Genomic DNA, 144179 nt, shown 5'->3' with positions numbered 1-144179 from the left:
TAGACAGATAGTATAATTATTATTATCACCTCTATTTTACAGATAAGGAAACAGACTTGAAAAGGCGAAATTACTTGTCTAAGGTCACACACCTGGTAAACGAACAGAGGCAGGATTCACATTCTACTTTATATCCTACATATGTAAGAGGTGGGGCAGAATGTCTCTGGAAGGAAGAGGATGCAGAAGTTGGAAAAATATGGGGATTAGCCAGAGGAGAGATGGGAAGAAAATGGTGACCATAGCTCATCTAATTCCTACATATTGCTGGCTCCTGGGTTTGCCTAGAAATAGTGCCCTTAAAGATGCCGATACCCCTGAAGAGACACATATGGGGGCATTTCAAACATGTGGAGTCATTTTGAAATAAACATCAGAGGGGTGAAGCCAAGATGGCAGCCAGAAAGCAGGGACTTGCTTAAGCTATCCCCCAAATCCCTCCAAACACCTATAAAAATGGCTCTGAACAAATTCTAGAGCTGGCGAACACATGAAATAGCAGAGGGAAGCAGGTCTCCAGCCCAGGACAGCCTGGATGCTACCTGGGAAGGGTCTATCACATGGTGCTGGGAGCAGAGTGCAGCCCAGGGTGGGCCACACCAGGATAGACCAGGCCCTGAGATGGGGCAGAGCAGGCCATAGCGCCATGAATCACTGAGTTGTAGCAGTTACCAGACTTCTTAACCCACAAACGCCAAAGACAACTTAGCAGGTCACTGGGAAAACTGCTGGATCAAGGGGAGAGAAGTACATGGTTGGCACCAGCCCCAGGGGCAGCAGAGGTGGTGCAGAGCAGTGACCACAGCAGCAGGAAACTCCTGAGGCCGCTTCCAGAGCTCCAGGTGTGGTTGCTTCTGGCCCCAGGCCCACCTGGTGGAAGAATCAAGTGATGGCTAAGAGCAGGAATGCAGGGAGCGCTTTGCTGGTGCAGAGACAGGGTTCTCTTGCTTTGCCCTGCTTGGATCTTGGTCAAGATCCTGGTTGGTGGTTCTTGGGGGAGGAGGAGTGCTGGTATAGCAGAGCTTTCAGTGCGAGTGGAGTAGAAGCAGCTCTGAAAACAGCAGTGCAGTCCCTAAAGCTTGGGGCAAAGTATTCTCTACTCCATAAGCAGTCATACCCTGACAAAAAGCTCAAAGGTCAAGTAGTTGGCTGGGAACATGGCCAGGCAGCAAAAAAGGACACAGACTATTGAATCCTTTCTTTGGTGACAAAGAAGATCAAAACATACAGCCAGAAGAAGTCAACAAAGTCAAAGAGTCTACATCAAAAGCCTTCAAGAAAAATATAAATGGCTCTCAGGCCATGGAAGAGCTCAGAAAGGATTTGGAAAAGCAAGTAAGAGAAGTAGAGTAAAAATTGGGAAGGGAAATGAGAGTGATGCAAGAAAACCATGAAAAACACCTCAGTGACTTGCTAAAGGAGACCCCCAAAATACTAAAGAAAATAACACCCTAAAAAATAGACTAACCCAAGTGGCAAAAGAGCTCCAAAAAGTCAATGAGGAGAAGAATGCCTTTAAAGGCAGAATTAGCCAAATGGAAAAGGAGGTCCAAAAGACCTCTGAAGAAAATACCAACCTAAAAATTAAATTGGAGCAAGTGGAAGCTAGTGACTTTATGAGAAATCAAGATATTATAAAACAGAACCAAAGGAATGAAAAAATGGAAGACAATGTCAAATATCTCACTGGAAAAACTTGGAGAATAGATCCAGGAGAGATACTTTAAAAATTCTTGGACTACTTGAAAGCCATGATCAAAAAAAGAGCCTAGACATCATCTTTCAAGAAATTATCAAGGAAAACTGCCATGATATTCAAGAACCAAAGAGTAAAATAGAAATTTAAAGAGTCCACCAATTGCCTCTTGAAAAAGATCACCAAAAGAAAATTCCAAATTCCAGAGTTCCCAGGTCAAGGAGAAAATATTGCAAGCAGCCAGAAAGAAACAATTTGAGTATTGTGAAAACACAATCAGGATAATACAAGATCTAGCAGCTTCTACATTAAAGGATCAAAGAGCTTGGAGTATGATATTCAGGAGGTCAATGGAGCTAGGATTAAAACCAAGAATCACCTACCCAGCAAAACTGAGTATAATGCTCCAAGGCAAAATATGGACTTTCAATAAAATAGAGGATTTTCAAGCTTTCTCAATGAAAAGACCAGAGCTGAATAGAAAATTTGACTTTCAAACACAGGAATCAAGAGAAGCATGAAAAGGTAGACAAGAAAGAGAAATCATAAGGGACTTATTAAAGTGGAACTGTTTTGTTTACATTCCTACATGGAAAGATGATGTGTGTAATTCATGAGACTTTTCTCAGTATTAGGGTAGTTGAAGGGAATATACGTATATATAGACAGATGGTACAGGGTGTGTTGAACATGAAGGGATGATATCTAAAAAAATAGAATAAAATTAAGGGGTGAAAGAGGAATATATTGAGAGAGGGAGAAAGGGAGAGATAGAATGGGGTAAATTATCTCACATAAAAGTGGGAAGAAAAAGCAGTTCTGTTAGAAGCGAAGAGGGAGCAGGTGAGGGGGAATGAATGAATCTTGCTTACATCAGATTTGACTTGAGGAGGGAATAACATACACACTCAGTTAGGTATCTTACTCCACAGGAAAGTAGGGGGAAGGGGATAAGAAAGGGAGGATTATAGAAGGGAGGGCAGATTGGGAGAAGAGGTAATCAAAAGCAAACACTTTTGAAAAGGGACAGGGTTGGAGGGCGGAGCCAAGATGGCAGCTGGAAAGCAGGGACTAGCGTGAGCTCCCCGCCGAGTCCCTCCAAAAACCTATTAAAAAATGGTTCTGAAACAATTCTAGAACTGCAGAACCCACAAAACAGCAGAGGGAAGCAGGGCTCCAGCCCAGGACAGCCTGGATGGTCTCTGGGTGAAGTCTATCCTGCATGGAGCTGGGAGCAGAGCACAGCGGAGCAGAGCCCAGCATGAGTGGCGCAGACCAACCAGTCCAGGAGCCGGGCAGAGCATGCCCTAGAGCTCTGAATCAGTGAGCTGCAGCAGTTACCAGACTTCTTAACCCACAAACACCAAAGACAATAGAGAAGGTTAGTGGGAAAACCTGCGGGGGTGGAAGGAGTTCACCCTGGGGGCAGCGGAGGTGGGGCAGCTACAGAACTACAGCTGCAGTTGCTTCCAGCCCCAGGCCCACCTGGTGGGAGGAATTAAGTGGTGGATCAGAGCAGGAGCGCACAGCCTGCTGAAGATCTAAGTCCAGTCCGGGTTGGGGGTTCTTGGGGAAGGAGGAGTGCTGGTGTGGCAGAGCTGGCACATTCCCCCCAAGCTTGGAACATAGTTCTCTAAACTCTACAAGCAGTCATACTCCACTGAAAAACTCAAGGGTCAAGTTAGTTGGCTGGGAATATGGCCAGGCAGCGTAAACGCACCCAGATTCAGTCTCAGACTTTGGATTCTTTCTTTGGTGACGAAGAAGACCAAAACATACAGACAGAAGAAGTTAACAAAGTCAAAGAGCCTACAACAAAAGCCTCCAAGAAAAACATGAACTGGTCCCAGGCCATAGAAGAACTCAAAAAGGATTTGGAAAAGCAAGTTAGAGAAGTAGAGGAAAAATTGGGAAGAGAAATGAGAAGGATGCGAGAAAACCATGAAAAACAAGTCAATGACTTGCTAAAGGAGACCCAAAAAAATACTGAAAAATACACTGAAGAAAACAACACCTTAAAAAACAGACTAACTCAAATGGCAAAAGAGCTCCAAAAAGCCAATGAGGAGAAGAATGCCTTGAAAGGCAGAATTAGCCAAATGGAAAAGGAGGTCCAAAAGACCACTGAAGAAAATACTACCTTAAAAATTAGATTGGAGCAAGTGGAAGCTAGTGACTTGATGAGAAATCAAGATATTATAAAACAGAACCAAAGGAATGAAAAAATGGAAGACAATGTGAAATATCTCATTGGAAAAACCACTGACCTGGAAAATAGATCTAGGAGAGATAATTCAAAAATTCTTGGACTACCTGAAAGCCATGATCAAAAAAAGAGCCTAGATATCATCTTTCAAGAAATTATCAAGGAGAACTGCCCTGATATTCTAGAGACACAGGGAAAAATAGAAATTGAAAGAATCCACAGATTGCCTCCTCAAATAGATCCCAGAAAGAAATCTGCCAGGAATATTGTCACCAAATTCCAGAGCTCCCAGATCAAGGAGAAAATACTGCAAGCAGCCAGAAAGAAACAATTTGAGTATTGTGGAAACATAATCAGAATAATCCAAGATCTGGCAGCTTCTACATTAAGAGATCAAAGGGCTTGGAATACGATATTCTGGAGGTCAATGGAGCTAGGATTAAAACCTAGAATCACCTACCCAGCAAAACTGAGTATCATGCTCCAAGGCAAAATGTGGATTTTCAATAAAATAGAGGACTTTCAAGCTCAGTGAAAAGACCAGAGCTGAATAGAAAATTTGACTTTCAAGCACAAGAATCAAGAGAAGCATGAAAAGGTAATCAAGAAAAAGAACAAGAAAAAGAAATTGCAAGGGACTTACTAAAGTTGAACTGTTTTGTTTACGTTCCTACATGGAAAGATGATGTGTATGATTCATGAGACCTCAGTATTAGGGTAGCTGAAGGAAATATGCATATATATGTTTATGTATATATATGTATAAGTGAATGTGTACGTATGTATATATGTATGTGTGTGTGTATATATATATATATATATATATATATATATATATAGAGAGAGAGAGAGAGAGAGAGAGAGAGAGAGAGAGCAGGCACAGGGTGAGTTGAAGATGAAGGAAAGATATCTAAAAGAAATAAAATCCAATTAAGGGATGAGAGAGGAATATATTGAGAGAGGGAGATAGGGAGAGATAGAATGGGGTAAATTATCTCACATAAAAGTGACAAGAAAAAGCAGTTCTGTAGGAAGAGAAGAGAAGGCAGGCGAGGGTGGAATGAGTGAATCTTGCTCTCATCAGATTTGACCTGAGGAGGGAATATCATACATACTCAATTGAGTATCTTACCCCACAGGAAAGAAGAAGGAAGAAGATAAAAAAAGGGGGGGATGATAGAGGGGAGGGCAGATGGGGGTGGAGGTAATCAAAAACAAACACTTTCAAAAGGGGACAGGGTCAAGGGAGAAAATTCAATAAAGGGGGATAGGTTAGGAAGGAGCAAAATATAGTTAGTCTTTCACAACATGAGTATTGTGGAAGGGTTATACATAATGATACACATGTGGCCTATGTTGAATTGCTTGATTTTTTAGGGAGGGTGGGTGGGAAGGGAAGAGGGGAGAGAATTTGGAACTCAAAGTTTTAAAAACAGATGTTCAAAAACAAAAAAAAGTTTTTGCATGCAACTAGAAACTAAGATACACAGGCAATGGGGCATAGAAATTTATCTTGCCCTACAAGAAAGGAAGGGAAAAGGAAGGGAAAAGGAAGGCGATGGGAGGGGAGTGGGGTGACAGAAGGGAGGGCTGACTGGGGAACAGGGCAACCAGAATATACGCCATCTTGGAGTGGGGGGGAGGGTAGAAATGGGGAGAAAATTTGTAATTCAAACTCTTGCGAAAATCAATGCTGAAAACTAAATATGTTAAATAAATAAATAAAAGGGACAGGGTCAAGGGAGAAAACTTAATAAGGGGGATAGCATAGGATGGAGGGAAATATAGTTAGTCTTTCACAACATGGTTATTGTGGAAGTGTTTTGCATAATGATACATGTGTGGCCTATGTCGAATTGCTTGCCTTCTTAGGGAGGGTGGCTGGGGAGGGAAGAGGGGAGAGAATTTGTAACTCAAAGTTCTAGAAGTGGATGCTCAAAAAAAAGTTGTTTTTTATATGCAACTGGGAAATAAGATATACGGGCAATGGGGTATAGAAATCTATCTTGCCCGACAAGAAAGTAAGGGGAAAAGGGATGGGGGGGAGTGGGGTGACAGAAGGGAGGGCTGACTGGGGAACAGGGCAATCAGAATAGATGCCGTCTTGGAGCGGGGGAGGAAGATAGAAATGGGGAGAAAATTTGTAACAAAATCTTGTGGAAATCAATGTTGAAAACTAAAAATATTAAATAATAAAATATGAAAAATTAAAAAAAAAAGAAAAAAAAGAAAGAAATGTCAAAGTGTTTAATATTTCATTTCTCTGTTTTTGTTTTCTTTATTGTTTCATTAATATATTTGTCTTGAATTCAGGGTCATTTGATTTGATCTACTAGAAGATGCATTGATGGTGGCTCATGAGATGTGCCATTGAATAGATGATTATACACATAGTATTATGAAAATGGGCGTACTAAGAAGGGAGTGGAGGCACATCAAAGGACTCTGAGTGCTACACATATTTATGTATATATTGTATTGTCTCACTTCACCATTAGACTGCAAGCTTCTCGAGGGCAGGGTTCAGCTAGGTTCTTAATAAATTTTTCATGAATTGAATTACCTGAAAGGGGGCCGAAGGTCAAAACTCTCCATTGCCCTCTAGTCCACACCTATGTCCTAGGGTCAGTCCTTCCCTGACTTCTCTTTGTGAATCATGTGTTTACTGTCTCTCTCATGCTCAGTGAAAGTTTAAATTAGTACTGAGGCAAACAAGTCATGTAGTACAGTTGAATAAAGATAGAGTCATGTTCAAAATGCTTCAACTATAACATGGAGAATCTTCTAAGTCTTCTTATAAGCTAGATCTTTTTTTAAAAAAAAAAAGCCAGCTTTGCCCTTTTGACTTAGAATAAGGAAGAGCACCACAAGGTGGCTCTCTAATCTCTTTCTTAAGGTTGATGTGCTCTTTTGGGTTGTCTTCATTGCTTGCCTGGTTGCTTTTGATGGTCCATCTCCTTACACTCAAACAACTTTGAAAGTATAAGAACTATGATCAATACAAGGACCATTCATAATTCCAGACGACTGATGATAAAATAGCTATCCATTTAAGAGGGGTGATGTATTTAGGGCACACAATGAGATGTGTATGTGTGTGTGTGTGTGTGTGTGTGTAAGCACACATGTATACAGTCAATGAGAGAACTTGTTTTGCTTGATTATGGATACTTGTTAAAAGAAATTTGTTTTCTTTTCTCACTTCCCCCCATGGGGTGAGGTAGTGGTGAAAGGGAGAGAAAATGGATTTCTGTTAGTGTTTCTTTTTAATAAATGGAGGCAGTGCTGCAGAAGAAATATTACATGCATTTTCAGATGAGGTAACTATATTAATAGTTTTACTTAACTTACTTTATTACAAAAGATGTTTCACAAAATGAGAGAATAACTGTAGATGTTTGTAATGTAAAAACAAAACATAGCAATAAAACTATTTTTCAAAAGGAAAGTCATTTTACTTTTCTGAACCTGTTTTCTTATTTGTAAAATAGGTAGTCCAATAATTCGTAAATTATCTCTCCTCAATCTATTTTCCAAGCCAGTTGTTTTTCCAATGAGATATTTCAAATTTTTGTTCTATTTTTTCATCCTTTTGATTTTGCTTTTTAAAATTTCTTGATGTCTCATGAAGTCATTAGCTTCTACTTGCCCAATTCTATTTTTAAATTGTTTTTCCCCAATTACACATAAAAACAATTTTTAATATTCATTGTTAAGTTTTGAGCTTCAAATTCTATCCTTCCCTTCCTTCCCTTCTCACCTTGAGACAGTAAGCGATCTAATATAGGTTACACATGTGTGATCAAGTAAAACATTTCCATATCAGTCATTTTGTGGGAAAAATTCAAACAAAACAAAGAAAAACTGATGGAAGAAAGGAAGGAAGGAAGGAAGGAAGCAAGGAAGGAACAAAAGAAGGAAGAAAGGAAGAGAAAAATAGTATGCTTTGATCTGTATTCAGGTGCCATTGGTTCTTTCTCAGACGACAGCACTTTTCATCATGAGTCCTTTGAGATTGTCTTGGATCTTTGTATTGTTGAGAATAGCTAAATCATTGATTGTTGTTCATCATACAATTTTGCTGTTACTGTGTACTAGTCCTAATTTTTAAGGAATTATTTTCTCCATTGAGCTTTTGTGCCTCTGTTTCCATTTGACCAAGTCTACCTTTTAAGTTGTCTTCTTCTTGCATCACTCTCATTTCTTTTTCAAAATTTTCCTCTACCTCTCTTACATGATTTTTAAAATCCTTTTCAAATTATTCCATGAGTTCTTTTTTGCACCTGAGACCAATTCACATTTTTCTTTGAGGCTTTGTATGTAGCTATTTTGACACTGTTATCCTTTTCAGAGTTTGTGTTTTGATCTTCCTTATCACCATAGTAATTTTCTGTGGTCAGGTTCTTTTTTTGTTGCTGGCTCATTTTCCCAGTCTATTTCTTGACTTTTAACTTTATGTTCAAATTGGGCTCTGCTCTTAGGGTGGAAGGGGCCCTGCCTGAAGCTTCAGGTTTTTTATTCTGTTGTTTTCGGAGCTAGTTCTGGGGGTCTGTAAGTTTTCAGTTCTTCTAAGGTGGTATGATCTAAGGAAAGGTGTGTTCACTGCTCTCCTGGCCTGTACTCTGGCCTGTGAGTGACTATAAATACTGTTTTCTGCCCTGAAACTGTGACCAGGGTCCTTGCTGCCCTGCAGCTAGGAGTTCTAATGTGCTAGTGCTCCTCTGTGTTCTATGACTAAGACCTGGAACCAAGTATGGGCAATGCAACAGAGTCCTGCACCCAGTGCCTTTTGATTTCCTAACCAGTTGTCCAACCCCCTTATTGTCTGTGGGATGATTATGGCTGGATTGTGCTAGAGCACAGGGCCTTGCTTCTGGCTTATATTGGGGCTTAGGGCCTCACTGCTGGTTTGCAAGGCACAGTATTTCCTAGACTATACTGCCCTCTTGCCCCAGTGAGACAAACATTTCCTGCCAACTTACTAAGTTGTCTTGAGCTGGAATATTGTTTCACTCCATCCTTTTGTTGATTTTGCTGGTCCAGAATTTGTTTTGAGACAGTTGTTTGGAGAGGAATGTGGAAATGTTTAGTTAAGTGCTTCTCTATTCTTCCATCTTGGCTCTACCTCATTATCTGCAAAATAATGCTTATATTACTTCATGCAGAATTATGTGGGAAGCGCTTTATAAATAATACTAGCTACTAAGAATAATAACTAGCATTTACATAGCACCTTAAGGTTTGCAAAGCTCTTTACATGTCGACTCATTTGGTCCTCACAATAACTCTGTGGAGTAGGTGTTATTATTAACTCCGTTTTATAGATGTTAAAACTGAGGCGGTGAGAATTTAAGTGACTCACTTAGGGTCAGCAAGTAAGTGTCCAAGACAGGATTTCCTCTGTCTTCCTAACTCCAAGTCTTGTATTATATCCACTTTGCCATTTAGCTTAATGCACTATAGAAATATGAACTATCAATATGATCTTTCCTTGGAGAGGTAGTATGTGTACAGGGGACAAAGTGCTAGATTTAGACTCAGAAAAAATCTGTATTTAAACCCTTCTTCAGAACTTTGCTGTGTGTCATCTAACCTCTCTCTGAGGTTCATCCATAAAATGGGGGTGATACTACCTGTAGTACCTACCTCAAAGGGTTGTTACAGGGCTAGAATGTGATAATGTATGTAAAGCGCATTACAATGCTTTAGAACCCCATGGGAACAACACTTGCTATTATTACTTTAATGTTTTTGTGAATCCACAGGCCCATTGATGTAGGCACTCCTTCCACTGGTACAGCTCACAGCCCTTCCATATGTCTCATCTTGTGTGATTTATCCGTGCACTGCTCTGGGACTTCTCTGACTGACTTCTCCCCAGTGTCCCAGGGAGTTCATTGGGATAACCTAATCATCCTGTAAGATCTCATTAGCCTTGGTACTCTGCCTACTTATTACATTCTACCTTTCTGATTGGAGGGTGGGGGACATGAACTCCAAACCTCCATTTAAGGAGAGAGTTCAGCTCGTATATTTCCTTATTCCCCCCTGGCTCCACTATGTTGGGACTTCTCTGTCTGACCTCTTTACCATGCCCCTGCATCTCTTGCCTTCTCCTCTCCCCACCCCCACTTCTCAGCTTTATTGTGTATTTTGTCTTCCCCCATTAAATTCTAAGTTCCTTGTGGGAAGGGATTCTCTTTTTTTTGTATGTATTTGTATACCCAGTGCTTACAGCAGTGCCTGGAACATAGTACACACTTAATAAATGTTTATTGCCCATTGATTTCTTCAATCTACATAGTTTTCATGATATACCAAACCCCACTTCAGCTACCTGCAGAAGTGGTCATAACCGTGAGCTATTGTTCTACATATGTTTCACTTCCAAGTTCATGAGCTCTGAAATTCTTTTATCTGATAATTTTTATAATTCCATCTTTCCCTATGCTTCCCAACTCTTAACTTTGTTCTTTATCTTTACCCTTCATCTTCTACTCTTCAGTTCTTTCTCAAGCCATCACTTATGCTCTGTCTAGACTTCCTTCTTTTCCCTATCTTGATTCCTTAGTGAATCGGTTGAACTCTACACTATTCAATACATTTGAATCCCTTGCTCCCCTTGTCCTATTTTCAACCACATACTGCCAAACTTCAACCTTGCATTACTCCCATCACCTGCACTTGGCTCCTATTCAAATTCAAGTTCAAGGAAGCCAGAGAAAATCACAAAATCCTGCTGACTAATCTACTACAAATTTATGTTACATGATCTCATCTGGGCCCTCATCTAGTAAGACAACCTTTTATACCTTCCTAATCAATTTGTTATCTCATTTACCCCAACAGCCTTTCCAAAATTTCTTATCTCAGAACTATATCAAATTACATTCCCAAGAGATTTTACCTCAAATAGCATGTTTCATTAATCACAGCTTAGAGTTAGGTACAGCTATTATTATTATTTTTCTCATGTTGTTGTGATAACAGTTAATAATAAGTACATATGAGGCCTTATCTTATTCATCTTTTCTAGTTTAAATCCATCCTGGAGCAGAAATTAATCATTAGGAATTAAGAAAATTATCTCCATCTATAGTTTCACACATATAGGGCACACATGATTGTCCACTCAGAACCCAGAAAAACACTGGTCACGTAAGCCTCTAGGCTGACAGACATCCACATCTGAATGTATTATATATTAACTCCTAAACCAAAAATAAAATGTTAAAATCTGGGATCTGTCAATACTAATTGGACTCAAAGATATAACTTCAATACATACTATTCCAGGTGTACTTTCATAATTTTCGTAAGCAATGGCCAGATCATCTATCAGATTATATTTCTCATAAAATAAATTTGTAAGACCCCTCACTTTACCTACAGGAAGGCCCAGTTTTTCATTGAATCATTTCATTATTTTAGAACTTCACAACATTCTTTCAGCAACTTCTCTCATAGAGTTAAGATTTTATGATCTCACCAAGGCTGAAGATCCAGAGGACTGAAAATCTGACAAGTCCCTAAAGAACTTCACAAATATTTGTAAAGTCTGTGATACTTTCCCAAACACTAAGTAATTATTATTATTCATATTAAGGCAAAATATACCTAATTAGATACTTGGCAGTTTGTTTTAATCATTATGACAACAATATCAAAAGAAGAGTTAATGTTCCAATGATACGATTACATCACTTCCTGGGTATCATTTTTCAAATTGACATCACTTCTTATACAACTATTTCCTAACAATCACAATATAAGAAAAATTAGGAGCTTAACAATAACATAAACCTTTTTATGGATTTTTAAAACATAATACAAAACATTGCCAGTCAAATAACATCAATTCAGTTGAATGCATTTCAAATCATCTTACATAGAAAATTACTCCATCCACCTATCAATTTGACATTTTATACTAATTGCATTCAAAAGCCAGTATAGAGCAATTTTGAAGTAGTTATACTTTTAATTCTTATTAGAAATTCTAAGGATATTGACTAAATGCCAAATATCAAGTATATTTTCCATTAAGATCTTATCTACCTATAGAAAGCATCCACATCATCATAATAGGGGAACATATTTCACTTTAATTAAGACTACATTATAATTTAGTTCTATAACAAACTCAAATAAAATCAACTCTGAATTCGTGATCACATGTGACCACAAATTATTCAAAAATCTCAATTTTCCTAAGGCCCATTATCTGTCAGCACCTCAAATTACAGAGCCCAGTGCTTTCAGTTAACTCAGTTCCAAAGATGTCTTACATTCTCATCTCCTTCTTAAAATATTTCAGCATTTACAAAAATCTTCAAACCATAATTTGAAAATTTACAGCAAAGATATTACATTTCAGTTACAGATTTAGTCTCTAATTTATAAAACAAATTTCTACACACCAGGAAAAAATGTCCTTTCTTGTCTGACTTTATCTCCATAACCCCAATCTAACCAGGGCTAAAATGATTTTTTTTTTGTTCATTTGTTTGTTTTGGTTCTTCCTATCCTAAAACCTTATCTCCTGAAAGTCTGTTTATTGGGAAGAAGAAATTAGTATCACATTATAGAAGGCTGGGAGGGCTCTTTTAAGCATGTATCTTCATAAATCTTCCCCACTATTTTAAGCTCCCTTTCTGTGATAGTTTTTTTTTGTTGGTTGGTTTTTATGGAAGTCTTTATTGCTTGGCTGGGCTTCCCCCTTACAAATCTCCAAGATAGCCATCTATGAACAACATTAGACACAACACAAGGCAAAGGTTTTCCTCAGAAGCTCATATGAAAACTAGAGCAAGAGGGGAAAAGGGGTTCCCAACTGTTGGGGTATGAGTGCTTGACCTGTGAATACATAATTCTAGTAAACAGTTTATTTGACTACTACACATTTGGGCTTCCCTTATTAACCTCTGGTTGTCCTAAGTGACAAATTGGACAACTGATTCATTAAGGTCACTCAATCAACTAAATGAATATCTGAACAAGGCAAGGCACAGCACAAATATCTGATCAAGGATTTCCTTCCAACAGGTCATGTGTTCCATTTGGTGGCCCTTACTTTTATTTCCTGGATCATAGTACTATACTCTCCAGGATATCACTACAATTATCACCAGCATATGGTCACAAACTATCCAGTTATCCAGTTTATTTCTAATAGTCATGGGAGGGTTAAGGGAACTAAGGAAGAGAAAGAAAAGATGAGAGAGATACAGAAATGGAGGGAGGAAGAGAGGTAAAGGGAGGGAGGAAGGAAAAGAGAGAGAGAGAGAGAGAGAGAGAGAGAGAGAGAGAGAGAGAGACTGGTCAGATTTAATCAATGGCATTGGCAGCACTGCTCCCAGAGCCTTTACTGATCAGTCCAGGAGGACTAATAATTTGCTGATTAGAGAGGCTAGGATAGTTCTATACCTACTTTGAGTAATTCCCCCAGTCAAAGTATTATACAACCCCATAGACTTGACTGTATTCCACCCAAACCTTACGGTTACTCACTAGGTCTCATGATGCAAATGAATCCCATATAGTTCAGTCCCTCCTCCTTCAGCTCTGAGATCACAGAGACTTAATCAGCTTCATGGTGCAGGTTAGCCTTTGGGCTTCTCTGGTTGACCATCAAGGATCTCACTTCTGACACAAAAATTGTAGCTCAAGAACAAACCCAGAACATTAAAAAAAAGTTTTAGAAAGAAGTTTATCAAGTTGTCTGGTGGGAGGAGCCAAAATAGGTGGCATGTTCCCCCAAACCTCTGTGAGTTACACATTATATAGGATCCAAACAAAGGAGTAAGGAAACAGTCATCTGATTGACCAGAACAGAGGCAATTTTCAGATAGGTATATATGTTGCTCAAGATGTATAATGAGAAGAAACTCCTTATATTCCCCACATCAGTTTTCAGATGTGCTGGAATATTTGTTTTGATTCAGTATGATCTGCAGTTCTGAGTTAAACCTTAAACAAATCTATTCTCTAAGCAAAAGTATGGTCTCTCAGTCATGCAGGGCTGGGTTCAAACAACGTAATAAAGTTTTCCCACACCTACTACCTACAAATATATCTCCCCCATCTTTAAAAACACATTGCTTCATCTGACCATCCTTGCTATCATCCTATTTCTCTTTCCCCTTTCTTAGCCAAACTTTTTGAGAAAACCATCTACATTTACTGTCTTCACTTCCTCTCCTCTCACTCTTCTAGTAAACCCTCTGCAATTTGGTTTCCAGCTTTATCATTCAACTGAAATTACTCTCTCAAAATTGACTAAATGACACCTTAATTACCAAATAAAATGGTGTTTTTTCAATCCTCATCTTTCTTGACTTCTCTGCAGTTTTTGATAGTGTTAATCGCCTTCTCTTGGATACTGTCTCCTCTCCAGATTTTCATACCACTGTTCTCTCCTGATTAGGTAAGAGGAGAATCCTGATGACTAGCTTATCCTGGCAGGGGGTGAGGAGGGAATGCCACCCTACTTCTCCCTTTCCCCATGGATAATGATGGTCGTAGAGTCAAAACCATGCAAAGCATCTGGTGGCAAATGATTCCAGTCCCAACAAACTCCAGTAGCTTTCTATTATCTCCAGGAGCAATGTAAAATACTTTGTTAGCTCATCGCCTCTAATCTTATCAACTGTACTATTAACTCAAGCCTTGACTTGACACCACTTCCCTTGGCCTGCTCTCCCTGAACGGAAGGCTAGAGGGTGCAGTACTAAACTTCTCCCAATGCTTTCCTTTATACAGCACAGAAACTGGACTTTTTGGCTCACTCCCCTGTGCATCTGCTGCTTTGCTTGGTTTCAATTCCACTGAATAATATGACCCCATGCCAAATACCGTGTGATGTCCCACTCTCCTACCCTGTTGTCCCCCTCCCCATTAGACTGTAAGCTCCTTGAGGGCAGGGACTGTCTTTCTTTTTATGACTTCCTTAGCACAGTCCCTGGCACATAGTAAGAGCTTAATAAACGTCTACTGGATTGGATTGGTAAGCATTTAAAGTTCTTCAGAGTCTGGTCCTTTCCTGTATTTTCAGTCTTATGTTTTCTTGCCTTCCACATGCCGTGATCTTGCTGCACTGGCCCTCTTGTTCTTCCTCACAAATGATATTCTATCCCCTTGCTCCATGTCTTTTCACTGGCTGTCTCCCATGCCTGGAAATGCTATGCTTTCTCATCTTCACCTCTTGGCTTCCCTGGACTCCTTTAAGACTCAGCCCAAGTCTCACTTTCTGCAAAAGGCCTTTCCTCTGAGATTACCTGCCATCAACATATTAAGTGACTTGCCCAATGTCACACAGCTAGTAAGTATCTGAGGCCAGATTGGAATTCAGAAAGATGAGTGTTCCTGATGCCAGGCCCGGCGCTCTATCCACTGTGCCACGTAGCTGCTCTCTGGTGAAATATAGAGTAGTGCAAAGAGACCTGAAGAAGGAGATTTTTATTCTGTACCTGGCTCTGCCACTTACTCATTATGTATGACCACTTCACCCCTCTGGGTCTTAGTTTCCTCATCTATAAACTAGGAATAATAATATACTACCTGCTTTTCCAGCTGATCTTTTGATTCCATTCCAGCTGTATAATGTAAGATCAATGAATAATGTTTCATGAAGGAAAGGACTTCCTTCTTTTTTCTTTTCTTTTCTTTTTTTTTTTTTTATTTTTGTTTCTCTGTCCACTTTCCCTTATGGCTGAGTAATGCTGAATACCTAACAGATACTCTACAAATATTTGTAAACAAAGATCCTTAGCTATATTCTTATATAATGCTCTCAGGCAACTATTAGACCAATTTGGCTGATGAAAATAAATTTTTTGAAAGGCTGGAAAAATATTTATTAAAATTAGAGAAATCGGACATTTTTGCTCAGCGCACCACGCGGTGCCCTTCACCTCAGCCGAAGGAGGCGACGGCGGTGGTGGCGGCCGTGGTGGTGGCGAGATGAGCGTGAGGCCCAATTCCATCCCGCTGCAGTTCCTGCCCGATGAGGCCCGGAGCTTACCACCGCCGAAGCTGACGGACCCGCGGATCCTCTACACGGGCTTCATGGGCTACTGCGCCGGGCTGTTGGATAACCCGCTCAATCGCCGGCCGGTGGCGGCCGCTGGTTTGCATCGCCAGCTCCTGTATGTCACTTCATTCTTTTTTGTGGGATATTACCTTATTAAACGCCAAGACTTTAAGTATGCTGAAAGGGACCGTGATATGTTTAAGTATATGAAATTACATCCAGAAGATTTCAAAGAAAAAGAAACGAAAACTTTTGCTGAAATTCTTGAAGATTTTTATCCAGTTCGCTGAAACTTCTCACCCTGCTTGCTTTTATTGTTTTCCCAAGAGCTTTTGTTGATGAACTCAATGGGATATATTTCTGATATATCTCAAATTCATGTGTAATGAAAAAAATTAAGGTCATATAATTAAATGAGTGACATGAATAAAAAAAAATTAGAAAAATCTTTTTCTTTTTTTATGACTCTCCTGAAAGAAGTCCTCCAATTTGTACTCCCACTATGGACAAAGACAAAAATATAGTGTATGAGATATAAGTTCCCATCTCAAATCTACTCTGAGTCCAGTAAATGATGGTTTATCTGCTTCCCACTAAACCAGTTTCATCAAGGAGTTCTGGCTACAGCAGATTCCAACCACCTCAGCCCTCCCACCCTTGGCTGTATCTGGAAGGTCCTATGATGCGTGCAGAAATCCCTATTTGAAATCCACGAAATAAGTGCTCATGATTAGGAGAAAGTTGTTAGGTAGTGAGAGGGGAGAGCAATTGGAGAGAGGACAATAAAAACCTGGTGCTCCAGGTCTACATTCGTCACCATAATGAAGTTAGTCACATTGGTCTCTGAAATGTTCTCTTCAGTGCCCTGAGCTATACTAACGCTCAAGAGATGGTGGTGCACCATGTCTTGTCTTGGGGTTACTGGTACCAGTTTTAGTTGATTGTCCTCCTGTAATATTCTCAAAGGTAGACGTGAGTCTGGGATGGTGGGAGGTATGAGAAGGCTGTGGGACTTAACCTCATAGTGTTATTAGTTAAAATCTTTCTTAATGATCGCATCTTCTTTTCAGGTAGGTTTTGCACAGTAATCTTGGACAAGTCATATTCCTTCTCTGTCTCACTTTCTTCCTCTGTAAAATGAGGGCGTCGGATTAAAATATATCTAAGGTACCTTGGTCTGGCTCTTTTCTTCCTTGGCTATGTCTGAGGAGGGACAATGCTGTAATCCCCTGGCTGGAGAGAAGCCTCAGACCCTCCCTGTCTAAGGCCACTTTGTGACCCTTGAGTACAGACTTCCATTCTAGCCTCTTTTCTTTCTACTTTTAGGTGGTGTATTGGAGATAGCATGACCTCACGAGCTTTGAAAGGTCACGATGCTGAACCACCAGAGATCTGGGAATCAGAATCCATGCCAGATTTTGTGGCCAGGCCCAACAGTGAAGACTGAATCCTGAGAGACTTGTTTGACTCAGTCTAGCAATAACAGAGATTCAGACTCATGTACTCAGTGGTATTTGGGGGCAAATGCTATGTAGGGACTCTGTTAAGTCTGAGTCTACCCTTTCCAAGAATCTTGGGGAGAATGTGCCCTCTGGTATTAGAAGGGGGATATAACTAAAAAAATCTGTGAAAATTATCCCTAAAGTATCTTCCAGTATTATGATCTGTCTATGATTTGTAAGCGATACAATTTTCACACATGTGCTTATAAGCATGCAATATTTTAATTTTGTGCTTTTTTCTCCCATACATAGGGTAGAAATGGCAGTGTCTTAAAGAAAAGTGATATTTGTTTTTCCTACTGTGATTTTTCTCTGGTCACCTCCATGCTTAAAGTAAGATTCAGTTATGTATGTAAGAAAATGAAAATAACACTCTGTTGCTTGACAGATCACATAGCAACAGTAATAGCCCAGAAATTATTGAACATAGACCACTAAAACTGGATGAGACCTTAGAGAATATCTATTCTTAGGATCAGGGAGCTAAACAGGTCCTTAGAGGTCACCTCAACCCCCTCATTTCATAGGGAAGTAAAGTGACAAGCCCAAGGTCACAGGAATAGTAAATGTCAGGTCTTTTAATTCCAAGTTCAGTGCTCATTCTTCTATATCACAATTTCTATTATCTTACAGTGGAGGAAACTGAGGCCTATAAAGGAGAAATGAATTATCCAGTGAGAGAAATGATTATTTCTCTCTTGTATTTAAACTAGAACCAAGGTTTTTCCTTCTTCTACTTCCTCATCCAGAAATCAACCAGTGTGGGAAATCTTGGGCAAAGACTTACCCAGGCTCAGATTTAATCAAAGGCAGTTAACAAAATTCTTTAGGTGAATGGGTGGATTCCTGCTCGTTGTGCTTACTCAGACAGGTCTAGGAAAATGTGGATTCTCCCTTTTGTCAGACAGGTGATACAGAAATTGATAAGTCTTTTTGACCAAGATTTGAGTGTTCAGTGTCACCTACCTCAAGATCCTCATTGCAATTTAGGCTACCTATCATTATAATATTCATTGTCTCATTGATTGTTAACCAATCAGAGTTGATTGCCACCCTCAGGAACACCCACTTTCCCAAGGGCAGATAAGTTGTGAGACTGCCATCATGAGAGTCTTTGGCATTTGAGAGTGTCACTGACCTTTTGTATTAAGAAAATACCAGCATTATTAATAAAATGACTAATCACCCAGAAAATATATCTCTCCAACTTTTTATATGTCACACTAGGATTACCCAGCAATTTAGTGACAGACGTAAGACATCTTTGTTCTGGGTTTGTTCTCACTTATCTTTAATCTCTCCCTGCCTAGTGACTGCTCCCCTGCTGCTTAGAACATGCCCATGTCACCCTTATTCTCAAAAGAGAAAACTATACTTGATCTTTCCCTCCCTGCTAGCTATCTCTTCCACCTTTTTGTGGACAAGTTTCTTGAGAAAGTTGCTATAATTGATGTCTCCACTTCATTTCCTCTCACTTTCATCTTAGCTCTCTGCAGTCTGACTTCCATCCTCATAATTCAACCAGAACTACTCTTTCCAAAGTCGCCAATGACCTCATATGCCAAATCTAATGACCTTTCCTAAATCTTCATCCTTTTTGACTCTTCTACAGCTTTTGAGACTCATGATCGTCCTCTTGGTACTTTCTTCTCACAAGGTTTTTGTGACATTACTCTTTTTTCTGGTTCTCCTCCTACTGTCTGACCTCCTCAGTATCTTTTGCTGGATCTTTACTGAGACCATGCCAGTAACTGCTGTTGTCTCCCAGAGCTCTATACTGACCTTTCTTCTCCTCTCCCTATACATTATCTCAGTTGGTAATCTCTATCACCTCTCACAGATTGACTTCATCATCTGTCTGCAGGTGATTCTCAGATCTATTTAGAACTATTTGTCCAGTCCTATCCTCTCTCCTGATGTCTAGTCTCCAATCTCCAACTTTCTGCTTGGACACCTAAAAGTGGATGTCCCATAGACATCTCAAACTTAACATGTTAACCACTGAACTATCATCTTGCCCCTCCCCCCCATCCCCACCAATTCCCCATTTGATAAGCAAGCCATCCTAAACAAATTTAGTAACACATGACTCTGACCATATTATTAACCATCTGAAGAACCTTCAATGGCTCCTAATTTTAGTATTCACACAATCTGGCTTTATTCAGCTACCTTTCCAAGCCTCATTCCATGCTTCCTTCACTTCACGTATCCTGTTTTTTTAACCAGATCTGATTGCTTACCATTTGTTGAATAAACCACACATTTCCATGACTTTGTTTATGGTGTTCGTCCTCATCATTTCTTTTTTTTCTATTGAAATCCTACCCACCCTTCAAGGTCCAACACCAATGCTACTTCTTTCCTTGATCTCCCCAGAAGGAAATGCTGTCTCCCTTCTTTGACCTATCATATAGCATCTTGCTTAGGCTTCTCTTCAGCACTCACTATTGTGTCACTTTGTCATTTAATGGCATGATGATAACTAACATTTCTGTGGCATGGTCAAGCTTATAGAGCACTTTAAAGCATTCATTAGAATGTGAACTCCTTGAAGGCAGAAACTTTTTGTGTTTTTGCCTTTTTCTATACCTTCATTGCTTAGCACAGTGCACAGCACACAGTAAGCACTTAATAAATGCTTATTGACTTTTCTCACAACGAGCTGGTGAGATAGGTAGAAGTACCTATCTTGACTTTACTGATGATATTGAAGCCCACAATCACACAGCTAGTAAGTATGAGAACTGAGATTCAAATCCAGCTCTTCTAACTCTGGGCCCAATACTCTTTCCATTATGCCATACTCACTCCTAGAATTGCGTTTGTCCTTCATTTTTGAAGACGACCATGACATCAGGGACATGATGACATGACTTGCAGTTGACTTGGATTTGAGTGAGGGAGGGCTGTGCAAGGTCACAAGCCTCACTTTCTCTTCCAGAGCCATCTGAGTCCGGTGGCCTAATATTCATCGGGATGACCGGAGATGGCCCGGGATAAAATGGGAGACCCTTGCCCTTTTGGGCTAAGGTCTCACCTTGAGTGAAGTAATGTCCATTCCATGAATAGGTCTCTTTAAGAAGACTCACTCCCAGAATATGCACTTTGTGGAGGCAGAGAATGTGTTTTATTCATCAGTTTGGTGCTTTGCACAGAGGAAGCCCTCATTAAATGTTTGCTGAATGAATGAATGAACACCCAAGCAGCTGTTTCACATGCTTCTACTGAGCCCTTATCCTTCTTGCATTTATCTTCCTCCCCCATCAGTCTGGCTTTAATTAGAGTAGCCAAGACAAGCTGGCAATCTATGTCTGCCAGTACGGAAGCTGTTGCCGCTGTATCCCTATCAGGGTTTCGGCATGCTTGAGTAGTTTGTAATTAGGGACAAAGGCTGCACATAATTTTACATGTAGGGGAGCTGGTTATAAACATGTCAGTGCTCAATTATTTTCAAGAAGTTGCTAAACCGGCTTCCTTAAACTAGGGCAGATTCTCCACCTCAGAGATGACAGTCTGATCAGTGAGGAGCTGAGCTGGACACAGATCACAATTGAAAGACTCTCTGTCAATTTTAGGTTCTGGTCCCCAGGAAAGCCAAAAGTCAGCTGTGTTATCTCCATGCTAGAAAGAAATATCTGCTTTCTTAAAATGTCAGAATTGGTCATCAGATGAACAGGTTGGTCTCTTTCATCTCAAAAATCTGTTTGTTGGGCCTTATTATTGGTTTAGAAGCATAGATTTCTGGAGGAATGTTCTCATTGACTAAGAGAGGGAAAGTGACTTGTCCAAGACCACATGGCAGGCTAGTGGCAGAGTAAGGACTAAAACTCAGGTCTCTTGATCACCACTCCCTGATCTTTCCACTATACCACATTATATTTGGGAAACACAGGATATTAATCTGTATAGCTTCCATTTAGGGTATGTTCATAATAGAGACACACACTCACATATATCCATGAGTAATCATTTTATAGCTTTTAATTCAGGATAACAAAGGTCAAAAACATAATTGCTATGACTATATGTTGAGTTCAATTCCACAAATATTTCCTAAGTAACTGCTTGTGCAAAGCCCTGTGCTAGGAGAGAGACAGAGTCCTTGCCAACAAGGAGCTCACAGTCTAGTAATTAAAAAAAAAAAAAGAACTACAACTAGGGCAAGGCAATAAGAGCTTTGCCTTAGGGTGCCACAATTTCCAAGGCACCAACAGCCCTTGCTTAGAAACAACTGATCTTAGCACCTAATTAGCAAAAAGGAAAAAAAGTTAAAACAGGAGGGTACCAGAGAGATTGATCCTAGCTTCATCTAGTCAATCTCTTCTCCAGCCCCCTCTACCCCCAATCTTTCTACCTTGTAGTGGCCTCACCAGCAGCGTCTGACAGGGCATTCTATGCTGCTTGCCCCAGCATGTTTTATACTACTTGCTCTGGGTATAAAAATTACTGGTTATAGTTCTGGGAACACAAATAGCTACAAACGGTAGGCTATGATAAGCCCATAAAAGAAATACAAATATAGGGTGCTATGGGAATTCAGAGGGGGAGGGGATAACTTTTACCTGGAGTTATCAGGGAAGGCTTCATGAAGAAGGTGTCACCTGACTTAGACTCATAGAATCATCAGGCTTTAATGGACCTGTAGGGATCATTGTCTAGCCTCCTACCTTTAGGCAGATGAATAAATGTCCAATTGTTCAAGGTTAATCCTTGCCTATGCTTTTATCAAAGATTTCCACCCAAACCTTCCATATCTGAAATAGCCCACATTCCCTTGTTCATTCATTCCAGTGGTTTAACACTCTGACAGTGAGGAAGTTATCATCCCCATCAGCAAACTCACCTGCTCAGAGTAGGAAGCTGGGCGTGTTGCAGGGCCTGAGGGGCTGCAGTAAGTTCTTACTTGGGTCAGTCCTCCCAGAATCTGTGATTTCATCAGTGTGAGAACATAGAGATTGCCACCTAACCCTTAACTTACAGTCTTAGAGAGTTGCCTGAGGCCCAAATAGCTTCAATGACTTGCCCATGGTCACATAGCTACTAAGTGTCAGAAACGGATTTAGAATGCAACTCTTCCTGATTCCAAGTCCAACACTTCATCAATTATATCATATTACTTCTTTCTCCACATTTGCTTTCCAACATACCCTCCACATACTGGTCCTGCATGTATTTGAAGACAGCTGTTAGGCTTCCGCTTAGCCTTCTCTTCTCTAGGTTAAATACCCTTGGTTTCTTTATCCTGGGTTCCTTAGACAGGCAATGTGCTATAGTAGAAAGACCATTAGACTTGCAGTCGAACTAGCCACTTAAGGTTGAAAAAGTTATTTTACCTCTCTGAGGGCCTCATTTATAAAATGGGAATAATGTTTAGCCTACCTACCTTACAGGGCTGTGACAAAATTGCTTCGTGATTTTTAACACATCATACGGTGATTATTATTACTTTTACACTAACACTATTCTTGTGGCCTATTTCTTAGCTTTATTTTTGTAACCAGGAGTTATACAGGGCTCACACAAAGAGACTTTAGATGCTTTTTTCACCCTAGAACATCCCTTTGTCATGCTGTCCCCCCTTTCCATTTAGTGAGCTCCTTCCAAGGCCTCCAGGACAGGCATGTTCATAGCTGTTCTGATTCTCTGGACTTTGCCACTATTTTCCCATGAGGGTACTTTCTCCTCTCTCTTTTTCAGTTTCCTTTTATATGTTGTCTTCTCCAAATAGGTAGTGAGCCCACTGAATGCTGGGACTGTTTCTTTTTGCAAGTGTTTGTGTCCCTATTACTTAGCACATTGCCTAACACATAGTAAGCAGGCTGCCTGCTCAAATTGTCTCATCACTTCAAAATGAACTCATTTAGCACTAAAGTATACAGTAAGTTGGCAAGTCAGCCCCAGCAGATTACTGCTAGATTTTTATTAGCAGGTTTAAGTACAATGGGGATTTGAGAATAAACTACCATCCTGTAATTTATATTTCAGAGAGATAAACATTCCCTCCCAGTATTAACAGATTGATTTGGGATTGTCTTGATCTTTGAGCTATGAGATGAATGTGAGTCATGCCTAGGAATTTGTAAAGAGATCTATACAATCTTCAGGAGAGAGAGACTGAGAGGGGATTGCAAGCAGCAGCAGTAGTACTGAGAAGACATCATCTCCAGTCCTACTGGAGCTGAACAGGAAAAAATTGGTGGTAATGTGAAACCAAATAAATAGACTAGAAGTTGCATTGTGTCCTTAAAAATCTGAGCTGAGTTGAACACTAAATTACTCTGTGACATATAACAAACCACTTAATCTCTCTGGGCTTCAGTTTTCTCATCTTTGAAATTAGAGAATTAAACTCACTGACCTATAATGTCCCTTTCAATTTCGTATTCTAAAATATAATGAATAATTAATACTTTTTCTTGAGACAACTTATACTTGCATTCTTTTTGAAACCAACATATCTTGTTAAGTAAAGTAGTAAATAAATACCAGATGTTTGGGGACTTCAGGACATACTTGGTGCCATTTTAGTATAATTGTCGATTAGACTTCAATCTTCTGAGACACAAGAGAGTGTATCTCAGCTCTGTCCTGACACCACCAATTTCTCATCTGCTAAAGGGATTATTTCATTTGGGCCACAAATTCTGAGAACGTTGGGGCACGAGAACTATTTAATTTTAAGTTTATCAGGTATATTTTGGGACATGGAAAAGATAATGTTTTTTCTTCTGTTCAAAAAGATCTAGAAATGAGATGACATATACAGGAAGATACCTATGTAGTTAAATTATCAATTAACTGTTACCCAATTAACCAAAACTCTCAATAAACTTTAATATGAGCTTTAAAATATCTAATTTTTAGGAAAAAGAAGAAAAGAACAGAAAACAATTAGTAAGAATTTTGTTTAACCAAAAACGTAAAAATCCCCACCCAAAATCTGAACAACAAAACAGTATATTTCTTCCCTATTTCAACTTCCTTCTCTTTCTACTGCACCTTCATCTCTATCTTAACCAACATTTCCTTCTTCTTCTCTATCTCCACTTGCATCTTCAATTCCACTTCTCTCTTTCTCCTTCTCCTTTTCCCTCTTTACTTCCCTTTCTACTTTTCCCTCTCCATTTCTCTTTCTCCTCCTCCTCTTCTCCTTTTCTTTTTCCTCTTCTTCCTCTTTCTCCTTCTTTTCCTCTTCCTCCTCCTTCTACTTTTCTCTTCCTCCTCTCCTCCTTTTCCTTCTCAGAGTATTTATTAATTTTGACCTTAGTCCTAGAAACATGGTAGGCATTAATAAGTACTTTGTGACTCAGTGGTTACTTGTTGACCAATATTCAGAATTATAGTCCTACTCATTTCTAAGCCTCTTTGAGAATGGAGGACAAACAACAATAACAAGCTTCTTGAGGAAAGGGAACATGTTTTATTCATCTTTCTATCTCATCAGCCCCTAGAACATGGCTTTATACAGAATAGGCCTTTACTAAATATTAGTATATTGCTCGACTAATAACTGAGGGCTCAGAGACCCTGGGATGCCCAATCATCCTCTCCACTGACCTTAAGCCATAGCTTGTCCATTTTTATAATTTTTACAATGTCTGGTACAGTGTCCTACATTAAGTAGGTGCTTAATAAGTAGTTGTTGATGAGTGATGAATGAAAGAATGAATCAAAGACCTACCAATCGATCAGAGCACTGTCTAGGGAGGGGAGAACAGGCTTTACCCCAAGGCACCAGGACGTTCTATACATTTCCCATTTGAACCCAACCTTTATGATTGATTAGTTTCCTTGTTTGCTCAAAGTTTGTCATTCTTACTCACAACTCAATACTCTACCTTGTAGCTATGTAGCATCTTCCCAGTCTAGGAGCAATTCTTTGAGGACAGTAAGCCCTATGACTGAAGACATAAGTGCAGTAATAACCTTAACAAGACCATGTGTGATAGAGAGTAGGGAAGATTTGCCCTAGTTTTATAAAATGGAAAAACCAGTCACCAACAGGCCCTATGACTTGATTGAGATCTTGTATCCACTTCTGCTGATGCCTCAAAACTTCACAGTTCTCTAAGGGAAGCCTTTGGTCTCCTGCAAGTTCATGTTTCATTCATTCAACAAACATTTATTCAAGCCCCAACCCTGTACTAGATACTAAGAGAGTTACATAGTTCAGATAAGACGAAGTTCCCGCCTTCACAAATGTCACAGTGTATCGAACCTTAGAGTTGTGTAAGAATTCAGAAACTACTTGGTCTAACCCCCTCATTTTACATATGAAGAAACTGAGGCTCAGAGTGTCAGAGGTGAGATTTGAAGTCAGGTCCTCTGACTTGTCAGCGGCTCCCCCTCTCTCATTCCACGTGCCTCCTTTATATTAGATGCATCAAAGAAATGATGCAAAACAATGTGATCGGATTGGTAAGCTCATTACCAAGGTAGGGGAGGATGAAGAAATGAAAGAAGATTTCACGGAAGAGAGAGTAATTGCTTATTGTAACTGCAAATTTAGTAAGTACCTACTGTATGCAGAACACTGAGCTAGGCACTGAGAAAGATAATACATGATCCTTGCCCATAGCTCACAGTCTAGTAAGGGGAATAATACACCAACACAGACAGTTATCATATACAATATTGCATAAGGAGTGTATTCCAAATGAGCAAAACAAAATGCTGTTTCCTTGAGGGCAGAACTGGGTTTTTAAAGTTTGTTTTGTCTTCATATTCCCAGCACCTTGCTCACAGTAGACATTTAATAGATACTTATCGATGAAGCCTCTCTTTGTATGGTCAATAAGGAAGCTTAATATAGACTCATGGTTAAGTCTAAAGCAAATGCTGTCAGATTCCCTTTTGGCCTTCCCTACCTTACATAGTCCACTCTTTTTTTACAAGTGCTCACTCGTAAATGCAACAAAAATCTGTTTATCTTTTTTTGGAAGACAAAACCCCTTACTAAAGTATAGGCATCAAATAAACAAGGTTTAAATAGAGAAGGAAAACCTCAGAGGATAGCAATGCCAGTCGGTCAGGTAGCAATGGGGTAGCTGGAGTGGATATCCCACAGTGTGAAGAATACATTTATCAAGGCAAATGGCACATTCTGTGCAGGCAGAATACTCAACTGTGTCAGTAAGCCAGACAAGATAGCAACTGCTCATGATTATGTAACAGCTACACTTAACATACTCTGGTTGGTCAGTGCTCTGGACAGCCCTGTGACTGAATGCTGTGCTACAGATATGTAAGGAGAGTTGACTCCTGATTGGTTGAGAGATCTCTGAGCCCATGATGCTGCTTATTTTTTTTTTAAGATTTCACTCCCGAGCCAAATAGCTCATTTACTCCCTGGTATTGTACTGTCTGCTCCAATATATGTGTGTGCATATGTGTGTATGTATATATATCCATATATGTATATATATGTGTGTATATATGTGTATGTAAACACACATGTATGTGTATATACACATACATATGTGTGTATATCTCTATCTATACTCCTCCTGTTTTTGTTTAATGCTTTGATAAAGAGGTTTACTAGCTATTCATGAAGATCTTTTCTGTAACCAGTGTTGTAGAGAGAGGGAGCTAAACTGGTGAGAGGAACTTAAGGGTATCCTCTTCTTGAAAGTGATCAGGAAAAGTGGCCTTTAGCCCAAGTCCCAACATATTATGCCCCCACCCCTTTTCTACCCCAATATCTAATATTAGATATGTAGTAGATAGATATGATTCTGGCCAAACATTCTTCTTGAGGATAGGAGAATGATGAAGAGATTACTCAGCCATGGGGGTCCTGGATCCTGCCTGCCCCTCTGCTGCTGCTAGTGCTAACAGGGCTCCTCTTCCTACTCTTTGAAAGCTTGGCAAATGCAGTCTTCCTCAGAGACGATGTGAGCCAGATCCCAGATTATATCTATCTAGGCCATCCAGGGATCAATTATATCTATTCAGTCTCCCTTGGAGACAAAGTAGGCTAGATCTCAGGTCATATCTATGTGTGCCACACATGTGTAGACAGCAACCACATCCCCATATCTGCATCCTACTATTTTATTCACTTTGCGATAGCAGTTACTTTTCTTGAGCATGCTCTACTCTCTAAAAAGAGCAAAAGTTCCCTGGGTCACACAAGGCTTTTGCCTCCCATGTTCCTTCAGCCTGTCCTTCCAGATGGGAAAACTATACTTTTCATCAGCTCCCATTGCCAGTAAGGGAATACATTAGAGGAAAGATAATTACTAACTGAGGTGACCAGGTATTCATGGAAGAGGAAGCATTTGAGTTGAGATTTAAAGGATGGTTGGGAATTCACCGCATTTCTCCTGTCAGACTGGCTAACATGACAAAACAGGAAAATGATAAATGCTGGAGAGGATGTGGGAAAATTGGAAAATTATTGCATTGTTGGTGGAGTTGTGAATAGACCCAACCATTCTGGAGAGCAATTTGGAACTATGTCCAAAGGGCTATAAAAATGTGCATACCCTTTAACCCAACAATAGCACTTCTAGGGCTGTATCCCAAGTGGGAAAGGGATGCATATGTACGAAAATATTTATAGCAGCTCTTTTTGTGGTAGTGAAGAATTGGAAGTCAAGGGGAGGCCCATCAATTTGGGAATGGCTGAACAAGTTGTGGTATATGAATGTAATGGAATACTATTGTGCTATAAGGAATGATGAAGATACGGACTTTATAATAACCTGGAAAGGCCTACATCATATGATGCTGAGTGAGGGGAGCAGAACCAGGAGAACATTGTACACAAGCACAGATATACTGATTCTGTGATGACTAACTTTCATAGACTTGGCTCTTCTCAGCGATACAAGGTTCAAAGACAACTCCAAAGGACTCATGATGGAAAGAGCTATCTACATCCAGAGAAAGAACTAGGGAGTCTGAATGCAGATTGAGGCAAACTATTTGCTGTCTTTTTTTCTTTTTTTTTTGGTTTTGTTTCTTCTTTCTCATGATTCCTTCCATTGGTCATAATTCTTTACAACTTGACTATAGTGTAAATAAGTTTAATGTGAAGATATGTAGAAGATATATTGGATTCTATGCCGTCTTGTGGGGCACGGGGAAGAGGAAGAAAATCTGAACTCAAAAACCTAAAGAACTGAGTGTGGTAAACTAAAAATAAAAAATCTTAATTAAAAAAAAAGAGTAGGAGGGAAAGTTTTCCAGGCATATGTAGCAGTGTGAGCAAAGACAAAGGTAGAAGAGCTCAGGCATTTTCAGGGAAAAAAGAGTCGTCCAGTTTCATTGGAAAACAGAATGCATGGAGGGGAAATAATATGTGATAAAGCCAGAAAAACAGAGTAATCTAAAATTGTAGATGATTGCATTCTAGGCAGAGAACTTTATTCAATAGGCAATAGAGAGACAAGAATTTTGAGCAGAGGTGTGCATGATTTGGTGATATAAGGTGGCAAAGTGTTACATTTGGAGTCAGGAAAACTTGAGTCAAAATCCTGTCTCAAGACACTTATTATCTATGAGACCAAGGCAAAGTCACTTTAAAAAAATAACAACTGTGCCTCAGTTTCATCATCTATAAAAGTGAGTCTGGCTGATTAAAAACCGTGAAGACTTCATACTTTGTCCTTCCCATTGGATATCCTTTCTTTTTTCTTTTAATGCTTTTACTATAAAAAGTTTCTTTGAATTCACTCTAAGTAGAGTTCTCTGGTTATCAGGAGAAACTCATCTCATGGGAATCTTTCTCCCTTTAATTGCTTGAAAATTAATACAAGTGACTGCTAGATTTTAGCTAACATGTTGAATGAAGCTTGTTTTCTTCAACAATGAAGAGAGCTTACTACTTCTTTAAATCATTTGGGCATAGGGGGAATTGACAGATGAGGGAATTCTTCCCATATGGTTCCTTTTGAAGTGATTGGTGAAGGAGATTTGGAACAGTGAGTAGTTGGAAGAGGAAGAAGGAAAGATTTATTAATTTCTCCCATAGCCCTGGCATTTCCAGGATCACAAGTACTTCACCTCATCAGATGGCTACCTGGGACTTTCTTCTCTTATTGCAGGGGCGGTATAGTACAGTAGCAATCACTCTGGCTCTAGGGTTATAGAAACTTGGTTTGAATCTTGGCTAGATATCACTTTTCTGGGTCTCAGTTTTCTTATATGTATTATGGGGTTAGACTAGATGGCCTCTCAAGTTCCTTCCACTTATAAATCTATTATCCTAAATCAGTGAAGGGGAGGGAAGGGAAAAGGATGAAAGCAATAATGTCCGATAATACTATTTCCCCAATCATTAGCTGCTTGGGTTGTCAATCAATTTATTAGTTATGGTCAGAACTAGAACACAGGTCCCCTGACTCCCAGTCTAGTGTTCTTTCCATGATATGACAACTCTTTGAACCTCACACTTACCTATCCATGATCCCAAGGCCAGTAAATGTCTGAACCTGTGCTTGAAGCTATTTGCTTCATCTGTCCTTGTACTGTCTGCCTCACAGAGTTATTGGGGGGGAACTTTTTTTTAACTAGTAAAGTGGGATCTGTTTTGTAAAACTTAAAGTGAAGCCTAAATTGTTTTTCTTGTTGTCATTATTATTTATTTTGGGGGTTAAGCTATTACTCCCCATTCTGACCTTGGATGTCTTCCTCAAAAATTCAAATATTACTTATAAGGATAAAACAAGCTACTTCAAGTTTTTACACCTTAAATTTAGTAGATTGTTTTGAAAATGAAATGGACTAGTGGATAAATTTAGTAGATTGTTTGCAAAATGAAAAGGACTAGTGGCAGTATTGAATGTATGGGAATAGAGGTGGAGGAGACTAAAGGGGAGAGGGCTGTCTGTGGCAAAAAGGGAGGTGAGAGAAAAAAAAGACAAATCTCCAATTTCACAATTTTCCTTAGAAGGACTGTCACTATGGATTTCAAAAAAACCTGGAAAGACGCATGAACTGATGCTGAGTCAAGTAAGCAGAACCAGGAGAACACTACACAGTAACAGCAAAATTGTGTGATGACCAACTTTGATGGACTTAACTCTTCTCAGCAATGCAAGGACCTAAGTGAGTTCCAAAAGACTCATGATGGAAAATACTATCCACATCCAGAGAAAGAATAGAGATCTGAATGCAGATTGAAGCATATTATTTTTTCTCTTTTTTCTTTCTTGTGGTTTTTCCCTTTGGTTCTGATTCTTCTTTACAGCATGACTAATGTGGAAATACGTTTAATATGATTGTACATGTATAGCCTATGTCAGATTGTATGCCGTCTTGGGGAGGGGGAAAGGGAGGGAGGGGGAAAATTTTAGAAATCAAACTAAAAATTAATTAATTAATTTTAATAAAGGACTGGCCCTAGACAAAGGACACCTTCTTCTAATTTATGTATTTATTTAGGAAAAAAACACACATTTGTCCATAGTAGTAATAGGCTGACACTATGTTTTCTTGAATCCATACTTTTGCTCTGTAATAAGCCATACCCCATTCCTGGACTGCTTACCCTTATCACCCCTGACTATTGAAATCTAACTATTCTTCAACTCAACTTTCACATCCTTCATGAAGTCTCCTGTTATTACTCATTCCAGGAAAGATCTCTCCTTCTTGTGAACTTTCATAGTACACTGAGCCTGTCTTGTTCTTTTTAAAGTTACTTTTATTAAAGTTAAAAAATAACTTTTGTAGTTAATTACATTCATGGTTTAGCTCTCCTACTAGCCAGTAAGTTCCTTAAAGGTAGATCCTACAGTTTTGTTAGGTAGCAATATGGTGCCGTAGAAAGAATACCAGGCTTAGAATTGGGAGTTCTGGATTCAAGTCCCAGCCACAAATAATTACAATGTCATCTTGAGTTAACTTCTCTAAGTCTTATTTTCATCATTTGTAAAATGGGGATGATAAGGCTTGCAATAACCCTCATTAAGCTGTTGTAAGGGAAAACCTACAGAAATATATTAAATACTTAATATTATGCATCTTTGTATCCCTCACTATGACTAGCTTTAGACGGAAAGCTGTGTAAATATTAAGTGTTCAATAATGATTTGTTAAAAAAAATGAATGTATGAAACAGGACTAGCAAATAAACCAGGAGTTCCAGTTATATAGTGAACATTCTATACAACCTCAATCAAAGCAAAACAAAAATCTTTTCCCTCCAACTCTTTGGGATTTGCCAATTTCCTTCTAGCAAAAGTTGCATGACTGGTAAATCAGGAATCAAAAGAGGAAAGATTCCATCCTGATGGGGTGGTGGAAGAAAAGTGTGAGACCCAGATAGTGCTCTTCTACCCAAATTGGCATTTTCCAGTGGAAATTCCTGAGGGCAGACAAAGGGAGAATCAGAAAGAAAAAAAAACCAACAACAACAAAAAGGACTTCAGTGTCAAGAATGTTGACTGCTCCCTAGAATATATCTACTAGCATTTAATAGGTCTCCAGAAAGCTTTGAGGTTAATAATAGGTTTCTACCTTGCATTTCACCTAATGATCTTGTAATGCACAATTCCCATTAATTAAATGGTAATTGGGCTCTTATTGAATAAGGATATATCTCTCTTTTATATTAAAGAAAGAAATCTAAGGTGTAGCCAGATTAAATGACCACACTGGCATTTGATGACAGTGCTTTCCCTTGGAAATACAACTCACAAATTTGTGCTGAGCTGATGGAATGTAGCAAGGAGTGTAAGGGAGCATTAGTTTAGCCTCGGCCATTTAAAAGTACTTACTTTGTTGTCTGAAACTTTGTTACCTCTTGTATGCCTTGTGCTGACACTGAGGCAGAGAACATGTCCAATCCCAATCCCTGCCGCTCCCCCACCCCACAACCATGATAGCCCTTCAAATACTGGAGGAAAATTAACATGTCCCCAATCTTCTCTCCATATTAAACTTTCTCAATTCCTTTAAAGGATCTCTGATCCTCCTGTGAGAATCTGAACCATCTCATATTCATTGCCTTCCAGTTCAAAATGTGTGTACCAGAATTTAACTCAATATTCTAGATGTGGTCTGATTAGGACAGAAGATGTGAGGGATTATCAACTTCACAGTCTTGGATCCTAAGCCTTTCAATGTAGTCTAAGATCTAAGTATTTCGGGCTACCATGTTGTACTCCTTACATGTTTTTAGTTTGGAGTCCATTAAAATCCCTGGATCTTTTTTCCCCCTTGCATGAATCCAAGGAAGACTTCTTCTTCATTCTTTACCTGTGAAGCTGATTTTTTAAATATCAGGATAAGACTTAATATTTATTTTTCTCCCTCCAAAATGAATTTGCATTTACTTGGTGTGTATTTTGGCTACGAGCATTTTCTCTGGCTGTTTCCCATGCCTGGAAGGCTTTCCTTCCTCACTTCTACCTACTGGCTTCCCTGGCTTTCTTTAAGTCCCAACTAAAATTCTAACTTCTACAGGAAGCTTTTCTTGAACAGTCATTCTAGTGCTTTTCCCTCTCAATTATTTTCTATTTATTCTGTATTTAGTTTGCACATATTTGTTTGCTTGTTGTCTTCCCCCTTAGATAGAGAGCTCTTTGAGGGCAGGGGATTATCTTTTGCTTCTTCTGTATCCCTAGTGCTTAGCACAGTGCCCAGTAGTTGCTTAATAAATATTTGTTGACAGACTGATTGTATGTAATAGTTTAACAGAAAATTAGATGTAGATAAACATCTTACAGGGCAGCTTGGTGGCAGTGGATTGAGCAAGGGACCTGGAGTCAGAAAGAACTTAGCTCAAATCCAGTCTCAGACACTTACTAACTATACAGCCCTGAACAAGTCACTTAACCCTGTTTGCCTCAGTTTCCTCATCTGTAAAATGACCTGGAAAAGGAAATGGCAAACCACTCCAGTATCTTTGCTAAGAAACCCCCAACTGGGGTCATGAAGAGTCAGACACCACTGAAACAACTGTACAACAACAAATATGTATGCAGATACATAAAATGTTTAAGTGCTATGTGCCAGTATGGTTCTAGATATACTTTGCTGGATCAAAGTTAAGGACCTTAAAGACCATCAAACCCAACCCTCTCACTTTACAGGTAAAAATGAGGTACAGAGGGGTTAAATGGCTTATCCCTGAAACTCTCTTCTTTCTAGGTTTTTGTGACACTTATCTCCCCTGGTATTCCTCCTACTTGTCTGACCACTTCTTCTCAGTCTCCTTTGATGGATTTTCATTCAGGTGGGTCTACTAATCATGAGTATCTCCCAAGGCCTTCCCTTCTCTTTCTATTATTTCACTTGGTAATCTCATCAGATTCCATGGATTCAATTATCATCTCTATGCAGATGATTCTCAGTTCTATTTTCCCACCCCTAATATCTCTCTTGACCTCTCTAGTCTCACATTTCCAACTCCCTATTGAATATTCAAACTGGATGGCCCGTAGATATCTTACATTCAACATATAAAAAATTGAACTTATTATTCCACCCCCCCCCAAAAAAAAAAACCAAAACAAAACTTGTCTCTTCTTCCTAACTTTCCTAGTACTGTTGAGGATATCACTATCCTCCCAGTTACACAACCAAGGTGCCATTTTCAGCTCCTCACTCTTTTTCTCACCCTGTTCCCCCACAACCAATCTGTTACCAAATCTTGTCTACAATCATAACAAGTCTTGCATTAACTCTGTTTTTTCCTCTGACACTGCCACCACTCTGGTGAAAGTCCTCCTGCCCTCATTAAAGTTCAGCCTCCACTCAGCTATCAAAGTGATCTTCCTACAGCATAGGTCTGATCAAGTCACTGCCCTCTTCCCTACCTCCCTGCATGCAATAGACTCCCTATTACCTCCAGGATCAAACAAAAAAAAAATCCTCTGTTTGGCTTTTTAAAACCCTCCATAATCTGTCTCTTCCTACTTATCCAGATTTCTTACACCTTATTCCCTTCCATACACTCTGTGATTCAATGACCTTGTCTCCTTGGTGTTCCTGGCTGGAGTGTGCCCTACACTCCACCTCTTGACATTTTTACTGGCTGTCCTCAAGGTCTAGAACTTTCTCCCTCTTCCCCTTCACCTCCTTGGCTTCTCTGGATTCCTTTAAGTCTCAGCTGTGGTTGTGGTTTGTCCTTCATTCTGGAAGAGGACCATGACATCAAGACAATGATGCTATGATTTGCAACTGAATTGGATTTGAGTGAGGGAGGGCTATACAAAGTCACCAGCCTCACTTTCTCCTCCAGAGCCATCTGTGTCCAGCGACCAGATATAGATCAGGGTAAGTGGAGGCAGCCCAGGATGCAGTGGGAAAGAGTTCTCACTTTGACTGAGGCAATGCCCATTCAGTGATTGGGCCTGTTTAAGAAGTCAGTCAAAGGATGGTCCCTTTAATAAAAATAAATAAAACAACAAAATTGGGAGGGCAAGACCCTCAGAAATCTCAGCTAAAGTCTCACTGCAAGAAACCTTTCCAGACCCGCCCCCCCCCCCCCAAGTGTACTAGTGCCTTCCCTTTGGAATTATCTCCAATTTATCCTGTATATATTTTCCAGCTATTGTCTTCCCACTAGACTGTGAGCTCCTTGAGATCAGGAACTGTTTTTTGTCTTTCTTTGAATCTCCAAGTCTTAGCACAGTGGTTGGCACAGTAGGTGTTTGATAAATGCTTGTTGACTTGATTTGACTCGACTTGCCCTGGGCTACACAGCTAGTTAAATGTCTGAGGCAAAATTACAACTCTGGTCTTCCTTATTCCAAATCCAGCCCTCTAGGTATACATTTTTCACCTAATAGAATGCAAGTTCGTTGTGGACAAAGGAGTTTTGGTTTTGTCTCTGCATCTCCAGCACCTATTACAGTGATTGGCACATAGTAGGCTCTTAATAAGTACTTATAGAATTGAGTTGAATGCCTATTCAATTTCATCTGATTAGATTCGATCAGTCAACTAGCATTTATTAAGCACCTATGGTCTATCACTGTACTAAGCGCTAAGGATACCCGAAAAGAAAAGGCAAAAGACAATCCCTGCCCTCAAACTTAAGAGTTTAATGGGAGGGACAACAGGAAAACAACTAGGTACAGAACAAGATACAGACAGTAGAAACTAGGGGTAGCCTCAGAAGGAGGGCACCAGCATCCTAACCGGTGAAGTCTTTTGCCAGGCGGAAGACATGGAACCTTAAAACACTGTAGCCACTGTTAGATAGAGCTGCGGTTGCCCCATTCCCAAACGCTCCTCTCCCAGCTGCAATACAAGGGACATATAGGAACGCATCTATGCCAGAACCAAAAAGTTCCTGCAGTTGGTTTCCGGCCGGTGCTATTCTCGCAAGACCCTCTAAGGACTTCCGGGAATCTCAGCTGCGGAAACTTGGAATCTCTGAGTAACGGGAGACATCGGTTCCGCTATGGAATTTGAGGAGGCGGTGAGGAGGACTCGGGACCGGGCTGGGATGGAGATGGGAGGGAGAGACGGGGCTTCGTCAAGCTTCTCGGGAGATTGTCGGGACTACTCAGTCCACTGAGGGCCTCCTCAGTCCACTGAGGGCCTCGAGGCCGGGCTGGGGGTGTTGAATCAGGCGGTTCCGTGGGGAAAGAATTGCGGAGGGGCTCGGGCACTTTTTAAGTGGTGCCTGGAGTGTCCGGCAAACCGGACTTTCGGGTGTGTGTGTGTGTGTGTGTGTGTGTGTGTGTGTGTGAGAGAGAGAGAGAGAGTTTGTGTGTGTGTACGCATATTTGAAGAAGTACCGACCGTTGTGTGGTGTCAGGGGGTGTGTGTATGTGCGGGCACGTGTGTGTGTGTGTGAAGAGGTACCATCCCTTGTTACATAGTGTTAGGAGTAAGTGTGTACACAAGTAAGTTCAACAAACATTTTTAAGCACCTGAGGAGTTCAAAACTCTGTGCTGGACCCAGGAGGAGGCGGGAGGGCGGAGGGGAGGGGAGATAAAAAACACTGGGTGAGACACAGACCTTCCCTTAAATAGCGTACATTCTGCTGGAGGAAAATAATTGTACGTAGATAAGTATGTCGGGTTGGAATTGAGAGAAGAATAGAGTTGAGGAGTGTGTGTGTGTGTCTTGTCTCTTTTTGTATCCTCATCAGTTAGCACAGTGCCTGGCACATAGTAGGCACTTAATAAATGTTTAGTGATTGATTAATTTTGTAATTGTAAAAGCTTTCCAACTTTGGGTAATTGGAGTTACCTATATTTTTTTTCTTTTTTTGATCACCTCAATCCTCTAGTTGAGAATTCTTCCCCCAGCCATAACTATGAAATGTACCTGATTACTCTCTGATGACTTTTTAGATGGTGTAACCTTTAATCAGTTTATGTATCCATTTTGAGCTTATGGTGGTATTATGGCGTAAGATTTTCTATCTAGGGGCAGCTAGGTGGCCCTGGAATCAGGAGGACCTGAGTTCAAATCTCGTCTCAGAAACTTGACACACTAGCTGTGTGCCCTTGGGCAAGTCACTTTAACCCAATTGCCCTGCCTTCCCCTCTCCAAAAAAGTTGAAAAAAGAAAAAGATTTTCTATCTAATTTTCTGTCAAATTTTTCCCAGTATTCTTGTTGTAATAGTAATTCCATTATCAGGGTCATGTTAGTCACCCAAAAGAGAAGACTTCAGCTTTTCAAATTCTCTGAGCCATACTTAATAATTTCACAGAATCACAGAATTTGAGAGTAGAAGGGACCCTTGCAGCCATTCAGTCCAGTGCGTACGTGAAAGAATCTGGGCTATAGTATACCAAACAAGTGGTCCAGCCTCTGCCTAAAGAACTCCCCAAGTGGGGGGAACACACCACTTATCAAGGTGCAACTTGTCTCACTTTTTTTGTATAGCTGTAGTTTTTAGGAAGCTTTCCTGACATCTCTAGAATGGACTGCTCTTCTTAGCATCTGAGTTTTTACACCTTACTCTAGATTTACAGTGGCATCTCTTAGAACAATTCCATACATAAAGATAATCTTCCCAAATCTGCTATCCTCTCAGTACCCCTTTCTTTGTCAGGGCCTGTAGTTTCTGTCCTCCTACTTAGCTACATCTCTCTGAATAGCTCACTGAAATATACAGTAATGGAAAATGCACTATCTAGATATACTTTTGAGTTAAATATATTGAATGCATATTTTTCTTCTCTTACAGAGAGACTTTAATCAACGCTGTACACAATGTGCTGCTGTTTCCTGGGGAATTACTGATGAAGGAACTTATTATTGCACATCTTGCCTCAATGTTACAGAGGTGAGTAGTAGATATTTTAAGAAATGTTTGCTTACATTTAAAAATTTCTGTCACGAATGTAAAATTCTGAAATATAATTGGCAAAGTTTTATAGATGAACATCTAAATTTATTTCTTTATATCTTCTTCAATCATATCATTTGAAAATATATCCTCACAAAAATTTAGACTTAGGATGCTGTCTTTAATTATATCGATTCTGTCAGATATTTGAAATGGTTCTACTTAACTACTAAACATTAGGCTCCTCCAAGGAAGAAATTATCTTAGCTTCCTTCAAGGAAGAGACTTTAAATCTAACTTGATCTGTGGTTTGATGTTGTTTTGTCTGGAACCTGTGATTTTATTGATGTAGGAAAATACCTGTTGTGGAAGTTCTCTTCACTGAAGCAGATCAGCAAATTATCTGTAATAGTTATTTATAGGAAGTTGTCTGAGGCAGTGAGAAATGACATGACCATGGGGTCATATAGCTAGATTGTCAAAGTATAGACTGGAACCTAGGCTTTTGTGACTTGAAAGCTGGTCCTCTACTCATTGTGCCACACTGCTTTTGTACATAGCAGGTACTAAATAAAACTTACTAATAAGTTTTATTTTAGTATTCTTGGAATTAAACTCTGGGGCTCATTTTGTACTTTTAGGATGATTTAACTCTAGTTATTAATACTGTTAAGGTTTTAAGTGTTATTCTAGATTGTTCCCTACATACATAGCTGAATTTGCTATAGTAGTGAAAAAGACTCCCAAAATACTGGGTAGTATTTATAAGAATATTGGAAACAGAATATAAGCAGATCCCAAGATGTGTAACCATTAGAAAACTATGCCCTAATCACGTGGCCAGATGTCTATATGAACTCCCCTTCCCTCCTTATTGCCTCCTTCAACAAGCATTTATTAAGTGCTTAACATGTATTAATACTGTCCCAGGTTCTGGGATAGAAATTAGATAGTCCATGTCTTCAAGTAGCTTATATTCTATTGGGAAGAAACAACAGGTACATATATAAGTAAATATATCATACATACAAAATCATTTTACCTTTTTTGTGTGGGGATGTAAATCAGGAATAAGGAAAGACCATGTATAGGAAGAAGGAAGCTAGGACTTTTAAGAGCTGGAGAGGTTTTGCATTTTAGGTGTGGGGGACTAACTGTGGCATATATAAAGAATGGCAAAGAAATACGGAAGAATGTATGAAGTAATGAAAGGCAGGATCAACAAAGTAAGAAAAACAATTAATATGTATTGACTGAAACAATTTTTTTAAAAAGAGCACTTTTTGTAAATATACAGGTGAATAAAAGGGACACATTTTTGTTATTAAAATTTTTATCATGTTGTTTTTCAGTCATAATGTTTGGATTTGATGATTTGATCTAGAAATATATTCCATATTTTGTTTGTATTTGTTGAAAATGTAATTATTTTAAAAGTGAAAAAGTTTGTAGAGAGATTCGTTTAGTAGCAGCATGGTACAGGGGACTGCTGGATTTTGAATCAGAATCTGGACTTGAATACTGGCTTTGCTACTTTTTACTTGTGTGAAATTTGGGCAAGTCACCCTCTTCTCTGGGCCTCGGGGGTTTCTCTTCTGTGAAAAGAGGGATTTGGACTATAGATGATCTGCAAAATCCCTTCCAACTTTAAATTGATCATTTGATAGAGAGCAGTCACTTAATCAACAAATGTTTATTATTAAGTGTCTCCAATATGCCATGCATTGTATTAAGTCCTGGAGAAACAAAGACATACATGAAGCAATCTCTGCCCCTAAGGAGCTTATATACTTTAGGTGGAGACAATATGTACATGTATAAGCATATACAACAAATGCAAGATAATTTCAGGGACAGTAGGTATTCAGTAGCAGGTTGAGGGCGTTCAGTAAAGTCATTGAGTAGGAAGTGGCATTTGAGATGGCCAGAAAGACACTAAGAAGAGCATTCCAGGCATAGGCAGTAACCTGTACAAAGCCTGCACAAAGGAGATGAATGTGATCTGTGAGGAAGACAAGAAAGCCACTTTGGCTAGCTCGTAAAATGTGTGAAGGGGAGCAATGTATAATAAGTCTGGAGAGGTAATTTGGAGCCGGGTTGTGAAGGACTTTTAAGTGACCAGCAAAGGTATTTGATCCTTTAGCTAATAAGGAGCCACTGGAGTTTCTGGAGTCAGGGAGTGATGTGGTCAGAACAGTTCTTTAAAAGTGACTCTTTGGCACCTTTGTGGAGGATTGATTGGAGAGGGGAGAGACTTGGGTCAGGTAGACTTATTAGGAGGCTTTTGCAGTAGTCGAGGTAAGAGGTAAAATAAATGCTTAAATTAGTGTGGTAGCCTGTCGGTGGAAAGGAGACATGTGAGTGATATCACACTGCTAGAATTTACAAGACTTGGCAACTGATTGGATATGTGGGGCTTGAACATGAAGTAAAAATAGAAATACTAAGAGGCAATTCCATTAAAAACAATCTAAAAATTCCTGATGTTACTACTTCTATTTAGCAGAGCATTGGAAATAGTAAAACATGAAATTTACATAGAATTCTAATGTTAGCAAAGCATATTATTTCTCATTTGATTCTGCTGATAACTCTGTAAAGTAGGTATTTTTATCACTGTTTTATAGATGAGAAATTGCCTTATGGAATTCTTTGTTCCCTTCTGTCTCTTTTCCCCTTGGCATTTCTGATCCCTCTCATCTCTTGGACCTTTCCACCAGTATTCAATTTCACACCTCACCCCAGGTTTAGAGTAACATCTTTCATGAGAGAACCAGGAGGATACGCCTCTAAGGCTATTTTTCCCTTGTCCCTAACTGCATCTTATCTTCTTATTGCCCTTCTTCAGATCCCCTGCCTTAGATTTTCATACCGCTTGTCCCTTGAAGAACCTTGTTACCTAAAATTCTAGCCCTACTCGAGTCTCAGCCCTAGAACATAAGAGCTGCCAGCACTGGTTTGGTGCTGCACTACTTCCCTGGTTCAAGGGAGAGAAGTGAGAGTTCTCATTCCCAATGCCAGTATTGCAGCAATGGGAGGTGTGTTGAGGCATTCCAAGAGGTAACTCTCAATTTATTTTCACATAGAATCATTTGTATACATAGTGTATAGTTGTAGAGTACTGACTATCCTGTATTTTATGAAATAAATGAGTTTGTGTTCTAGCCTTGGAAATTTACCATACATGCTCATTTTTTCCTTATAGGAAAATGTACTACTGGTATCTAATGACCAAACAGACTTTTATATTGCAACCTGTTAATACCAACTTTGTGCCTGGCATGTAATAAGTGCTTCTTAAATACTTTAATTGGCCAACTCTGGCCTAGAGCTTTCTGTTCCTTTGGAAGGTTCTATAAAACCTGGAAAAAATGATTAGGTTCCTCTTAATAGGAAAGTTTTCCTTTCCAGGGATATTTTAGCTAACTTCTTCCTAGTAAGCATTTGGAGAACCAAGGGGTGGAATTACTAGGAAGTGCTTTGCTTTTTAACAATATGGGAAAAGTGAAGCTTTTTTAAAAAAATAATAATGGTGAACAAGAATTCACCAGGGGAAAAAAAGAATCCTTTAGCTGTATATTACAAAAAAAAAAAAACCCAGCAAAAAGACACAGAAAAAAATTCCTTTCAAAATAACTGTAGAATGTACAAAATAATTTGGAAGTTCATCTAATACTATGAATTCAGCTACGAAGCACTCTATACAGAAATACAGATAGACATCTTTTATGGACTCTAACATACCTTACAAAAAACTGTATGTGGTGAGAGGCACCAGCGAAATTAACTCCATTGGTCCTGACCGCAAAGGCAGGGCTTTTAATTGTACAATTCTATTTTCTTTAGGCCCCAAACACCTTAGTCAAATCCATGGCCAGAAATGTATATAAATAAAAATATTGTCTGCTCTGTCACTTAAGGCTGTTTTACATACTAGCCATGCACCTCACAGCTTCATCCACTGGGAAGACTTGACCCTTCCTCCCTCTTTGAGATTCTTCTTTGTTACTGGATTAATGTTTTTTGAGGTCCAGTTACATATATACCCTTCACACAACAGGCAGAGCAGTTCATTTTTTCTTTTTTGGCCTAATCAGTGATTGGGCAAAATAACTTTCCTTAAGACCTAGGTGCTTTAGAAAAGGGCTCATTGGACTAGTGGAGAAGGCAAAGCATTAGGGACGAGATGGGAGATCTTGTTCTCTGGCAAAGTCACAATCTATTCATGGAGAGCATTAACACCTGCCAGGGTCAGCATGATGTTGAATGTACCATTTTTATTTAATGGTAGAAGAATTCTGTGACTTACCCTTCCTATTAGAGGGACTATCTCACATAGCTCAGTGCCTAATAGTTAAGTCTGGACAAAGGGTAATTGTATAACCCCTAAGTCATCTGTTCATTAGTAAGTAGGGGTCAACAACAAACACTGTTTTTTTAAAAAATGGTATAGTGAGTGGTCCCCTTGGGAATTTTTGGTTGTTCTCTTCATAGCTTTGTGTCTGCCAAAGGCTTCACTCAGCCTGGTCCTCGTGGATAGAGGTCTCCAAAAACATAAAGGTTCTACAGGATAATAAGGACTTAGGGGGAGAAATTTCTAAATACCCTGTTTTAGATGTTCTGGGCCCCACTAGTTAGAGGCAGATTTGAGAGTAACTCAATACGTGGGAGCCATCACGATACCCAGGTAGAGAATACAGATTCTATAGAACCCAGAGTCCTGTGAAGCCTTGAGTTCCCTTTTTAGATTGTGAGGAATCAAGTATAAGTTACTTATTATGGACAACATTTGGAATGATCTGGATTCTCTGTGTCCACTGTATTTCCAAAATCTTAACTAAGCAGGACCCTAAATTTTCTTCGACTTACTTTTCCCCATTCTTTCACCTCTCATGTGAACTACCATCTGACCTAAGACCTCAGCTACCAAAGACTCATCCAGTTCAGTGAACATTGAACCACTAGTATATTGGTGGACAGCAATGCCTTCAAGAGGGAAGGCTTTATTCAAGTCCCTGTCCATTAAATTATGGCAATATGAAGGATTCAGATAACCTTGAAGAAGGATGATCACACTATCTTGACCACCTTCCCTGACAAAAGCAAATGGCTTCTCGCTAACGTCAGCCACCAGGATAGAGAAAAAGTCAGTGGCAGGATTGTTAACTCATACCACTTGCCTAGGGCCTGGACTCTCCCTGCTCTACCATGTTTACAAAGGCAGAAATAGCCATAGCAAATTGGCATAACAATTTTATTTAGCTCCTGGCAGTCTGTTATTCAGTTGTTTCAGTCATCTGACTCTTCTTGACCCCGTTTGGGGTTTTCTTGGCAAAGGTACTAGGGTTGTTTGCCATTTCCTACTCCAGCTCATTTTACAGATGAAGAGCTGAGGTAAATAGAGCTAAGTGACTTGCCCAGGGTCACACAGCTAGTTGTGGCACTCTATTGTGCCATTGTTCTAACATGCCCTGATAATCTACTGTAAGTTTAAGTACCATCTGGCTTCACCAGTCACACAAGATTATTGTAAAAAGGAAGTTTTTATGGATTCTAGACTCTAGAGTATTAATAGATAGCTCTTTCATGTTCCCTGCAACCAACCCTACAATATTGTTTATTTTAATTAATGTTAACAACACAGGATGGTTCAGACAACTCCAAGGTCTTTGATTTAGCTCTACCCACAATAACTCCTTTCTTCCATAGGGGCAGCTAAGTGGCACAGGAGATAAAGTGCTGGACTTGAACTGAGGAAGAGCAGAGTTAAAATTGTGCCCCAGACACTTACTAGCTGTTTGACCCTGGGCAAGTCACTTAAATCTCTATTTACCTTGTTTCCTCAATTGTAAAATGAGGTTAGATAATGATAGCATCTTCCTCCCAGAGTTGTTTGTAAGGATAAAATGAGATAATATTTGTAAAGCACTTAGTAAATCTTAAAGCTCTATATTAATGCTAGCTATTATTCCATCCTCACCATTCAACTGAAATTGTTCTCTGCAGAGTTAGCAGTGATCTCTTAATTGCCAATCTAATGGCCTTTTCTCCTTTTTGGGGGGCGCGGTTCTCTCTGCACCCTTTGACACTACTGATTACTCTCTTCTTCTGGATGCTCTTCCCTTTTGGGTTTTCATAGCGCTGCTCTCGCCTGGTCATCTTACTTTTCAGTCTCCTTTGCTGGATCACTCTCCAGGTCACAACCACTAACTGTGGATGTCTCCTAAGGGTCTGTCCTGGACCCTCTTCTTTTCTTTCCCTTTGCTGTCTTTTTTATTTCTCTTATCAGCTCCCATGGATTCATTAATTTTGTTGAATAAGTTATTACTGTGTGTACATAAAATCTTTTTCTTTTTGGAATAGCATATTTTCAGGCTTTCCTTTTTAGTGGCAGCTACCAAGTCTTGTGTGATCCTTACTATTGCTCTTTGGTACTTGAACTTCAGCTGCTTGTAATTTCTTAGACGCTCCGGACTTTGGCTCTTATGTTTATCACTTTTTCTCTTAACTCTGCAGAGAACAATTTCAGTTGAATGGTGAGGATGGAATAATAGCTAGCATTAATTTAGAGGTAATAGACAGAATCTTTATTTTTCACTTTGCCTTATGGTTCTAATCATTCTGGGCAGTTTCTATTTATGATTTCTTGGAATATGCTATCTATACAGGCTTTTTGAGGGGAGGAACATGATTTTCTTCTTATCTCACTGAGCTCCCTATATACTCCAAAAAACATGTCAGTCATAGGAAACCATGGTCTGTCTGATTACCCAGGGCTACTGTTCTTCCCTAACAACCTTCTGACACTTAAAAAAATGAATTTAATTACAAAGCCATTGTAAAACAACCTCTACTGGCTCCAACAAGTATCAAGCTAGTCTTAACCCAGTCCTGTCTAGAAATTCAGGCTCTCTATCCAAGTTGCCTTTTGTTTGGGTAATATGGAGCCAGGGTGAAATGTAGAAGTCTTAATGAGCGGTCCAACAAACTCATATGTTTTGATGAGGTTAAGTATTGGTTTCCATCTTTTTAATGGTCTGTATCTGCTTTTCTCAGAGGTGTAAGGAGGTTGCAAATGTGGAGTTTACACCTAACACAAAGATCCAAGCCATCAACAGAGGACTTAAAAAAAAAAGGAAACTTGGTATGTATGCTCTTGATATACTCATCAGCACTCTTGGTTCTTGGTTACCACAAAAAGAACTGTTATGAATATTTTGATGTATATTGTATAAGAAATAATTCAGACAGTGCTGTCTGAAAAACAAATGAGCTCCTTCACAAGGTTAGTGAGTTAACCATTACTGGTATTGTTCAGTCAGAGAGTAGATGACTACTTGCCAAGAATATTCTAGAGGGGATACATACGTTGGGTAGAGAAGAGATTAAACGGTATCTATGTTCTCTCTATGAATTTGGATATAACAAAATCTATATATTTTATTTTGTGTAAATAGAGTAGTAGTGATAGCTATATTAAAATTTCATTAATTTAGATATTATAGATTATTCATAATGCAAGTTAATACTCTAAATCTGAGATTTTAGAGAGATATTTACAGTATTTAGGAGAACAAACTCTTAAGGTAGTATAGCATGAGTGTTGGATGTGGGAGTCAAGAAGACCTAGGCTCAAATTTTGCGTCCGACACTTTCAGACTTTGTGCTTCAAGTTACTTAATCTCACTGAGCTTCAGTCTTCTCATTTGTAAAATAGAAATAATAATGCCTAAAGAATCAATCTCACAAGGTTGTTAGGACACTTAAATCATGTATTTTAAGTACTCTGCAAACTTTAAAGTGTTCTATATAAATGTCGGTTACTATCCAAGAACATACCAGCCTAGTTATTCATATCTGCTCATTAGAGCAGGTGACTAATGAACATCTACTAGATGGCAATTTTATTAGTCAAACTAAGAATCTATGCTGCACATTTAAATGTAGCAAATAACACTGCTTTTTAAAAAGTTCATTAATTCAATTCAGCAAATATTTATTAAAAATATCTACTACATATATAGTACTTTTCCCCAATTAATTCTGTTAGAGAATTTTTAATAGTATGTTTTTGAGCTGCATTATCCACACCATGAATTAGTGAATTCATGTTTTTCTACTAAAGACCTTTTCTCATGACTCCTGTCATGGACATAATTCTTGGTTCTCAAAAGCTATGCCATTGGATCATAAGCTGTGGTAGGTTTTATCAAACTGAAGGGTTTCAAGTGATGGGCCCAAGTTAGCCTGAGGACTAACCTGGTTAAATTCTGAGCCTGATCCCATGGTTTGCCACAGATGGATCACTTTTTCAGTTTCAAAAATCCTCCAAGAACATTTACTAAGTTATGGGAAGGATTACAATCTGCATTGGAGAGATGGTGAAATTGAAATCCTTGAAGTATTGAAGTATCCATGCTAACAAAAAGAGGTAATACCCACTGGTAGTATGCCACCGATCATTTGGTATCTTTCTATGGCTTTTTCCCAGCATCTGGTCACTGTTTCCATAAGACTAGATTGTTATAGCTGAACTTCTTTATACTTAATTCCAGGCTCCCTTCTATATTCCTTGACATTCTTCTGCTCTTGACATTATTTGTACTGTCTTCTAGTTCAGCTGATAAGTATAGAAACAGGGGTTGGATGCTTTATATTAAATTTTTACACGGTATTCATCCATTAAAGTATGAATTTTTCATTAACTTAAGTTTTATGCAAAAAATAAAATTCTTTATCTCTGGTGTATTTCATATTAGAATACAAAAAAATTACAGACCATTTTTAAGAACAAATATTTTCCTGTTGACACAGTATTAAAATGATCATTACAAAACTGAATTTTAAAAGGTAAGTTGCTATTTTGAATGCATACTTGATAAAAAGGAAACAAATGTTGACTTGAAAAAATAGAATGTGGAGAGTAAGACCTATATTCTGAGGTATAAAGGAAATAGACTTGAAAAGAGTGAACCACAATTTTTGATTGTACAGTAATATTGGTAGAACTGCTTCTTTGTCAAATGTTAACCATTAAGTTAAGAATACAAATAATTGAAATATGTTCTTTGCCATATAGAGAAAGGCTGGGAGTGGTATGTCTGTGAAGGTTTTCAGTATATACTTTGTCAGCAAGCTGAGGCTCTGCTATCCCTAGGACTGTGCCCCAAATTAAAGGTAAGTACAGTAGAATGCATATGATAACGATTTTGTTGTTTCTAGTACGATAGTATTCAAAGTGGAACTAAAGATCTAGGACTACTGTAGAATTATTTTTCTCATTGTCACTTGAATACTTTTTCTAGTAAACTATACTTTTTCCCTGGAGTAATATATAGCATGTTTCACCTTTACTTAAGTTTCATATTCTCTAATTTTTAGTGTTTGGAGTAGTTACATTAATTTGAAGTTAACTTTCACTCAACAGGTATTTGTTATTAACAGTAAACCTATACGCCTTGTACTACTTAGTGCTATGGGCCAAAAAAGGAATCTACAGTATTAGTGAGAGAATAAGTACGCAAGAAATGATAGTCAATAAGATAGTATATAGTAAAGTATTTAAAAAGTGAGTGCAAAGGGAATTAAGAAAGATCCATGTAAGCTGTAATGGTCAAAGAAAACTTTGTAGAGGAGCTTGCTAAAAACAATCCAGTCTTTGATAAGGATAAATAAGGAGAAATCTCAGCAAAGAATGTCTTGAACTTTTGTTGAGCAGATAGATACTGGTCTATTCTTTTAGTACATTTTATGGAAGTAAAATTTTAAAGGACATTTATTTAAATCTTTGAACTACTAGAGACCTCCCTACATATAATAATTAACAATCACTGTATCACAACAGAAGAAAAAAGTTTAGACAGAAGAACTAATTACCTTTAGATATTATAAACATAGTTTTTCTCTACTGCAGTAATCCTGTAGTAAGAGAATATTTTGCATAATTGCTGTGTATTTTCATTATTACTGGCAGTGATACAACATACTATTCTCGCCTGGTTAATATATTTCATTAGGGCTAGGATGAGTAATTTCTTTTTTTTTTAAAATGAACTTGTTTAATAAAATACAATAAACACATTATAGTTATCAGCTTGTTACATTTATATAACTTTTATCATAATTAGAACTGAATATTAATATCAGTAGCTAAGTTGGTAATATGTAAAAGATTTATTTTCAATGCCCTGCCAGGGTTATTTAACTCTAAAAATGTTTCCTTTGCATTCTGCGTAATTGGTTTAGATTTGTCATGTCATTTTTTTCCTTCCTTTGTTTTCCTTGATTGTAGACCTGCTGCCTTTGTGTTGAATTTTTTATCAAGAGAAAAGGCCAAGAAAATATCTAATTATTATTAGGAGAAATAGTTTATGCAGAGTTTATGAATACTTCAAAGAAAACTCCTTCTATCCAATAAAGCATTATAAAATTCTCCATAGCGACAAGCCCTTCTTAAGCATTATTCAGGGGGAAATGCATAAAGAAATCAAGAATTTTTTAAAGATATTTATTTTTAACTATACTACGTGGCTAAGTGTTTTGATCTTCGTAAGACTCTTAAGTATTGACTATGATTGTCTAATATGCTTAATTAACCACAAAGAGGTCCTGATAGGTATTTGCCTGAACTTATTGTTGCACTTCATCCAATACCAGGGTGCACTCCCTATGGCCCTTGGAGAGCTGGAAGTATCACTCAGCTAGCTTTGCCCCTTTCTGGGTGACAGTGAGTGTTTCGTTAGTAGGGCTGTGGTGGAATTTCTTTATTTATAATTGGCATGAGGACACGTACCTCTTGATAAAATCAATTAATAATAGCCTGTAGTGTAGAGAGAGTGCTGAACTTGGAGTCCAGTCAGACCTGATTTCAGATCCTGCCTCAGACATTAGCTATGTGGATCTGAGCAAGTTACTTAGCTTTCTTACTCTCAGTTTCCTCATCTTTAAAATGAAGGATTTAGACTCAATGACCTTTATAGTTTCCTTCCAGCTGTAAATCTATGAGTAATTAATATGTGCCTAGCACTGTTAATAATTTTTTTGGAAAAACAAAGCAATGTGTCATATAAGAATATTATATAAAAATATGACATTGTTCTTTTGTGGACATAAAAGCGTATCTGTCATAAATGTCATAAATCGAACTATTTTTTTCTCCTTAGGATGAAGTATTACATAATTTTTGGAAACGTTACCTTCAGAAGAGCAAGCAGGCATATTGCAAGAAGCCAATATATTCCAATGATAATAAATCTGCAGTAAGTTTTAAGTTCAAAAAACAAACATGAGAATTAACTAGTTACTAAGTAAAAGGTTAAAAGATTGAAGGAAACACAGACAAGCAGGACAACCTTAAAAGTAATATGTTGAATTTAACCTTGTACTTTTTTTCATTGAATTTTTTATTTTCACTCCTGGGATTAAAAAGAAATGTAAAACCCTTCTAACATGTAATTGTAGTCAGATAAAACACATTGCTATATTGGCCATGTCCAAAACTATGTATCTGATTCTTTGTATTAGTACATCTTCTCCCTGTTATGAAGTGGGTAATATTCTTCATTATTGGCCCTCTACACTCATAATTGATCATTGCATTGATCAGAGTTGTTAAGTCCCGAAAAGGGTGAATAATGAATTTCTTGAGGTCCCATGTACTCAAATTCATGCTGTTTGAAGGTGTAATTATGTAATACATGGTAATTGGTTCTAGCCCAGTGGAAATATGCAGTGCAAATCTGAATAATGTGACTACTTCGGAGGATTCACTTTTCATATAATTGGGACCTGGTTGTATGTTTAGTTGATGTTCACTTCGTTTCACTTCATTCCTAGCTCACTCTCAGTGACCTCAGCCCTGGTGACCTCATTTTGGCAACAATTCTACTCCTATGGCTGCTTCCTCCAATTAGTGAATTCTTCCCCAGAACCTCCATTTGACAAAGTACTCTCACTACCTATGCTCACTTCAGATCTCACTCAGCCCATAAGTCCCTGGACTATTTTTCCACTGACCTCCTCTGCTCCATCTTAGATGTTGTCTTCCCCTCATTTGAATACAAGCTCCTTGATGATTAGGACTATCTTTTTGTTTGCATTTGTGTTTCCAGCACTTAGCACAGTGCCTGGCCCAGAGTAAGAATTTAATAAATTCTCTTTCCCATCTCTCTGTCTGTCTGTGTATCCGTCCATCCATCCTGAAACTATCTTTCTTCATATCTTACAGTATAATAGTATTCCATTACATTAATATACCCTAATTTGTTCATCTATCTCCTAGTTGATGGACACCCTCTTAGTTTCCAGTTCTTTGCCACTACAAAAAAGAGCTGCTATTAAATATTTTTGCACATACAGGACCTTTTCCTGTTTCTTTGATCTTTCTGATGTGTAGGCCTAGTTATGTTATCACTTAATCAAGGAGCTTGTAGTTCAGTAACTTTTTGATCATAGTTCCAAGTTGCTTCCCAGAGTGCTTGGACCAGTTCGAAGTTCCACCAACAGTATATAAATGTGCCTGTTTTCCCAAAACCCTTCCAACATGTGTCATTTTTGGGGGGGAAAGTCAGCTTTGCCAATCTGTTGGGTGTGAGGTGGAATTTCAGAGTTAGTTTAATTTGCATTTCTCTTAATAGTGGTTTGAGCATTTTTTTCATATGTCTGTAAATTGCTTAGGCTTCTTAAGAATTGCCTCATCATATCTTTTGGACATTTATCACTTGGGGGAATGGCTCTTAATTTTTATGCCTTGAATCTGTTTCTTAAGTATCTTGGAAATGAGACATTTATCAGAGAGCCTTGCTGCAAAGATTTTCCCCCCAATCCACTGTTTTCTTTTTAATCATAGCTTCCTTGGATTTGTTTGTGCAAAATTAATTTTATGTAATCAAATTGTTAATTTATCATCTTTGATCTGCTCTCTCACTTGTTTGGTGAACTCTTTCCCTATCCATAGATTTGAAAGGTAACTTTTTTTACCTGGTTCTAATTTGTCTATATCTTGACTTTTTGTATTTGGGTCATGTACCTATCCATTTAGAACTTATTTTGGTATATAGTGTCATGTAGTTATCCAAGCCTAATTTCTGCCAGACTGGTTTGTTAAATAGTGAATCCTTACCTTAGTAGCTGGGATCTTTTAATTTATCAAACACGAGGCTACTAGGTCCATTTACTTCTGTATATTGTTTACCCGATCTGTTTTGTACATAGTCCAGTGATGAGCTTTCTATTTTTACCAAATAGTTTGAATGATTACTCCTTTTAGTATAGTTTGGGATTTGATACTGTTAGTTCACCTTCCTTCCCATTTTTTTCATTATTACCCTTCAGATTCCTGACTTTTTTGATCCTCCAAATGAATTTCATTATTTTTTTTCCAGCTCTGTAAAGTAATCCTTTGGCAGTTTAATTGGTCTAGCACTAACTTAGTTTAAGTAGCACTGTCATTTTTATTATATTGGCTCAGCCTACCCGTGAGCAATTAATATTACTCTAATTATTTAAGTCTATCTTTGTAAACAATGATTTATAGTTTTATTGCTATAGTTCTTATGTATCTCTTGGTAGGTAGATTCCTAAGTATTTTATACATTCTATAATTATTTTAAATGGAATTTCTCTTTTTATCTCCTATTACTGAGTTTCATTGGTAACGTATAGAAATAGACTTGTGACATATCTAGATTTATTTTATATTTTGCAATTTCACTGAAAGTATTGTTTCAATTTATTTTTAGTTGATTTTCTGGGCTTCCTTTTTACCTTTATATCATCTGCAAAAAGTGATAGTTTTGTTTCTTTTTTGCCTACACTTATTCCCTCAGTTTCATTTTCTTGTCTTACTGCTATAACTAGCATTTCTAGCACTATCAAATAAAAGTAGTGGCAGTGGATATCTTTATTTTATCTTGGATCTTATTGGAAAGGACTCTGTTACATTCACTTCACATAGAATTCTGGCTGCTCTTGGTATCAGATTTAGAGAATCTACCCCAAATGCTCACATGGACTATTTGTGCCTAACCTGTGGTAGAACATTCTGAGCTCATATTGGTCTGATCAGCCACAGTCGGAGACACTGAAACTTGACTCTAGCATAATGACGTCATTTTGGTCCTGTTCGACAATGAAAGACAACAACCAACCAACCAGCTAACAGTTCTGGCTGCTCTTAATATCAGATAAATTCTACCTGCCATATAAAGGAAAGATTCGTTTATTCTCATATATTTAGTGTTTGAGCAGAAATAGATGTTGTATTTTGCCAAAAGCTTTTTCTATGTCAATTGATATAATCATTATTTTAAAATTTTGTTATGGTCAGTTATTTTTATAGTTTTCCTTTTATTAAACCAACCCTGCATTTTTTATATAAAGCCAACCTTATGATAGTGTATAATCTTTTTGATATGTTACTGTAGCTTCTTTGCCAATGTTTTATTTATAATTTTTTGCTTCATGTTCATTAGGGGTATATAGTTTGCAGCTGATACTTAGAGGTCTGACACTGAAAGGGAATTGAAAGGTGTTGGAGAGTATCTTGTGAAAATAACCAAGTCTGATGGAATTTGTTTTTTGTGTCAAGGTTTCAATATCTCTGTCCAGGGCATTATCATCTATAAGGCAGCCTACTTTGGAAAAAGTTGAATGATTAATATAGTCACTGACTGCTATTACAGATGTGGTTGGTCTCCTCTTATCCTTCTGATATAGTAAAGCAGTGAATGGTGATGTAGACTGGGAACAAAAGGGCTGATGTGTCTCTTACACTAGGACAATTAATTCCTGGAGAAAGATTGCTAAAGACAAAGGTAGAAAAACATGTTTCAGGAATACCTAATCCTGTTATTTAAGAGAAATGTTTGATATTTTTTGCTTGTCCTGTATGATGAATTGAAGAAAATAGAATCTAAGTATATCTTATCTAAAAGTGGAAATAGTAAATATAGATTATGTAGAATACTTAACCATACTTAACATTTTGAACCTTTTGAACATTTTGAGCCTTTGAGAAATAGCTGCTGCCTTTTTAACTAGGCTAGATCATGTTTATAGAGAATCTAGGTAAAGCTTTTAGAAAAGGAGACTCATTTGTTGTGATCCATTATTCATATGAGGGAATTGATGATTCATGATACTGATTTTGTTGGTTTTGGGAAAGTAACAGTTCTGTGGTTCCAAGGATTTAGGTCAGCATAGGCCATCTAGTTTAAATACTTTTGCATAGGCCCATAAATTTATGTTTAAGTATTTATTTAAAACAAAACATTTATCTGCCATTTGTATTTAAATATATATATATATATATCCATGTCGATGTGTGAGTGTGTGTATACACACCAACACACTATTTTGTGCAGCTCAATATTTTTGGCGGTCATTTTCTGTGTTGATCTATTCTGCTGTAAAACAATATGCAGAAGAGTCTAAAAATAAGTACAAAGTCATTCTTTAGGGGGAAGGGTATTGGGTGCTGAGGAGAGACTAGTAGCAGGATCTGCCAGAAGTTAGTTGCCTGTGGCTTCTTTGTGTGTGCTAGAGACACTGTTCGACTAGGGAAAAGAAATCTTCTACCTTGTAAATCATGTTGCCTCTCATATAGCCCTTCTTCTATATAGTTGCTAAAATGATTTTCCAAAATCTTAGTTCAGACCATGTTCCATTCCTACTCAGTAAATTCCAGTGGCTCCCATTTGCCTCAGGGATCAAAGATAAATTATTTTTTGGCACTTAAAGCTCTTCACAACCTGGCCCCTTCCAGCTTTTCCACTCTTTTTACATATTACTTCTCCTCTTCCCCACACAAAATGCTTCATCTCTGCGCCTTTGTTTTGCCTGTTTCCCATGTCTATATTTCTCTCCCTCCCTAACTCTGCCTTTTAGAATTTAGGCAGCTACATGTCAAAATGGATAGAGCACTAGGCCTGGAGTCAGAAGATTTGAGTTCAGATTTGACCTCAGATACTTCCTAGTTGGGTGACCCTGGCTAAGTCACTTAACTAACCTTTGTCTTCCTCCTTTTCCTTAACTGTAAAACAAGGAGCACCAATCTCCCAGGGTTGTTGTAAAAATCAAATGAGATAACATTTGTAAAGCGTGTAGCTCAGTACCTGGCACGTAGTAGGTACTTAATAAGTCTTGTTCCCCTGACCATACCCTGGCTTCCTTTAAGAATCAGTCAAGTGTCACTGTCTGTAAGAGGTCTTTTCTGGTGTCCAGCTCTTGGAGCCTTTTCTTCTGAGGTTGCCTTCCATCTTTTTTTTTAATGTATGTATATGCCTTGTATTTATATATACAAGTTGTCTTCCTCATTAGGAAGAAAGCCAGGACTGTTTTTAAAATTTTTCTTTGTATCCCCAGAGTTTAGTACAGTGCCTGGCATATAGGCATTTAATTATTGTTGCATTTAGTTGAAAATCATTAGAACACCTTCAGGCTTGCTTAATGACATTAGTACTATAGGGACTTAGACTACTTGTTCATAGTGATCTGTATACAGTAGGCACTCAGTATTCTTAATGAATATAAATGAATAGTCATTTCCTCTGTCCTCAAGGAATTAATGAACCTCATTATCTTTAGTTTGAAAAGAACATATGGTGGTTATGTTCCCAAATGATTATGTTTTGTGCTTTTGTACAAAAGACATGAATTATTTGAAGTTTGTAGAAGTTATGTTCTTCACTGTTTTCCAAGCAGTAACTTTTTCTTTAATTTTGAAAATAGGCATCTGATAGCTATCTGAGTCCTTTAGACTTGGATAGTGAGCCTGAGCTGCGTAGTATCCGTAGCTGCCCTTCCTCAGAAGGTGAAGCAGAATCTCAGTCTGATGTCCCTGGTAGACTGATTCTTCCCAACATCAAAACTACACAGTGTGGTAAGTGAAAATTCAAACCATATAAAATCGTAGGATTTTAAAACTGGAAAGGGCCAATGAGGTCATCCTGTCCAGCCCCTCAATTTTATACGTCAGGTATCTGAGGTCTAAGTAGGTTTCTTGCCCAAGGTCACATGGCAAAACTTAGATTCCTAATTCTCAGTCCAGTGTCCGCTCTACTGTATCACAATATTTTGTAACTACTGTATTATTTATTTGTTTTAAAATGGTGTGCGTTGGCAGAGGATATGCTATATGACTTGGGAATGAGGAAGAACCATAAGACTTCTAATGGTAGTCTTAATTCTCATTGTGGCTGTAGCATATTAAAACGGGTACAGTGTCTTAGGAGCTGTGCTAAAGAGGCAAGATAGCACCTTCCAGGGTGCTTGTGAAGATCAAATAAGATAATATTTGTAAAGTGATTAGCGCAGTGTCTGGTGCATAATAGACACTTGATAAAACCTTATTCCCTCTCCTTCTTCCATAAGAGATCAACTGAGGCCAAGAAGTAGATCTCTGCCCACCTTTTTAGACTAAATTACTCTGCTGAGTAATTCACTTTAATTCAACAAATATGTCTTTTTTTCTTCTGTTGGGAATCAGTTTTTTTCTACTTAATAGTATTTTATTTTTTCCAATTACATGTAAAGATAGTTTTCAGCTTTCACTTTTATAAGATGTTGAGTTCCAGATTTTTTTTCTCCCTCCCTCCCCTCCCCCTTCCCCAAGATCAAAGGGTATGCACAGTTTTATAGCCCTTTGGGCATCGTTCCAAATTGCTCTCTGGAATGGTTGGATCAGTTCACAACTCTACCAACAATGCATTAGTGTTCCAATTTTCCCATATCTTCTCCAACATTTATCATTTTCCTTTTTTGTTGTGTTAGCCAACCTGATAGTTATGAGGTGGTGCCTCAGAGTTGTTTTGATTTACATTTCTCAAATCAATAGTGATTTAGAGCATTATTATATAATTATAGATAGCTTAAATTTCTTCATCTGAAAATTGCCTTTCATGTCCTTTGACCATTTTTCAATTGAGGAATGACTTATATTTTTATAAATTTGACTCAGTTCTCTAAATATTTTAAAATTATGGCCTTTATCAGAGACATTGGCTATAAAAACTGTGACAAATATTTCTTAAGCACCTGCCTTGTTATAGGCACTGGGATATGAAGGTGTCCTTATGCTCAGGACTTTAAGGGATGTAGCAGTAAATACAATTGAATTTTAGGAGAGAGAACACCAAGAATAGGGAAATAAGTAAATGCTTGGAATAGGAGCTGGCAGATGATTGGATCCTTGAAGAAAGTTAGTGATATTATGAAAGAAATGGGACATTCCAGGTTTCTTTATTATTCCCAGAAGGGAGAGCATTCTAGGAAAGGAGTCAACCTCCTGTACATACTTACTGAGATCAAAGATGGAATGTCAAGTCTGAGAGATAGGTTATTGTGCAGTATGGCAGATTATTGCAATAGCCTTTTAATTGTCCTTTATGCCTCAGGTCCCTCCTCTCTCTCTAATCCATCTTCTACACAGCTGCTAAAGTAATTTTCTGAAAACCCAGGTATGACCCTGTTGTTCTCCTGATTAGTAAACTCCAGTTGTTACAGGGAGTAAACTCCCTGGTACCTCTAGAATCAAATACAGACTCCTCTCTTTGGCATTTAAAGCCCTTCACAATTTAACCTCAACCTACCTTTTCAGATTTATGATATAGTGTTCACTTCCACGCATTAAATGTTCCAGTTAAACTGATCTCATTTGCTGTTCTTCCTCACACGTCTTTATGCCTTTTCAAGGGCTGGCCCCATCCCTGGACTATGCTTCTTCCTGACCTTCAAATATCTATTTACCTTAAAAGGTCTTTCCTAATCCTTCCAGGTAATAGTGTTTCCCCCTAAGAATTTGTTGTTCAGCTGTTCAGTTGTGTTTGACTCTACATGACTCTTCTTGGCAAAGATACCAGAGTGGTTAGCCATTTCCTTCTCTAGTGTGTCCCCATTTTACATATGAGGAACTGAGGCAAATAGGTGTTAAGTGACTTGCCCAGGATCACATAGCTACTAAGTGTCTGCGGCTGAATTTGAACTTAAATCTTCCTGACTCCAGGCCTTCTGCTCTATCTAAACTGCCCCTAAGAATTACCTTGTGTTAATTTTGTATATACTTTTATTTGTATCTGTGTCTCCTGTCGTAACACGTAGGCTGGCACTTTATTTTATTTTTTTTGGTCCAGACCAGTAATTTCATTGGTAATGAGGATTATTAGTGAGGAAATTCCTACTACTAATGCCGATTGGCATTTTTTCCTCAACTTACAAATGTTCCTAAAGTCTGGACACATAGGTAATTGATGGCAATGTGGAGTTATTGCATTGAGTTCATGTGAATCTGGCAAAGCGCATCAACCTTTGCATCACAAATGATGGAAATCATATTGAAGATGTAATTTGTTAATATTCCAATTAAATATAAATTTCATTCTTGAAATTTCATGAATGAATGAAAATTCATTTCTTGAAAATATGCATTTTTGCCAATGTGTCCAGACTTTAGGAACACCCTGTATATTAAGGGTTGCCTTGGGTACCAAGAAGTTAAATGACTTACCCAAGATCACACAACCTCTGTGTCAGAAGTAGGCCGTGAACCCAGGCCTTCTTGACACCAAGTCTACTTCAGTCCACTGTGCAGTGGCTACCTCTGCCTGACATATAATAAATGCATATTTATTGACTGAATTGGCTGGAACATAGAGAAGGTGAAACGGATTAGTATAAAGTAAGCATCAAAAGTTAGGTAGAAGCCAGACTGTAGAGCAATTGAAGTACCAGTTTAAAGGGTTTGTCTTTTATCCTGGAAGCAATAAGAAGCTACTGAAAGTTTTTGAGTATGGTATTGACAGAGTCGTTTTCTTTGTAATATTATTTGACAGCTGTATGTAGGCTAAATTAGAGAAGACGGAGGCTGGAAGCAGTGATACTAATTAGGAAGCTATTATAGTATTTGAGGCTAGAGCTCTAGAGCTAATGGGGTTCAGAAGTAGGGTAGTGGCTATGTGAGGGGAAAAGGGGAAAGAGTAATCAAGCAACAAGCAATTATTAAGTGCCTGCTGTATGCCAAGCACTTTGCTAGGTACTGGGAATACAAATACAAAGAAGAAAACAATTCCTATTTTGAAGGAGCTTCTGTTCAAGCATGGGAGACAAGAAATACCTATCTGAGTAGCTGTAGGATACATTTAAAGAGAATAAATACAAAATAGTTAGATGCAGTCTAGTTAGAGAGGGAGGGAGAAAGATTACTGTTGAGAAGGATCAGGAAGAGCTTTATGTTAGATGATGGTACTTAAGCTGCATCTTGAAGGAAGAGAGGGATCCTATTAAATGGCAGTAAGAAGGGAGTATATTCCATTCCTGGAAGATGGCCAGCACAGAGGCAGAGATGGAAGGTAAAGTGTGAAGTGTGAGAAATAGAAATAAGGCCAGTTTGACTGGACCACAGAGCGGGAATTAAGTAGGGAGGAATGTCCCATGAGACTAGAAAGATATGTTAGGGACAAGTTGTGAAAAGCTTAAAAAGCTACATAGAAGAGTCTATTCAAGGTGTTCCAAAAGTCTTACTGTAGTTTTAAACTTAACTTCAGAAATATTAATGCTACAAACTTGTAAAGCCTGATATTTGAAAGGTGAGTTATTTAAATTTTAAGATATTGATGTATTTATTATTAAAATTTAACATTACACCATCTTATGCTGTTTGTCCATCACACTAGTCAATTTTTGAACTCTGTAAAAACTTTTATCATCTTCTCAGTGACTGACAGGATTGAATTTGTAATCCTAGATTTAAGATCCTAACCTTAAGAAGAACTGAAAAAAAATCATTTTTATTGTTAGAAAGTCACAAAACTAAAAATAGGCAAAAGAGAAATTTAAATAATTAAGCTTAAAAACTGTTTTTTTTTTTTAAATTTTGGAGCATTTATACCTCTGAAGTTATTAAAGCTTAAAAGTACACTAAGCCTTTTGAGACCCCCTGTATTTTGTTCTAAAAGCAGTTAGGGAACCAGTAGAATTTCCTGGGTATGGCAGTAACAAGGTCAGATTGGTGTTTAAGGAAAATCACTTTGACAGTAGTATGTAGGATAGACTAGAATGGGGAGAAGATTGAATTAGGGAAACCAAATATGGTGCTGTTGTAATGGTCCAGTGACAAGTGATAAAGGCCTGGTGCGGGGAGTGTTCACAAAATGTGAAGATAGAAAGGGCAAGATCTGTCAACAGATTGCAGAGGTGGGGGGTCTTGAGAGTGAGAAATCAAGCATTGTCATGAGGTTTTGAACCTGGAATACTGGAAGAATAGGGGCAGTATCAAAAGAAATAGGGAAATTGAAAAGAGTAGTGGGTTTGGAAAAATGTGACAGATGCGGAGGTAGCATTGACAAGACTTGGCAAATAATTGAATATGGGGGCAATAAGGTAGTGAGAAGCTTTGGTGATGACCTGGGGTTCTGGAAGAATAATTTTGTCGCTCCTATAAAAACAGGGAAGTGGTAGGAATGTTGGTTTTGGATGGAAAGAATGAATTTGATATTTGATATGTTAGAAATAAGATGCTAATGGGATATTTGGGAGGAACATTCAGGAAAAGTGATTAGGAGTCAGTGGTATAGATATGATAATCGAGCTTATGGGAGCTTATGAGTACCTGAGAATATTAGAGAGAGAAGAGAAAAAGACCCAGAATGGAATCTTGGGGCATCTATCATTAATGAACACTATATAAATGATGATATAGTAGAAGAACCTAAAGAGTGGTTAGAAAGGTGGGAGAACCCACAGAAAGAAGGGTCAAAGAAAGCTGATGGAGGAGATTGTATATAGGAGAAATTTGTAGTTAAAAGTGTTGGGAGCTTTTAGGTGTCAGGTAAGATGAGGAATGAGCCAAAGCCAGTGGATTTATGAGTAACCTTGGAGAGAACAGTTTCATTGAGTGGTAACACAGTAAGCCAGATTGTAAGGTAGGAAGAGGACTGAGTAGGAGGTAAGGAATAGAGGCAAAAGTTCATTTGACTGTCTTTAGTAAATTGTATGCAAGAGAGAGTAGAGTAATAGGATGAAAACTTGAGGTAATGGTGGGTCAGCTAAAGCTTTTTATTTTTAATTTTTTTCAATTATTATTTATTTAATATTTTTACTTTTCAGCATTGATTTCCACAAGATTTTGAATTACAAATTTTCTCCCCATTTCTACCCTCCCCCCCTACTCCAAGATGGCATATATTCTGATTGCCCCTTTCCCCAGACAGCCCTCCCTTCTGTCACCCCACTCCCCCCCATCCCCTTTTCCCTTACTTTCTTGTAGGGCAAGATAGAGTTCTATGCCCCATTGCCTGTATATCTTATTTCCCAGTTGCATGTAAAAACAACTTTTTTTTTGAACATCTGCTTTTAAAACTTTGAGTTCCAAATTCTCCCCCCTCTTCCCTCCCAACCCATCCTCCCTAAGAAGGCAGGCAATTCAACATAGGCCACATGTGTATCATTATGTAAAACCCTTCCACAGTACTCATGTTGTGAAAGACTAACTATATTTTGCTCCTTCCTACCCTATCCCCCTTTATTCAGTTTTCTCCCTCGACCCTGTCCCTTTTCAAAAATGTTTGCTTTTGATTACCTTCTCCCCCAATCTGCTCTCCCTTCTATCATCCCCCCTTTTTTTATCTCCTTCCTCCTTCTTTCCTGTGGGGTAAGATACCCAATTGAGTATGTATGTTATTCCCTCCTCAAGTCAAATATGATGAGAGCAAGATTTACTCATTCCCCCTCACCTGCCCCCTCTTCCTTCCCAACAGAACTGCTTTTTCTTGCCACTTTTATGTGAGGTAATTTACCCCATTCTATCTCTCCCATTCTCCCTCTCTCAATATATTCCTCTCTCATCCCTTAATTTGATTTTATTTTTTTCGATATCATCCCTTCATATTCAGCTCACCTTGTGCCCTCTGTCTATGTATATATGTATATTTCCTTCAGCTACCCTAATACTGAGGTCTCATGAATTACACACATCATCTCTTTCCATGTAGAAATGTAAACAAAACAGCTCCACTTTAGTAAGTCCCTTATGATTTCTCTTTCTTGTTTACCTTTTCATGCTTCTCTTGATTCCTTTGTTTGAAAGTCATATTTTCTATTCAGCTCTGGTCTTTTCACTGAGAAAGCTTGAAAGTCCTCTATTTTATTGAAAATCTGTATTTTGCCTTGGAGCATGATACTCAGTTTTGCTGGGTAGGTGATTCTTGGCTTTAATCCTAGCTCCATTGACCTCTGGAATATCATATTCCAAGCCCTTCAGTCCCTTAATGTAGAAGCTGCTAGATCTTGTGTTATCCTGATTGTGTTTCCACAATACTCAAATTGTTTCTTTCTGGCTGCTTGCAGTATTTTCTCCTTGATCTGGGAACTCTGGAATTTGGCGACCATATTCCTAGGAGTTTTCTTTTTGGGATCTTTTTCAGGAGGCAGTCTTTGGATTCTTTCAATTTCTATTTTACCCTCTGGCTCTAGAATATCAGGGCAGTTCTCCTTGGTAATTTCTTGAAAGATGATATCTAGGCTCTTTTTTTGATGATGGCTTTCAGGTAGTCCAAGAATTTTTAAATTATCTCTCCTGGATCTATTTTCCAGGTCAATGGTTTTTCCAATGAGATATTTCACATTGTCTTCCATTTTTTCATTCCTTTGGTTCTGTTTTATAATATCTTGATTTCTCATCAAGTCACTAGCTTCCACTTGCTCCGATCTGATTTTTAAGGTAGTATTTTCTTCAGTGGTTTTTTTGGACCTCCTTTTCCCTTTGGCTAATTCTGCCTTTCAAGACATTCTTCTCATTGGCTTTTTGGAGCTCTTTAGCCATTTCAGTTAGTCTATTTTTTAAGGTGTTGTTTTCTTCACTATTTTTTTGGGTCTCCTTTAGCAAGTCATTGACTTGTTTTTCATGGTTTTCTCACATCACTCTCATTTCTCTTCCCTAATTTTTCCTCTACTTCTCTAACTTGCTTTTCCAAATCCTTTTTGAGCTCTTCCACGGCCTGAGACCAGTTCATGTTTTTCTTGGAGGCTTTTGATGGAGGCTCTTTGGCTTTGTTGACTTCTTCTGGCTGTGTGTTTTAGTCTTCCTTGTCACCAAAGAAAGATTCCAAAGTCTGAGTCTGAGTCTGAGTCTGTTTTTGCTGCCTGGCCAAGTTCCCAGCCAACTAGTTGATCCTTGAGTTTTTCCATCGGGGTATGACTATTTGTAGAGTAGAGAGTACTTTGTTCCGAGGTTGAGGGGATGCGCTGTTGTTTTCAGAGCAATTTACACAGCAAGCTCTGCCACACCAAGAACTCCTCCTCCCCCAAGAACCGCCAACCCAGACTCATGTAAGCAGTCTCTGCACGCTAGCTCTGATCCGCCAATTAATTCCTCCCACCAGGTGGGCCTGGGGCCAGAGGCAACTGCAGGTGTAGCTCTGGAAGCAGCCTCAGAGCTGCACCACCTTCACCGCCCCCAGGGTGGTAGCCCACTGAGAACTCCCTTCACTCTGTCCCAGCAGCTTTTCCCACTAACCTTCTCTGTTGTCTTTGGTGTTTGTGGGTTGAGAAGTCTGGTAACTGCCACAGCTCAATCATTCAGGGCTCTACGGCCAGTTCCGCTCGGCTCCCGGTCTGGTTGGTCCTGGTGCGGCCCACACTGGGCTCTGCTCCCAGTTCCATGTGGTAGACCCTTCCCCGTGACCATCCAGGCATTCCTGGGCTAGAGCCCTGCTTCTGTCTGCTATTTCATGGGTTCTGCTTTAGAATTTGTTCAGAGCCATTTTTTCTAGGTGTTTGGAGGGTCCTGGGGGAGAGCTTTAGGCAAGTCCTTGCTTTCTAGCTGCTATCTTGTCTCCGCCCCTATTTTTAATTTTTAAAGAATCAGGAGACCTGGGCATATTTGTAGGCAGTAGGGAAGAAGCCAGGGGATAGGGAAAGATCAAAGTGAGAGGAGTTTCTGGCTACCATAGCCCCCTAAAATTTTCTAGTCAAATCTAAAACCCAGGGTAGGAATGCTAGCACAAAGGGGAGCTTTCAGTCCTGAACCAGTAGAGCTTTCTAGCAGCCTGATAGTGGCTGATTTCAGTATCTCTACCTTTTCATCTTTGCCTTCTGGCTTCCCTTGGCTTCCTTCAAATCCTAGCTAAAACCCAACCTCCTCAGGAAGACTTTCCAAAGTCCTCTTTTAATTCTAGTGCCTTTCCTCTGTTGATAATTTGCTATTTGTCCTGTAATACAGCCTATTTGCATAAAGTTGTATATAAATTGTCTCCCCTATTAGACTGGGCTCCTCAAGGGCAGGGGCTGTATTTTGACTCAATCTAATGGGGAAAGACAATATATAAAAAGAAGCTGAAAAGCTGGCAGGGGTGAGGTGCAGGGAGGGGCGAGTATCCAGCTTGGGGCCATGATGAAGACCTGCCTTAGGATAGGAGATGAGGAGATGGCTGCACTAGGCCTCCTCCTTAAATGGAGCATCTTGGAGGAGCTCTCCGATGCCCACCCTCCACTCTCTCCAATCAGAGGGAGGGAGGGATCCCAGGGGAAGGGGGGTGGGGTAGGGATAGTTACTGAGAAGGAATGAATTTCAAAGTTGATTCAGTCTTGTTGGAAAAAGAGTTACTGAAGATGATGTCATTTAGTGAATTTATGTGAACCTGGAAAAGTCACTTAACTTCTCTTTCTCTGTTTCCTAGTCTGTAAAGTGAGGATAATAATAGCATCTACCTCAGAGTGATTATGAGGACCAAAATTATGTAACATATAAAGCACTTTACATGCCTTAAAGCACTATATAAATGCTAGCTATACGTATATATGTGTATATATATATATATATATAATATCTAATATATATAAATTATACAAATTGTTCTCTGAGTTCTACTCACTTCATTCTGTATCAGCTCATACAAATCTTCCAACATTTCTCAAGTCCATTCCTTTCATCATTTCTTAATGGCACAGTAAAATTCCATTACATTCACATAAATGATTTGTTTATCTATTCCTCAAGTGATTTCCTTAAACGGAAAAAAAATCAAATGATTTAGTAACTCCATCCAAATCACTAATAAGAGAAATGCAAAATTTTTAAGTTTCACCTCATGCTCATCAAATGGGTAAAAAAAAAGCAGTAAACATCAGGCGTAAGACAGAAACAATAATACGCTGAACATAGAGCTATGAATTGGCCTGTGATTCTGGTAGTCAGTTTTGAATTACACAAATCACTAAACTCTTTTAAGTGTCCATTTTGTAGACAGTGTGCTAGGCACAGGATAGACAAAGAAAAAAATGAAACAGTTCTTGCTCTGTAAGATTTTACATTCTATCAGGAGAGACATGTACTTAAGCATATATAGAGTACTAGGCAATAGGGGGTGGGGGTGGAGAAGTAGTTGGGGATATATTCTGTAAAGCCAGTGACAGAAAGGTCTTATCTGATAACAAAGTATTTGTAGTAGTATTCTTTTTTCTGAAGAAAAAAGGAAATAAAATAGATTCCCTTCAATTAAGGAGAGCTAAACAAATTGTAGAATTTTGATTATAGATGTAATGGTATATTACTACACTGTTAGAATAAATAAGAATTCAGAGAAACATGGAATACTTTATAAAATGACCGAGAATGAGAAAAGAAAAACAAAAAGAATATACATTACTAGATGTAAGTGACAGCACTTAAAGAACTACCAGCCAATCAGCAAGCATTTATTAAGCCCCTCTGGGAATTTAAAAACAAAAACTAAATATTGTCTGTCTTTAAGAAGTTTATTTTCTCTCAGGAGACAACATGAACATATCTAAATTTATACAAAATTAATACAAAGTAATGGCTAGTGGCTACCGAGGAAGTAGGGAGGGCTGTGTTAGGAAAGGCTCCATGTGGAAGGGATTGCTTAAATAGAATATTGAAAGAAAAAAAGTATTCTAAAAGCCAGCAATGACAAGGAGTTCATTGTAGGAATGGAGCACAACTAGTACAAAGGAACAGAGGTGGAAAGCTATGTGAAGAACAAAAAAAGGCCAGTTTGGCTGAACCAATCAATATGGAAAGGGGAGTAATATATAGGAAGGTTGATCCCAGGTTGTAAGTGTCTGAGGCAGGATTTGAACCCAGGTCTTCCTAACTCCAAGTCCATCCAGTATACCACCTAGCCACTACAATAACAATATATAAAGAAAAACAATTCTGAAAGACTTAAGGACTCAGATCAGTGCAACGACCAACTACAATTTCAGAGGATTGGTGAAGAAGCCTTCTATCCACACCCTAACAGGGGTTAATGTACTCTAAGTGCAGATTAACACAGACATTTTCAGATATGGGCAATTATGTTTTGCTTGACTGCGCATATTTGTTAAAGAGTTTGATTTTTCATTTTCTTTTCCCATTTTGGGGGAGGAAGTTGGGAAGGAGAAGGGGACTAGGTTTACCTTCCAGAACAGAATTATTGAAGGTTTTTTTAAACAAAAATGCACCCAAGACAATTGAAGGAAGTCCAGAAGGAAATATAGCCAATCAGGACAGCCTTGAATATTACATGGTTGGATTTATTATATACTTAGAAGGAAAAAAGGAGTTGTATGTAATAGAGATTTTTAATTTCATGTACAGTTCTGTTTTGTTCTACTTTGAATGTAGAAACACTCATTTTATTTAGTGTTAAGTTCAGAATAAAAGAAAATTTTTATAGAACCAAAAAAGTTTTCCTGTTTTTATTTTTTAAACAATTATCTCTTGGGGAATGGCTCTTAGTCTTATATATTTGTGTCAAATACATATCTATCTTGGATAATAGACTTTTATCAGAGCTTTTCAATTTCATGAGATTACAATCCTATTTTACAATCTTTTCTCTTTTGCTTGGTTAAGCATTCTCCCCCAGCCATAGATATGAAAAGTAATCCTTTCTGTTCTTCTAAAAAACTTTTTTGTGGTGTGATCTTTTTGAATCCCCTACTTATGCATCCTGGAGTCATAGTTGCTTTTTAAACAAATCTTGGATTGTTCATCTATGGCTGTTAATTCTAATGATGAGTCCTAGATTTTGTCCTTGGCAAATGCCCCTTTTTCATTTAAGATGCTAATTGAAGTTCTAAGAGGAAACATTGCTAATGTGTTTCTTCTTTTGCATAATAACTTGGCTTTTAAAAAAATCTCTATTTTTTTCCTTCTTCAAAGAAACGACCACTATATGTTCTGGATCAATTGATGGAGTTGAATACTCAAGGCAGAAGGAAAAAGGGATTTTGAAGATGACTGTTCCAATGACACTTGCGTTCTGCTATATGTCATTACTTTGGCAGAGGGAACCAATTACCCTTTCAGATCTCTTGAGGTAAGATGAATATTCAGAGAAGAAAAAACAAATTTTTGGTATTGTGAGTAATAGCGCTATTGGGGGGAGGGTAGTTATTGCACCTTTCCATTTTATCTTAGAGACTTAGCATGAAGAAATGACTATGAGATAGTGAGGCCTGAGTTCTAAATCTGAAGCTTAACTCCTATAATAGTAACTAACCTGTCTTTAGTTTCTTTGTTTGTATAGTGGAAATAATCATAGTTATAAGTATGTTTGAAAGATTAATTAACTAATGTATTTAAAGTACTTCAAAGATTATAAGTGCCACTTATGCAGCTAAGTAATGTTAAGTAGTTTAATTTATAAGAGAAAAAATGAGTAGATGGTCTTCAGATTTTCCATGTGATTATTAGTAACTAAAAAAAAGTACAAATAAGTTGTCATATCCATCAGGGATGAAAGAGAAATAATACTGAGAAAACCTAATGTATAATCAGCTTCTACATTTTTCAGAAAACATGTAGGTTTTTATGTTTGGTGAGCAGATTGCAGAATTATGTAGAGGAGTGCTTAAGTATTAGATAGACCAAATATCATAACATGTTACTACTTACTTTAGGAAAATCAAGACTTTTCTTTTGAACACCAAGACTTATTTCAATATAATAATAACAACAGTAGTAATTACACTGATGTAGCACTTTGAGGTTTATGGTGTGTATTGTCCTTACAACCCTGTGAGGTAGTCGCTATTATTGTTCCTATTTTACAGATCGGAGAATAAATAGGTGAGGGAGGCTGAGTAACTTGCCCAGGGTCACGCAGCTAGTTCAGTAAATGTCTGGGCTCAGATCTTCCAGAGTGATATTCCCTGTTCTGGATATTTTTTTCATTTTTCTACCTGTGTGCCAATCTTGAGCCAACATGACAGGGAAAGTTATAGTTGGAATCCTCTCTTTAAAATTATAGTGGATTCTGCTTGTTTGTAAGTACTCTGTGAAATGATTGATTAAAAAAAATATTTACTATCTGATTCAGTTTAATGGAAATATATGAAATCTGTCATGAAGAGCAGAATCACGGACTCTCAAGAGTTGGAAGAAATTTCAGAGGCCGTCTACTTTAACTTGTATGTGACTGAAACTCCCCTTACATCATCACCAACCAAGCCATCATCCAGCCTTCATTTGAAGGCCTCAAGTGAGATGGTACCAACTACCTCCTTAGGCAGCCCATTTAATATTAGGATAACTGTAATAGCTACAAAGTTTTTCCTTACATCAAACATAAATCTGCCTCTCTGAAAGACCTATCCTTTACTCCTTAATTCTGCCTCCTAGGATGAGGTAAAACAAATATAAACCCGTTTCCATGTGAAACCCTTCTGAATACCAAGGGGCTGGTTACCAGCTATCTTGAAAACAGCTGTTATGTCTGTAATGTGAGCTCTATACCACCTAAAGTCTTCTCCCCCAAAAATTTCTTAGTGAATTGGGTATTACATGCATTTAATTTTTTTTAAAAGTTTCCAGAAACATAGTTAATAGTTTAATATGAACTTGAAACTTCAGCAAGACCTAGTCAAACATGTTTAAAATTAAATTTAAAAAGATCTTTGACATTCAAATAATAGTAACCATTTATCATTTATTTTCTGTTTTTCTCCCCAATGTCTTTGTTTAGACACTTAGTATACTCCTTTGTTTTTGTGTTGTCAGACTCTATAAATATTATTTTTCTAGTTCTCCTTTTTTCATTTTTGTCAAATTATCACAGCCTTGAGCATAGACATGCCCTATAGAATAGAAAAAGGCTCAGAAGATGGGGTCAAGACCCAGCTCTTCACTAACGTTGTAACAGTGATATCATTGCCCAGCACTTTTGATAGCTTACGGTATGGTCCACAGTATGAGATTCTCTACAGGGACACAGACGGAAGAGAGACACATAAATAAATACATATAGACACAGCAAAAACTAGTGAGGTATCCCCAGAAATGCATTATTCTGCCTCATCTCGGATGGCTCTCTTACTCTACCCTGCAATCATGCTAAAACATTCACTTCCATAGTCAAAAGATAAGGACCAGTTGGACACCAAGCGCAGAATCCTGAACACTTTCAGAGGAAGAGTTGCCTATAGTGTTGTTGTTCTTGTCTCATGTTCATAGCAGTTTTGTGTTATTTCATATATATTTTAATGTTTCTTTATTGAGTGATAACTTTGTATAGTTATTTTCATATCTTTCTATCTCTTCCTATTGTATATCTTCTCAGAGAACTCCTGTTCTTCTTTGAAGTTCGTCATTGGTTATATATTACAGGTCACTTGCACCCAGTATGTACCTCTCCATTGCCTGCTGTCGCTTTGGTTGTATCCTTAGTCGTATTAGGGGTCAAAGATAATGCACATCTTAATGCCTTTTTGTGCATGGTTCCAAATTGCTTTTCCAGAACAGCTGGATCAATTCATACCATGTTGCTGTACCAGTCATGCATTAATATCCCTGTCCAACAGTTGTCATTTTCTTCTCCAACAATGGTCATTTTTGTCTTTTGTCATCTTTGCCAATCTGATTGGAGTGAAGTAGAACCTCTGAGTTGCTTTAAATTTTATTTCTCTAATTATTATTGATTTGGAACATATTTTCATGTGATTATTCATAGCTTGGATTTCTTCCTTTTACCTATTCATATCATTTCACCATTCATCAATCAAGGAATGGCTGTCATTTTTATAAATCTAGATCAGTTCCTTATATAACTTGGTTATTAGACCTTTATCAGAGAAACTTGCTATAATGATTTTTTTTCCAAGATGCATAATTTTCTTCTAATTTTATAGCTGCATTGGTTTTGTTTTTGCAAAACCTTCTTAATTTTATGTAATCTTAGTTATCCATTTGTCTTCTGTGATGCTCTCTATCTCTTGTAGGGTCATGAACTCTTTCCCCATCCATCGGTCTAACAAGTATTTTCTTCCTTGCTCCATCTGTACAGTGACCTTTTATATCTGTCATGTATCCATTTGGAGTATCTTGGTATACAGTGTGAGATGTTGGTTTAAAACTAATTTTTCTTGGACGGCTATTCATATTTCCTAGCATTTTTTGTCATTGAGTCCTTATTCCAGTAACTGGGGGCTTTGGATTTATTGAACATTATGCTATTTTGCTTGTTTGCTTTTGTATGTTGTGTACTTTATCTGTTCTACTAATAGATGTCTCTATTTTTAACCAGTCCCAAATAGTTTGAGCTTTATATTACTATACTTCATAGTATAGTTCTATATCTGTTGCTTGTAGGTCCCTTCTTTCCCAATTTTAAAAATTATTTCCCTTGAGATTCTGGACTTTTTGTTCTTGCAGTTGAATTTCATTCATTTATTTTCTAGATCTGTGAAATAATTCTTAGGTAGTTTGGAAGAGCACTGAAAAAGTAAACTAATTTGAGTAGTATTTTTATTTTTATTATATTAGCATGAACTACCCATAAGCAATTACTATTTCTTTTTTTTTTTTGACTTGCATTTTTTTTAATTTATTTAACATATTTAGTTTTCAGCATTGATTTTCACAAGAGTTTGAATTACAAATTTTCTCCCCATTTCTACCCTCCCACCCACTCCAAGATGGCGTATATTCTGGTTGCCCTGTTCCCCAGTCAGCGCTCCCCTCTGTAACCCCACTTCCCTCCCATCCCCTTTTCCTTTCCTTTCTTGTAGGGCAAGATAAATTTCTACTCCCCATTGCCTGTGTATCTTATTTTCTAGTTGCATGCAAAAACATTTTTGTTGTTTTTGAACATCTGTTTTTAAAACTTTGAGTTCCAAATTCTCTCCCCTCTTCTCTTCCCACCCACCCTCCCTAAGAAGTCAAGCAATTCAACATAGGCCACATGTGTATCATTATGTATAACCCTTCCACAATACTCATGTTGTGAAAGACTAACTATATTTTGCTCCTTCCCAACCCATCACCCTTTATTGAATTTTCTCCCTTGACCCTGTCCCCTTTCAAAAGTGTTTGTTTTTGATTACCTCCACCCCCATCAGCCCTCCCCTCCGTCATCCCCCCCATTTATTTTTATCTTCTTCCCTCTTCTTTCCTGTGGGGTAAGATTCCCAATTGGGTATGTATGGTATTCCCTCCTTAGGCCAAATCTGATGAGAGCAATGTTCACTCATTTCCCCCCTCTTCCGCCCTCTCCCCTCCTCCCACAGAACTGCTTGCTCTTGCCTCCTTTATGAGAGATAATCCACTCCATTCTATCTCTCTTTATCTCCCTCTCTCAGTATGTTCCTCTCTCATCCCTTAATTTGATTTTATTTCTTTTAGATATCTTCCCTTCATCTTCAACTCACCCTGTGTCCCCCCCTCTCCATACACACACACACACACACACACACACACACACACACACAGAGATATATACATACACATTCACCCATATATATACATAAACATATATGTATGCATATTCCCTTCAGCTACCCTAATACTGAGGTCTCATGAATCATACACATCATCTTTCCATGTAGGAATGTCAACAAAACAGTTCACCTTTAGTAAGTTCCTTGCAATTTCTTTTTCTTGTTCTTTTTCTTGATTACCTTTTCATGCTTCTCTTGATTCTTGTGTTTGAAAGTCAAATTTTCTATTCAGTTCTGGTCTTTTCACTGAGAAAGCTTGAAAGTCCTCTATTTTATTGAAAGTTCATATTTTGCCTTGGAGCATGATACTCAGTTTTGCTGGGTAGGTGATTCTTGGTTTTAATCCTAGCTCCATTGATCTCCGGAATATCGTATTCCAAGCCCTTCAATCTCTTAATGTAGAGGCTGCCAGATCTTGGATTATTCTGATTGGGTTTCCACAATACTCAAATTGTTTCTTTCTGGCTGCTTGCAGTATTTTCTTCTTGATCTGGGAGCTCTGGAATTTGGCGACAATATTCCTGGGAGATTTCTTTTTGGGATCTATTTGAGGAGGCGATCGATGGATTCTTTCAATTTCTATTTTGCCCTGTGGCTCTAGAATATCAGGGCAGTTCTCCTTGATAATTTCTTGAAAGATGATATCTAGGCTCTTTTTTTGACCATGGCTTTCAGGTAGTCCAAGAATTTTTAAATTATCTCTCCTGGATCTATTTTCCAGGTCAGTGGTTTTTCCAAGGAGATATTTCACATTGTCTTCCATTTTTTCATTCCTTTGGTTCTGTTTTATAATATCTTGATTTCTCATCAAGTCACTAGCTTCCACTTGCTCCAATCTAATTTTTAAAGTAGTATTTTCTTCAGTGGTCTTTTGGACCTCCTTTTCCATTTGGCTAATTCTGCCTTTCAAGGCATTCTTCTCCTCATTGGCTTTTTGGAGCTCTTTTGCCATTTGAGTTAGTCTGTTTTTTAAGGTGTTGTTTTCTTCAGTGTATTTTTCAGTATTTTTTTGGGTCTCCTTTAGCAAGTCATTGACTTGTTTTTCATGGTTTTCTCGCATCCTTCTCATTTCTCTTCCTAATTATTCCTCTACTTCTCTAACTTGCTTTTCCAAATCCTTTTTGAGCTCTTCTATGGCCTGGGACCAGTTCATGTTTTTTCTTGGCGGTTTCTCCTGTAGGCTCTTTGACTTTATTAATTTCTTCTGTCTGTATGTTTTGGTCTTCTTTGTCAGCAAAGAAAGAATGCAAAGTCTGAGACTGAATCTCGTTGTGTTTTCGCTGCCTGGCCATATTCCCAGCCAACTAACTTGACCTTTGAGTTTTTCAGTGGGGTATGACTGCTTGTAGACTAGAGAGTTCTATGTTCCACGTTTGGGGGGGAGGTGCCAGCTCTGCCACACCAGCACTGCTCCTTCCCCAAGAACCCCCAACCCGAACTGGGCTTAGATCTTCAGCAGGCTGTGCACCCCTGCTCTGATCCGCCACTTAATTCCTCCCACCAGGTGGGCCTGGAGCCAGAAGCAGCAACAGCCTAGCTGCCCCACCTCCGCTGCCCCTGGGGCTGGAAGCCGAACCGCGAACTCCTTCTACTCCCGCAGCTTTTCCCACTAACCTTCTCCGCAGTCTTTGGTGTTTGTGGGTTGAGAAGTCTGGTAACTGCTGCAGCTCACTGATTCAGGGCGCTAGGGCATCCTCTGCCCTGTTGCTGGTCTTGTTGGTCCACGCCGCTCAGGCTGGGCTCTGCTCCACTCCGTTCCCAGCTCCCAGCTCTGTGTGGGATAGACCTCACCCAGAGACCATCCAGGCTATCCTGGGCTGGAGCCCTGCTTTCCTCTGCTGTTTTGTGGGTTCTGCTGTTCTAGAATTGGTTCAGAGTCATTTTTTATAGATTTTTGGAGGGACTCGGTAGGGAGCTCACGCTATTCCCTGCTTACCAGCCGCCATCTTGGCTCCGCCCCTAGCAATTACTATTTCTTCAGTTACCTACATCTGTCTTTATTTCTATAAAGAATATTTTATAGTTTTATTCATATAGTTCCTGGGTTTGTCTTGGTTGATATACTCCCAAATATTTTACATGTTCTCTGGATCACTAGTTCTTAAAGTCTAGGGACTTTTGAGGGTCTATAAGACCTTTTCACAGGATCCATGAGTTCAGAAGTCTTTTTTATGATAATAATAAGACATTTTAATTTTTAATATAAGTAACAACAAATATAATCCACATAAGCAGGTCCTCAATAATTTTTAAGAAATGTTTCAGTAAAGGGGTACAGAGAACAAAAAGTTTGAGAACTTTTTCTCTGGATGGATGGAAAGCAGTATCATTAAAACCTAGGGAGCAGAGAATATCCAAGTGAGTGATCAATGCTGTCAGAGGCATCAGAGAGATTAAAAAAAATGAGAACTGAGAAAAGGCCATCCAATTTAGCAATTAAGAGACCATTGGTAACTTTGGAGAGAGCAGTTTCAGTTGAATGATGAGATTAGGGCAGAAGCCAGATTGCAGAAAGTTTAAAATTGAGTGAGAGGGAAGGAAGCATTGGTACCAAGTACAGATGACTTGCTCAAGCAATAGCTAATGGGGATCCTTGAGTCAGTATTTTTTAAGGATAAGGGTATATGCATGGGTGTGTTTGTAGGCAGTGGGGAAGGAACCAATAGATAGTAGAGACTGAACTTTAGAGAATATTGGGATGATAGTTGGTGCAGTCTTTGAAGGGAAATGATGGGGATAAAGAATCAGTTGTAATTATTGAGAGGTTTGTCTTGGCAAGGAAAATGGCCACCTATATGAGCATATATGTGTGTGTATATATGTGTGTATAAAACATTTCTGCATGTATATTAGTTGACAGTTTGTATATACACATACACACCCTCACAAACATTTAAATACATCTACAAGGACAGGTGTATGCCCCTGTCTTTTCCAATTTAACGTTTGCTAATCTGAGTTCCTGATACATCTAGTTATTACCTGCGTGATGTGAGTATTATTTTAGAATCAGCTATCTAAGGGCAATGAGAAAATTGACTATTTAGAGCAAAATAAAAAATGAACACCAAGCTACAAGAAAGATAGAAAAATAATATAATAGGTCTTTTCCAGGCTGTGTAAATGAACTGTTGACTGCAAAAAATGAAAAATATATCAGTATAGAAACTTTGACTCTGTAAGCACTATTTCTTTTTTTTTTTTTTTAATAAATTTCTTTATTTATTTTTAGTTTACCACACACGGTTCTACATAGTTTTGAGTTCCAGTTTTTCTCCCCTCCCTCCCCCTCCCTCCCCAAGACGGCATGAAGTATCATATAACTGTCATGTATAACTTCGCATTGAATTAATTTATGCACTAGTCAAGTCGTGGAGAAGAATTTTGACCAATGGAATGAATCATGAGAAAGAAGAAACAGAACCAAAAAAAAAAAAACCCAAAAACAAAAACAAAAGAGAAGCAGAAGAGGCGAGCATGTAGTGTGCCTCAGTCTGTATTCAAACTTCGCAGTTCTTTGTCTCGATGAAGATAGCATTCTCCATCGTGAGTCCCCTGGAGTTGTCCTTGCCCCTTAGGTTGCTGAGAAAAGCGCAGTATGTCAGGGTTGGTCCTCACGGAATCCATATATCTGTGGCTGTGCACAACGTTCTCCTGGCTCTGCTCCGCTCACTCAGCATTATGTCGTGTAGGTTTTTCCAGGTTGTTATGAAGTCTGCATCATCCCCATTTCTTATGGCACAATAGTATTCCATCACCTTCATATACCACAGCTTGTTCAGCCATTCCCCAATTGATGGGCATCCCTTTGATTTCCAATTCTTGGCTACCACAAAGAGAGCTGCTATAAATATTCTTGTACATATGTTTCCTTTTCCCGCTTGCGTGATTTCTTTGGGATACAACCCTAGAAGTGGTATTGCTGGGTCAAAGGGTATGAACATTTCTATAGCCCTTTGGGCATAGTTCCAAACCACCCTCCAAAATGGCTGGATCAGCTCACAACTCCACCAGCAATGCAACAATGTTCCAATTTCCCCACATCCTTTCCAGCATTTATCATTCTCCTGATTTGTTATTTTAGCCAATCTGACAGGAGAGATGTGGTATCTAAGAGTTGTTTTGATTTGCATTTCTCTAATCAGCAGCGATCCAGAGCATTTTTCCATATGCCTGTAGATAGCTTTAATTTCTTCCTCTGAAAACTGCCTGTTCATGTCCTTTGACCATTTCTCAATTGGGGAATGTAAGCACTATTTCTTAGAGTATTTTACATGATATAAAGTAATTGCCACAAAAAAAAACCACAGTAGTCCGATATTATTATGCTTCCAGCTAAGGCACTTTAGCCAGCAAATGCTTATGATATCCTAGCCAAGAGAAAAGATATGTCATCTGGGGTTAACATTATTTACAGTATAAACTTGTTTGATAAACATTATGGAGAAGAATGGATAATATTACAAACTAAACAGACCCTCAGAAAGCAGTAGAGGAGAAAATAATTCTGCAGAAAACAATTCTTAGAAAGCTAAATGAGGTTGTCCCAGTGGCATTTATAGATGAAGCTGGAAGGACAATAAATAGTCATAAATGAAACAGTTGCTGGTATTTTCATGATGATTTCTTCTTATAGTGGTATCAATGCATTTGGACTTTAATAGCAATTCCTTTTATACTTTAGGAGGAAATGTTAGTATTACTTATGTCAGGAAAAGCAAGTAGACCAGACAATATACATTTGGAAGACATCTAACCAATCCAAACATTTATTAAACTACTGTACTAGGCACTAGGGAGAAGGACAAAACAGAAAATGGTTCCAGGCCTCCAAAACCTCGCATTATACCAGGGTTTGGGGGCAGCAGGGGTCAGAATTGTGAAAGCATTGAGGAAATACTTTTCAAGACAGTTCATAGCAGGGAATATTTCAAAGAACAGAAAATCATAGATAGATTTATTATCCTTTCCTCAGCAAAAAGTGACCAAGAAGATAATAGCAAACACAAACCCATTTCCTCACTTTTTCCTTGCAATACCCCTTTGGGACTGTTCCCCCAGTTTGTATTTGTTAGTGGGATCCCCAGAAGACAGCTGTTATTTTGGGTTCTAGGGGATAACCCTGTGGATCTGCATGCCTAAAACACTGTAAATCATGAGCCCTCATGTATGTTTGTATTAACAGAATTAATTAGCTCTTAATAAAGGTACTTAAGCGCAAATAGCATAGAAAGAACAGTACCTATAAAACATTACATTCTTCACCATATACCTGGGACATCTTCTGCCGTAAATACGCAGATGGGAAAAATAGCTCAAACTTAGAATATAGTGGTAGTGAGGCACATGTGTAGACTATACATATGGCAAAGATAACTCATCTCCAGGTATTACAGAGCTTGGAAGTTACTTCTCTCTTTGCAGAGTCCTCATATTGAATTCCTAGAGTCTATTGCTCTCCAAGGTGCCTGACTCATGATTGTCAATAGGGCGTTCCTTGAACCTCCTTCCTTTCTTGAATATCTGTCTCTCTGTATCTTTGTCTATTTAGAATGTGTTTCTTCATTCCCCACTGGATGCAGTGTCTTCTATTAGTCCATTAGCTGTCATGGCATTTGAGGATTGGGAAAGAGGAAATAAGCATGTATATAGCACCTTCTGTGTGCCAGGAACTGTGCTTTGTTGTTGTTTAAACAAATATTATATTTCATTTGATCCTCACAACAACCCTGCAGCATAGGTGCTATTATTATCCCCATTTTACAGTTGAGGAAATTGAGGCAAACAAGTTAAGTGACTGGCCCATGGGCACACATCTGGTTAGTGTCTGAGGCTGCATCTTCCTGACGCTAGACTCAGAGCTCTATCAAGCCGTACTACTAGCTGTTATTTTCATTTTTATTGGAATCCATATTCACTCCTGATTTATGCTTGTAAACTTCTCACTACTTGCTAGGTGAATAAATTTCAGATGTAGTGATATAAGAATAATTTGGGGAAAACAAGTAGAGTTTAAGTTTGGAGTATAAAGTGTGTACTACGTAGAAACCACATTTAGTCTTAAAAAAAGACATGAGAAGGAAATAGACAATTTTGCAGATAATTTTCTATAGTAGATACCTTCACAATCATATAGTTGATTAAAATGTATAAAGAACTTTCTTTTCCATTAGTCATATGTGGGTATAGGTTAGCTTTTAAAAATGTTGGCACATAGGTAAAGTAAGAATGCATCCAACTAGCTCTTACCTTGACTTTTCAAAATAAATGATTTTCAGAAAAAAAGTTTTTAAACAAACCTATGGCTTTCATTTATGATTCATCCTAGTTTTTAAAATTCAGATTTGTAGAAGATGGTCATATTCCCTACATAAACACCTACCAGAATTTTCCAGAGGAGATGAAGTTATATGGACAAGATGTAAAATTATTTTCCATTGAGGTGAGTATTTCTCTTTCTTGGTCACTAATGTAATATAAGCTAACAGTAAATCATTCTATTGAATAATATTTGTATATTCCTTGCTTGATTCATTTTTCTTTTTGGTGAGATATTTTACTCCATTGGATTTGTGATCTCATTATATGTTTTCTCTCCAGTGATGCAGATTATAGCCCATCTAAGCCTAACTATTCTGTTTGACTCACATCCATTTTTTGTTGTTATTCAGTCATTTTAATCATGTCTTCATCACCCCATTTGCCATTTCTTGGCAGAGATACTGGAGTGGTTTGCCTTTTCCTTCTCCAGTTCATTTTACTGATGAGGAGGAACTGAGGAAAATACTGAGTTAAATGACTTGGCCAGGGTCATACAGCTGTTAAGTATCTGAGGCCAGATTTGATCTCGAGAAGATGAGTCTTTCTATCAAGCCTGGCCTTCTATCCACTATACCATCTAGCTGCTTTTATCCGTAGCCTCCTGTAAAATTGCTGGAGTAGTTCCACAAAATGTGCAGGGAGCCTTCTTCCTGTTCTCTTAACATTGTGTGAATACCATGAGAGCAAGCAGACTATAACATATTGATCACCAATTAATCATATTTTTATTAAGTGTCCACTGTATGTCAGGAACTGTGTTAAGTTCTGGGGATACAAATACAAAACTGAAATAGTTCCTGTCCTTAGGGAGCTTACATTTTATTGGGGGAATACTTTAGAAAATAAGCAAATATGTGATATATATACAAAATAAATACAGTGTTGGGGGTAAAGATGGATCTAGAAAGACCTTTTATGGGAGGTGACATTGGACTTGAACTTTGAAATGAAGCAGGGTTTCCAGTAGACAGAGCTGAACAGATGGAGAGCATGTTCAGGTAGAACATGGACAGGGGAGAGCCTGTGCATGTAGAGGTGAGGGATGGAAAACCTAATGTAGAGATCAGCAACTTGGCCAATTTGGCTGAAACCTAGAGCGTATGATGGGGAGTGATGTGTCATCAGCCTGGAAAGGAAGGATGGAACTAGATTGTGGCAGAACATAGGTGTTTGTACGTCATCCTAAACGCATTGTGGAGACACTGAAATTTCTTAAGCAAGGGAGTGATGTGGTCAGACTTGGACTTTGAGAATATCAGTTTGGTAGCTATCTGGGACATGAAAGAGAGAAAAGGCTGGAGGCAAAGGGTCCAATTAGCAGGCTTTTGCAGTAATTCAAGGTCATTGTGTTATGAGTAAAGAGAAGTGAGGTGTGAGAGATGTTGAAGAGAAAGAACTGATAATACTTGGCAAACTAATTGGTTAATTGGGGCTGGGGTCATGAGTGTGAGTGAAGATTTGAGGAAGACTCCTAGATTTTGAGCCTGTGTGACTAAAAGAAAGGTAATGCCTTTGTTATAAGTAGGGAAATTAGGAAGTATAGAGATTTTAAGAGGAAAAAGCATTCACAGTTTGGGACATGTTGAGTTTGAGATGCCAGTTGAGTATGACCAACAGGCAATTGGGAGATACTGGCCTGGAGCTCAGGACAAAGCCAAGGACTAGATATGCAGGTTTGTGTATTACCTGCATAGAGATAATGGTAGAGCCCATGGGAGCTGATGAGATCACTGAGGGAGAGTAGATGAAGAGAAGAGAGAATCCTGGATGGAGGCCTTGGGTAAGGGACAGGTGATATAGGAAAGGAGATGGAGGGGTGACCAGACAGGTAACAAGAGACCCCAGGAGGGAGCAGTGTCCTAAAAACTCGAGGAGGAGAGAGTTTCCAGAGGGAGGAAGTCACTAGTACATATTGCAGTGAGTTTAGGAAGGGTGAAGGCCATTGGATTTAGCTGTAAAGAGATCGTTGGTAACTTGGAAAAAAAGTTTCATTTGACTGGCGGGTGTGGAAGCCAGATTGCACTTCCCTCTTGCCATGTGATCAGTGTTCATCTTTTTTTTTCCTAATTTTTTTATTATATCTTTCATACTTATTATATTAACATATTTTCTTGTTCATAGTGTGTTGCAGCCTGCTCATACCCACCTATTATTCTTTTTTTAAATTTTCTTATCATTATCTAAAACTTTGTTGATTCATTCAAATAGAGAAATATAATGGCAATATATGTAAACATTTTTTAGATCTATTTTTCTATTATCCAACTCAAATCACATATAGAAATACAGTTTATAGATCATAAACTGTAATTGTTGACTGGGATTACTTTACTGATTAGATAAATTTGGAAAATTTGATTTCTTTTTTCATTTTGTGTTTCTGTATTTTGTTTGTTTGATTGGTTTTTTGTTTGGATCTATAATTTCCTCACCGCATTGAGCTTCCAATGAGGAAATCTCTTGTACGAATGCAGATCAGCAGTAATTCTGTAATTTATAATTTTGGAGAGTTGCCTCCACTACTTAGAGGTTAAGTGACTGGCCCAGGATCCCATATGGCCAGTATATGCCAAAGGCAGGACTGAAACCTAGCATGGTGTGACATTTCCTCTTTTAGTTTCTTTTTTATTAGATTGTAAACCAGAATCGATATAATTTTCATAAATATTTATTAACTTAGATTAATGTAAAAATTTAAGATTTTTAGAGTTCTTCCCTCACAACAACCTTGTGATAGAAATAGTACAGTATTGCTTACAGGTTAAGAAACTGAAGTCAAGAGAAACTAAATTAATTTATCCATGATCACACAACAGATAAATGTTGGAGTTAGAACTTGAACTGTGATTTTCTGATTCCTAGACCAGTGCCCTTTCACTCTGTATACTGCGCTTCCACCTAATCATTTGATTAAGTTTTAACAGTTTTATTGGTTCTGTTTGTTTTATGCTCAGATGATTGTTATCTTAAATAAGGATTAAAGATTAAATTTATTCTGTTTTCACTTTAAAGCAAACCCAAGAGTAATAAGTAGGTAGAAGTTTTAGAGAAGCAAGTTTAGGGTTGATGTTAAGAAAAATTTTAACAACAGTCAGAACTTTTCATAAGTGGAATGGGTTACCTTGAAAGAAGATGGGTTTTCTTTATTTATAGATCTTCAAGATAAGACTGGATAACTTCTCCTCTGGTTTGTTGTAACAAAGATTCTATTTCTGTTATGAGTTGGATGAATTGGCTGCTAAGGTACTTTTCAACTCTGAAATTCTCTGGTCCTTAGGATATATAGTCCCAGCTGCTATCCATCAGCCGTCTTCATGCTATCATGCCTTGCATTCTAGCTTCCACCTGCAACTCACCACTTCATTTCTTACCCTGGGCTTTTGATGAATGTTGCTCATCATATCTAGGGTTTTTCTTGTTATTTTTTTTTAAATGATCGTAAGTAATTTATTTTTGAGAATCATTTAACATAAAGTTATACAAATAAAATTTATATAAACAGAAATCCACATTTGCATAACACAGATGGCATGGGACAAAGTAAAAACAAGATAACTAAATTGGCCACTATATACAATTGAACACAACTGTGTCATGTACACTAAATCTTACAAAATAGGCATCTCAGATCAATAGAAGACCACTCTTCATTCAGTGTCATCATCCTGCAAAATAGATTGCTGTAGCATCTGCATGTCTTCTTTTCTCCATGTCCTCTTTTAATACATTTGGTAATTGTTTTGGTGCTTACCACACCCTCAGGATGCTTTGCTGTAAGTGCTTTGTAGACCTCAGCCAGAACCCCTAGTTCCACTTTGTCTGCCACCTGTAGCTCCCTTCCCTCCTTTCTGTTGTTGCTGCCCATACATCTCTTTGGGTTAGGCAACTTTGATTTCACATTTCCCAGAGCCAATCTAATGATAACTGCTTTCTAATAATTTCTTTGTTGGTTCTTCATCTGTGTATGTGATAAACCAGAATCATCTTCTTTCTTTATGTCCATAGGAAGTTCAGTATTCTCAATTTCTCCGAATGCTCCAAAATATTCCTTTATTTGTTCTTTAGATGTATCTGGGCTCAGTCTGCTGACAGATACTTTTTGTGGGGGCCCCTTTCCCTTTAAAGCTTCAGCCCTTTTGAAGTCTATCAGCTTGACATCCAGCTTGTGTTCCAGGACGTTATCGACACTGGCAACATATTTGAAAAACACAAATCCAAATCCCCTTGATCTTTCCTTGGTGGGATCTGTTTTAATTGTGTGGTCTATAACCTCTGCAGAATTAGACAGATTTTCAGTGAGAACTTTCTTGCTCATATTCCACCTTAGCCCTCCAATAAACATTTTACTGTGGTTCTTACCCATGTTAATTTTGGAGTCCTCAGTTGAAGTCCTCTATGGTGGTGGGGTTGTCAGCTGGGGTCAGGTGGCACAGAGAGGGAGTTGCAGCCATAGCAAATTGTATGGTGTCTTTCCCTGGGGTGTTTTCTGTTTCCATGTGCCAACATGGGCTGGAAAAATGGCACATTGTTACTTTCTCTTTCCCCATTAGGATTCTGATATTTTTTCTAGATATTTTTTGGAGATGTTTGTTTATTTGTTTTCATGAGTGGTGGAATTCATTGTACTGCTTCCTTCTACTCTGCCATCTTGGCTCCATCTCCTTTGTAGTTAATATTTAGAGCATTAATCTATTTGAAATTTCTTGTGGCTCATGATGTGGCTCAAGATATTAATCTATGCCAGTTTTTTCACCAAATTGCCATCCAGTTTTCCCATGATTTTTTCTTGAATAACTAATACAACATTTTATGATCTTAGGTTTATTGTACACCATACAATATAATTGTATCTAGTTGTTGTCATCTGTTCCACTAATCTGTTTTTTTTTAAATCTAGTGTGAGATATAGTTTTGATAGTCACTTCTTTACAGTTTGATATTAAATGTAAGATTGAAAGGTAGGTCTCCTTTTCTCCATTTTCTTACTTATATTTATCGTTGGTATTCTTCTTTTGTTTTTCATGTGAATTTTATTATTTTGTCTAATTATTTTGATTGGTATAATATTAAATCTGTAAATTAGTTTGGAAAGTATTACCATATTTTCTGTATTAGCTCAGTTTTAACTAAGTAGTTAAATATTTTTCCATTTATTTAGTCTTGCCTATTTCTGTGAAATTTATTTAATAGTTGTTGAGTTTGTATGTTCTCTCTCTATAGTTTGCTAAGTTACAAAGCATTTACTATATTTCAATAGTATTTTAAATGGTATTTCTCTTTGTATCACTTTTTTATGGCATATATTAGTGATATATAGAAATGGCAATGATTTTTTATGTCTTGTCCATTATAATCCTGAATTTATTTTATTGCAATTAATGTTTTTATGAATTCTCTTCAGTTTTCTAATTTAACCTTTATAGTGTTTTCACAGAAATATTTTGATCTTTTTATTCTTTTAATTTCCTTCTCTAGTCTTATTGATAAGAGTTAGCATTTCTAGAACTATGTAAAATGACAATGGTGATAGTGTGCAGCCTTTTTTAAGAGGAAGGTGAAAAGATCTGCCCATTTTATATGTTTATGTATTGCATAATTCTATCATGCGTGGTATAACTCAGACCTGATCATAATCAATAATTTTAAATATATTATTACGTATTACTTGCTAGTATTTCTTTAATATTTTTGAACCAATGTTCATTCATGAAACTGTCTATAGTTTTCTTTTTCTGCCTTCTGTCTTAATTGAAGATTAAAACTATATTTTTTTTCATTGAAACAGTTGAGTAGAAAGCTGTCTTTTTGAAAACTTTTTGCATAGTATTTATTCTAGAATTGTTTATGTGTGTGTGTGTTTGTGTTTATATACTAGCTCACTAATGTCCGGTTTTAATTTCTTTTTTCTGATGTTGGCTTATTTAGATTCTCAGTTTTGTGAATACCAATTGTTATGTTTTATCTTTTTTCATATTTTTCACTTTCTATGACATTGTCAATTTATTTGACATATAAAATTGTGTCTTAATATTCTCTAATACTTTTCTTTAGATTCTTCAGCTTTTTATGAATTGAATTTGCTCTCTTCTCACATTTGATTTTGGTAATTTGATTTTCCTCTCTTTTTTGGTTAAATTATCTAATAGTTTAAGATTTTATCAGTGTTTTGAAAAAAAGTTTTGTATTTTGTTTTCTTTTTCCACTTTTTTCAGTTATTAATTTTTCTTTGTTATTAGTAACTTTGTTGATGCTTATTTTGTATCTGATTTTTTTCTAATTTTTTTAACCAGAAATTCAGCTCATTAATTTTCTCTTTTTTACTTTTATTAACATAAGCATTCAAGGAAATACATTTTATTTTAAGAACACTTTTAATTGCATCTTATAAATGTTTATATGTTTATTATCATTATCGCTGACGCATTTTTATTGTTTCTATTATCTTGTCATTTATCTAGTCATTCTTAAGAAAATCAGTTTGTCCCTTTTTAGACATGCATTTATAACTGATTTTCTGTTTTATTTTGACCTGCATTTTGAAAACAGGGTGATTAAATCTCTCACTTTTAATCCTTTTTAATTTAGTGCCTTTTGTAATTATATTAACTTTTCCTTTAAAAATTTAATGATGATGCTGTTTAGCACATTTATATTTAACATTAATGTTTAATTAATGTATGTATTTAAAATTAATATAATCTTATGGACAAAATATTGCTAAGTCTTATCTTTTTATTCATCCTGTATCCTGTTTTCTTATTTAAATAAATTTACTCCACTAATGTTCAAAGTTATAACTACTAAATTTAGTTTTTCCTCTCTCATATTCAGCTGCATTATTTTTGCCAGTAAAACACAAGAACTACCTTACTTCCCTTTAGTTAATATAATTCCATTTACATGGTCATGCATAGACACTTGCTCTGATACCTACCTACCATAGGTAGAATTCAGTTCCATCTTAGTTTTTATAAATATACACACTCATCCCACCACAAAACCATAGCGCTAGCATAGCTACTAGATTGACTAAATTCCATAGTTTTACCTTTTCATTTTTCATTTCCATGTCATTTCCTTTTCATTCCTTTTCAGTGTTTACTTCTATCTTGTACCCACCCCATCTTATATAGATATAAGATTAGCTACTCTCTCCTCTTCCCCTGTCCTTGCCTATTCAATATTTGTGAGAACCACAATCAAAGAATTCTTTCTCTTATCCCTTTTCAGTTTACTTTCTTGGTGTATAGATGTGATCTAAGGCCTGGGGATGGAGTGGAAGGGCTTCTCCCTAAAAGAGTCCTTGCTCTGAATTCACAAAGATCTGGTTCATCTTGGTTAAGATAGGGTATCAGACTTCTCTATCTCTTTGCCTTGTTACCCCTAGACTGGAGTAACTTTGAGAAATCTCTACAACAGAATTTAGGCATGACTCATTTCTAGGATTTCCTCATAAAGTAGTTAACAGAGTCCCTTCCCTTCTTGACAAAGTGTTCATTGTACATTACCAGGTATAGGACAACAGTTTTATTTCCTTCACCACTACCACTATGCTAGTAAAAATGCTTAAAACACAAAAGATTCATAAGCTTTCATTAACAAATAAATGTAAAACATCAATGTCATATGCATTATACTCTCCCAAAAAGTAAAGACAACTTTGTGGGATCTGCAATAGACATTTGACTTTCACCTCAGATCTGTATTGTCTCAGCAACTCCCAGGATTACAGCCATTCAGAGCATGGTCTGGCCTTTCTTACTTTCAGCTGTGCTAGCCTCCTCCTGGTGGTGCTTCTCTGAGAAGTGGTGGGATGTGGGATCACCTTCCACTGGTTAGATGATATCTGACTCAGAAACTCTTGACTTCTTAAATATATGAGGTTATTGTCAAGGCTGGGAAAATCCTTTTCTCAAGATTGCTGGTGGCTGGCTTGTGCTCAAAGAAGGAAACAGAAAATGGAAATCTATGGCCAGAAACTCAAGCTTATGTAGAACAAGCTCATATCTGCATTTTGCTGCTGTACGGTGGTAGCCACCAGTGTCATGAAGATTGAGATAAATCCCTTGGTTCCCTTCCACCCCCACCTCCTTGAAATCCAAGGGAGAGAAAGTGCTGGCAAAATCTCAAAAGAGAGTTAGTTGTTTCTCCTCAGTTTGTCTCATAGTCCACCAGGTAGAGGGCTCCTTCAGAGTCTATGACCCATCCATTTTTCCAGGCAATTACTAAGTGATTTTCCTCAAGTGCATGTCTATCAGTGTCACTTATTAAACTAAATAAACTCCTGCTGTTCTTTTTTGCCATTAGGATCACACATAAACTCTTCTGTTTGGCATTTAAAGCTCTTTGTACCTTGACTTCTTTCTACCTTTCTTATTTTCTCACACATCACTCTCTTCTTACACTTGGTGGTCCGGCTGCACTGGCCCCCTTGCTGTGTCTTACACATGAAGCTTCATCTCCTGTAAGGGCTCCATGCCTCGCATGCTCTTTCTTCTTGCCTTTGCCTCTTGGAATCCCTGATTTCCTTAAAAGATTCACTTTAGGTATCATCTTCTGCAGAGACTTTAACTTTATACCTAGCTGCTAGTACTTTCTCATCCAAAGTTACCTTGTCTACTTTGTATATCCTTCTGTATATAATCTATATCTACATGCTCTCTCTCCCTTCAGAATGAAAGCTCCTTGAGGAACGGGAAATGCTAACTTTCATCTTTTTATTAACAGTTAACACCATACCTACAGAAGAAACCACTAATAAATGCTAAATTTATTGATAAGAAAGGAATAGGAATAGGATTTGGACCTGATTTCATTAATAATTTTCATTATTATAGTGTCTTAAGGTTTGCAAAGCATTGTACGTGTTATCTTATTTGGTCCTCACAGCAGCCTTGGAAGATAACATTATTATCCCTATTTTATACGTGGGAAAAAATGGGGATGAGAGAGGTTAGGTGATTTGCCCAGAGTTACACAGCTATGAAGTGTCTGAAGGAGGAATTGAACTAGATATTCATGCCTCCATCCCAGCACTTTATCTGTTGTACCACCTTGTTCCTAATAACAGTAAGTAGCATTTATACAGCAACTGTGATGCTTTTGAACTTCTTTGGGCTGCTCCATCAAGCCCCAGGAAACTCATCATTGGGAAATCTCATCATCCTTCAAGACAGAAAAAGCTTTGGTGCTTACATCTCACCAATAACCCTCTTCCCTTCTGATTAGGACCCTCAGACTGGAGGGCAGAGCCATGAGCTCCCATGCAACTTTCTCCCCATTTCCCAGCAGATGCACTTCTTTTGGACTTCTTCATCATGCTGTGGCACAATGTAACTCTCCTTCTACCCCCAGCCTTTTTCAGCTTCCTTTTTTATGTTGTCTTCCTCCATTAGATTGTAAGCTCATTGAGGGCAGGGACTGGCTTTCTTTATTATTTGCATTTGTATCCCCAGCATTTAGCACAGTGCCTGGCACATAGTAGGCAATTACTATTAATGTTTATTGGCTAGTGACATTTTAAGGTTTGCAAAGTTCTTTACAAATATTATCTCATTTTATCTCTTAGTAACTCTAGGAAGTAGGTGCTGTTATTGTCCACATTTTACACATGAAGAAACTGCCCAGGCTTACATAGCTATTAAGTGTCTGAATCAGGATTTGAACTCAGGTCTTCCTGACTCCAGGTCAAATATATTCTCCACTGTGCCACCTAGCTGCCGTGTATTTCCTTGATTTAAGAAACTCTGGGAAAAGAAAATTCCTACCAATGCTGGTTGGCATGTTTTCTGCAATTTATCTCATGATATTTAAAACCCATTTGTGGGTCCCTATTGTTTACCTTACCAAACTAGACTGCTCAAACTATATGCTTATCCATCCTCCTGCTTCCTGGCCCAATTGCTACTTTTATTCTATTAAGCCTTCCTTAATTCTCCCAGAATAATGGTTATTCCTTCCTTGGACTTTACATATGACTCTATTTGCACATCTGTTATACCCTTGGGTCTTATTAGTGTGGCAGTATCCTCCCTCAGAACAAAAATTGTGTTTTCTCTAAACTGTGTATCACCCCTAGCACAGTTCTCACTACATAGTATGAGTTTAATAAATAATAGTTGAATGGAAAGAATAATAGTTTTAATTACTTCGTGAGGCACCAATTTTTCTGTATTGTTATTCTGCCATTGATTTTATATCAGCTTCTATTGAAAAAAGCCTAAGGGATTCCTATATATATACTTATTTGTAAAACAAATGATTTGTAAAGATATTTAGTATATTTTATTCTTAAAACTGGAGAATGCCCTACTATTAGAACAACTATGTCATCGTATATGGTGGTGATTCCTATGGTAAATGAGACAAGCCAAATGAAACCTCGAAGTGGATTCTCCACATCGCAATTGCTATACACACCAAAACCAAAAGCCTAGAACATTGGTATTTGCTCTGATTACAGGAGCCATAAAACTGCTGAGTATTGTGGCACACAGCCAATAGACAGCCTGGTGAGGAAGAAGCTACAACCGCTAACTTTTAAAAATCCTCTGCTAATTATTGAGATTTGTCTGATCCTTTTAATGCAGAAGATGTCCAATATTGTGGTTTTTTTTTTTATTGTTTAACAGGCTATCCTACTATCTGATAACCTAGCATTGTGCCTTTATTAAAAGTATTTTTAAAAAATAAATCTCCAATCTCCTTTATCATGCTCCTCCAGTGCCTCTTCATGGCATAGAGTTATTAAAGACTTGGCCAACAGAAAGCAAGTTTTGAGAGGTTCTGTCAGGCTGGAAACTGGCCCTCCTATAGTGATGAAGGGAAGTATTATATAGTTGATAGAGCTCTGGATTTGGAGTTGAGACCCATTTGACAGATGAAAACACTGAGGCTCAAAGAAGTGAAGTGATTTGCCTGTGGTCACATAGCTAGTAAGTATCACAGCCAAGATTCATGCCTAGGTCTCTTGACTCCAATTCCACAGGGAATTTTATTGGCCACAATAATTCACAAAGACTACGTAGTAAGTCATAAAGAGGTTGTGATTTGCATGATGGGGAAGGGACTCACATAGATGAAATCATGAGTCCTTGAAGTATCTCTATTGCATGTTGTTAGTCTTTTAAGTTTAGTAACTAAACTTGCTCATAGCTAGTCACTGTGTGTCCAGCATTTAAGTTATAATACAGAAAGTAGAGTAGCTTTAGTTTGGTAATACTAGGTGTGTATCTCTTCTTCCTAATTATAGTGCAGTTCCTGGGAGGGGCTGATGGAAATGAATCACTGTAGTTTTTGATCATTAGTGACTTTGTCTTGGCTAATGAGAGAAGTGAAGTTCTTTTTAAAATCTCCGTTGTTCCATGTGTTATATCAGACCCTTGCTAGAATTTTAGCCCAGATTTTTAAACTCATTTACCACACAAGTGAGGTTGACATCGTTTTGGAGTTTCACATTTATTTACTTGGACTTTCTCAGAAGAGAATTTTGTTAGAGTCTTTAATTGTATTCTTACCTATTTAATATATTCCACTCTAACTAGTAACTCTTCAAGGACAGATACTCTGCCTTATACTTAGAATCAGGCTTCTTACTAGGAAGTTGTCTTTGAGATTGTGTAGTATAACCTCAATTTTTCTGATAAAGAAACTGAAACCATCCACATCCAGAGAAAGAAATATTGAGTCCGAATGCAGATTGAAGCATACTGTTGGCTCTCTTTTTTGTTTTGTGTTTTGTTTCTCATGGTTCCTCCCATTTGCTCTAATTCTTCAATACAACATGACTAATGTGAAAATATGTTTAATAAGAATGTCTATGTGGTGCCTATATCAGATTGCACTCTGTCTTGGGGAGGGAAGAGGGGAGGGAGGCAGGCAGAGAAAATTTAAAACTTGTGGAAGTGAATGTTGAAAACTAAAATTTAGTTTAAAAAAAAAAAAGAAACTAAAACCCAGAGAGAAGTGACATGCCAAATGTCATTAAGCCCCCATGTTACCCAGAATAGGGTGAAGGCTTAGGATAATGTGAACCCAAGTTGGAAAGACCTCCATAAATGTATCCCCAAAAGTAGGAGGATTTCATTTACATATAATGAATGAAGAATGGCCTCCAGGGTTTCATTTTGTAGGGTATGCTATGGTCTCTTGTGCTGATATTCAGCGATCTGTAATTTCCTACTATATTAGGGAATTTAGTTTACTTTATCACATACTATACATAACAACAGTAACCTAAAAATTTTTATCAAATGTCCATTGTAAACAGAGTTTTGTGCTGGGAGCCAGAGGAAATACAAAATTCAAATAAGATGTCCCCTCCCCTCAATAAGCTTATAGTCTAGTTAGGAAGAAAGGAAAAAGCATTTATTAAGTGCCTACTCTGTGGCAGCTGTTGTACAAATATCTCATTTGATCTTCACAATAACCCTGGGAAGGTAGATGCTATTATTATCCTCATTTTACAGTTGAAGAAACAGGCAAATAGAAGTTAAGTGACCTGTCTGGAGTCACACAGCTAGTGTCTGAGGTGGGTTTTATACTCAGACGCCCCATGTTCTATCCACACTGTCACCTAGTTGCCTAGACTAGTAATGGTAAAAGACTCCAGTATAACTATAATGCACAATATTACGTGAAAAGTGTGCAGAAAGTTAAAATCAAAGTGTTATGTAATATCTAAGGAGAAAAGTCATTTTTGGTCAGGACAATCTGGAAAGGTTTCATGGAGGAGGCAACATTTGTATTGGTCTTGAAAGGATAGGTAGGCCAAAGAGGATGACCCTGAGTCAGGTGGTGAAGCCGTTTGAGAAAGTTGGGAGAATGATCTTAAAGTCGTTTGATGGCAGCAACATAACCAGCCTCAAAGTACATGATACAAAAGTGACTATTTTCAATGAGTAATCATTGTTTACCCTGATATATAGTGGTAGACCCAGTATTGCAGAATTTTTAAGTGATTATGTCTGTGGCATGTAATAAGGAATATTGAAAACTCCGTATGACCGTCCTTGACATTTTCATTGTTTAAATATTCTATAAGCTTAAGCCTAAGCCTTTAGTTATGATGTGTACTGCCCTCCAATGGACAGTGTTGAAAGGAAATGCAGTTGTTTTTAATGCAACTTTTAAAACACGTTAATCTACAGTATTTGTAGCCTCACTAAAGATGACTTGAGGTTTTAGCTTAAAATACAATGTTCTCAGTATTTTACTTTATGAATCTTGACTGTTCCACACCCTGACTTTTTATGCTTAATTAATTTTAAGTATTGTTCCAGACTTGGGTCTTGTAAATTAACAAATTAAGTGGGTTATTTTATTTTTGCTTGCTGTCATATTACCACAGAAAACATTTCAATAGTTATTACAGTTGGAAATTAAAGCTGTAACATTAGATTTTCTTAAATTTTGATGCGTTGGCAAAACATTTTTGCTTTAAACTTTCTCTTGTTGCCAATTAATTATTGATATTTTTAAAATTGCAATCTTATTTAAAAAATCATTATTAATAATGAATGTGCTCTTTAGTTGTGAAACATGTGATCTTTATTTAACCATATTTTACTTTGTATGGTCAGGAGTATGTATGGGGAAGTATAAAGTAACAAAGAAATATAATAACAAACCTGTTTTTAAAGTTAACTCCTTACCTTCATTTGCTGTGGGTTTTCAAAATTAACCATGGGAGGGGTCAGGGAGGAGAAAAAGCAAATGAGAATTCTATTTAGAGATTAAGGGTGAAAAAAATCATATAGAAACAAATAATCTGGGATTATGTCTTGGGGAAAGAATAAAATGTTGCCATACAGGTCTGGTAGCTAATGCTGGCCTCATTCCCAGGTTACCATACCACAGATACACCATCGGATAAAGTGGGAAGTGTCCAGACTCTAGGAAAGGCAACTATTCTTCAAGGGTTCTTTAATTGATGTTGGTTTAAGAAACCTCTTTCCTTTCTGCAAACTGTGTCCAAAAGGATTTATAGGGTCAAGTGTTGAAAAGTGGGCTGTGAGAGAAAAAGTGTTTCAAAGCACCATTTAAAATTAGATAAGAAGAAAAGGTATTCCAAATGACAGGATTTTCAGAAGAAATTTGTTCAATGCAGACATTTCTAGACTGTGGGAAAGTGGATGAATAATGCATTGGAAAGGGCTATATAAAGGTGGTTTGTTTTGATTTCCTGGTCTATTTTTAAAGGTAATTTATTTCCTTTTATTTTGTCTCTATAATCATTTTTACAGTGAAAGTTAAACAAATGTGCAGATATTGTTTGTAGTTAATAAATTAATCTGTCTGTAGCCTCTTTTGATTGAACTGGCTGTCTTCCAGGAATCTTCAACTTTACATGTCTAAAACACAACTCATTATTCCATTGTTTCCAACCCACCTCTCTTAGTGATCCTGTTATTACTACTTTCTACTGTCAAAGACACAATGACCTTTTCTTAAAAATTCACTTTTATTTTCAGTTCCCTTAGCACTGTGCTTGGCACATAGTAGACACTTAATAAATTCTTGTTGATCAGTCAATTACATATTCACATAGGTAGATATATTTTGTGTATGTATTTACACAGTCCTTTTTTTTTTAACTTTTTGTACTTTTCATTATTTTATTTAGACTTTTCTCCGTACTTCTGAATAATTTTTTATGTCTCTGATTCTCCTTGGTCATGTAGTATCTTTTTTGTTATTGATATATACTCCTTTAGCCACCCACCAATTTTAAAGTTTTTTCCACTTTTCAATATTGTTTATAATGCTGCTATAAATATCTTTGTACAAGTATTTTTTTTCTTCTCTACACTGCATTCAGTACTTCAGATGTGGTCTGAACAGGGAAGAGTATAGCACTAGTACTATACTCTTATTTTCTTTACTTTTATAAAGACAGTGGAAGGAGAACTGGAAGGTTCTAGGTTCAAAACTCAGCTCTCCTTCATGCTACCTTAGGCAAGTTACTACTAAGCGTTTCTGATTTATAATAAAAGAGAATGGTGGGTTTAAAGTCTAAAATCTCTTTCAGTTTTAAGTCTTTACATGTCTAATTCGGCTTGCATAGTCTGTTAAAAATTGGTCTTCATTTGAGCTGCTATCTACCTTGTTTGTGCTGTTGGTTTTGTTTTTTTTTTAACACAATGACTTTTTATTAAATTTCATAATATTAAATTTGGCCTGTCATTCCAGTTTGTTGAGATTTTTTTGGATTCCAAATCTGTTACTATATTAGCTATCTTTTTATATCATCTACAAAGTTGATCAGCTATGCTTTTATCCAAGCCATTGATTAATATGTTGGATAACACAGGACCAAGGGCAAAGCCTTGTAGATCTTTCTCTAGGTTGATACTGATCTATTAATCTATTAATGGGGTGATAAGTGGATTAATGGAGGAAGGCTCCTCCTTTTTTCTTGCTTTGTGGTTAGGAAGCTGGAAGAGAATAGCCAAAAAGGCTGGCTAGAGTGATAAGGAAAAACACTTGGATGGCATGTTATTTAGGACAATTTGGAGCTTATTGGCATATAGAATATGAATAGACCGATTTTGTATGTATCGTATCTTCTCTATTAGATTATGCACTCCTTGAAAAAGGGAGCCTGTCTTATGTTTTTGTATACCTATAGCATCTTAACAGCCCTGTGTACCATGGCATGCCAGGCCCTTCTATCTTCCACTATCTCCCCAAGTCATTCTAACTCATGTTCATTGCTTTCATGATGCTATCCATCTCATCCTCTGCCATCCCCTTCTCTTTTGCCTTCAATCTGGACTAGGTGCTAAATAAGTGTTTTGATGCAGGCTGAATGGAATTAGTTTAAAGGTTCTTAGAAAGTTTGACTTGAACTTGGGGGAAGTATTTTAAGTTAAGGTTTATGTAATAGTCACTGATCTTAATACATGCCTAGGCCTTTGTAAAATGAATTTCATTAAAATTTATACTTTATTTTACTAAGTTCCCAGAATACCCTATGTTTAAAAGAAAGGAAATTTTAAAACATAAGATCGGGGTGTGACTAATGTTAGATAATGAAAACCAACTATTAGTTATTACTTATTGTTCCCCAAGACATGGACTATCTCAATAAGTCCTTTACAAATCACCCCTCTTTCAAGAAGCAGCATGGCATGGTACTTGGAGTCAGAAGATCTGGGTTCAGTCTTTCTTCAGTTATTAGGTGTATGAGAATAGGCAAATCATTTAACTTCTCAGAGTGTCAGTTTCTTTATCTATAAAATGGGAATAATGCTTACTCAACAAATTTCATAGTTTTTATGAGGAAATCCCTTCACAAACCTTAATGTGGGTTATTAATCCATTCTTCATACCACTGTCAGAATAACATTTCTTACATACTGATACAGTTTTGTCACTTCCCATGTTCAAGATTGTTCATTGGCTGCTTTCTGGGTATTCCTTCCATATATAGGTTGTACTAGAATTTATGTATTATATTAAAACCACTAGTGTCTTAGGTAAGAAAAATGCATATGCAAGACTATTAATATTTCTTTTATGACTCATATTTTCTAAATGTAGCTCTTAGATCAATATGGTGAGCCTTCAGTGATCATTATGTGAATTATCAGTCTTGTGATTTATCTGCAGCATTTTAAATCTCAGGCCACTTTCTCTTCAGTGACAAACTCCTTCTAGTTTTGCTGCCTTTTTATTGCCTTGAGAGAGTGCAGTGACATTTTTACACTAGACTAAGCAAAAGGTAATGGGCAGGGTGCTTCAAGAAATAAACATGAAATGCATAACAGAGCTAAAATGAATAACTATGTGTTACACACACTTTTGAATTCTACCTCTAATCGCCATTAGGGCAGGTCCATAGGAATTGCCTGTAGCTGTGTGAAATACAGTGTCAGCCCTCCTTTCTTTGCAAACATTGAGGAGCATGAGTTATGAAAGAAACACTGTATATACTGTCAGACTTAGTTGATATTTGGTTAGTTTTACTGAACTGCTCTTTTTTCCTTCTCCTTTTTCTTCATTATTATAAACAATGGCTTTCTGAAGAATGTAGAGGAAAGGTACGCGTTTGGAAATAGAGGAGATATAAAAACAAAAGATGGCAATAAAGAAAAATAGAATTTCAGTCAGGCAATAAGCATTTGTTAAACACCTGCCATGTGTCAGGCACTGTGCTAGACACTGAGAATACAAAGACAAGCAGAAGATAGACCTTGCTTTCAAAGACCTCACAATCTAATGGGAAAGTCAGCATGAAAATAACTTTACTAAGAGCTCATGAATCTTTAAATAAAGAACCATACATATAGGTGGGTGTTTCCCAGACTTGATCCAGTGGTTAAAATAACTTAAAATCTAATGTTTAATTTGCCTGCCGATACCATATGTAGTCTACCATTGATGTGTAGTTCTTGATTCCTGATAAGGTCTATACAATTATCACACTCCACATATGAGCAAACATTTCTAAAATAATAACGTATCTCCAAATCAATGACCACTGCACAATATCTTCCCTGGAAGACACTGTTTTGAGAACAGAAGTTACTTCTTGATGCCATGAAGTAGGCTTATGACCATTAAAATCTTTTCCATAGAATCATGGCATCTTAGACTTGAAATGGACCTCAGAATTCCTTTGTTCTGAACCATGCCTGATCCATTGTCCTCTTTAATGTCACCGACAAGTTATCATTCAGTTTTTTAAAGACTTCCAGTGATAGGAAACTTGCTACTCTTATAGTAGGATTGTTCCTTTTTTGGATAGCTCTAGTCATTAAGAAGCTTTACCTCGTATTGAGATGAAATTTGCCTTTCAACAACTTCCATCTCATTACTCTCAGTTCCATCCTATGGGGCCAAACCAAAGAAATCCAATTTCTCTCACATATGACAGTCCTTCAAATGTTTGAACGTGGTGATCTTATCACCCACGACCAGCCTGAATCACTACATCTGAGTCTCTTCTCCAGCCTAAACATTCTTAATAGTTCCATGAGGGTTTCAAGATCTGTCACTGTATTGTACATTCACAGAATTACAGAAATTTTAGAGTTGGAAGCAGCCTTAATAACCATTTAGTGCAATCCAAATCCAAAAGGGAATCCCTGACAAGTAGTTATCCAGATGCTCTGCTTGATGACCTCCATAGGTCATCAGCACTATTTCCAGAGGCCTACTCCACTTTTGAATAACTCCAATTGCTGGGAAGATTTTCTTGACATCAAGCCTGAATCTGCCTGTTTGCAGCTTGCTGGTGTTGCTCCTGAAACCCAGGAGAAATCTAATCTCTCTTACACAGGATAGCCCTTTAGGTATAGGAAGATAGGCTTTCTTGTCCCCCTTAAGTTTTCTCTTCTTCAGGCTGAACATCTTCAGTTCCTTCAACTGCTCTTCCTATGACATGGGCTCAAGGCCACTAACCATCCTGTTTGCCCTTTGGATGTCCTTCAACTTTCCAATGTCCTTCCTAAACCGTGGGGCTTAGAACTGAGCATTACATTTCACCTTTAGTTGGGTAAGTGCAGAGTACATTGGGGCCTGTCACCTAAGGAGGTCTCTGGAAGCTGTGCCTCTTAATTTTGGCCAGATCACATGCTACTGATTGAGCTTTCAGTCCACTAACAGCCTTTCTCCCTCCCCCCATCTTTGTCGTGGAAACTCCTATCTGACCGTTCCCCCTGTCTTGTATTTCTGAAGCTGATATTTTTAAGCGCAAGTCTAGTCTTTGACATTTATCCCTATTGAATTTAATCTTGTTAGATTCACCCTAATGTTCTAGCCTTTTTAAGATTTTTTTTTGATCATGACTGTCATCCAGTGTGTTAGCTGTCCTTCCAGTTTTGTGTCATCTGCATATTTGATAATCATGCCATCCATGTCTTCTAGCTTGGTCACTGATTTTCCTAATGCAGTACTGAGAGTTTAACACAATACCTTATATGTAGTCTGATCACCTCCCTCATTTTGCACATCATGCTTCTGTTGATGCTTCCTAAATTTGTGTTAGCTCTTTTAGCTGCCACATCATACTGCTGATTCATATTGAGTTTGCAGTCCATGAAAACATCCAGCTGCACTCATATCCAGCCAAATTGGGGTTCTTAACCTTTTTTGTGTCATGGACCCCTTTGGCAGCTTGGTGAAGAAGCCCTTGGACTCCTTCTCTGAATGTTTTTTGTCTGTGTTCATAATTAAAGAATATTATCAATTTCAGTTAGAGGTTAGTAAAAATAAAAATATAACTTTCCCATCCTAGTTCATGAAATTCCAGAAATTTATCTGTAGACTTCTTAGGGGACCGTGGTCCCCAGGTTAAGAATGCCTGAGTGAAATCCTAAAGGTGGAGGGGCACTCCTACCCCACATTTCATATATTTTATGGATTATCTTTTTTTTTTCAGAATTGGAAAGGATCATTTTGATGATCCTGTGTAATTCCCTTAGAATCATGGACTTGTTTATTTTCCATTTTCTCTAAAGTGCAACCTATAACAAGCTTTCCTCATCACCTTTATTATTTTTATTTTCTTACTCATTTTCATTTATTTATAAAGAAAAGCTTATGGATTAGCAGGTGCATGCAGCTTTAGATTTTTTTTCTCACCTGAAACTTAATTTCAAAACAACAATAAGAATAAGTAAGGGTGAGGCACTGCCTTTTTTAAATAGCTAAGCAGGAAGTTCACCTCTGACAGGGGTGTTGTAATCACGGTTATCATAGGAGCCTGCTGTTGGGTAACAGAAACTCTAGCTTGTCCTTACCTGCCTGGAAGCATTGCTTCACGGAGGAAAATAAACCCACTGGAATATTTGTGAAATTCAATAAATTGTCTTCCCAAGCATTCAGTTTTAATGCTTGTTAGGATAACTTATTATAGTTTTGTAGCTTCTAAAAACATGTTAAACTTAGGGATCCTTTACTATTATAGTTAAACTAATTCATATCACTCAAATTAGTTTATAGGCTTTGTTTGCATAGTACCTTCTAGGTACATCTTTCATTCAAGTGTAGTAATATTCCATGTACACTGAATTTTCCCTCTTTTCAGGAAAAAGGTGAAGGTTTGGGACCTTCAAGTGACTGTTTGTTTAATTGACAGGCAGCTATTCTTTATTGTGTACTTTGCATTTGCTCACAAAAGTGCATTCACTGTTCTAATAGTGTATGTTGAAACTTTAAATGGAAAAGGCTTTTCATTAACAAAGAGAGCATTTTCTTCCCTCTTTCCATGTCTTAGCTTTCTCTACTAAGTCTTGGCTTCTTCAGCAGCAGTACCTCCACCAGAAATGACAAAAGGTGCAATTGTTTTAGGAGATGGAGATGGAGATAGTGCCAGTGGAGCTTTTTGTGTGGGCTGCTAAGGACTGTTTTTCTTCTTTGTTTGGTTTTTGTTTTGTTTTTGTTATTGCAGAAACAGAGCAAACTTTTTTTTAAAAGGGGAGGGGAAAATGGAAGAAAGAAAAAAAAATTCTTGATGTTTTTCTTCAGCTTTAATCCTAGGCAAGAGATTTTTTTTCCCATTAGGTTCGTCCAGGTAGTCTTAATGAACTACTGCTAATATCACTATTGTGTAGTCTTAAACAAGTTATTTCCCTGCTGTGGGTTTTGGTTTGTTTGCTCACTTGTAAAAGAAGCAGCTTGGATTTGATGATCTCTAAGGTTTATTTCAGTTCAGGAATTCAGATCCTGAATTTATATAGGAGAGAGTAGCTAAGAAATAGGGTCAGTGTGGTTTGGGAGCAGGCATTGAGTTCCTACCATCACTCTGGTTTTAGAGTTAAGCTCAGGATTTGAGGTAGGTGTGCTCCTTACATTTTAGTATTTCCACTCATGTTGATGCACTGTCATTTTTCCCCTCAGGCAAATAGCCTTTGTATCTGACTCAAGTTACTAGAGCATGGTGTTCTGCTTGGAAGCCACATTACTTCTAGCAGAAATTTTTCTGTTTAGCAAAATAGGCAATGAATCTAGATCTATTTCAAGGATACTGTTGCCAGTGAATGTGTGGAACAATTGTTACTAATTGTTGATTTCATGCAGTAGCATTTTGTTCTGTTAATGAGCTTTTGGTAGCAGTATTTAGTAGTATATTGTCATCTGTGATTTATTTTTTTGTAGATTTCAGGCTCTTAAATTTAGATAATTTATACTTTATAAAGCCAAACTATTATAATGCTTGACAGTATTTCTGTAATCTTCCTTAAAAATTAATAGTTTCATCATCTGTCATGGTACTTTTAGCAAACAGAATAAAGAGAAAACTAGGAATTTAATCAGAAACAGCAGCTCTCTAGTTTTTTGAATGTTGATTAACAGCATTCTGATCAACTCTTTAAATGACTAGTAAGAAAAGATGTAATGCTGGTTCAGCCAAATCAACTGCATGGCATTTTGTCATGATGATTCATTTTGACTTGGAAAAATTTTAACACTTCTTGTAAAACCTGGTCACTATTAGCTAAAGGAGGAAAATGTCTCCCAGAGAGCATTCAGTTATTTCTTAAGTTCCCCCAAATGAAGGAATTACTCGTTAAAGTTTGAATACTTTCCAGGTTTCCTGGAGTCAGTAAGACCTGAGTTCAAATATGGCCTCAGACACTTGTTAGCTGTGTGTGTGAGTCTCTGGGTAAGTCACTTTACCTCTGCTTGCTTCAGTTTCCTCTACTATGACTAGGAGATAATAATAGCACTACCTTTCAGGACTGTCATGAGAATCAAATGTAACCGCATTTGTAAAGCACTTAACTTAGTGCCTGGCACACTAGTAGGTGTGATATAAATGCTTAGTCCCTTCCTTTCCTCATGTCTTCTTATGGTCTTCTCTAGTTCTCTTCTGCCATCTTTCTTTATATGCCTTTATATAGCTCTTAGGACACTTTTGTCACCATAATAATTGGACATATTTTAAAAACTACCTGAGGGGAATTAAGGACAGTTGAGCAGATACTCTCTCACTGCTCCCATTCCTCATCTTCTAGACCAGGGGTGGGGAACCTGAGGCCTTGAAGCCACATGTGGCCTTCTAGGTCCTTGGGTGTGGCCTTTTGACTGAGTCCAAGTTTTATAGAACAAGTCCTTTTATTAAGGGGATTTGTTCTGTGAAGTTTGGATCTAGTCAGAGGGCTGCACTTGAGGACCTAGAGGGCCACACATGGCCTTGAGGCTACAGGTTCCCCACCCCTGTTCTAGACATAGGATAGGATGAAAGGAAGCCAACCGATATTTTCTCCTGCTTCCATGTTTCCCATCAGTGTCACCATCTCTGAAGTCAAGTCTTTGTGTCTCTCTAAACAATCTCACCATCAATGAGGTGATTGTTATATAGTAGTATTGATAATAATAATAATATACAGCTATTAATATAATAGTTTTGTGTGACTGTTAAAACCAATAAAGACTATCCAGATGATGTTTGGAAATACACTAAGAAAACAGATTGCTTCCAGAAGGTACTTCCCTTGGCTATTTGTAAATCTAATTCACTTTTTAAAGTTATCTAAGGCAATCAACTGTTCTTTAATATTATTATATGGTATTAATCATGTGTGTATGTATACACACACACATATATACATGTATAGATAGTTTATCAGCTAATAATAGGTTTTAGATGTTTATGGATTTGAAAGCATCCACTAAAGTTTTATTGTGATACTTCATCATGCCTTGGAGGTAGCCCTGGGGCTCAAGGGCAACGGAAGATAATTTCTAACAGCTCCGATTAGGCTAGAAAAAAGTTTCAATACAAATATAGTTATGTCTGATATGTCTGTTATACAAGATCAACCTGTCACATTTCAGAGAAGCTCATCAGATTGTTCACTAGATGATAGAGGTTTTAGACCATAAGAAACATACTTTGTGATATAGAGGATGGTGATCTGTGTCAGTGGAAGGAGTCTAATACCAATAAAGACATGGATCTTTGAAATATTAAAACGTAGATTTCAGATATGGGAGAATGATAACATCGATTGGAAATGACTCTGCTTCAGATTTTACTGAAAACATAAGACCTTTTTCCAAGAGCTCCTTCTTTTCCCTTCCTCTTTATCTCACATCACCTAGATGCCTTCTGCAACTCTCTTCCTTCACCCCTGTCTCATATGATGAGGTGGCCCTTCTCTAGCCCTGGCTGCATATACAGGTGATCCTATGGCATCCCGTCTCCTCTAAGAGATTGCCCGTCATATCCCCATTCTCTAACTTATCTTTAATCTCTCTTTATTCACTGGCTGCTTTCCTACAGTCTTCAAACGCATCTCCCTCATCCTCACAAAACCCTCATTTGACACTTCCATGCCTACCTTCCTTCCTTTTGTACAACTTGCCCTGCCTCTCTGTATTTGTCATATTGCTTTGTACAACACACTAATATACAATTGCATTCATGTTCCATAGCGTTTGGCTATTCCCTAATTGCCCAGCATCTACTATGTTCATTGCTACCACAAAAAGTATTGTTATAAATTTTATGGTATTTTGAGGCCTTTCATTGAATCATTTATTTTTTGTCATATATACTAGTAGTAGGATCTCTGAGCCAAAAAGAATGGACATTTTAGTCACTTTCTTAACATAATTCCAAGTTGCTTTCCAAAATGGATGGACTAGTTCACAGTTTCAACAGCAGTACACTAGCATTCTTGTCTTTTAACAGCCTTAATAGTATAACTTCTATTTTTTGACATCTTTGCTAGCTTGCTGAGTATGAGGTAACACTTCAGAGTCATTTTGCTTTTCTTTTACAATCAATCAATAAACATTTATTAAGTGCCTACTATGTGTAAGGCACTGTGTTAAGCCCTGAGGATGCAAAAAGAGGCAAAAGACAGGTCTTTCATGGTTGTTTGTAGTTTGTAATTTTGTAGAGAGCTGTTTATAATTTGTGTTGTTGTTTTATTCTGAACTTAAACAATAGTCAATAGTCATTAAACATTTACTAAGTGATTCCTATGTGTCAGGCATTGTGCTAAGCACCAGGGATAAAAAAGAGGCAAAAGACAGTCCCTGCCCTCAGGGAGCTCACAATCTAATGGGGGAGAAAACAGGAAATAACTATATACAAATGAGCTCCATCTACAGGATAAGTAGTAAATAAATAAGAGGGGTAAGGTACTAGGATTGAGGGGTTGGGAAAGGCTTCCTGTAGAAGGTGGGATTTTAGTTGGCACTTGAAGCCGGGCAAAAATGAGGAGGGAGAGCATTCTAAGCATAGGGGACAGCCAGAGATAATGCCCAGAGGAGAAAAATGGATTATCTTGTTCATGAAACAGTAAAGAGGCCAGTGTCACTGAATCAAAGAGTGCAAAGTGCAAAGTAAGAGGTAAGAAGACTGAAAAGATAGGAGGAGTCTAGGTTGGGAAGGGCTTTGAATGCTAGACAATTTTGTATTTGACCCTGGAGGCACTAGGGAGTCACGGGTATATATGGGGGGGGGGGGCAATGTTGTGTGTGACATGATTGGACCTGTGCTTTAAGGAAAATCACTTTGGTGGCTGAACTGAGGATGGATTGAAATGGAGAGAGACCTGAAGCGGGCAGACACACCAGCAGGCTCTTGCAATAATCAAGATTTGAGAAGATGAGGGTCTGCCCTAGAGTGGTGACTATGTCAGAGGAGAGAAGGGGGCCATATTAGAGAGATGTTGCAAGGTGAAATCAGCAGGCCTTGGCAACACCTTGGTTATGGCAGGTGAGAGACAATGAGGAATCCAGGATGACTGAGGGACTGGGAGGATAATGTTGCCCTCTACAGCAATAGGGAAGGTAAGAGGGGGAGGGTTTGGAGGAAAGATAATGAGTTCTGTTTTGGATGTACTGAGTTTAAGATGTTTACTGGACATCCTGTTTGAGATGTCTGAAAGGCATTTGGAGAGGAGATTGAAGGTCTGCAGAGAGGTTAGGGCAGGATAGATATAAGAATCATCATCATAGAGATGGCAGTTAAATTCATGGGAGCTAGTGAGATCACCACTAGAGTGGTTGTATAGAGAGAAAAAAGAAGAGGGCCCAAGACAGAAGCCTGAGGGACCCTATAATTAGAGGGAGTTTTCTGGAGGATCCAGTAAGAGATTTAGAAGTAGTGGCCAGATAGGTAGGAGAACCAGGAGAGAGTGGTGTCCTAAAAACCTAAAGAGAAGAGAATAACAAGGAAAAGAGAGTTATCTACTGTTGAAGGCCATAGAGAGGTCAAGGAGAATGAGGACTGACAAAAGGCCATTGAATTTGGCAGTTAAGAGATCATCACCCAAAACGAACATTTTCATATGCACAGCAGAATCTATTAATCTCCATTTCACACAGCTATTTTTTGAAAAGTATATAATAAAATTCTATGTGTTATTTTTAAAACTCTGCTGCTTGTCTGTGCTTCCTTCTGAACTTTCTTCCGTTATCTTACATGCATTAAAAAAAATGTTGCAATAGGCGCACCCCCCCCCCCTTTTTTTTTTGCTATTGCTAATGTCTTCCGCCTTCTGACTTCCTTCTACTCATTAGCCAGGAGAGAAAAAGAAGGGAAAATGCCTTGAAACAAATTAGCACAATCAAGTAAAGCACATGCACAAAGTAGCCATGTCCAAAAATGTGCCTCTTTACTTTGTGCCCATCCCTTCTCTGTTTGAAGGTGGGTAATGTGCTTCATGCTACTCTTCTGGAGACATTGTTATCTGTTGCTGTGATGAAGTTCTTAAGTACTTCAAAGTTACTTTTCTTTACATTGTTGTTATCGTATAAATTGCTCTCCTGATTCTTTTCCCTTCACTCTGAGTCTGTTTACACTAACCAAGTTTCTCTGAAATCATCTCTTTAATTATTTATTAAATTACAATAAGATTGTATTAACTCACATTACCACAATTTGTCCATTCTTCAAATTGTCTGAAAGGCAATTTAGCGCCCCCTAGATTCTAATTCTTCCCATCACCACCTTTCAATACCTCTTCCTGGATTAGGACATTTGTTTTCCTAGTCTCTTCTTTCTCTCTTAAATTCTTCCCATCCCAGCTTATTTCCCTGTTGAGTTGGCATATTTCTGTTTTAAACCCAGCGTAGGCGTTTAGTTCTCCTTTGTCCATTTCATTTAAGAGTGAGGTTCATCTGATGCCTGCTACTCCTACCCATTTCTCCATGTTTGTATATTCTCATGTCCTCTAATTATGAGAAATAGCCAATTCTTCCCCATTCTTCCTCCTTTCTACATTAGCGTATTCCTTATTTTATTCTCCCTGCTCTCTCCTATCTTAAAACCCTTAGAACAGAGCTAATATATTGATAAGATCTCTGTTTTTCTTACTTAACTTCCTTTATGTATTAGGTGGTCCATTGGATAGAATGCTGGATCTGGAGTCAGGAAGAACTGAGTTCAAATCCAGCCTCAGACACTTATTAACTGTGTAACTGTAGGCCTCAGTTTCCTCATCTGTAAAATGGAGATAATAATAGCACCTACTTTAATGGTTGTTGTGAGGATCAAGTGAGACAATAATTGTAGTCATTTAAGGAGTAAACATTTAGTAAGCACCTAATATGTGCCAGGCACTGTGCTAAGTCCTGAGACTTCAAAAGAAGGCAGAAAAACTGTCCCTGCTCTCAAGGCTCTTACAACAATGCTGATATTGGTGTATGCCCAGTTTCTTCCATACTGCTTTTCAGCTTTCCCAATAATTTTTGCCAAATAATGAATTCTTATCCCAAAATCTTAAGTCTTTACATTTGCCAAATACAAGGTTATTATGTTTATTTGCTGTTGTATATTGTATGTCTACTCTATTCCATTGATCTACCTTTCTATTTCTTAGCTAATTTAGATAGTGAGCCAGATAGTTTTGATAATTAGTGCCATATAATATAGTTTAAGATCTGGTACTGCTAAACCTCCTTCCTTTACAGTTTTTTTCCATTATTTCCTTTGATATTCTTGAATTTTTGTTCTTCCAAATGACTTTTATTATGTTTTCTAGTTCAGTAAAATAATTTTTTGGTAATTTAATTGGGATGGCATTGCATATATAAATTAGTTTAGGTAAAATTGTCATTTCTGTTATGTTGGCCCTGCCTACCCATGAATGATTAATATTTCTCCAGTTATTTAAATCTGACTTCATTTGTATAAAAGGTTTTTTTTATAATTTTGTTTATATAGTTCCTGGATTTGTTTTGGCAAGTGTACTCCCAAGTATTTTATACTGTCTACAGCTATTTTAAATATTTAAATATCTTTTACTATTTCTTCTTGCAGAGTTTTGTTTGTGATATATAGGAATGGTGACAATCTACTTTATATCCTGCTACTTTGCTAAAATTATTAATTGTTTCAACTGACTTTTTAGTTAAGTATTTAGGATTTTCCAAGTATATCATATCATTTTCAAAAAGAGATGGTTTTATTATCTCATTCCCTATTCTGATTTTTTCTTTTTCTTTTTCTTCTCTTATTGCCATTGCTAGGATTTCTAATGCAGTACTGAATAATATTGATGACAGTGGACATACTTGTTTCACCCCGATCTTAATAGGAAAGCTTCTAGTTTATCCCCATTACAAAGAATGCTTTTTAAAAAAATCAATTTAAGGAATAATCCATTTATACAAGTACTTTCAAGTGTTTTAATAGATTCTAAAATGTTTATAGCAGCTGTCTTTGCAATGGCAAAAAACTAGAAATTGCAGGAATGCCCATCAGTTGGAGAATGGCTGAACAAGTTGCGTTCAGTGCTATAAATTGTGATGAAATAGTACTGTGCTTTAAGAAGTGATGAGCTCAGTGATCTTAGAAAAACATGGAAAGACTTGCATGAAATAATGAAGAATGAAATAAGCAGAAGCAAGAGGCCATTGTATAATAGCAATATTGTTTTAAGTTAAAACAAGTTACTTAAACGTTATAAATATTCACATTACCTGTAAAGGACATATGAAGAAAGACACTTTGCATCCAGAGAAAGAAATGATAAATAGAAATACATATAGAATAATTTTACACATATATATCTATTTGTGTCTAATGGTAGCCATCTCTAGGGTAGGGGTTGGGAGGGAGGAAAGAAAAAAAGAAATTTACATGACAATTTTGTTGTATATTTGAAAGGAATAGCAAGTTGTACATAGTATATTTGTAGTTTAATGAGCAATTAAATGCTTCTTTTATTCCATAAATTAAAAATAGAATAAGTTTTTGTAAAAAAATCTAATGGAGAAGACAACATGCAAACAGATACATACAAAGCAAGCTATTTACAAGATAAATAGGAAATAATTAACAAAGGGAAAGCTCTAGAATTAAGGGGGGGGGGCTGGGAAAGGCTTTCTATAAAAGGTGGGATTTTAGCTGTGACTTAAAAGCAGTTAGCATAGTGCCTGGAACATCGTAAGTGCTATATGACTGTTAGCTATTAGCTTTGAAGACAGTAAAATTCTGATGGGACACTTATTTCTTCTCTCCTTTTTTTTAGAATGTTGGTGCTGTGTCATTCAGTAGTTCCTTCTAACTGTTCAGATAAACTTACTTTTCTAGGTTACTCTGGACTCTTGTGTTTTTATTTCAGAGCTCTTCCTCAGCTTTGTTATTTTCATCAGAAGTACTTGGAAGTCCTCTTTTCCATTAAAGGACTTTTTTTTCCTCTATAAGATTATATTCAACTTGCACCATAAGTTATTCTTTGTTATAATTCTGTATCTTTTGCCTTTTGGAATATTGTATCCATGATCTACCCTCATGTAGAGTAGAAACTGCCACCCAGCCTTATGTGATCCTGTGTGGTTCCTTGAAACTTGAACTGCTTCTGTCTGCATCACATTTTTATTTTTATTTCTTTGATGTGGAGGCTCTGGGTTTTAGCTGTGATATTATGTGGGACTTTAAATTTTTTTTTCAGGAGTTGACTGGTGTTTTCTTTCAGTCTTCACTTTATCCTCTTATCCTGATAGAACTGAGCAGTTTTCATTCATGATTTCTTTAAATATAGGCTTTTTAAAAATCATAGTTTTAAGTGATTCTTAAATTCTCTCTCCTTATGTTACAAAAATCAGTCGTCTCTTATATCAAAATATCTTACATTTTCTTTTTTCTTTCAACCTTTTGATTTTAGTATATTTCTTGCTATTTCACGGAGTCAGTGATTTCTGTTTGGTCTACTCTAGTTTTTTAGGGTTACATTTCTTGGGTAAGATTTACCTTTTTCTTTTCTAAGCTACATAGTCTCCTTCTTATTATTTCTTCCAAAGCTTACATTTCATTTTTCTTTCTTGCTTCGTTTCTTCTATGTGTGTTCATGTGGAAAATCCATTTTTTTTTCTATTGACTCTCTGCTTGCAGTTCTTATTGAGTTAAATTGCCAACAGTTTTTTATATTCCTTGGTGTTTTCTGTGATTTGCTTATGTCTCCAGCTTTAATTCATGAATTAGAGCTTTGTTCTCCATCTCCTCCTTTCCCTGCTATAATTTTTGGGTGGGTTGGTCAACCCTGGGCACCTTGTATTCTTTAATGACCTTTTCCTCCCTGGGTTCACCTGCCTCCTCCACCAGTCTTTAAGGTTCCAAGTGCTAGGTCTTTGGGATCATCTCTGGCATCTCAGGAAAGAGTATTAAGGACCTCAGAGCCCCTGGTCTTGGACTTTCTCAGTCTGTGCACTGGTCAGCACATCACTGGTTAACACTGTGCTGCTAATCCCCAGGGTTTCCAAAGTCCCTGGCCCTGGGATTTTCTGACCATCCTAGTACTTTCTCAGGAGACCCTTCCATTCTGTTGCCTCTCTAGACACAGAGCTTTGTTGTAGTCTACAAGTTTCTTTCTATGGTTACCCTGTTCTTTACTTTGCTTGAGAGCTTCCCTTTCCTGGCTGACGTTTTTCTTCAGTTCTGAGGTGCAAAATGTCACTGTCGTTTCTCATTTGATTTCTCATTCATTATTCGGACTGGGGCAAACTTGGGGGTTTTGCTGAAGGATGTATGTGGGAGCTGGGTAGCTTGCCTCCTATTCAGGCAACACATTCATGGAAGTCTGGTCCATATCCTTTTATCTTTTGTCATATATCCTAATGTTTTCAAAACTAAATTAAAAAATGACTTCTCTTTACCTTGAATATCTCCATTTTATTTTAGTCTTGGCCTGTCTATGAAGATATATTTGAAAAAATGATTGAACTTGCAAAATTTTTGGACTTACCTCGTTTTCCACATATAACTGAGAATTGTTTTCTCCATCCAAATATGTTGTGTATGAAGTACCTGATGGAAGCCAATTTACCTGGTAAGTAGATTGTCTATCTGTATCTGTATAATTATATCTGTAGAATGTGTATGCAGGTGCATGTGTGTGTGTGTGTGTTTAGGAAATGTTTTATGTTTATGTAATACATATTATACTTATTATAGTCACTAGAATATTATGATAGAAAATCTTGAGGCCACTTGTTGTTGTCACCATTAAAGCACAAGCATGATAGAATATAATAGAAAGAATGTAGCATCGCTGGGAGCAGGAATTGTTTTTTGCTTTGTGTCCCAAGCATGTATTACCTAGGTAGGTGTTTAGCAAATACTTTTTTAAAATTGATTTATCAGACTGACATGATAGCTCTGTCTTGATTACCAAGCAAATGTGCAAATGTGTAGCTTCAGATCAGAAAAGAATTATTCTAGATATCATGTGGTTCCTGGAAAGGTTTTAGGATTTTCAGCTTAATCAGAAGTGGCCTGTCTACTCGTGACAATCACAATTCGATAGTTTTGCCTAACTGTTTTTTGGTACTGTGCTTTGTTGAGGAAACTGTTTAGATGTTTGGAAATTGTCTACTCTGTCTAGATAAAGTGAATCCATAAAAAATTAGTTCTGGGTAAAAGAATATATGTTAAAATTTTTTTTTAATCTCATCATCACAGTGAAGCATTTGTTTTTCACTGGATCTATGATTTCATTGGTGTGTGTAGAACTCCCAGTGAAGAAATTCCCTCTACCAATGCAAGTCAGTAACTGCTCTGCCACTTGTCTTCTAAAAGAGCTACCTGAGAAGTTAGTGACTTGCTCAGTGTCAGAGCTAGTATATGTAAGGTGGATCTTGAACCTGGGTTGGTCTGACTTGAAGGCCTTGAATCTGGATACTCTGCTACCCTGACTTTCAGTACAACATTATTGATTCTATGTGGTTATGAGGAAGGCCAATCTGAATTAATGACTAGTCTGAATTAGAGAATCTTTGTAAAGAAATTCAGTTTTATTTCAACTACATGTAGAAATTAGGGTTTCATGAAGGGAAAATGTTCCTTAGGAGTCTTGCTTCACTAAACAGATAATTTTTAATTAGAAAGTTGGTTGTATTATGCAACCTAATATTTCTAAAGCAACTAAAATAGTTTGTTCTAAAAAAAAGATTTTAAAATTATATTCTTATTTGTACTATCAGTTTATTTGGCAAAACCTTTTTGTACGTCTTTTGGAAGGAAAATTTTAGCCCAGAACTATTTCAAATTATTGTACTCTCCAAAATATTCTTTGAAAAGGTAGTCTTTTTCTGCCCTATTTTCTTTTAATTTTTACCCATTTGAATTTAGGCTCAAGTGTCTACGTTCACAGAATTCAAGAGTTGGAAGGGATCTTAACAGCCTTCTTATCCAACACATACACAAAAGCAATCCCCACTATAATAAAGTTTGGGACAAGTGGTTTCCAGACTCTTCTTAAGCACCTCTGAAGAGAAAGAACCTACCACTTCTCAAGTCATCCCTTTCTACTAATTGCTAGGAAGTTCTTCCTTATTTCAAGACTAAAATTTGCCTCTTTGCAGTCTCTATCCATAGAACTTGGTTTTTTCCTCTAAGGTCAAAAAGAACAAGTCTTATACCTCCCCTACAATGATAACCATGTCTCTGCTCTTTCTACTGTATCTGTTTATAAGATACATTATCACCAGGATTAAAGGTAAATTCTCTCCAGGTAGTTGAGTCAATTATTAGAACATTTATGATACATGAAGTTTTCAAACATTAGCATCTCCTTTTCTTCATTTACATGTTTGTTTATTAGATAAGAAAAAAATAAAATATTCCAAAAATGATTTAAGGATAATAATAACTAGTCACAGCTATTTAAGGTTTGCAAAATACTTTTATAAATCTCTCATTTCATCTTCACAACATCCCTGATAGATAGATGCTTTATTATTCCTATTTCAGAGATGAGGAAATTGAGGCAGTAGGAGATTATGTGACTTGCCCAAGACCACACAGCTAATAAATGTCAGAGGTCAGATTTGAATTCAGATCTTTCTGACTCCAAGTCCTGTGCTCTCTCCACTAGCTCCTTGAAATTCATTTTTGCCAATTTCTGTTTCCATCAGAAGATGGAGAATAAAGTCTAGAGTAACAAGAGTGATACTTAATTCCTTGAATTCAGTGTAGTGAGATACAGAGCCTGAAAGGATTCTCATTAGACATAGCTTAAAATACACTAAGCGACAGGTAACCTAGTTGGAATCTGCTGATATAATCAGTTCCTGAAATTCTTGCTAAACTGGAAGTGTGAGAAATTCAGGAGATTTATACTTGTGAGAAAATGCAAATATGGTGACCATGCTGATGCAATAGTAATTTCAAAGATGTAAGGTTTGTTTTTTTAAATAGGAATGAAATAAATCAGACAAATTGGCCATATTAAGCAAAGTGACAGTAAAACAAGTACTTTATTCATTTTTTTTTGATGCTACTAAGATTGCAGTGGCTAGTCTAATGTTTTGTTATTTAGAAGATCAGATTTCTGTGCTTGAGATTATTGGTGGTCTTATTTTTTTTTCTTTGATTTTCTTTCAAAGAATAGAGGTTAAAAAGCCTTCTTTCATTGGAGGAAAGATGGCCTTTCAACTCTCCCAAATATGCTTCAGTCTTGAGCTAGACAAGGATGGTTCCAGGCATCAGAAAAAATAACTAAGACATTCTCCAATTGGTAAATTCACAACTTTATAGCAAGCTTCCATCCAAGACACCAGTTCTGTGGTGGGAATGAGAGTGGCAGGACGGTCAGTTTGGCTTACTTGGCTTGTTTAATGGTCCTTACTTGCCTTACTACTCACTTCCTGTTTCTGGTTGAGTCAAGGGCTGTAGAATGGGAGAGAGGTCACTATCGTTCTAGTGTATATCAGGTACTCTGTGATCTAGCCTTAAAAGGTTGGCTTGTTGAAGCCTGGCTCTGCATGCCACCCATTGGGTCTTAGGGTAATTCACTTGACTTTTCTGGGCTTCACATTTCTCAGCTACAAAAAGAACGGGTTGAATCAAATAGTTTCTGATGTCCAAAGCTATGATCCCAGAAGAAAACATAGTCCCTATTAGGTTTATATTCTATGAGAGTGATCAAAGGTGACATAACAACAATATGCAATATTACATCACTTATAGAGGTAAAGTGGTATGTCTTCCCTCTCACTTTCTATTTACTATCAGTGCCACCTTTTCCTTATCTTTCTCACCTGTCTTTTTCCTATTATGTATTTCTTCTGTTGGAGAATCAAGAAATTGCAATGACAAATAGTAATAATACAGTTCTAGCTTATAAATTGCCCAAGAGGAAGCTGTATACTTCCCTGGAGGCTGATGCAAATAATATGTAAATTTAGCAAATCTTTTGGCAAATCTTTCTTAAAATATAAATGAAAACTATCTTAATGGTAAGAGCAAAGTCTAAATACCTAAGTCTTTCAGTATAATAGACATATTTATATTTAAGTTATGTTGGAATATCTTTTTTTCAAAAAAATATTTATTTTTGGTTTTCAACATTCACTTCCATAAGATTTTGAGTTCTAGATTTTCTCCACCTTCCTCCCCTCCCCCCACCTCAAGACAATGTGCAGTCTGATATAGGCTCTACATACACATTTTTATAATAAACATATTTTCGCATTAGTCATGTTATAAAGAAGAATTGGAACCAATGGTTCTAGAAGAAACGAAACCAAAAAAAAGAGAGCAAATAGCTTGCTTTAATTTGCATTCAGACACCATAGTTCTTTTTCTGCATGTGGATAGCATTTTCCATCATGAGTCTTTTAGAATTGTCTTAGAAGAGCTAAGTCTATCAAAATTAGTCATCACCCAGTGTTGCTGTTACTGTGTACAATGTTCTCCTGGTTCTGCTCACTTCACTCCACATCAGTTTCTGTAAGTCTTTCCAGGTTTTTCTTAAGTCTGCCTGCTCATCATTTCTTATGGAACAATAGCATTCCATTACATTCATGTACCACAACTTTTTCAGCCATTCCCCAATAGATGGGCATCCCCTCAATTTCCAATTCTTGGCCACCACAAAAAGAGCTACTATAAATATTTTTGCACATGTGGGTCCTTTTCCCATTTTTATGATCTTTTTGGGATACAAACCTAGAAGTAGTATTGCTGGGTCACAGGGTATGCACAGTTTTATAGCCCTTTGGGTGTAGTTCCAAATTGTTCTCCAGAATGATTGGATCAGTTCGTAACTCGACCATGTGTTGGAATATGTTAAAGCAAATTTACAAGTTTTCTTGGGCTAAGCATTTTCTAGTTAGTTTGAAACTAGTATTTCAGCTTTTTGTGGTTAATAAATTTTTTTTACTAATAAATCACTATGATTTTTCATTTAGAATGACACAAGCATGATTAGGTTTCAAAATGTGTGATAAAAACAAGGAGTGCTTTAATAGATCACAACAAAGAGAGATATGGAATAAAATAGTTTTTATTCTATTGAACATGCCAGCAATGTGATGCTGTAGATGTTAATGTGTCCATTGTAGTTAGTGGGAAAAAGTCAAATCAACGAACATTTATTTATTTATTTATTTTTGGAGGGGGTCAGACAGGGCAATTGGAGTTAAGTGATGTACCCAAAGTTACACAGCTAGTAAGTGTGTTAAGTGTCTGAGGCCAAATTTGAACTCAGGTCCTCCTGACTCCAGGGCTGGTGATCTACTCACTGTGCCACCTAGCTGCCCCAAAAAACATTTATTAAGTGCCATTTGTGTGCCAGGCACTGTGCTAAGCTGTAGGAACACAATGGCAAAAAACAGTCCATGCTTTTGAGGAGCACAGAGTCTGATGGGGAAGACAACATGAAAATAACTATGAACAAGATATAAACAGAATAAATTGTAGATAATCTTGGAAGGTACTAAGTATTAAGGAGGGGATCAGCGTTCTTAACCTGTGTTCTTTGGACTTGTTTTTAAAAAATATTTTGATGATATAAAAGTATCTCTGTGTGTGTGTGTGTGTGTGTGTGTGTGTATGTGTGTGTGTGTGTGTGTGTGTGTATTCTCATTAAATTTGTTCAGAAAATGAGATATATGACAATTTTAATAAATTAGCCAGTTTTTTCTTAAAAATAATTTTTGGGGAGGTGTTATTTTATTTTTCCTGAGATATGTCATAAAATACCATTTTCTTAAATGTTTATTAGTGCATTTAAATGCTCAGGTTTTCAGGAAAATTCCATTTATATTTTCCTATTTTATTGTTCTACAGATGAAATGCATAGCCTCACTTGTCAAGTTATCAGAATCACTGGTATAGGAGAAGTGGATTTCCTGACATTTGATCCAATAACTCACAAGACAAAGACAGTAAAATATGATGTTCTGGCTGTAGCTGTCATTGTTGTGGTGCTGAAACTACTCTTTTTATTGAATGACAATATAGAATGGTAAATATGTGGTTTATGTCTTAATTTAGCAGGGAGTAACACTTTATAATGGTGATCATATTAAGTAAACTAAAGTAATAACATTGTTATTGACTTTACTAGTTATTTTGAATGAAGACATTTGTTAAATTTTTTACATAGGAAAGTCTTAATTGCCATAAAACATTCAACAGCCGTAACTGTTGTTTATACCAGTACATTTATGTCTCACTTTCAGAATATTTACTTTGACTTCCTAAATGGTTTATAATGTGTTCAATTCTTTCTTGGCATTGCTTGTTAGATATTCATATTAGGACCTTATTTATTTGTGCTCAGATTTTGATGATGTATATATTCTTTTTAAGATTGGCTTGAGAGAGCAAGATTATTAGTGATGCTTTCCCTCCTCTTCCTCTCAGTCCTAGTCATGTTTGACAGAATTTATAGTGTCTAAACAGGTCAAATGATTCATTTTTTCCCCTCCAAAAATTTGGCTTCAATTGGTTATATGTGGTAAGTAGAAGAATTCAAATTGTGATTGTTTTCAAATGAGTTGATAATTTACTTATTATTTGCAGGTCCCTTTCTAAACTTGCTCAAGAAAAAAACGAAAACAATCATGAAGGTACTCAATTGTCTCTATCAATATTATTCACTATAAAAACTAATTTCTACATTGTGCCCCCTTCAAATTGTGCTTTATGCTTGTAGGCTCTTTGAGTTTATGCTTAAAGCATATTTTGAGTTTTCATATTTTATCTAGAGTTAGTGATATTCTTAATACCAGGATGCCTAGGAAAATGCTTTTGGTTCATGGCCCTAGACTGAGGCCCAGTGGCTTCATGTTGAAAAGGTAGGTTGAAACAAGATAGTGGTAGGAATGGCAAAGGAATATGAACTTTCCTTAGGGCGGTAAGGAACTCACCAAAGATTTTTGAAAAGAGGAATAACTGGTATGAAGAATTAGAGGGATAGAAAGGGTATTAGAGGGACTATTTAAAGGCTATTTCAATAGTCTAAGCCCATGATAATATGGTAATTTTTTAAATAGAATGATGGCAGTGGAAATAGCAAAGCAAGGGCAGAAGTGAGAGTTGTTGTAATGGTGGAACTAGTAGGTCTTAATGGGGCCAACTTTTGTGCATCTACTGTATCATTCCTTAGAGAATAGGAGCTGCTTCGTTCTAAGAGGATCCACCTCCCTCCGCTTCAGGAAGAGCCTTTTTTTAAAGCTTCAAGTATACAGTTGTCTTTTTCTTCTTCATCACCCTCTGTGTGATATTTTTCTATCCTTCATCTTTACAACAAAGTTATTTCTCCAGTGCTACCTCATATCCTTTGTTTTTTTCCATTAAAGCTAGGATTTGGGCACTTTCTTTTGTTGTTGTTGTTTCCTTTGTTTTGTTTTAAAGAAATATTGTGGAGCCCCCCTCACCTTAGGAGGGAGACCAGCCTACAACTTGGAACATAAACATCAGTTATTTGGGTGTGGCAGAAAAATAAAATGTTAAACTTTCAGTGGAAGCCACTGAAATATTCACCCTATTTTCCATACTAATTGAAATTCTTGACCTTGTTTCTTGAACTACTTGTGGATATTTACACCTATCTCCCTATCCTAAGACTGGCAAGTTAGTAATTCAGTTAAGTATGGAATTATTGTTTCTGTATGTTTACCAAGATTCATTATTAAAGTGCTTAAAAACAAGGGAGTGAACTAGATGATCCTTTGGTTTCTTCTGTCTCTAAATCTGTTATTCCTTAATTTTATTATCAATAAATGAGGTATCATTTGGATTATGTATATTATTCCAGGTTTGGTAATGTTAATAATTTTCTTTTATTTCAGGTAAACCATGTTTTGACTTCAGAAAGTGGTATCAGATTATGAAGAAAATAATTGATGAGAAACAGAAAAAACGAGAGGAATTCAGAGCAAAGTACATTCTTTTTTTTTTTTTTTTACTATTCCAGTTTGAATTACTTGTATTTCTAAATCACTTAGATATTCTCAAATCATCCTAGATACTCAGAAACTGAAGTACAGTGAATTTACAGATTTCACCAGTACAATCATCATCTTTTGGACATTAGGCCACATTCTGTTTGTCTTGTGTAGTTTACACCACCTTCCTCTCAATTGACCAACACCACCCCTTTTCTAAAGTTCCTTCCTCATGCTACTGATCCCAGTACTACAAAAAACCGAAGTGAAAGCCACCAGCAATTATGCTATTCCCTTAAAGAGAGAAACTGTCATTAAACCAAATCAAAGGAAAAGAAGGGAGATGTAGACTATTTTGTCTTTGGTTTGGCTGATTCTTGTTGGCCCCCCAAAATGATTTTGTATGGAACCAATCTTATTTGACAGAGCATAGAACTTGAGAGCTAGAATAAATTTATTCCAGATCTCACATAGGCATATTGTGTTCATATTATAAGCTGGAGTGCGTCTAGACATAGGCAGGAAGTGCGGTGATGGTATTGGAGACCGTGCCATATGAGAAGTGGTTGAAGAAACTGTGGATGTTTAACAGAAGTTTTAGAGAGAGGGATTTTGACTCAGTGGAAGGAACTGTTTCTTAACAGTTAGTGTTTTCTTAAAATGGAACAAGCTCCCTCAGCAAGTAGCAGGTTGCTCATCACTAGAGGTCTTTAGGTGAACATTAAATGCCTACTTGTCTAGGACACTGAATGTAATCCCTCAGTTCAAGTATGTTTTAGACTAGATGATCTTTGATGTCCCTTCCTGAGATTGTATGTTTATGAGATCACAGGAGCATAATTCTACATCTGGAAGAGACCTCCATGTAGACCAACTCTCTTATTTACAGAGGAAAAAACTGACCCAGGGAATTAAGTGACTTGCCTGATGCCACAGGTAGTAAGCATCAGAGACAGGTTTTTCCACTGTTCTATACTTCCTCCTAGACTAGGGGTGGGAACCTGTGGTCTTGAGACCACATGTGGCCCTCTAGGGCTTCAAGTGTAGCCCTTTGACTGATTTGTTCTGTGAAGTTTGGATTCATCAAAGGGCTGCACTCCTGTGCTAGACCATCAGTCACTTGGCCATATGTGATCAAGAGCGATTGGTGAAAATATTTTTTGAGCTGATAAAATTTCTTTAACTTTATTTTGTGTTAATATGATATTGAAGTAAATATATGCAAGGTATCCCAAAAGCCTAAACTTAAACTGAACTAAGATTTTTGGGATAGTCTATATTATTTTTATTCCACATAAATTGGAACTAATGTAAGTTTATGGATTCTAAAGCAACATTTCCAAAAGGATCCAGTTGACTTTTTGCTTTGAAATAAACATTGGAGAGGAAGCCATGTATTTTACAATCTCCCTCTGAAATGGCAAGGCTTCTTGGGCAGAATTTATACTTATACTGTTAAATTGTGAGATCGCTTAATAAATGTTTATTGACTCACTGTATTATCAGTACTATAGGAGTAGTTCAGGTATTTATCTCTTCTCATGTAGATTGTTCAAATACCTTCATAAATTGTTTTCCTCCCTATTGTGTCTCTGATTCATCCTTTTCATGGCTATTTTAATAATTTTCTCAATTTATTGCTCTAATCACATCATTCCTTTACTCAGAAACCTTCAGTGACTACTCGGTGCATAACAAATAAAGTAAAAATTCTTGATTTTATCATTTAAAGCCCTCTACATTCTGATTTCAAACCATCTACTCAGGCTTACCTCATTACTCATCTCCACAAACTTATTTTCAACCAAATTGGATTGTTTTCTATATCCTGTTCTTGCCTGCTTTTTTTTTTTTGTCACAGTGCCTTTGCCCTTGCCCTCCCCATACCTAAAATGGACCATCACCATCTCCATGTGCTGAATCAGTCACAAACATTTATTGAGCACCTACTATATTCCTGGCATTGTCCTAGGTGCCAGCTATACAAAGACAAAAAAAAAATGAAGTAGTCTCTGCCCTCAAGGAGCTTTATATTATAACAGGGGAAAGAATAAGTACATATATAAGTTTACATAAAACGTGTACATATGTGTGTGTATGTATATACACACACACACACATATATATATATATACACACGTATGTACAAGATAATTTTAGGGGGACTTTAGAAGTGGGGATGGTGATGAATCAAGAGTGAGTTCATATGGAGCTTAAGCTAAGCTTTAAAAGAAACTGGTCTTTCCTCTAAGGACTAACTCGGGTATCATTTACTCCAGGTAGCATTCTTTTAATTCACTGCCTTCAACTGAAAGTGGTCTCTCCTTCATCATTTCTTTTCCATCATGTTATAATTTTTTCCCATTTATAGGTACCTGTGGAAAAGTGAAAAGCCACTATATTATTCAGCAGTGGACAGATCAGTAGCTTACAAAAGACGACGTGAGTTGAATTTTTCTCAAGTATTGTTTTCACCTTCTTACTATGTGGTTACACATTTTATCTTGTCATTTTCCTTGTCTGCAGGATTTAATATGTGACCAAAACTGATCAGTTGTGTTGGCAATATGTTTTCTGATATTAACAATAATAATGATGCTGATAAAAATCGTAACTCTTATTCATTTAATTTATAAGGGGCTTTCCTTATAACAACCCTGTGAATTTAGCAGTACATGTCTTATTTTGGTCATCTTACACATGAGGAGACTAAAGCTGAAAAGTTAAGAGTGACTTGCCACAGAGACACCTAGTTAGGAAGTTTCAGAGATGAACTCATATCCAGGTCTCTTGACTCAAAGTCTGCTATTCTTTCCACTATACCAAGCCACCATTTATATAGAAGTAAAATCTGTATTTTTAAAATTGTGAATATATAAGGTGTGGTTATAAGTTGTGACTGATTTTTTTTAAATGCCATAATGCATATACCTAAATAAGGATTGTCTGCATCAAAATAACTATTTTAGTCATCAATACACTTTGTCCAACATTGCTGCCATTATTAAAAACTGAGTCTTTGCACCTCAGAACCTTAAGATTATGTGATGGTTGAAACATCTTTTGAAATGGCCTTCTGATTCATTCTCATTTTCTTTTTAATATCTTCAATGATTGTAAGTCTTAGAGTAAAATTATAATATTCTAAAACACAGAGAAGTGAGCTTAGAAATCATATGATCCATTCCTCTTCTCTCACTTGACAATGGAAGAGCCCTACAAGAAGTTAAGTGGTTTGTCTACGATTGCACAGTAAATTAATGTCTTATCTGGGACCATAAACTAGTACTCTAGTACTCTACCCCATCCTTTAAGAGAGGACTTGCATTTTGGGAGCAAGAAAAAACATTGTCCTGTTGATTAGAAGTCATTTGACCCTTGGTGAATACAGTGAATGGTTAAAGTGGGCAGTATCATTTTGTTTCAGAAACAAAATGTGATTGTAAAAAAAAGTTACTATTTTTGTGTGTCCCACAAGCTATAAATGTAATTCTGAAGGAAGATTCCTCAAAAATATTTTGGAGGCTAGCATTATTTTTTAGACTATCTCTAGCCATCCAAAGGGATTACTTCAAGGGGGAACGGTACTCTAGGATGTTTTTTTAAACAGTTGGTATTATAATCATATTGTATACCTTGTATTTTTGTGAGTTAAACACTGCTTTTTCTTATGCAGTCTTCTTCCATCTATTTCCAGGAATGGTAGTGGACCTGCAGAAACAGTTTAGCACACTGGTTGATTCAGCACCAAATCCTGAAAAGAAAAAACCATCAAGTTTCCAGTTGAACTGGGCAGAAGACCAGAATACAACTTGCTTCCATGGACACAGCCTTCAGAACATCCTACAAAAGAAAGGCAAATCCTTAGTAACCCTGAACTCACAGTATTGGCTTAGCACTCAGAAGTTCTGTAAGAGGTATGTGGCACTTTGAGGGAAGAGTTAGGCCAAAAGGAATGAAGTTTGCCCTTTTGCTAAAACAATTGTAACATGAGTATTTTAGCATAAAATGCTTTATGTAGAATTTAGCATCTTGGTCAGTTATAGCAAGATTGATGTCATTGGAAGGTTGAGGGGCTAAAAGTCCAAGGATGTACAGTGTATCATTTCCTTGTGTTGCGCAAAACAAAAACGGAGAAATTTTAAAAGGGAGGCAATACAGAATTACAGAACTTTTTGGTCCAGCTAAATCAATCTACAGCAAAGTAGATGAACTAATCAGAATGAAGGTAAATATTGATCAATGTTAGAACCTGTTTCTTGAAAGCATATTGCACAAATAATCCCTTATACTTTGTATTTTAGGTAAACCTTAAAGCAGCAGTGCTACAGTAAAAAGGGTTCAGTTTCCTGTTACTATTTCTAGAACAATGAACACTTTTCTTAAAATGACACTGACAGGATTAAGAGAAAAATTTTTTTTATAAGAAGAAATGACCCCTCTTCTGAAACAAAAGTAGTCTTTTAAACAAGCAAAACCACAAAAATATTCAGCCGTACCATGTGGAGAATCTTTTCTTATTATTAGGGAAGTGATTTCAGATTCTATTCGGACTTGGTAAAGGTGATCTCACCTAAATTCTGGAATAAATATTGGTAGCCCTTTTCTCACTAACCATTTAATAAATATTTAATAAGCACCCACTGTATGCAAAGCACTGTTCTGTCCCCTAGGAAGACAAGTTTGGATAAAGTCATCAAGGCTATTAAATTAAAATCTGCTAGAGATAATACAAATACACAAGATTACCTGATTGAGTGCATTAAAAAATTTCAAAAAAAATGGTAGGTGATTTTCCAAACTGGAGAACTCACAAAAGACTTTCCAGAAGGAGGTAGCATTTGAACTAGATTTTTAAAACTAGGTAGGAATTCAGCAAGGAAAGAAGGCTAGAGAGAGAGAGAGGGCATCCTGGGCATAGGGGATCAGCATGAGCAAATAACTAGATCTGTCAAGGAAATCACCATTCTTTCAATAATTAAGCTTTGCACCTAGGAATTATCCTCAACTCCTTTTTCTCACTCAGTCATATTAATATAACCAATAATCAGCCAATTAATATCTCTTTCCTTCTCTCCACTCAGTAGTCACCGTCCTGATTGAGGCTTTGTCACCAGACTATTGTAATAATGTCCTATTTGGTTTTCCTACAGCCAGTTTCTCTTCTGTCCAATCCATCCTCATACAGGTGCCAAATTGTTATTCTTGAAGCATGGGTCTGATTACATCACTTTTCTGCTCCAGAAGTTTCTGTGGCTTCCTTTTGCCTTAGGATAAAATACAAACTCTTCTCTTTGACATTTAAAGTTCTTTACAGCTTAAATCTAGCTAATCTCTCCAGGCTTTTTTCATTCTTAACCCCTTATCACCTAAGTCATTCTTGTACTTTGGCCACATTAGTCTATTTTATTGTTTCTCATTCTCAACATAACTGCATAAACTTTCTCTCTTTCCTCAAATGCTTCTTCCTCACCTCCACCTCTTGGAACTCCTACTTCTATTCATGTCACCTCCTACCAGAGGCCCTTTCTTAATTCCCCCAGTTGTTTGTCTCTCTCCTATAACAATCATTCATCAAGCAAAACTACTCTATGTTTATTTCGTATATGCTTTATATTTATCTGTGTTTATGTTGCTTCTTTTCCCCTCCCCCAGTAGAATGTAAGTTCTTTGAGAGGAGGGACTGTTTCATTTTTGCCTTTGTATCTCCACCATCTAGCACAGTGCCTAGCATATGATAGGCATTTAGTAGATGTTTGTTGAATTAATGAATGGAGCTAAGAGATATATGCTCACTTGCATCCCACAAATTTTTGGTAGTCTATGTTCCATATACAAATGTAACCAACCATGTCAGTGAGAATACTACATAATATTTTTCTGAGACGTCCAAATTTATAGTAATAATCATTATATTTTGGGATGAAGTCATATTGATGGGCAAGTCCAAGTTTGAGTAGTTGCCTGGTGAGGTTTAGGAAGTGATCCAGTGAATTGCTAGCATTTTCTTTACATACTTTATATTTTAATATTAGACTGTATACTGATTTAATTTGGCACGTTTTATCCAGTTTGTAGAATTTCTCTACTTTATGCATCAGCATCAATTGCAAAAGATGAGAAACTTCAGTTACTTTAATGCTTGCCTTTCTGGTAAATATTATAAGCATTACAGTCGGAAATGACTAAATGTCTCATGGAAATAACATTATTCTATCACTGGAGAAAACATTCAGGTCCATGAGATCCACAGAACCATTTGAGCACTTTGAATTCATTGAGTCTACAGAAGAGAGAGAATAGAGCAAAAACAACAATAATAAGCCTGTAGAGGATGAGCGTGCCCCATAATACCTTTTGTCAGTAACAAAAAGTAGTTATTTTATCTGCCTGTATAATTGTCCTTTGAACATGTAGAAGAATAATAGCAGGACAGATGCTTGTCCTAAGAACTTTATACCTGAACTTCATCAAAAACGTAAGAATAGTGAGACTGTGACAAAAGAAACTGTGGCTTATAATGGATAAAGTGTTGGGCCGAGAGGCACGAAGACCTAAGTTCAAATATCTTTGCCTTTGATACATACTAGATGTGTGACCATGGCAAGTCACTTAACCTCAGTTGCTAATCTTTATTGATTGTGGAAGTTTCTACACAAAAAGTTCTCTATAATGATGTAACAGGTCTAGAGCAAAAACAATAATCAATCTACATGCATTTATCAAGCTTCTGTGCAAGGCACTGGGGACAAGTACCTAGATTGAAATAATCCTTCTTTTCAAGGAGCTAACATTCTAATGAGGGAGACAAGTATGTACATGTACTAAGTAAGGGATCGTAACTAGACCTATGATTTAATTGGGACAGGAAACTTTCAGATGAGGGAAACTCCCTCTACCCATGCAGGCTGGCACCTTCTCTGCAATTTATAGACTTAAGAGTTATTTGAGTTCCTGAGAAGTTAATTGAAAAGCCAGTTACAATAACAATAATATCTCACATAAGATGCTTGAAATTCTTCAAAGTATTTTTCAAATTTTCCAAATTTTGCAGATGGGGAGACTAAAATGAAAAGCAATTGAGTAACTTGTCAAGGGACACACAGCTAGTCACTGTTGTAGGGAACTGGGCCCAAGGTCTTCCCTGACTCCAAGTTTGGTGTCCTTAGCACTACAAAAAATTGCCTATCAGAACTAAATACCTATATGAGAATGTTAGGATAATTTAATCCTAAGTGCCACTAATACTTTGATACAAATAATTTTGGCACAACTATTATATTTCTCCTTTCTCCATTTCATGACATAGTTTCTTTTCATATTCATTCATTGGGAAAATATTGTTTCTAAGGAGGTAAATATTCTTGATATCTTTGCTTAATTGGGAAAAGTAGAATTAAAAGGATTCAATTGGAGCAAATTATCTATGGAGGAAACAGTATAATCCCAATCAACCCCACCCCCACCCCCCCAAAAAAAGTATGAAAGTATATGTGAGATTTTAATTGGTTAAATTGAGCTGATTGCTGTGCCAGCTATACAGCATTTTTCAAGTGCTTGTTTGGTGATGATGCCTCTTGAGTCTCCTTTTATAAGAATTAGAAATTTTCATTTTAAGTAGGAGAGGAAAGGAATTCGCTTGTATGGTTTTCCAAAACTAACCAAATGATTTATTTCTGTGTTTAAAACAAACCCCTATGGTTAATACCCACATATTTACATATCAGTACACGTATATATCTATACACATGCACATATTGTGTGTGTGTGTGTGTGTATTTTACAAACAAACGCATGTGATAGACTAGGTTTTCCTGACTTAAACTGAAATATTACCTGTGTGACCGGGGGCAAGTCCACTAATCTTCTCAGTGCCTAAATCTAAAAGTTACAGAGGAGATGTTGATCTGCATCTTTGGAGGGACTTTTCATTTTGGTAGTTCTCTACACTGATGAAATCATCGGTTTAGACCCCAAAAAAGGTATGTATATAATCTTCCAATCTGCTTTGATGCTGGTGATCTTTGGTTCTCACAGTCGATGCCAAAGGAACAGTAGGTCTGAAAAGTCCTACAAATCTGGAAAGGCTAGTGATGGACTGTGTGTCCTTTCGTCAAGGTCCAGCTTAACTAGGTTGAGAGACTACAATTTTGAATTATGTACTCATTCTTTTCCTTAATGCCATATGTTCTTTCATTCAACAAATCTTTTTGTTTTTTGGAGGGGGGAGGGCAGAGCAATTGGTGTTAAGTGCCCAAGGTCACACAGCTAGTAAGTGTGTCAGGTGTCTGAGGCCGGATTTGAACTCAGGTTTTCCTAACTCCAGGGCTGGTGCTTTACTCATTGTGCCACCTAGCTGCCCATTCAACACATGTTTACTGAGGACCCACTACGTATACAACATTATTCTAGGTATGGTGGGAAATATAAAACTAAGCCTGAGTCAGTCTCTGCCCTCTTGAAAATTACGGTGGGGAAGAGAAGTGTAATAATATTTAATAGTGTCTTGAGAAAGGTACAAAATACTGTGGGAGTTCAGAGGAGGTAAAGATCATTCTTGTCTGAAAGGACTGGAAAAAGGAGACATGGGCCCTTCTTTCAAAGCCCAGTTCACATGCCAACGCCTCCATGAAACCTTTCCCTTGCCTCAGATTTATTATAATACTTTCCTGTACCTCTCCTTTGCATTTACTTCACTCTACCATAAGATTAGTGAGTTGCCTGGATTTATTTGAATGAAATCACTTTTCTTTATTTCATTATTATTTATGTACTTGTTTTCCCATCTCCCCCACCCCCAATTAGATATTTCTAATTTCCCTGTTAACTGTAGAGGGCAACACCATCCTACCAGTCCCTCAGGTTCACAACCTAAGAGTCGTCCTGGATTCCTCACTGTCTCTCACCACCCATATCCAGTATGTTGCCAAGGCCTATTGATTTCACTTTTGCAACATCCCTCTAATATCCCTCCTCTCCTCTGACACTGACTGCCACCACTCTAATGCATGCCTTGACTATTGCAATAATATCACTTGCCTCAAGTCTCTCCCAACTCCATTCCATCCTCTACTCAGCCACTAAAGTGATTTTCCTAAAGCACCAGTCTAACCATCACTCCCTGCTTAATAAGCTCCAATGGCTCCCTGTCACCTCTAGGATCAAATACAAAATCTGTTTGGCATCCAAAGCCCTTCATAACCTACCACCCTCTCTGAGACCTTTCCAGTCTTCTTTTACCTTATATTCCCCCAAGTACTCTGATCCAGTAATAGTGGCCTCCTTGCTGGTTCACCAACACTCCATCTCTCAGCTCCAGACATTTTATCTGGTTGTCCTCCAGGCCTGGAATGTAATCCCTCATCTCTGCCAACTCATTTCCCTAGCTTCCTTCAAGTCCCAGCTAAAGTCCCATCTACTGGAAGCCTTTCCCAACCGTTCCTAATTCTGGTGCCTTCCCTGTTTTAACTATTTTCTGTTTATCCTGTATCTAGTTTGTCTGCATTTGTTTGTTGTCTCTCTTAATTAGATTGTCAACTCCTTGAGGGTAGGAACTGTATCTTTTTGTATCTCCATTGCTTAGCACAGTACCTGGCACATAGTAGTTTCTTAATGAATATTTATTGATTAATTATAAACTTTTAAAGATTAGAGCCTTTGTTTTATTTATTTCTTGATTTCCAATGCCTGGAGCTTGGTCTTTCACATAATAGGCACTTAAAGGTTTAATTGTGCTAAATGCAATTGAATTAGGGCACCTAAGTGTGTTGATAATGTCTGCTGGGAGTTTGATATCTAATCTCAATGGACCCTTGTTGTTTTTATTCTTCTCAGTTAGCTTTCTTTCCCATTGCCCACAATGGCAGTTGAAGACCTCTCTTTTTTGAAGCCTCCTACAATTACCCTGGATTATAGTCCTAGCACTGGAAAGAATATCTGAGGCCATCTAGTACAACTTCTCCTTCTCCCTTTCTTTTCAGATGAGAAAATTGAGGCCAAGAACGATTAAGTGACTTGACCAAGGTCATAAAAATAATTAGTATGCTTCTCAGCAAAGGACTTGCTTCCTCTTTCACTGAGAAAAACATGTCATAAGCTCTCTACTTTCTTTACTCCACACTTCAAAACTATTGCTATTCTTTCTTTGCACCTATCTTTGAAAAAGATATTCCTTAAATGACCCACATGTACAAAAATATTTATAGCAGCTCTTTTTGTGGTGGCAAAGAATTGGACATTGAGGGGATACCCGTCAATTGAGGAATGGCTGGAGAAGTTGTGATATATGAATGTAATGGAATACTACTGTTCCATAAGAAATGGTGAGCAGGTGGACTTCATGAAAACCTGGAAAGACTTGCATGAACTGATGCTGAGTGAAGTGAGCAGAACCAGGAGAACATTGTACGCAGTGACAGCCACATTGTGTGATGACTGACTTTGTTAGACTTAGCTCTTCTGAGCAATGCAATGATCTGAGACCGTTCCAAAAGACTCAAGATGGGAAATGGTATCCACATCTATAGAAAGAGCTGTGGAGTCTGTTGATTGAAGCATACTGTTTTCTCTTTCTTTTGTTGTTTTCCCTTTTTGTTCTGATTCTTGTTTTACAACATGACTAATGTGGAAATAAGTTTAATATGATCATACGTGTAATAGCCTGTATCAGACTGCACACTGCCTTGGGGATGGGAGAATAGAGGGAGAGGGGAAATATTTAGAACTCCAAATCTTATAAAAGCAAATATTGAAAACTAAAAATAACTTTTAAAAAAAGCAAGAAAAAGAGATTCCTCTTCTTCTTGCCAAATGCCAACCCCTTTAATTGTCCTTGATCTCACTCCCTAATAGCACAAGTCATATCTTCTCTGGGAGCTTGCACCTTTGATTATTATCGCTTTCATTTTCCATCTGTCTTTAACCACTGGCTCTTCATTTCTACCCACAAGTCAGTTCAATCCTTAAAAAACCTTCTCTTGACCTTATCACCCCTTCAAGTTGTCCTTTATTTCTCCTCCCTTTTCCAACCAAACTCCAAGGAAAAACAAAACCTTACATTTCTTTTCTCCATTTTCTCAATTTCCATATGCCTTGCATTCTGGCTTCCAGCCCCACCACTTGACTAAAATTACTCTTTCCCAAGTTACAGCAGTCTCCCAATTGCTAAATTTCATTCCTAATACTCCTTAACTTCTTCAGTTTTTGACATCATTGTACACCCTATCTTGCATACAATCCTAACCTCGGCTTTTAGAACATAACTCTCTTCTGGTTCTTCTCCTGCCTTTGTGGCAGCTCCTTTTGAGTTAGATCATCCATGCCCAACCCTCTAGCCATGGGTGCCCTCCAGGCCTCTGTTCTGAGTTTTCTCTTGTTATATTTTGTCTGTGATCTCACCAGTTGCCATGAATGCGGAGGCCATACCTGTGCGGGTGATTTGCAAGCTGTACATCTATCCCTAATCTCTCTTCCGTGTGTCAGTCCTGCATGGCCAGCTGCTTGCGGAACCTTTCCTTGTGATGGCCTATTGGCTTCTCATATTCAACATGCCCAAATTTGAAATCATTATTGCAATTTGCTTTTCCCCAAACTTCTCTGGTGAGGCACTGCCATCATTAAATATGTGTGTATGTCCACGTTCTGATTGCTTGAATCATTGAGTACCTCATGCTTTTTAAAATAATCCTTAATTCAACAGAATGACAGCAATTTTAGAATAACTTTATTCTTGAATTCTTTCCCCTAAAATATTTAGGCACTTCTACTTTATTATATTGAAATATTGCACTTTTCCTTTTTGACCTAGAATTTTACATGGTTTACTTTCATGTCAGTCAACAAATTCTTGAGGTGTGTTTTTATAGTGCACAGACTTTTTTTGGATCTCTACAGACTAAGTATCAAATATAAACTTAAAGAAGTATCTAAGGTGTTTGAAAAAGTTTTATTGAAGTATTTTAAGAGCCTACTTAGGATAAAGTTAAAATGCATGGAAAGATTACACAGAGGTAATGACATGAAGGTTAATTTTGCAAGCATTTATTAACAAGCACTTGTGCCAACTATGCGTTGTATATTGTTTAGGTACTTGGTATACGGAGATAGAGTAAAGGAAGACAGAATCCCTTAACAAGCATAGTCAAGCAAAACAAATTTCCATATTGGCCACATCCAAATATGTGTGTGTTTCATTTTGCGTATTAGTCCATCGGGGCTCAGTCCTCTGGAATCATGATTGATCATTGAATCGGTCAGTTGAGTCTTTAAAAATTATTCGTTGTCACAGTGTTGTTGCTGTAGTGGAAATGGCTCTCCTGATTATGCTCACTTCCTTCATAGGTTTGTACAAGTTCTAACCAGGTTTCTTTGAAACCAGCTCTTTCATCATTTCTTATAGCAAAATAATATTCCAGTACCTTCATATACCATAATTTGATCAGCTCTTTCTTAATTGATGGATGGTATCTTAGTTTTCAGTTCTTTGCTAATATAAAAAGCCCTTCTAAAATTTTCATACTTATAGGATCTTTTGCTCTTTTTTTTAATCTCTTTGAGGTGTAGGTCTGGTATTGCTGGATCAAAAGTTTTGCGTAGTTTAGTAACTTTTTTGTATATAGTTTCAAATTGCTTTCCAGAGTTGAACAACAATGCAACAAGTGCCAATTTTCCTGCATCCTCTCCAAAATTTCTTTTTCCTTTTTTTGGTCAATGTCTTTTTCCCTTTTTTGGCAAACTGCCAATCTGAAGGGTATAGAATTTCCAGGTTGCTCTGATTTGCATTTTTTAAGTTATTAGCGATTTGTAGCACTTTTTCATATGGCTTTAGATAGCTTGGATTTCTTTCTTGAAACTACCAGTTCATCTCCTTTGACCGTTTATCAATTTGGAAATGAGACCTTTATCAGAGAACCTTGCTGCACAGATTTCTCCAGTTAACTTTTCCTTCTAATCTTTGTTTCATTGGATGTTTGTGCAAAAACTTTTAAATTTTATTTATTTCCCTCCCTCCTATTTTCTTAAGCTTTTTCCTCTCTTTGCTTCCTGCCTCATTCCCTCTTTACAGAGAAGAGGAGCCTGGAACAAAAGTATGCTCAATACCATTGCTCTATACTTTCTGCAGACAGCTCCCACTCCCCTGTCCCTCGTCTTCCCCTCACACAGGCCCCCAGTCATAGGTACTTATCCTTTTTTTCTTTCCTTTTAAACTCTTCTTCCTGATATGCCTCACTCAGAACTTAGGGGTCGTTTTCTTGTGACTAATTGCTCCCTAAAACTATCCTCCTTATTCCCCCATTTTCCCTGTTTCTTGTTTCTCTGTTGGATGTAGTTTTGCCCCCAAATAATCAGAGAGAGAGAGAGAGAGAGAGAGAGAGTGTGTGTGTGTGTGTGTGTGTGTGTGTGTGTGTGTGTGTGTGTTAACCTCCTTTGACCAATTCACTTGAAAATGAGGTTCAAGTGACATTTGGTCCCTTCTCTCCTTCTTGTGATTTCTGGTTATGTGAGACACCATTCTTCCACCCTTCCCCCTTTTTCTTCCTTAGTGCATCCTTTTTCCTCCTCCCTTTCTCTTCTTCTCTTAAGATCTTCAAAACAGACAGAAAGTATTCTCAGTTCTTCTATCTTCTTTGACTTCCCCTATGACCCGTTGATGATATCTTAGGAATCTTGTATTATATCCTACCCCATTAGAATGCAAACACTTCATCTTTATTAAAGTCTTTTCCCAGTTGCTCACTTGTATTTATCTTTTTATGTTTCTCTTTACTCTCCTATGTTTATATTTTAGAGTTTCTGCTCAGCTTCATTCTTTTAATTAGGAATGCTCAGAAGTCCTCTATTTCTTTAAGCATTGGTTTTTCCCTCCTCTGGAATATACTCAGTTTTCTATTCTTGGTTGTAAGCCTTTGTCTTTTACCTATTGAAATGTCATATTTCCATACTGTCTCCCCTCCTTTATAGTGGTAGCTGCTAAATCTTGTGTAATCCTGACTGTTTCCTTGGTATTTGAGTTCTCTCTTTCTGGTTGCTTTCAGTATTTTTCCTTTGACCTGAAAATTCTGAATTTCAGCTATGATATAAATTCCTGAGAGTCCTCATTTTAGAGTTTTCATTCAGGAGGTAATTGGTGGATTCTTTCCATTTTCATTTTTCCCTCTTCTTCTAATATAGCTGGGCAGTTTTCTTTCATGATTTCTTGAAATATATTTCTTAGTTATGGTTTTCAAATAGTGCAATGATTCTTCAGTTATCTATCCTTAATCTGTTTTCAGGTTAGTTTTTCATATGAGATATTTAGATTTTTCTTCCCTTTTTCCAATCTTTTGATTTTGTTTTAATACTCTTGTTGTCTCAAGGAACCATTTACTTATGTTTGGATCATTCTAACTTTCAGGGAATCTGTTACTTGAGTATGGTTTTGTACCTCTTGTGCTAAGTTGTTAATTCTCTTTCCAACATTTTCCTCCATACCTACCATTTCTTTTCCAGTTTTTCCCCTATAGTTCTCATTTAATTTATAATATCATTTTTAACACTTTTCAAAAAGATCTTGCATCATGTATTCTAGGAATTCAAATTAATCTTATGGGGAGCTTTCTTTTCCTTTGAGGCTTTGCTTGTGAGTGTTTTGAAGTTATTCTCCTCTTCTGTGTTTGTATCTTGGACATCATAATAGTTCTTAATTTTTTATTATTTACTCATTCTTCTAGTGATCTGCTCTGGGCAGCTTGACATTGCTGACCTGGCAGGGAACTCTGAGGGCTGAGTCTGTGATCCTGGTATGAGCCCGGGGCTGAGTTTATCCTCGGCTCTGCACTATAGATCTAGCTTAGCACTCTGAGTTCTGAGTCTATACTATATATAAATCTATGCTTCTGGCCCCTCTGAGAGACCCTGAGTTAACTTGTAAAAGCCAGAACTGAGTCCATGATTAGTTGTGGGCATCCAGTCCACCTCTGTTACAATTTCCTGCCCTGATTATTGCCTGTCAATCAAATATGGGATCTTGGTCTGGAAAGATAACCTACTATAGTTTCTTCTTTAATTTCCTAATCATTATTGGGTCTGGAGGTCTTAAATTATTGTTGGAAGAGTATGGAGGGAGCTAGGATGTATGAGTTCCTTTTGCTCTGCCATCGTGACTTGATTTCTCAGTAAGGTATGTTTTAAAATTAAAACACCAGAATTATAAATCATTAGATGCTTTTACATTTTCATCCTAAATCACAGATTGGTGGTGCGGTAGATAGAGCATAGGACTCAGAATTCATAAGAACAGAATTCAAATCTTGTCTCAGATACTTACATGCCATGTGGCCCTCGATAAGTCACTGAACTTCTGTCTACCTCAGTTTCCTCATCTGTAAAATAGGAATGATAATAGTACCTACCTTCCTGGATTGTTGTAAGGATAAAATGAGATAATACTCATAAAGCTCTTTGAAAACCTTAAAGTGCCATATAAATGCTATCTACCGTTGCTGCTGCTGCTACTACTATCATTATTACCACTATCGGCATATTCTTGTTGTTTGATCGTATTTGCCTCTTCGCATCTCTGTGTGAAGTTTTCTTGGCAAAGGTACTAGAATGGTTTGCCATTTCCTTCTCTAGGAGATTAAGGAAAACAGAGGATAAGTGACTTGCCCAGGGTCACACCGCTAGTGAGTTTCTGAGGCTAAATAGGAATTCCGGTCTTCCTGAATCCACACAGCCACCTAGATGCCTTAATACACTCTCACATAGCCTTTACTAATAAGTTGTTTTTTTCAGCAGTGGAAATAAGAAAATTTCCTAAAATCCTAAATACTTTTTCACCAAGATGGCCAGTTATTTGGGATAGACTAACTCTGTAAACCATATCTATTGTATTTAAGATATTAGGGTATTAGTGATATTAATTCCACATTGGGTTTTGTAGTTTAATACATTGGTTTTATGTTTTTCAAAACTTAACTTATGTCACATACATGCTCTTTGACCAAGTGATGGTGGTGGTGGGTCTCAAGTTTATGTACAAAAAAATTAGTTATCTTATGAACACTTTCAGAGTTCTTTGTATTATGATATAATATTGAAAGACCATTAGATACAGAGTCAGAAGACTTGGGTTGGAATTTCAGCTATGCTACTTACTTGCTTCATAAACCTGGGTAAGTCAACTTTACCTTGGTGGGCCTCTGTTTTCTCATCTGTAAAATGAAGAAATAGTCTAGATCGTCTCTGAGATTCCTTCCAACTGTAAATCTATGAGCTTATGATACATATGCTAGAGCTGATGTACTTTACTCATAGATGACTAATCCCTCCCTCATTCTTCCCACCCCACCACTCTCATCATTCATAGTCTGTTTACTTATTTTATATGGTAGTTTTTACAATCTTGCCTATTTGGGTTCTAGACTCTCAGAAGTACTACTTAGAGGCAGGCACACTGACAGTAGCAAAACCACCCAAACAAAAAAGGAGAGTGAAAAACTATGAAAAGTTGTCTGAGACAGCCCTCCACAACCAGTAGTCTTGAGGGGGCTATTACCACACAGCTCAGTAATTAACGTGTGTCTTAATGATCCTGAGTCAACAAGTAGTATTAAATTATGTTCATAGCTACATCCAGAGAAAGAACTGTGGAGTCTGAATGCAGATTGAGGCACACTATTTGCTCTCTTTTTTTCCCTCTTCTTTTTTGGTCTTGTTTCTTCTTTCTCGTGATTCATTCCATTGGTCATAATTCTTCTTTGCAACTTGACTATGGTGTAAATAAGTTTAATGTGAAGGTTTATATGGAATCTATATCAGACTGCATGCCGTCTTGGCAGGGAGGGAAGGGAGGAAGATTTGAAACTCAAGAACATGTACAGTTAAGTGTTGTAAACTAAAAATAAAAAATCTAATTAAAAAAATTATGTTCAGTATCCTACATTTAAGAAGGTAAAGTATATATAATACAACCTAGAATTTCCACCTAAATAGTTTCCAGCCAAAATAGTTTGGGCACCTAAAAGAAGTAAACCCATGGCTTTTTGGAAAACAGTTATATAGAATGCCTCCTGTGGGTTTCAGATAGCCAGCATTTGGTTGTATTAATATTTATGAGGTACATTCAAGTTTGAGAACTTGACTTTGATGGATTAGCAAGAACCGTTCCATAATTGGGGATTGTTTACCTTGTTTATCTGAAGCTAGGGTAAACTATGCAGAAGATTTTGCATGGCTCCTATCTATCAATGGAAAAGTTTTTTGCCTCTTGAGCAAAATAGTTTAATAGTATAATTTTCATGTAACGAGATCACTGATCCCCAGCACTCTGAGAATTTCAGGTATAAGTCTCTAAAAATCTATGATGTAACATCAATTCAATAGAAAAAAAAATGGAGATGCAATAGTCTTTTTTTTCTTATTTTCCTTTTTTCCCCTCAATTTATTTATTTATTTTTAGTTTTCATCATTCACTTCCATAAGTTTTCAGTTTTCTCCCCCTACCTCTCTTCTCCCTCCCCAAGATGGCATGAAGTCTGATATGGGCTCTACACATACACGTTTTCACATTAGTCATGTTGCATAGAAGAATTATAATGAATGGGAGAAACCATAAGAAAGAAAAACAAAACAAAAAATAGTCTGCTTTGCTCTGCATTCTCACTCCATAGTTCTTTCTCTGGATGTGGATGCCATTTTCCATCATGAGTCCTTTGGAATTGTTTTAGATCCTTGCATTTCTGAGAAGGGCTAAGTCTATCAAAGTCATTTCATCGCACACTGTGGCTGTTACTGTGTACAATATTTGTTCTCCTGGTTCTGTTCACTTCATCCAGCATCAGTTCATTTAAGTCTTTCCAGATTTTTCTGAAGTCTGCCTGTTTATCATTTCTTATAGCACAATAGTATTCCATTACATTCATACACCCCACCTTGTTCAGCCATTCCCCAATTGATGGGCATCCCCTCAATTTCCAGTTCTTGGCCACCACAAAAAGAGCTGCTATAAATATTTTTGTACATTTCCCATTTTTATGATTTCTTTTTTTTTGAGGGGGGAAGGCAGGGCAGTCGGGGTTAAGGGACTTGCCCAAGGTCACACAGCTGAGGCTGGATTTGGACTGAGGTCTTCCTGACTCCAGGGCCGGTGCTCTACTTACTGTGCCACCTAGCTGCCCCCATTTTTATGATTTCTTTGGGATACAGTCCTAGGAGTGATATTGCTGGGTCAAAAGGTATGCATTTTTTATAGCCCTTTGGCATAGTTCCAAATTACTCTCCAGAATGGTTGGATCAGCTCATAACTCCACCAGCAATGAATTAGTATTCCAACTTCCCCACATCTTCTCCAACATTTATCACTTTTCTTGTTTTGTCATGTTAGCCAATCTGATAGGTGTGATGTGGTGCCTCAGAGTTGTTTTGAGATGTATCTCTCTAATCAGTAGTGATTTAGAGCATTTTTTCATATGACTATAGATAGCTTTAATTTCTTCCTCTGAAAATTGCCTGCTCATATCCTTTGACTATTTATCAGTTGGGGAGTGATTTGTATTCTTGTAAATTTAACTCAGTTTTCTCTATATTTTAGAAATGAGGCCTTTATCAGAAACATTAGTTGTAAAAATTCTTTCCCAGTCTTCTGCTTCCCTCCTAATCTTGGTTGCATTGGCTTTGTCTGTGTAAAAACTTTTGAATTTAATGTAATCAAAATTATCCATTTTGCATTTCATAATGTTTTTTCTTGTTTGGTCATAAATTCCTCCATTCTCTATAAATCTGACAGACAAACTATTCCTTGTTCCCCTGATTTGTTTATAGTATTAGCCTTTATACCTAAATCATGTACCTGTTTGTTCTTTATTTTGGTATACAATGTCAGACGTTGGTCTGTGTCTAGTATCTGCCATACTGCTTTCCAGTTTTCCCAGCAGTTTTTGTCAAATAGTGAGCTCTTATCCCAGAAGTTGGGGTGATTGGGTTTATCAAATAGTAGATTGCTATAATCATTGACTACTGTGTCTTGTGTACCTAACCTATTCCACTGAGCTACCCCTCTATTTCTTAGCCATTACCAAGTAGTTTTGATGATTTCTGCTTTATAATACAATTTAAGATCTGGTATGGCTAAGCCACCTTCCCTAGCATTTCTTTTCATTAATTCCCCTGATATTCTGGACCCTTTGTTCTTCCAGATGAATTTTGATATTATTTTTTCTAGTTCTATAAAATAATTTTTTGGTAGTAGAGCAATAGTCTTTAAGTGGAGGCTGTTGATTCACTGGGTTTTTGGAAATGTGTAGAATCGACTGTAATGGTTCCAGGGCTTGATCAAGAGTGGAGGGTTATCAGGGTGGGAAGATGGGTTGTGTCCCACCCTCCCCCTCTATAGACAATCATGAGTTTGTCTCCAACACAACTATGTCACCCCATTCAGCACTCCCTCACATTCCATTCTTATGTTCTCTCACTTCTTTGGAGAGACTCACCACCATGGATTCAGGTTTTTCTTTTCTATTATGCTGTGCAAGTCATAAATTCTACCAGTTCTCATTTAAATTCTCTAAAAGTTCTGATTTCTCTCTTGAACCATTTTGGAACATCCTGCTGCCATTCCATTCTTTTCTTGGGAAACCATGTGGTTCTCTTTTATCAGGTATTGATTCAATTTCCTTTGTCTTGCAATTTTTATTTCAAGTAGTTTTACAAATCTTTTAGATGTATTATTATTCCTCTTTTCTTTTGATTTTAAAGGAACACATTACCATTTAAATCATACTTTCTTTTGTTTTCCTAGTTACTGTAAACATGTGACTACCTACGAAGAATCAAATTTTTCTGTGAGCTACCAGTTTGTACTAAATTTTTTCTCCTTCCTACTGAGGATAAAGGCTTCACTTCTTCATGAAGAGGTAAGCTTACTTGAAAAGAGACTTTTTTACAAAAAATATGAAAATAAAAGTAAAGCCTCCAAATCCAAAAAAGCAGGAAGATCTTAAAAAGATAAAAGTGAAAATGGTTTTGAGAAACTTGCTTCTACGTATCTTCGCGGTGTTTTTGGCACAAAAATTGTACTTCATTACTTCAAAAGATTTGTTGTTTCAGCGTGGCGCACTCCATCCATCACTACAGACAACAAATTGTACATATGTTAAATGTTTTCATGAGTTGTTGTAAGTCAGAAGTAAATCCTGATACCCAGCATTCCTGTGAATGCGCTTCAAACTTATTTAGGATGATCCTTAAGCCTGCTGCCAGGCCCATCCTTGAAGTCTTGTCAACTTGATATTACCTGCAAGAGCTGGTATTCTGCCATCTGAGAGAATTCAGAGTCACCTCTACACCACAAAGAAGCATCAGAAAGGACTTAATGGGAAAATATTGTTGTAAAGCCTTAATGTTTAAAATTTAAATTATTGAGCAGTAGCAAAATATTAGTGAGATTATGTTTGAAGCAAACATTAAGACTGTCTTACCTTTGTGTTTCCCTTAATGCTTAGCTTGCAGCCTTAATAAATGTTTGTTGAATCAAATTAAAACAACAGATGGGGGAAATTATTGGTTAGAGTAACTTATAACTTAATCACATGTTGAATTAAAATAAGAAAGATTTTTAAAAGACCATTTATGTATGCATGTATGTATATATGTATACATTTACACATGTGTTACATTAATATATTTGTATGCACTCACACTCATATACATAGCTCTAGTGTAGTTGATAGAGGGCTGTCTTTGAAGTCAGAAAAACCTGAGTTAAAGTCCCATTTTTGACACAACCTAGCTATGTGAAATCAGTTAACTTCTTTGTACTTCTGGAACTAAGACTGAGTTGCAGAATAAATCATGATCTGCATTGGTGAATTTCCTCACTGAGAATCCCTATGCCAATGAAATCATAGGTCATCTTTAAAATAATATTAATTGTTTGCCTTCCCTTCTCTTAGTCTGTGAGGTCCTTGAGAGCAGGGACCATGTTTTTACCATTTTTTGAATCACCAGGGCTTTGCTCAGTGCCTGACACATAGGAACTACTTTATATACCCTTGCTGACTTAACGGATTGACAGTGGTCTTAGAGCTATGTATTGGAATAAGAGTTGTACTGTATTAAAAACCATGTCTAATTTGAACTGTTTATAAATGTTCTTTCAGGAAATGAGTGCCATAAAAGTTATATAAATATTATATCTAAAAATTTGTATTCATTTTAAAGCAGAATTAAAATTGTTTGTTAAAGAATTAAAATGGAAAACTTTCATTTTAATTTAGGTATTATGAAATAGTATGAAGTATTATATGAAGTATAGGGAGGCATACAACTGACTTGTACAGTCTTTTCATTTATGGAGCTCTAGTCCAAAGTTGGTCTCTTAAGAATGTGAGGAAAAATCCAAACATTTACTGCAATAATTTCATTTCCAGTATCCTTTAACATAGGGACTGTATGATGAGGTCAGGCCTAAACCAAAGCCCATCTTCCAGCTTTGTAATAATGACAATAAAAGTTTTTATTTGGAAAATGCATTAAAAAAAAGAATGTGAGAAAAATATGTTGTATTTTGAGTCAGTCTTGATAGCCACAGTTCTTTGACTATGATTTGGAAAAAGAATGTAATTGGAAGAGAAGAGAATAAAGAAAAACTCTGGAGATGTTTCTAGAATCCAGTTAAAGTCATATCAATCTGTTTATAAGCTTGGTAAAGGAATATCAGGAATACAGTATTAACTTCAATAGTTAACACTTTTCACATCTGTAAAAGGTATTGCTTGATTTTTAGCAGTAACCAGTGATTTTTCTTAAATGTAAAAGAGGTGTCAAAATACTGTCCTATTTCCCAGAGCTTTCCTGCAAATCCTTTCTCAACTTTCAGTTGAAAGGTATCATAAATTGGACTGAAAAGCCTTACAGCTCTCTTTTAGCTCTAAGATTCTTTGGTTCTGGGAGAGCTAACCCTTGGAATGAGACTCTTTTTTAACTTTATTCATCTTTCAGTCTCTTAATTGTGATTTTTTTTTGGAGGGGGTAAGGCAGGGCAATTGGGGTTAAGTGACTTGTCCAAGGTCACACCGCTAGTAAGTGTGTCAAGTGTCTGAGGCCGGATTTGAACTCAGGTCCTTCTAACTCCAGGGCCGGTGCACTGCACCCCCTAGCTTCCCCCTTAATTGTGATTTATTCAGGCAATATGTTCATTTTGGTAGCTTGGAACTTACCTGCCTATGAGTGGATATCAGATATTTTCTAGGTCACATTGATAAAAAGAAATCTCATGTAGTTCCAACGTTTTTTTTTAATCAGTATCTTCTGTACTTGATTTTATTACCTAAATAGCCCCTTAGTATGCAAATTCTGTGCCTTACTATTTGAACATGAAAAGTTAAAGGTGTGCAGATGGATTTGATTGCAAAAAAATTTTAAATTCTATACAACAAAAACATAGTATAAAAAGAAAAATAAGTTTGTATAAAAATATCCAGCAAATATAATAGAACTTAAAATCTAAAATTTATGAAGAATGTATACAAATAAAGCATTACTCATTTATTACTGGATAAATAGTGGAAGAGTTATGAATAGGCAGTGTACAAAAGAGGAAAAGCATAGACATTTTTAAAATGACAAACTGAATCACTAAAAAATCTTCAACCTTAGTAAGCATAAATTAAAACAACTTTGAAATACCATTTCATGTTTGATCACACTGACGTAAATAACTGAAATGACAAAACTCAGTAGTAGATAGTTCCTAGAAAAATAAGTATGCCCATACATTGCCAGAAGATTTAGTTTGTAGAGGGCAATAAAATATACACAAAAAAGTGAGAAATTTTTATACTTTCACTCAATATTATCTCATTGCTAGTAGTAGGTCCTCAGGTAACAGATATACAATACATCATTGGGCTCATTAGAAGCCTCTCCAGCTTTGTATAGGACCTGCCTTATATTTAGTTGACATAACCTTTCAGAACATAAAGTCACCTCTACCCCAGGATGAGGCATCAGAGGAAAACTTTAGTGGGGACTATATATATATAATTATAATTCCTTATTACTTAACCAACATATCATTTCTCTTCTTGAAAGATCACTTGTGAAGATTGTGGGAAGGTGGCCATGTGATAGGATCTAGAAAAGCCCAGCTCCCCCTACGAAAACCCAAGTAAAGTTCTAAAAACACCCCAGAAGGAATAATGAAAAACAAAGCCAGAAATTTAGCTATAAAACTCTCTTCCATCTAGTATAGGGCTATATCAAAAGACTAATCTCATTAGGATAAGCCATAGTAGATGACAGCAGCCAGACCCGGCAACAGGAGACAATTGGAGAGCAATGCCCAGCAAAGGGTAACCCCAGAGAGCCTCAGGCACAAAAGGAAGTCAGACCATAGGAGTACTGGGTTCAGGTGACCCCAGAGACCAGCAGGAGATGGAGGGGCTTAGAACAGTGCTAAACATGGGAGTAACCCTAGAGTTCCAGCAGCAGCAAGAAACAGCCAGATCGGGATCCAGGCAAACTTACCTGACACATCCAAGCAGCCTGTGCAAAATGCCTATCTAGCATCCAGGTAGCTTGGCCCTGAACCACAATAGCAGACAAGGATAGACAGTTCCTACGAAATGTAGGCCCTATTCTTAGCCACTGCACTTAGGAGCAAGCAGGACCTGCCTACAGCATCCAGAAGGATGGCACATTCATTGATGCCCTGTTGATGGAACTATGAATTGACTCAGCTATTCTACAAGGCAATTTCCAAAATGTGCAACCCCTTTTACAATACAGCTGCTAGATCTAAATCCCAGAGCAATCAAATAAAAAATGAAAGGTCCTATCTGCCTGTCTATTCATAGCAACTTTTTGTGTTATCATGGTGAAAACTAAGATATCAGTCAATTAGAGAATGATTGAACAAATTATGACATATAAATGTAATGAAATATTATTTTACTGAAGGCAATGATGAAAGAGACAGTTTCAGAGAAACTTGGTAAAACTTGAATGAACTGATGCAGAGTAAAGGGAGCAGAACCAGAATAATTTATATAATAACAATAGTGTAAAGACAACTTTGAAGTCCTTAAGAACTCTAATCATTTCAGTGGCCACAGAGATTCTAAGAGAGCACTAAATAGTCATATTTCTACCACCTGGTAGAGATGGGAGGACCTCAAGAAGCAGAACAAGATACACATTTTTGGAACCTCTTTTGCTTAACTGTGCATGTTTGTTTCAGGGGTTTTGTTTTTCTCTTTTTTCAATGATGTTTAGGAGTTGGAGGGAGAGAAAATGAATGCTTGTTAATTGAAAAAATAAAAAAAATGAAGGAAAGATATTAAGAAAGAAAAGATAATGTATTAGGTGCTGAGAGTACAAAGACAAAAACAAAATAATCCCTGCCTTCAAGGAGATCATATTTTTACTGGGGAGTTGGGGGGGGGAGGGGAACACAACACATGAACAAGTAAATACAAAATAACTTGGGATTGGGGGAGAGCATTAACTGAGGGAAATCAGTAAAGACCTTATAGATGGCCCCTAAACTGAACCTTGAAAGAACCAAGGGTGCTATAGGCCAAGGTGAAGAGGGAGATCATTCCAGGCATGTGGGACATCATGTGCAATAGTTACAAATGTTTATTTAATGTGGTGGAATAACATTGTGTTGTAAGAAATTATAGAGGGGCTGGTTTCAGAGAAAGCTTGGAAGATATATGAACTGATATAGAGGGAAATAAGCAGAACTGGGAAAACTATGTATCCAGTCACAATAGGCCTGCACAACATACGGCGGCAGGCAGATCCCCTTCCAGACTGCCAAAGGATTTCCGGTGGCTGTCACCGGCGGCAGGCAGATCCCCTTCCAGACTGCCAAAGGATTTCCGGTGGCTGTCACCTGACCTGCGGCAACCAGGCATCATCAGTCTCTAGTCTAACCTGTCTGCAGCTGGAAGAAGTTTACAAGTGGTGCAGGTCTGAGTTACAATAATATTGTAAAGACAAACAGCTTTAAAAGACTTAGAAACTCTGATCAGCTCAATAATGAAAAGCCACAGTTCCAGAGGACCAATAATGAAACATACTACCGACCTCCTGGATGGACTCAAAGTACACATTAAAACACTTTCTTAGACAGGCTGATGTGGGAATTTGTTTTGCTTGACTGTGCATGCTTGTAATGGGTTTTGCTTTTGTTTCTCAGTGTGGAGTGAATTGGTGAGGAAAGGGCGGGAAGGTGTTTGAGGGACAAATTTGAATTTTAGTTTAAAAAAATAAAATGAATTTTTAAAATGTTTATTTGGTCTTAACCTTGCTTGTTCGTAATAATTTTTTGGATTTTTTTTAACATTAATTAAAAGTTCCATGTAGAAGACAATATAACATTGGGAAAAGAATACTTGATTGGGATTCACGTTCCTCTGTTCCAGGTCTGCTCTAATGAGCTGTGTGACTTTCAACAAGTCATGTTCTTTAAGTTTCAGTTTCCTAATCTGTGAAATAGGTGGTTGAAAGTGGATGGACTAGGTAAGATTAGAAAGGACTAAAGTTTTTTGTAGACTGATTTTTCTAAGAAGTGATTTTCAGTTTTCTAGGAATTTAATGATTGAAAAGCATCATCTTACCAGCTGTGACATATCATATGTAGTGTTTTGTACAGGAATCTCTTCTCTGAAATCTTGTTTTATGTTTCTGCTAACAAATCCTTTACTGTCATGAAGTAGGATTTTATAATTAAAATGTTGTTACTATCTGCAAGTTTAAGGCAAAACAGAGACATGTTTTATACAGGAGGAAAATAGAACCCAGTGAAAATTTATTTGATCTTCAATCATTCATCTGATAAACAGTTATTGAATATCTACTATGTAGGGGGAGTCAGGGGTGGCAAAGGGTGGGGGGTACAAAATGAATAAGAAAGATATGGTTCCTCTTCCCAAAGAATTTATAATCTAATGGCAACACAATACATGCCCAAACAATTGTATAAGTCAAAATTTCAATGTCCAATAAAAATGAAGTTTTATGGTAATTCAAGGAAGAAACAGTTCCTTCTGGTGTGCAGTGGGAAAGAGGAGGTGACATTTGAACTAGGTTTTGGAGCATGGAATTGGGAGAGGGTTAGAGTTATAGGGGGCATTTGGCGACATGGTAAATAATGAACAGAAGGCATAAAAGTGAGAAAACTTAGGGTTTATTCAGGTGAATGAAGAAGTACCAAACCTAGTTATGGTGCCTGAAGAGAAATATTGTGAGATAGTGTTGGAAAAGCAGGTTGGGGCCAAATTAGAGCCTGTTACGATTCCGCATACCCATGTGAACAGGCAACGTGAAGAGCCATAGAAAAAAATATGGTCAGGGATGTCATGGATTAGAAAAATGATTCAAGTTATCTAGTGTGCATATATGTACACCTATACAGATTGATATGTTCGAATAAAGAGTTACTCTTATAAACAACTTTTATGATCTTTCAGCTAAAGGCTCTAGCAGAAGTGATGGACTTAGGGCCTTAGGAAAAGACATTTCATCTTAAGAGCTTGGACTCATTATCAGAAACATCAGGATGAGTGCCTCGATGAGACAATATTCATCTCAACAAAGTCTGTACCATTAGCCAAGTGAGAATCTCATAATACTACATATATCAGACAAAATAGGAACAGTGACTAGAAAGTAATATTAAAAACATTTTTTTCCAAAGTGGTATAAATGATGGTAGATGAAATAACAACAAAGGCAAAATGATTACTGGCTTCATGCTAAAATCCTGTATGTTAGTCTGAATAAGAAATATGGATATTTCAAGCTGTTAGAAAAAGAAAATATGGAAGTGTTTTTCTTTTATTTCATAGTTCTGTTTTGTCAAGGAGGGGAGTATTTTCTGGTTTTGGTGTGGAAAGAATTTTAATGTTAAACTTTAAAAGCAAAGACTAAAAATCCTTGAAACAAGTCAGATATAGTGAGTTGTAAGTAATGCTTATAAGTTTGTTTCTTCAAAATGAAAAATGGATTATGAAGTGGCCCTTGTTATGTGATTAAGGTATAATATACTCTTTTGAATAACACTGATTTTTCCCAACTAAGTAAGTAAATCTGATTAACTTTGCAGAGGGGCAATAAATATTTACTAAGCACCTACTATGTACCAAACTACTTATGCTAAGCACTGGGGATACAAATAAAGGAAAAGACAGTCCCTGCCCTCAAGAAGCTTACAGTCTAATGAGGGAGACAACATACAAACAAATACATAGCAAGCTATATATAGGATAAATAGGAAATAATTAACAGAGGGTAGGCACTGGAATTAAGAGGGGTTGGAGAAGGCTTCCTGTCGAAGATGAGACTTAAAGGAAGCCAGGGAGGTCAAATGTCAGAGTGGAAGAGGGATAGTGTTCCAGACGTGGGTAGGTGGGGGGGGGGGGGGCGGGACAGTTAGAGAAAATGCCCAGAGCCGAGAGATGGAGTGTCTTGTTCATAGAATAACCAGGAGACCAAAGTCACTTGATTGAGGAATACCTGTCTGGGAGGAGGGTGTAAGAAGACTGGAAAGGTAGGAGTTGGCTGGGTCATGAAGGGCTTTGAATACCAAATAAAGCATTTTGTATTTGCTCATGGAGGCAATAGGAAGCCACTGGAGTTTCTTGAGTAGGAGGATGACATGATTGGACCTGCACTTCAGGAAAATCATTTTAGTGGCTAGATGGAGGATGGATTGAAGTGGGGAGAGAGCCTTGAGACAGATAGACTCACCAGCAGGTTACTACAGTAATTGAGGTGTATGATGATAAGGGCTGGCACCAGAGTGGGGGCAGCGTCAGAGGAGAGAAGGAGACATATTCAAGAGATGTTGCAAAGGTGAAACGGACAATCCTTGGCAGTAGTGTGGAAATATGGAGAGTTGAGGGATAGCAAGAAATCCAAGATGATAAGGAGACAAGGAACATTGTGCATGTTTTCATACTTTATGTAGTAATCAGTTATGCTGATTTTTTTCTCTTTTTAAAAAAATTCTTTGTTATATCGGATGGCTCTTTGGGAGAAGGGATATATTAGTGTATCTGAGTATCACATATATACATAAATATTTTAAAATAGATATCAGTAAAAATATATTTAAGAAAGAAAACTTAAGTTCTTTAAAAGGTCAAATGGTCTACCCTGGCATGTCTTGGTTTCTTCCTTACTGGAGATCTTCAAACAAAGATTAGATGACAACTTGTCAGTTATGTTGTAAAAGGGATTCTTTTTTTTTTTTCATATGGGTTAGACTAAATAGCCTCCAAGTCCTTTTCAGTTAGAACTGAAATCCTGTAATTCTGTGGGGTTTGAAAGTAAGCTATGCCACTTAACTAATTTTATTCTGATGGGCAAGTCATTTAACCTCTCTCTGTTTTCTCATCAGTAAAATAGAGACGATGCTTTACTCACTCATCTCATAGGTTGTACGTAAAGCCCATTGTAAACTGTAAAACTCTATAAAAATGTGAGCTTTGATTAGTAATAATATATTTTTCCCAGTCTCCTTCTCATGGCCAACTCATACCATCACAAAGGATGTATGTGCATATAATTACTTTTAAACCATCAAAAGCCCAAAGTGCCTTAAAATCATAGATCAGAAGAATTTGAGTAGGAAGAGACTTGGTGTTTGCCTATTCCAATACCCTTTTTACAAATGAAGAAACTGAGGTGCAGATCTGTAAACATACATGTGTAAGTTCACACACACAATATTTAAAGACAAGTCCTCGGATTCCAAACACATTCTCTTTCCATTACACAATGCTACAGAGCCAAAATTTTTCTTAGCTCTATTTTGATAAATGGAGAACTACAATTCTGAGCTTTAGTATTAGAGCAAGGAAGAGTGGAGAATAGTAGCTCCCATGTCTGTCATGTGTTCTGATTTTCCTCACAACACTAGATAATAGCAAAGGTCCTCTCCATTTTACAAAGAATATTTCATCAGCGTCAGTCAAAGGGAAAAGCCTAAAATACAGTCTTCCTTTTTGTGGTTGTTTTGTGCTTTCATACTTGTGTTCTTTCTTTGGGCAGTTTGGTTCCCTCTGTATGCTCAGGGGAATATTACACTTAAAAGGAGAGTCCCTGATTTGTTTCATGTTTCGTTCTCCAGCACTTTTGTCAATCAGCATTATTGTATGACTCTAATAATAGTTAATATATGTAAGAGTCACCTAGTGCCTTATCTCCAGTGGCTTTTTCTCTGGCAACTCAGCATTTCGACACTCCAGGTAGAGCCCCTGCCTCAAAGCAGGGTTAGATAGCCCAAGGCTAGGGAGTCTACCAGTACCTGCTAATGGCAGCCTTGCATTTAATCTGGTTCTTGTTACCTGCAGTTTTCCTCTCTTTTTTTAAGAAAAGACACTCTTCTTCAACCCTTCAACGGAGAACTGTACATTAACTAAAAGAAGAGAAGAGGAATTTTCTGGAGCGCAGAAAAGAATGTGAATATAAGTTCTGTTTCGGCATCTTGCTAAAAGTTCTGTGAATCATTGTCATAAAATACAGATCGCTAATAACCCATTTTTCTCAAGTGTCCAAACCAGTAAAATATTTATTTTAAAATGCTGTTTTTTATCTTTGAAAGTTCAGTTAATTCTTACAATTCAAGTATCTGTAAAATATAATCAAGGATCTTTTAGTGTTACGTCTTCTCTTATGCCATTATGAAGTATTTCAACATAGTATGGTTTTAGAACCAGACTTAGATGTCTGAAATGGATGTCTGAAATCTATTTCAGACTATTGTCTGAAAGTTTACAGAAAAGTACTTTTATTTACTTATAAATGAAAAAACTACTAGGTGCTTCAGCACACTTGGCCTTTTTCCCTTTTGGAACAATTTGAGTTAAACTGGATGACTTACTTTCCTGGCCACTCTTTTCCAGCAGATTTGCACTTTTAGTCATA

General features: G+C 37.3%; 2 protein-coding genes and 1 pseudogene across 2 annotated transcripts; 2 read left to right on the top strand and 1 right to left on the bottom strand.

Annotated features, from left to right (window-relative positions):
* Positions 1-15863: 15863 nt before the first annotated feature.
* Positions 15864-16306, top strand: LOC118844285 (NADH dehydrogenase [ubiquinone] 1 subunit C2-like). Its single transcript, XM_036752141.1, has one exon. The coding sequence runs from the start codon at positions 15864-15866 to the stop codon at positions 16221-16223; it is 360 nt and encodes a 119-aa protein (XP_036608036.1). The 3' UTR covers positions 16224-16306.
* Positions 16307-35729: 19423 nt separating this feature from the next.
* On the top strand, positions 35730-138551 carry TAF1B (TATA-box binding protein associated factor, RNA polymerase I subunit B). Its single transcript, XM_036751656.1, has 15 exons — positions 35730-35820; positions 37548-37646; positions 44706-44793; positions 46729-46826; positions 48812-48907; positions 54378-54528; positions 65809-65965; positions 76704-76803; positions 106771-106918; positions 112162-112339; positions 112900-112946; positions 114171-114261; positions 116638-116708; positions 117964-118183; positions 134041-138551. Exons 1-15 carry the CDS (start codon positions 35803-35805, stop codon positions 134240-134242), a joined length of 1764 nt encoding a protein of 587 aa, XP_036607551.1. The 5' UTR covers positions 35730-35802; the 3' UTR covers positions 134243-138551.
* LOC118841241 lies at positions 80474-81045 on the bottom strand (annotated as a pseudogene).
* Positions 138552-144179: the final 5628 nt, after the last annotated feature.

Source organism: Trichosurus vulpecula, chromosome 3 (assembly GCF_011100635.1).
Source record: "Trichosurus vulpecula isolate mTriVul1 chromosome 3, mTriVul1.pri, whole genome shotgun sequence".
Classification (NCBI taxonomy): domain Eukaryota; kingdom Metazoa; phylum Chordata; class Mammalia; order Diprotodontia; family Phalangeridae; genus Trichosurus; species Trichosurus vulpecula.
This window is presented reverse-complemented; position numbering and strand designations above follow the sequence as displayed.

Excerpts from the sequence above, each read along its gene's own strand:
- LOC118844285 (XM_036752141.1), top strand. The coding sequence starts at position 15,864 with ATGAGCGTGAGGCCCAATTCCATCCCGCTGCAGTTCCTGCCCGATGAG.
- TAF1B (XM_036751656.1), top strand. Across the intron at positions 106,919-112,161 it reads GATGGAAGCCAATTTACCTG|ATGAAATGCATAGCCTCACT; the intron begins GTAAGTAGATTG and ends ATTGTTCTACAG. Across the intron at positions 118,184-134,040 it reads ACTCAGAAGTTCTGTAAGAG|TTACTGTAAACATGTGACTA; the intron begins GTATGTGGCACT and ends TTGTTTTCCTAG.